This window comes from Labeo rohita, chromosome 3, assembly GCF_022985175.1.
Source record: "Labeo rohita strain BAU-BD-2019 chromosome 3, IGBB_LRoh.1.0, whole genome shotgun sequence".
NCBI classification, from domain to species: domain Eukaryota; kingdom Metazoa; phylum Chordata; class Actinopteri; order Cypriniformes; family Cyprinidae; genus Labeo; species Labeo rohita.
The window spans coordinates 43,175,519-43,319,697 of record NC_066871.1 but is presented as its reverse complement, the minus strand read 5'-3'; the positions used below and the strand labels follow the sequence as shown (position 1 = coordinate 43,319,697).

Sequence of the window (144,179 nt, the reverse complement as noted above, 5' to 3'; positions counted from 1 at the left end):
ACTTTCTTGGCTTTCTTGATCATGGGTTGTGGTTTGAGCTCGTCCTCTGAGAAGCGATGTTTCCGTGGATTGAAGAGCTCTCCTCCGGGAACGCTGGAAAGGACCAGATCCGTGGGGTCCGGCTGAAAGGGCACGTTCACCTCGATCTCCTCCGGGTCGGTCGGAGTAGGCGTCACGCGGTTGGGAGTGACTTTGGATTCTGGCAGGTAAAAACAGAGTGATGTACAGCCGTTATAATATAATCATCAGATCAAACCAATGACCAGAGAAAATTGACAGCATGACTGACAGCATATGATCATCATGTTTACTCTAAAGCTCCTACAGCACAACATTTCTAGGTCAATGAATCTGATGAACATTTAATCGACAGCAGAAACATCAGTCAGTCAACAGGTCAAACTAACTACCAGCAGCTGGTTAAAGGAGAAGTCCACTTCCAAAACAAAGATTGACATATAATGTACTCTCCCCCTTGTCATCCAAGATGTTCATGTCTTTCTTTCTTCAGTCACAAAGAAATTATGTTTTTTGAGGAAAACATTTCAGCATTTTCATTTGAAAAAAAATACAATTTAAATACTTTTTTAATTTTAAACGCTCATCTTGCCTTTCTCTCCCTGAACTCTGTGTATTCTGGCTCAAGACAGTTAGGGAATGTCGAAAAACGATTTTCTCCCTCAACTTCAAAAATCATTTTAAAATCATCCTACATCGCTGCAGAAGTACCGACCCAGTCTTTGCAAAGTAAACATGCAAAGAAAATCAAACACCCTTAACAAAAAAGGTAAAACAGTGAACAGGGAGAACATGAGATGGGAGTTTTTTAACACCCTAACTGTCATGAACAGGAACAAAAACAGTCCAGGCAGAGCAAGACATGACAAGCGTTCAGCATTAAAAAGTATATAAATTCTATTATTTTTATCAAAATAACCAATCGTTTCGCTACATAAGACCCTTCTTCCTCGGCTGGGATTGTTTACAACCGCATTTGGGATCGTTTGAAGAAGCATTTAAACTGCATTTTGGAAGTTCAAAATTGGGGCACCATATCAGTCCATTATATGGAGAAAAATGGTGAAATATTTTCCTTAAAAAACAATTTCTTTACAACTGAAAAAAGAAAGGCATGAACATCTTGGATGACAAGGGTGTGGGTACATTATATGTGAATCTTTGTTTTGGAAGTGGACTTCTCCTGTAAGTTTCTGTTTCTCTGCTGGTTTAAGTAAGTGTACATGTTTGTTTTGACTGATAAATTGACAGTCTGTAGGTTCAAACTGCATGGATTAATGTAGAGGTGTGTGAACAATAACCAAATGTTTTATGTTAAAGAATCATATGTTAATGCTTATTTTTAGATACACCAGATCATTCATTTATTCTTTTTTTTTTTGGATCTTGAATGAAAACATCAGATAAACACTTGAGTTTAAAACTAAAGACTCAAACCAGTCAAAGTGATATCAGAAAACTATGGAAACTTGTCAACAAGTCAATTTGAAGTTTTTATCTGACAATTCTGATTTCTTTCCTTCACAATTGTCTTTTTTTTTTTTTTTGCTTCCTGCCATGGGGGGAAAATATTGAAATTATGAATATTTATCTCACAATTCTGAGTTTTTTTCCCCCGTTTTCCTGTTTCACGATTTGAAACAATATCACTCATCAGTGTGCAGAAAAGTAAGAAATTAATTTTTCTATTAAGACATTTTTTTTAAGGGAAAATAACTGAGAAAGTGTAAAGAAGTAAAATGTGTGAAGTGCTTGCATAAAGAGTAGTTTGAAACCACAATTAATAGTTCCTAAAACTTTCACTTGAAAGTTAAAATTTGCCTTAAAACTTGAAAGAAATAAAGATTTGAGATTTGTGCTGATAAGTTATATTTAATATTCTAATTTGAATATTCTGCAATTCTGATTTTTTTGGAAATCAATTCTGATTTTCTTTTCTTGCAATTATGAGTTTATATCTTCATATATGAGTTTTTTCCTCTGAATTGCTTTTATATACATCTCACAATATAATTAGAGTTACAATCTTACAATGCAGTTGTCATTGTTTTTGTTTTGTTTTATTTATTTTATTTTTGCACACCACAGAATACAACAAATTATGCCAATTGTAACATTTTATCTTATTTTATAATTTAACTTTTTAAGCTCTTCCTCATCATGATCTGAGATGCATCCCTTTCTGTTCTTTTCCATTACTGCATGTTTTGTTTCACTTGTAAGAAAATATGGTCATGCTGACAAAAAGCTCCACAATTATTTTACTATATGCCAGGATATAGTGCATGTTATTGGCCTCCTAATGCGATCGACCGTGATTTTTATGATATTATGTTTCTGACCTCAAGGTTGCGGCTTTAACAAATGATTTCTACCATGTCTACGGTTACGCAGTTTAGACCATCACACCATCCATACCAAACACCTGCTTACAGAGGAAAAAAAACAATATTTGTGAAGCTACTTTGAAACCCCAGTCAGTCAAGTTACTCTAAAGTCAGTCAGCTACAATCTAGCTACGCTTCTGAAACATTATTTTGCTGAAGCTGTCTAGGAAGTCAGAATGTTTCTGTCATAAGTAACATCATGCAATCAGAGGTAAAGAAAAAAAAAAACAGTGAAACATGCTTGTTTGTCACCTCACCTGTTGTCGTCTCAATGCTCTCAGTGAGCGGGTCATCCTCAGGCTCTTCGTCCTTGTTTTCCTCCTCAGGCATCTCTGGGACGGTCGCCGGCTCATCGGAGCTTGCGGAGGAATCCTGCGTGTCGCCGTCTTGCCTCTCCACCTCAGGACACTTGTTCAGCTCCTCCTCCAGCGTGACGGGAATCTCGTTCTCCAGCAGGAACTCGTCCAGGTCCATGTACTCCAGGTGGAAGGTCTCGCCGTCGTACGGGATGGTTTTGTCCCAGATGGCAGGGGTGAGAGAGGCGGAGACGCCTGAACCGCCGCTGCCACCGGACGTCCCATCGCCGGTCGAACCCTGTTTCTCCTTCTCAATATCTGTCAAACAGCAAAGTAGTAAGTAGTATGTAGTAGAAATTTCAAATGTATTATACATTTTCTACCAAATACAATAAAATAAAAACAAATAAAATAAAACAGAAAGATACAATAGATTAAAATCATAATTTAGTGATACATATTTACATAAATATACATTTATTTACCGTTTTTAAGGTAGCAAGTAAAATTTATTTATAAAGCACATTAAAAATGAACACAGCAAAGCTGTTTAAAGTGCTGAACAAAATGAAATAGAATTTCTTAATTTCTCCTCTTGATTTTGATGTGAACTTTGAGCTGAACATGTTCTCGACAGGGTTTTGTGACATTCAGACCTTTAGACATCCAGCTTCTCTTTAATTTTCTGCAGTTTAAACTGTTCACATGGCACATATGAGTTTGTTATCAGTAACTAGCCATTACCTAGCCAATTTAAATGCCAGAAAGGACTTTCACCCTTTTAAAATGACAAAGTGTGCAATAGATCGACCTAATGTGGGTTATTATCAAGCGAGATATAAGGAATAAATCAAATCTACAGATCCTAAACGAGTTTCACATTACAGAAGAGGAAAAAACACTAACATTAATGCACAGTATTATAACCTGTGGAAACTGTGAAAGTAAAATATATTACATTGATGATATGACTATACCATAATGGTGGTACAATTCTTGTACCGTGTTGTTTTTATGATACACAAAGGTTCTTCAATGAATACCCTGGTGAAAAAAACAGCATATGCTGGTAGGTATGTTTTGATGCTGGAATGCTGGTTAGGTAGGTTTTGATGCTGGTTTAAGCTGGTCCTTTGCTGGTTCATGCTGGTCCTTGACCAGCAACATGACCAACAAAAAACAGCAAAGGACCTGCATAAACCAGCATCAAAACCTACCTAACCAGCATATGCTGTTTTTTTTTCACCAGGGTATCATGGTACCAGCACACAGTACATTCTTAAGTATCCACAATATACCATAGTAGCAACTACCACATGGCATCTTCTGATACATAATTTCACCATTGTTTTTAGCATGTTAGCCATTCAACATGTGTTAACACTAAACAAAATATTTAATTTGACGTTGTTATCTGAAGCGATTTAGAAATAGGGGTTTTCTGGACATGTATTATGATATTTTTGGAGTAACTTGCAAAAACTACCATTTAAAAATGACAATATATTAAAATTAAGCCGTATTTCCGTCTGATATAGTGGATAAACGCAGCACTTTTCTAAGGGAACTTTCTGTTCTTTTGAGCGACCAATGAACGCGCAGCTGTAGAGGTGAAGCCAAGTGCACGACTACAAACAAACACGCGTTAAACTGAACGGGTTGTATGTGTGATTTGTATTTTGGCAGATTTACGGTTCTCACCGTCATCTTGATCCTCCAGTATGTTTGGAGGAGGAATGTTCATAATCTTCTTCAAAACAAAAGCGGACGATTTCTGTGGACCGATGGCCACCGTCACCGACGCCTGTCCGGGCATCATTAGCGCGATATTATTCGAGGAATTATACAAACGTCGCTTGTGTCCGTTAATCCTCCTGTTTCGGTTTGAGAAAATACAGCCAAAACAACCCCGTAGCGATTCACTCCAGTACTGGTCTAAACGCTCACATATTCATGATGAACGCGAAACTCGAAGCGCTGATTGGTTACCGCGCCAACGGCTCATGAATATTTAAACAGACAGGACGAGTAGTGATACAGTTTTTAAAGAGCCCAAGGCGGGTTCTCAATCTCTGATTGGTCAAATGTTAATCCGCTTCATGCAGCGCTACAACAATGAGCGGAGAGAGGCGAACGAGCCTCTTTGTTCCGAAAACAGACGAAGAATGTCCGTATAATGACACGGGAAACATGCAAAATACACTCAGCTTTGGCTTTATTAACTAAATGCATCAGAAAGTGGCAAATCATATTAAATTATTTTCACTATTTACAAACGGTTACAAACGGTCAATATCCATATAGCACTTTCAAGTCAGCTTCTTTGCACTTTAAAACATCTTTTTTAAAGACAAGAAGTGTGTTTATGTGCTAAAACAGTTGTATTTTTCCACCCTAGCGGTGAGCTCATGTCTTCACACGTGCTGCCAGCACAAGGGTACACTGGGTGGGCGGGGCTCTGCACGTGCAGAGTACAGCTGCCCAAGTGCGTGCGCGGGAGGGCGCCCTCGCTTGGCAAGAACTGCGAGTTTTTATCATCACTGCAAAGGTGTTTACTGTCGCATTGGGTCTCAGGGATGTTCCCCATATGAACTAGATGCATAAAATAACAAAGACTGACATTTTATTCTAAGTCCTCTGAATCCTTGGGAGCTGTTCATTCGTCAAATAGTCAACTTTTGTGATACCTTTTGTCATTTTGGAGCTACCCAGTCCCCATTGTCTATATTAAGAAGATGTTTAAGTGAAGTCTGCTATGCAAAGAATGTGTTTTTTTGTTTGTTTGGTTTTTTTTTTGTTTGTTTGTTTCTTTCTTTCTTTGTTTTTTTTGTTTTTTTGACCTGAACATTTCAACCTAATTTGACATAATCTTGTCTTAAATGGCACTGATCTGCATGAATGTGTATTGACTGTGTTTATGTAATGACTGCTCAGATATCAGAACTATTTCACAGAGATTACAGGGCAAATTCATTCATTCATTTTGATTTAAACACTTTCACAGCTACTGATCAGTAACATGAATGTGATTCATGTATTGGAGTCAGAGTGAGAGATATCTGTACTTCATGTGCAAAGAGGTTTGTATTTTGCTTCTACTCTGTGATATATGGCATTCACTCAACGATATTTAGTCTGAAACTTCAGTAACAATCACATTTTAAAAATCTAAAATATCCACCTTATCTGAGAAATAGTTGAGAAAAAGCTGAACCTGCTCTTCCTGATATTTGAGAACTTTACAATCAGTTTACAGGTCCTGAGATATTTAATCTCACAATATTGCTGCTTTTAATCAGTTATTTGTTCTGCTGTTATTTCCCAGACTTTGTGGATCAGGAGGAAGAAGCATTTCTACAAATTTAGATAATAATGTAAACCATTATCTTTATACTGTACTTGGACAAATGGGAATCTCCGGGAAAGGCTTGAAAACCTGCTGGATGTCATTCAGCATAAAAATCACTTGTATTAGATATTTTTAAGTCCAGTACTGAAGTCCAACTGCCAGTCCAGTTTTTGTTTGTTTCTGTCAAAAGTCTATTACTCTGTATTTGAGTCCTCACCCCATCTCTTTACTGACAAGTTATAGTTGTTTAATCATTTACATTACAATACATTAACCTAATTACACTTGAAATTATGTGCTACAACAACAACGACAATCAGATTTATGGTTATTCATATCATACAAACATTTTGAAAGGGTAATTCTTGTTTTAATTCCAAAAGGTCACAGTATTCAGGAAAGTGGAGACTGAATACAGCAAGTGGTACTGGAGTCTTCACAGTGCCATGATGGAAACTGAAAATAAACTACACAACAAAATTGAAAATGAAACAATTCATAAGGTTGAGGAAGCTGATCTTCAAAGTGAACTGAAGGAGGCAAGTGAAGAAGTGGAGAAATCAATCTCTGAATTCTTTGAGAAAGACATAGATAAAGATATACTGATTCACTGGAAAACATCATTTGAAATCAAAATCAGAGCTTCAGGAAAACATTGTGAGAGAAACAAAGAGGAAATTAAATGAGATTCTTCATCAGCAAGATCTGAAGAAAAATACTAATGTTTAGAGGACAAGTCATGAAAACACCCTCTATAAAAAGTGCAAACAACTTGCCTTAAAACTCAAAGACAAAACAAGGAGGAAGAAACACTTAAGAGTTTGATTTGATTTGGGAACAGAGTGTGAAGAAGATCATCAAAGACACTCCTGCAATCAAAGACATTAATATAATGAGAGATGTGAGAAAGATCCTCAGTAACATCTATACAATTGCTCCTGTAGGTCACTGGAGAGTGAGCAAGGATATTTTTACTGTGCCCAGTTATTCAGGTTATGTAAAAGTAAACAGATCCAGTGGATTAATAGGATGGTTATTCTCTCTCTAAAGAAGATGAAACCCAAATAAGATCTTTAGTCACAGATGTTGCTCATCAGACAGACAAATTTATTATTTCTTTTAACATTTCAAAGATGGGTTACAACATCAGCTGCATTCAACAGTTTGCAGGTCACATAAGGCCAAAAGTAACAAAACATGAGGAGGGACCAGTGAAATGTGTTTAAAAAAATTCTTCATGGATTTACTGTATTCCATCTTTAAGAGAGCAAACAAGATGATCACTGACCAACACAGACTGTTCAGAAATGCTGATAATCCTGTTCTCTATTTGGAGAGGAAGAGAGAAGAGTACTATAGTATTTTCCCGAAATACTGTCATGAAGCAACACCAGCTGCTATTTTTGGTGAGATCATCAGTCAAAAACTTAAAGAGCCCATTGAGCAGAGTGTCTACAAGAAGACTGCCAGAGATCTAAAAGATGAAATGAGAAAAAACTGTGAAACACTAAATGGAAACAGATCAAATCTGGAGAAACACATCCTGAAGACACTGGCAGAAGAGGAGGATTTTGGCAAATACATGAACTACATTCATAATCCCAGAGATCACTTCAAGAGTTTCATCAGAGATGAAGTCAGTCGCTACATCACTGATCAGTTCAGTGTCAGTGTTTTACCCAAGATGAAGGAGAACATTAAACTCCTGCAGCAGAAGATCATGAAAGCAGCTCATGAATCTACTGAATATGTTCAAGTGAACAGAGGAGATGTTGGTTTGTGGTTGAAGAGTTTCACACAGCAGATCACAGAGCTGATCTTCTCTGAAAAAGAGCTCAGCGGAGTGAAACATGATGATGTTGATGATTTCAGCTTTCTAGATGTGATAAGACAAGAACTTCATGCTATACTGACTCACATCAGCAGGAGATTTAACAGAAAGACATTTCCATGCAACTGACCCAGCGAAAGTATGCAATGGTGGCGGAAGGTTTCCTGCTTGTTCTGCCTTTTCTGTATGCAAAGTTATTAAATTTTGGTTAAATTCTAATCGGACTCCATTTTATTATGTCCTTGAATTTAGGTTAGAATGCCAGTTATTATTGATCATTGAAAGGATAATTTATCTAAACATCTGATTTTTGTATTTAACTCATCTAACTTCACTTATCTTGTTCCTATACCACTTTGAGTTTCGTACCATACATCTTGCAGACATCTGCCAGATGTTTGTGTACAGCAGATGCTTTCCAGATCAAGTGATCTTTAATAGACATCTTGCAGACGTGCGTGTGCTCTCTGGGACCAAGTAGATAAACTTAACTTCCTCTAATGGTAACTTTATATAATCATGCCATAATTTTTCACATACACTTAGTTATAATAATATTACAATAATCAGAGGTTGAGGCTGACCTGAATTTAGGTTGGTCAACAACACACTGTTGCTCTAAATGTGGAAAAACAAAACAAAACAAAACAAAACAACAACAACAAAAACAATATAGCCTCTATAGTCTAAGTATACATAACTAATGCCAATGTGTTGGTCAGAGCTCTAAAACATCATTTTAGTCCGTTACTAACCCAAGCGTAGATTTGCGGTGTTATAGACTTAATTAACTAGACTTAATAATCTCAGAGTAAGTCTGAATAATTTCAAATGTAACAATTTCTTATCAGTCAAATATATATTATGCCAATTATATAGCCAATTCAGAGATATCAAATCAAATCAATACAAGACATTAAATTTTCAAAGAAGAATCTAAGAGTAAAAGATGCATACCTGACTTTAGGAAAATAAATAGTGTCCACATACTTCATACTACGGGCACATTCTGGCTTACAGAAGCACCTTGATCTTCTCGCAACATTCACTTAAGTACCTCAGACCAAGACAAACATCCTCCAAAATGGAGACAGGAACTAACAATTGCAATTTGCATTAATTAAGTGCCAGATGTGATCATTTACACCTTTTTGGGGACAGGTGATAATTTCCATGAATGACACTGGGAAATGGCATACCCTCTACAGTGAGCAAAATATCTCCTAACTCTTAGGATCTGTTTTACCTTTTAGTCTAAGATTGAGATCATTGTACCAGTTGCCTTGAGACTATTCAAATGGTACCAAACATGACTGTGAATATCACTTGGATTCATGTAGACCATTATATTATACTATTGATCATTCTGAGTGAGCTATGTGGAGGGAGGATGGGTAAGACAAAGGAAAGGGATGAAAAAGGAACTAATGCATAGGTGAGAGAGATGTTTTTCCACATATTCTCTCATTGAGACGAAGTAACAAATGTCTGTATATTATTAAACTGTGTGTGTATTGTCCATATATCAGAAGAGCAAAGTGTCTGAGGTTCTGTAAATTTGACAATATAATCAATGTAATCAATCAACAATGTAACCATTAATGAAAACATTCTGGAGATCCACATTTATCACTGTAATATGTTAATATTGTGATAACAATGGTTAATCTCACAAATAGAAGTTTGAGTGAACTAATTAACAAGCTAGTGAAGCAGTATACTTAGTTAAACTGAAAGTGAGTATTGTGAGTCTCAACACAGATGACTATTATTGATCAGAGGAAAATTTTGTAATAACTGAAGCCATTGCAGTCTGAGTGCTGTCATACTGACACTACTGATGGTGTACCTGGTGTGAAACAGGGTCCAGGGAAGCAATAGAACCAGGCCAGACTCTCGTCCTCTCCCTCTCCGCTAAGTGATGTTTTATCAACAAATTTTTCATCTTCAAATTTAAGCTTTGGTTGTTGTACCTTTCCTTAAGTCTTGGCTTCAATTTGCTGATTTGAGGAAATGTTTCACAGTATATTTGTCAGTTGATCCTTCCTGAGCCCTTATGTACTATTCTGATTTCTGACAAATTTCACAGAGCAATTTTGGACAGTTAACCCTTCACTGATTCAATTACATCACAATTTTGATTTGTGAAAACTTTCACAGTTCAGTATTGGTCAGCTGACCCTTTCCTGGGTCATGTAAATCACTATTCTGATCTGTGAAAACTTTCACAGTTCAGTACTGGTCAGCTGACCCTTTCCTGGGTCACTAACATCACTATTCTAATTTGTGAAAACTTTCACAGTTCAGTATTGGTCAGCTGACGCTTCCCTGAGTCACGTACATCACTATTCTGATTTGTGAAAACTTTCACAGTTCAGTATTGGTCAGCTGGCCCTTCCCTGAGTCACGAACATCACTATTCTGATTTGTGAAAACTTTCACAGTTCAGTATTGGTCAGCTGGCCCTTCCCTGAGTCACGAACATCACTATTCTGATTTGTGAAAACTTTCACAGTTCAGTATTGGTCAGCTGGCCCTTCCCTGAGTCACGAACATCACTATTCTGATTTGTGAAAACTTTCACAGTTCAGTATTGGTCAGCTGACCCTTTCCTGGGTCACTAACATCACTATTCTACTCTCTATTTCTTAGTAAAAGTTTGTCTCAGCAGCTTTGTTAATAGGTTTTAAGAGAAAACTCTTAGCTAAAAACTTTTACTGCTATTTAGGAGAACTCTTAGTGGTAAAATAAAATGTTCTGTGAATACGGGCCCTGATCCAGGGTGATTCACGTATGCTACATAAGGGTTATTCATATGTGTTATATGTGCAGCAGCAGTATTTCTTACATGTTCACAGCATGTTGTGAATGTATTAGCAGTAGCAAGTCTTGGTACTTCAGGCATGTGATCAGCTAGAGACAAAAAAAAGCAGTCAAATCTGACCACGCCCAAAGTCACACCCCTAGCACTCATTATTAAAAATATATATTTCTTTGAAAAATATATATGTTCTTTGAAAACTTTCACAGTTCAGTATTGGTCAGCTGGCCCTTCCTTAAGTCACGTACATTTATTTAAAAAATAAAAAAATAAAATAAAAAATATAACTATCTGTCTGGTGGTTTCATATGCATAAAGCAATATATGCTTTAACATGCTTTATAATATTACCAAAGACAGTTTTAAAAACACAGCTTGAAACTTCTTTTTTTTTCCTATGTCACAAACACGTAACGAATTCCATCAAATTGTGGGGCAGGGCTTTTCATGTCTAGTCAAAGGTTTTGATTTGTAATGTGTTTTTGCAGCGTAGAGAAGCCAGTCACAAACATATCTGTTAATTTATTTAACACAATGGCCAATCAATGGTGTTTGGTCAGTTTTTGTTCGTGAATCCTCTCATTATAACAAAGAGTACACACAGTGTAAATAAAAGATTCACTGTACAGGGTGGAGAGAATATTTAATTATAATGGAACTTCAAGACATTGTGTTTAAGTATGCTGACTGACAGCTTTTTAGTAATAAGGGCCGCTAAGAACTCTCAGTTTCAGTGTCCTTATTAATTAATGGCTTTTTGGCATGTTCCAAGATTGTTTGTTTTGGTTTTTCAATATTTGAATAAAGTATGCAGATGCTGCTGGAAAACCAAAAAAATGTGCAGGAGCTGGAGGATTATTCCAAAGAAGAGCAGGCAGCTGAACTGCTCAGGACAAACAAAGGATTCATAAACAGCTATCACAAAAACATAAAAACAGTCATGGATCCAGGAAACAACACACAGTATTAAGATACAAGTGTATATAAACTTTTGAATGGAATCATTTTTATAAATTCAGTCATTATTTGGTCCTGTGGAGTTTAAATAAACATCTTTTTGTAAAATAGCTTATTCAGGTCAGTAGGGATAGGGATGCACCGATACCATTTTTTCCAGTACTCGCCCGGTACCGATACTTTTATTTTTGGTACTTGCCGATTCCGAGTACCGATACCAATATTTTAAAATTTACCAGTAAATTTGTAAAATATTGGGTACAGAAACTAAAAGAATATGTATTAGTTGGTTAATTTCATTTATCAAATAGATACAGTCAAACCAAAATTTATTCAGATACTTTTTCTCACATTTTTCACATTATCACATTATCATAAACAGTGTACTGCACCCACTAGTAAAAAAAAATATATATATATATATATATATCAGAAATTAGGTGGTGTTTATCTGGTGTCTGAATAATTTTTAGTTTGACTATATATCCCTTAGTTATTCTTTTACACTTAATTATGCCCATTAAAATGTGTTTTGTTACTTTCACTGTTCATTTTTTTGTTTTGCTCTATGGTACATCATCTTTAATTTAATAGCATTAAACTGCTCCATTGCAGCGGCTCAGTACTGTAATGATGCGTTTTGTTGTAATAATGCAGGGAACTACTCGTTATGAATCTCCTAACTCTGATATTTTCAGAAATATAAGTCACGTTTTTTTAATCTGAAACATGCTGCCATTTGGGCTATAAATAATGCAGACTCAAATAATGCAGAAACACTCATGAAGCCAGCAAAGCATGCGCAACGCACTCAAGTACAGTACAGCCTAGCGCATTTCACACAGAATGTTAGTTTCACTTTCGTCGTACAGTCGTGTCTGCTTAAGGCTGAAAATAAATGATGTTTATAGTGAATGCCTTTATAAGTTTTGTTTCATATTTACGAATTTGTTTTAATCCAAAAGATGCGTGTGCTAAATACGCGAACATCAACAAAGATCACACAACAAAAGTGCGTGCTCTCTCTTTCTCTTTCTCTTTGTCGCTCTCCCTCTCTCTCTCTCTCTCTCTCTCTCTCTCTCTCTCTCTACCGTTAAATAACTTGTGCATTGCTTTACTTACTTGTATTTGACATATCCGACCAAACTACAAACTTTCCAGTGATGTCAAGGCAGAATCTTAACTCGACAAGCCGTGCATCTTCGCCGCCGCACGCTCAATCCATTCTGCGTGCTTTGCCTTTAAGCTCGCGCGGATCAGCTATACAAGCGTAAGCGTTGATACTGAATATTTAACATTATATTATTTGCATACATATACTTCGTAGACATCCTTAATCCAAACTCCATTCTGCTGTCTGTTGTTCTGTTGTCGGTGTTTCTTTGCCTGAATACGCACTTGTCACATGCTGTGTGGTATCGGCCTTTGGTATCGGGGCATTTTAACGAGTACGAGTACAGTACAGGAGCTCAGTATCGGGCCCGATACCGATACGCATCCCTACTAAATGGTTAAACTAATACAGTTTTATGAAACTATATATAATTTTTTTTTATAAAACTAACATTTTGCATATTCTGCAAGGGGTATGTAAACTTATGAGCACAACTGTACATGATCATTGTACATTAAACTTAAACACCCAGAAACCAATAAGACAAACTCAACGCCTAAAAAAGCCTAGTTCCTTAAATAAAAGTTAGAAACTTACTTTTTTTTAGTAGGTCACTAAAGACCCATGATCCCTTGGTCACTAATACCCTTCCCACTGAGCAAACGACGTCCAAACGACGTCATTTCAACGTCTTTGTCGGAATATAGACATGATCTGCACGTCGGGTGGACGTCTCATGTTTGTTGGGTTGGTGGTCCACTGGTGCTTGGCGATGTAGTGAGGTCTTCTGAAACAAAACAATTGGTCGGTGTAAGAAATTAAACATTATTTACTACATTACTCACATAATGACATACAGTACTTGTCTAGTTTGTAAACATTACAATTTGTAAATGTTCACAAAGAGCACTCTTCAGCTCACCAAGGCTGCATTTATGTGCTCAGAAATACAGTAAAAACACTAATAGTGTCAAAGAGTTCTAAAAATAACTGTTTAAAATGTTTGTAAAAGACATTTTAAAATGTAATTTACTGCTGTGAAGCAAAGCTGAAACTTCTGCATTATTACTGAAAATAAGTATATTAGAATGATTTCTGAAGGATCATGTGACACTAAAGACTGGAGTAATGATGCAGAAAATTTAGCTTTGATCACAGCAATCAATGACATTTTAACATATATTTAAAGAGAAAATAGTTCATCCAGATTGTAACATTTCACACTATTATTGTTGTACTGTATCTTTGATTAAATAAATGCAGCCTTGGTGAACAGAAGATACTTATTAAACACATTAAAAAATCATAATGTTTCCAAACTTTTGACAAGTACTGTATGAAAATCTGTAGAAAACCATGTGTGAACTGATGCCATTGTTGTTTACAACAGCAAGAGAGGACACATGTGCAGAAGGCAGTATAATCAGGAAGTAAATAAGACTAAACACAACTTACACTGCCAAATCATGCTGGTGCCTAACCTGAAAGAAAAGGAAATGTCAAATTTTAATCCTCCATCACAAACAGTCAATCTGAATTCCTTAACCTTACAGTAGAGTTCATTACTATGTAGACGTGCCACAATATCATACAGAAATATCCATCCTAATTTTACAACATGGCACTTTTTTTTTAATGTGAGAGACTTCAATAGCTACTACAGGCAATCTAAAACTATATCTGCACTGCAAACCAGCATGCAATATATAGAATAATAAATTAATTAAACAAAGAAATACCTATTTGCAGTTTTAAACATCAAAACAGACCATTTTCAATTCAATTTCCAAATGGATGTGCCACTTTTAGGTGTCACTCCCCAGCAAACATGCCCACGCGGGCCCGCTGTGGGTTTACTGTGGGACAGTTCGGGCAGAGCAAGCCCACACTAAACCCGCTGTGGGACCCCTATGGGCTAGCCCATGTGGGCCCATAGTGGGCTTGCCCGTTTGGACCCCCATGATAGTTTTCTGTGGGCAAGCCCGCAGTGGGCTTACCCACACTAAACCCACTGTGGGCCCCATGTGGGCTAGCCCATGTGGGCCCATAGTGAGCTTGTCCGTTTGGGCCCTCATGATGGCTTTCTGTGGGCAAGCCCACAGTGGGCTTGCCCATGCTAAACCCACTGTGGGCCCCCTGTGGGTTAGCCCATGTGGGGCCCATACCAGTTTGCTCAATTGGGGCCCCATGTGGTTTTTCTGTGGGCAGTCTTGTTAACAGCAAAAGACAGCTAACACTAAACTTTTTAAAAATGTTTTATTATTGGATTCTAATCAAAATTGTTGTTTTTTTAAATTATTGTTATATCTACATGCAAATGTTACATTTAAAATTGTATTTCTGTGACAATGGCAGTAAAATGTAAACAATAAGTTTAACAACAAGTCCATAACAAAAACTGAATACAGTTGTACTCATGAATTTACATACCCCTTGCAGAACATACTAAATGTTAATAATTTTAACAAAATAAGAGGGATTATGAAAACTTATTTTTTATTTAGTACTGTCCTGAATAAACTACCCACACGGAAATAACCTATATAAACATATATGTTTTAATATAGGTTTTGATATAGGTTTTTAATATATGTGACATATATAAAATTGGCCGTTTTCCTATATTATGTACATATTCCATAACATGCCAATTACATGTGATACCAATTTCACATGTTCGCACATAAGTTTTTTGCATTTTTTTTTTTTTTTTTTTTTTTAGTTAGTTCTTAGTTATTGCCTTGATAATAGAAAATATGAGCTAGGCATCATGTACAGTGGCGGTTCTACACGGAGGCCTAGGGAGGCCCGTGCCTCTGTAGACATGTCCCTGGCCACCCCTGTGGCCCCCCCGTGCTGACCAAATAAAACAATTATGAATTTATTAAGATTTTACACACGAGCGCCAAAAGCGGAACTAATGCGACGCATCGTTCTACACGGGTAAATTAGAGCGGCGCACCGAAACACTGTGGCGCTGCTCGGTGAATGAGAGCGCAGCAACAACTAACTACTCTTGGATAGAGGAGCTACGATTCATTTCTCCTGTTGCAAGAGTCGAAGGTAAGCGAAACAATTTCATCTCGTGAGTGACTTGTTGTTCTTGCACATAACCGTGTTACTTTTGTTTTTCACACTGATAATGAAATCAAGTTTGTAAATGGCTGGTTTCGAGATGTTTAAAAGCTTGGTAACACTTTTACATTTGTTACTGTATTTGTTAATCTTTGTTAACGTTAGTTAATAAAAAATATACAGCTGTTCATGTTAGTTCACAGTGCATGAACTAATGTTAACAAGAATTTAATAAAGTATTAGTAAATGTTGAAATTAACATTAACAAAGATTAATAAATGCTGTATATGTGCAGTTCATTATTAGTTCATGTTAATGTAGTTAACTAACGAACCTTATTATAAAGTGTTACCAAAACTCTTGTACATAATAAATGTTTGTATGATTTTAAAGTAAAATAAAATTAATAATCTTTAAATATCATTTGTTGTCATTTTTTAATGTGCCTCTCTGGTTAAACACTGGCCCCTTCTTGGCCCCCCTAGTAAAATTTGTCTAGAACCGCCACTGATCATGTATGACAGTTGCCAAAGTGAGATATGAGCTAAAATGACCAAATCCTGCCATGAGCTATATAGGAGACATATCTTGTATGTACATATAGGGCTTTTTTGTGGATATAAAGAAGTAATACAGGAGACCTATATGGCCTGTATATGCACATATATGCACCTCAATTTTGCCTATATGTGGCATATATACGCATATATGCAGCATATATATTATCATATATGTGCATATATACTGCATATAGGTTTCATATATGCGCATATATCCTCATATAGGTTCTTTCCATGTGGGCTAGCATGAGCACTTAGATACAGTTCACAATGCTCAACAAGGTTGTTTCTGACAGGACTCGAGCCCCACGTGACTGCTGACATTGACTTGTAAGGCTTTGGGAAGCAGAGAACACAATTACCGACTTAGAGGGAAGTTCTAAGCTCTCAGGGAGCAAAACATGCTCAAAATGACTCTCCATTATGAGGGAAGCACTGCAGCAAGGACCTACCCGTTCTGCCAAAGGACGGCGTGCTTCTGAAGACCCTGCCTTAGCGAGGGGAGCACTGCCATGTCCTGAGATGAGTACCCAAAAGAGGGCATCAGAACAAGATCCAGATAAAATCGTTCCTACAGAAATTAGTTTAAATAACTCGTGATATAACGTGCACCAGTGCCCTGAGTTGTAAACGAGATATAACTTAATAGGACCTTGTTGTTGAACAAATCAATCCATCATTGAAGTCATGGATTTCCCAGGATCAGCTAATCACAAAATTTCTAAACTTCTCTGGAGCAGTGAAGCTGAAATCAGATTATTTAATTTGGTGTATACAAATCTTTAACATACAATACAGAAACTTTGTGTGTGTGTGTGCGCGTTTAACAGTCACATCTGAAATCGTAGCTTTTTCCTGCTCCATATTAAACACCTTTATCACACTGAAACTTATTTCCTCAGCTTTGGAAAAAGATAACCATGCAATTTAAACATTTGCAAAAGCCCAAACATTGATCAGTGCCTTCTTATTAAGCTTTAAGACTGACACATTTTTTATTTTTAAGGTTTAGCAGAAATGGAAGATGATGTAAGGATTGTGATGCTGAGAAAAAGTGAAGTTGGGAAAAGTGCAAAAGAAGAAAGCAAAATGAAGATCCTGATGGAGAGAGTGGAGCAAATGAACAGAGAAAGAGATGAACTGATAAGGAAACATAAAGAAGAGAAAAAGAGAATGAAGATGATGATAGAAGAAAAAAGACAAAATAACGACAAAGAGAGAAAAAGAAGAGAAGAGGAATTTAATAAGAGAGAAGAACAATATAAAAGAGAAATGAAAGAAAAAGACGATCATATGAGAGAGATGAGAAACAGAGAGGAATGTGAGAGGCAGAAACAAGAAGAAAGACAAAAAGAAGATGAGAAATGGAGAACAAAAGAAAAGCAGATTTCTGATGAACAGATTCAGACACTCAAGAGTGAAACAGAGAATGATCAGAGAAACTGAAAGAATAGAAAGAGAGAAACAAGAACAAGTAGAGAGAATGAGAGAAGATCAACAAAAGACTTTTGAAGAGAAACTGAAGCTCCTTAAAGAACAACATGAAGATGAACTGAAGAGAAGACAAGTGGAGTGGAGAGAGGGATATAAAAGAGAGAAAGAGGAGATGAAGAAGATCTGCTCTGGAACTGATGATTTACTACAGGTTAGTGTCCATTAAGTTGGCTTGAGAAATCCAACTTACTGATATGCTATTTTCTTCGGAGACTTAAACTGTCGACACTAACTCGTCCTAGAGATTTACCTCTACAAACTCCAAACTCAGCCCAGATCTTCAGACTGATCTGAAGTTAGTTGCCATATCTTTTCTAACTGATCGGACTTACTGTTTTCCTAAAAATGATGATTAAAATTGGGAAAAATCCCATAGACTTACATTGACGAAATGTTCAAATGAGCCAACACTTTTCAAAATCCAACTGTCAAAACTCCCAGAATCCTTTGAGACTCAATCAAGCTTCCCTTCTATGTACTGTATTTCTAATCCAGTTAAACTCATTCAAACTCATCTATCTGTCTATCTATCTATCTATGCCTAGCAACCAGAATCATGCTAGTAACTTGTTAATCATGCTAGCAACATGCTAGTAACTTGCTAATCATGCTAGTAACATGCTAACGACATGCTAATCATTCTACAATCATGCTAGCAACATGCTACTAACTAACAGAATCATGCTAGTAACTTGCTAATCTTGCTAGAAACATGCTAGCAACTTGCTTATCATGCTAGAAACATGCTAGTAACTTGCTAATTATGTTAGCACCATGCTAGTAAAATGCTAGTAACTTGCTAATAATCCTATAAGCATGCTAACAACATGCAAGTACCTTTTCTAATCATTATAACATCATTGCTAGTGTCACAAATCTGGTCTGTGTCCCATTGTCCACTAACCACCAGATGTCACTCTCGCATCACTTACACACTCTGACTGTCACTATGCATCTCGGACTGCATCTCCCATCCTCCACCGCTCTGATTGCGTCAGTCCCCGTGACCAATCAGGCGTCCTATAAAAACCCCGCTCCTCCTCAGTGCACTTCACGGTTGGTTGTATTATTGTATTGTTGTTTTGTTAGTATTTCCTAGTGTATTCCTAGTTTCTGGTTTTTGGATCTCCCGCCTGGTTTCCCGTTCTCTTCTGTCTAGCCGCCTGCCTTTTGGACTATAGCTCTAGTTTATTGGACCATTCTCTTCTACTGCCTGTATTATTCCTGTCTGCTCCTGCCTCGACCTTGCCTGTACGACTATGTCTTTGTCCCGCCAATCCAATAAAAGCTTGCGCATGGATCCGCTCGCCTCTCGTCTCGTTCTCCCCGTAACAGAACCAACCGTCACACAAGGATCCAGCAGCTTAACACCCGGACAATCGACAGATATGGACACAGACAGGATTCTTTTCCGGATCAAGCAAGGACCACGCACTCTAGAACAGCATATCCGTGAGTTTCTGGCCATCTCGAATTATTCCACCCTCCCGGACTGTACAATCATGGAAATATTTTGTGATGGCATAAACGATCCTTTAAAAACGAGGCTGAGACGCGAGGGTCCGCGCTCATCTCTGGCTGCTTTTTTTAACTTTGCGTTATTGTGTGGGCTCGCCGTGTACTGTGGGGGTCGCGAAGGGGGAACGCGACAACGCGGACGCGGCAGCCCCGCACCCCGCTCGCAGATTGGTGGTTACGCCGGATCACGACGCCAAAACCACGTTTGCCGCCTGGATCGCTCGTGAAATGGCGGCCGTGCAGGAGCGCGCTCAAGCTATGGCGGCGACAGCGGTGCCTGTTCGCAAAATGGCGGCGACTGCGGTGCCCGTTCACAAGATGGCGGCAGCGCCGTGTGCGCTCACACAATGGCGGCGACGGCGGAGCCCGTTCACAAGATGGCGGCGGAAACAGAGCCCCGTCACGTCACAGCTGCCATACCAGAGCTATATGGAGTTACAGCTGCATTTCCTGAGTCAAGCCAAGTTGCAGCTGTGTTTCCTGAGTCAAGTCGAGTTTCCAAGTCAAGTCAAGTTGCAGCTGTGTTTTCTGAGTCAAGTCACGTTTCCGAGTCCAGTCCAGTTGCAGCGGCATTTCCCGAGTCAAGTCAAGTTTCCTTGCCTAGCCAAGTTGCAGCTGTATTTCCTGAGTCAAGCAAGTTTACTGCTGCTGTTCCTGTGTCAAGTCAAGCTGGGGCTGTGTTTCCTGCATCAAGTCAAGTCAGAGCTGCTCTTCCTAAGGCAAGTCAAGCTAAAACTGTTTTTCCTGTTTCAAATCAAGCCAGAACTGTAGTTCCTGTGTCAAGTCAAATTACAGCCACGCCAGAGCCACTGCACAAGATGGCTGCCACGCCAGAGCCACTGCACAAGATGGCTGCCACGCCAGAGCCACTGCACAAGATGGCTGCCACGCCAGAGCCAATGCACAAGATGGCCGCCGTCTCCAAGCCGCTCCACAATATGGCTGCCATTCCAGAACCTGTGGTCAGCGCCTGGACGCCACCTGTGGTCATGATGGCCCACGTGCTGGACACACCCCTAATGACTGTACGGGCAGCTAAAGTGGCGCTCCATGTCGCGTCGGCTACCCCTGAGTCAAGCCAAGTCACAGCTGTTCCTCACGAGTCAAGCCAAGTCACAGCTGTTCCTCACGAGTCAAGCCAAGTCACAGCTGTTCCTCACGAGTCAAGCCAAGCCACAGCTGTCCCCCACGAGTCAAGCCAAGTCACACCTGTTCTTCAGGAGCCAAGCCAGGTTACAGCAGGTCCTCATGAGCCAAGCCAAGCTGCTGCTGTTTTTCCAGAGCCAAGTCAAGCTTCAGCCGCTGCTCCAGAGTCAAGTCAGGCTATGGCTGTAGCTTCCAAGTCCAGTCAGGCTTCCAAGTCCAGTCAGGCTTCCAAGACCAGTCAGGCTTCCAAGTCCAGCAATGTCAAGGCGGTCATTCCTGAGTCAAGCAAGGTAACAGCCGTGGTTCCTGAGTCAAGTGAAGTCAATGATCTTCTCAAGCCAGTTCAAGTCACTGCTGGTCTTCACGTGTCAGATCAAGTCACTGCTGATCTCCATGAGCCAAGTCAAGTCATCGCTGGTCTCCATGAGTCAAAGCAGTTCACTACTGTTCTTCACGAATCGAGTCAAGTCACAGCCAATCTCCAAGAACCAAGTCAGACCACAGCTGATCTTCCTGAGCCAAACAAAGTTGTTGCTGCTGTCCCAGAGTCAGGCCACGTCTCGTCTGACCGCCCAGAGTCAGGCCACGTCTCGCCTGACCGCCCAGAGTCAGGCCACGTCTCGTCTGACCGCCCAGAGTCAGGCCACGTCTCGTCTGACCGCCCAGAGTCAGGCCACGTCTCGTCTGACCGCCCAGAGTCAGGTCACGTCTCGTCTGACCGCCCAGAGTCAGGTCACGTCTCGTCTGACCGCCCAGAGTCAGGTCACGTCTCGTCCGACGGCCCAGAGTCAGGTCACGCCCCGTCCGATGACCCTAAGTCAAGTCACATCTCGTCAGACATCCCAAGATCACGGCCTATCATGATAGCCAGCGTACTGGATCCACCACAACCTCCCGATGCTGCTCTTCCTTTAATGGCGGTTGCCATTTGGTGTGTGTGGGCTGCACACTGTGCCCCTGAGGCCACGCCTGTTCACAAGTCAGCTCCTGAGGTCACGTCTGTTCCAAAGTCAATCCCTGAGGCCCCGTCTGGTCACAAGTCGGCTCCAGAGCTCCCCTCACTTGGAGAAGCCATGCCAATGCCTCCTGAGGTGTCAGCCTTGGCTGTAGATCCTCCCATGGAGGCGGCATCCCCCAATAACCTCTCTGCTTCTCCCCTTGTTCTGTCAGCCTTCTCTGTCTCTGCTTTTCCCAGGTCCTAGACCATAACGCGGTTTCCTGCTCCGTCCCAGCTCCCGCTTGGTCACAAGCCAGCTCCAGAGCTCCCGTCTGATCTCAAGCCTGCTCCAGAGCTCCCGTCTGATCTCAAGCCTGCTCCAGAGCTCCCGTCTGATCTCAAGCCTGCTCCAGAGCTCCCGTCTGATCTCAAGCCTGCTCCAGAGCTCCCGTCTGGTCTCGAGTCTGCCCCAGAGGCCTTCCCCGTCGGAGAAGCTGCGCCAATGCCTCCAGAGGTGTCAGCGTCAGCTGTAGAACCCCTTATGGAGGGGGCGTTAACCTCTAAACTCTCTGCTTCTCCCTTTCTTCTGTCTGTCTCCTCTGTCCCTGTTCTCCCCAGGTCCCAGACCATGACGCAGGCTCCTGTTCCGCCCCGGAGGGCTGCTCCGCCTCCTGTTCCGCCCTGGAGGGCTGCTGCGCCTTCTCCCCCTATTCTGTCTGCCTCCTCTGTCCCTGCTTTCCCCAGGTCCCAGACCGTGACGCAGATTCCTGTTTCGCCCCAGAGGGCTGCTCCGCCTCCTGCTCCGCCTCCAGTTCCGCCCTGGAGGAGTCCTGCTCCGCCTCCAGTTCCGCCCTGGAGGAGTCTTGCTCCGCCTCCAGTTCCGCCCTGGAGGAGTCCTGCTCCACCTCCGGTTCTGCCGTGGAGGACTGCTCTACCTTCAGCTCCGCCCTGGAGTACGCCTGTGCCTCATGCTCCGCCCCCGGCTCCGTCCTGGAGGGCCTTTGTGCTGCCGGTCCTGCCTCAATCACCGGGTCCTCCGCAGGGACCTGGTCCTCCAGCCCACGCCCTGTCTCGCTCCCGCCCCACCGCTCCCCTGGACTGTTACTCTGTTGGAGCGTCTGGAAGCCGCTCCTTGGGGGGGGGCTATGTCACAAATCTGGTCTGTGTCCCATTGTCCACTAACCACCAGATGTCACTCTCGCATCACTTACACACTCTGACTGTCACTATGCATCTCGGACTGCATCTCCCATCCTCCACCGCTCTGATTGCGTCAGTCCCCGTGACCAATCAGGCGTCCTATAAAAACCCCGCTCCTCCTCAGTGCACTTCACGGTTGGTTGTATTATTGTATTGTTGTATTGTTGTTTTGTTAGTATTTCCTAGTGTATTCCTAGTTTCTGGTTTTTGGATCTCCCGCCTGGTTTCCCGTTCTCTTCTGTCTAGCCGCCTGCCTTTTGGACTATAGCTCTCGTTTATTGGACCATTCTCTTCTACTGCCTGTATTATTCCTGTCTGCTCCTGCCTCGACCTTGCCTGTACGACTATGTCTTTGTCCCGCCAATCCAATAAAAGCTTGCGCATGGATCCGCTCGCCTCTCGTCTCGTTCTCCCCGTAACAGCTAGTCACATGTTAATCATGTTAATAACATGCTAACAACATTCTATCTATCTATCTATCTATCTATCTATCTCTGACAGACTGAATTGCCTTCAAAACATCCAAACGTTAACCTTTTGAAACTACTTTAAAATTCAAACTATTTCAGACTGAAAACCATCAAACTTAAAACTTTTTAAAACTTTCTGTTTCAGCTTTCTCAAGCCAACTTAAAGTTTGTCTTGACAAACTTTTTTTATCTAGTTTCACTTTTTTATCTAGTCTTTCATGTTTGTTGTTAGCAGATTTTACTGGCTCTATTAGTAAAAAATAACCCACCAATAATTGCCAGACAACAAAGGTCTCAAGACTTTGCTGAGTGTTTTCTGAATGATTTATGTTTATTTCAATTCCAAAAGGCCTCAGCCTACAGGAAACTGGAGACCGAATACAGCAAATGGTCCTGGAGTCTTCACAGTGTCATGATGGAAACTGAGAACAAACTACTCAACAAAATAGAAAATGAAGCAATTCATGAGGTTGAGGAAACTGTTCTTCAAAGAGAACTGAAGAAGACAAATGAAGAAGTGAAAAAATCAATGTCAGAATTATTTGAGAAAGACAAAGAAAGATATACTGATTCAGTGGAAAACATCGTTTGAATTTAAAATCAGAGATGTTGAAGAAAGTATTGTGAGAGAAACAAAGAGGAAATTAAATGAGAATCTTCAGCAGCGAGAACTGAAGAAAAAGATTGATGCTCAGAGGACACATCATGAAAACACCCTCTATGAAAAGAGCAAAGAACTTGCCTTAAAACTCAAAGACAAAGCAAATGATAAAGAAACACTGAAGAAAGAGTTTGATTTATTTTGGGAACAGTGGATGAAGAAGATCATCACAGACACTCCTCCAATCAGAGACACTGACATAATGAGAGACGTGAGAACAATCCTCAGTGATGTCTATAAAAGTGCTCTTGTAGACCACAAGAAAGAAAGGAGAGATATTTTTTGTGTCTCAACTTATGCAGAGTATGTATGGTTAAAAAGATCCAGTGGACTTAAAGGAATATTCTCAAATGTCTACAGATCAGCTGTAGAGAGGCTTGGTTACAGTCTATCTAAGGAGGATGAAATTCAAATAACATCATTAGTTACAGATGTTGCTCTGCGGACAGACACAATGATTCAGTCATTTAACATTTCAAAGATGGGCTACAACATCAGCTACATCCAACAACTCACAGGTTACATTAAAAGAAGAGTAACAGAACATCAGGAAGGACCAGTGGAATATGAGTTCAAGAATGAATTCTTCATGGATTTAGTTTATTCCATCTGTACGAGAGCAAACAAGATGATCACTGACCAACACCGACTGTTCAGAGAAGCCAATGATCCTGTAATATATGTTGAGAAGAAGAGAGAAGAGTACTATAGTGTTTTCCAGAAATTTTGTTATGGAGCAACACCAGCTGCCATTTTTGGTGAGATCATCTGTCAGAAACTTAAAGAGCCCATTGAGCAGAGTGTCTACAAGAAGACTGCCAGAGATCTGGCAGGTGAAATGAGAACAAACTGTGAATCACTGAATGGAAACAGATCAAATCTGGAGAAACACATCATGAAGACACTGGCAGAAGAGGAAGATTTTGACAAATACATGGACTACATTCATTATCCCAGAGATCACTTCAAGAGTTTCATCAGAGATGAAGTCAGTCGGTACATCACTCAGAAGTTCAGTGTCAGTATTTGGTACAAGATGAAGAAGAACATTAAATTCCTTCAGCAGAAGATCATGGAAGTAGCTCATGAATCTACTGAACATGTTAAAGAGAGCAGATTAGATGTTGGTTTGTGGTTGAAGAGTTTCACACAACAGCTCTCAGATGAGCTGATCTTCTCTGAAAAAGACCTCAGTGGAGTGAAACATGATGATGTTGATGTGAAACTCCTAGAAGATGTCATGAGGAAAGTGCTTCCTTATGTAATGACTGATATCAGCAAAAAATTCAACATACAGGCATTTGATGATAAACTAAATGTGAAGAACAAGCCAGATAAGCTTCTGATTGATCACTTCTGTCAGTGCTGTTGGTTTCAGTGTCCGTTCTGTAGAGCCATCTGCACCAACACCATAGAAAACCATCATGAAGACCACAGTGTTCCTTTACACAGAGTGAGAGGAATTAATGGCACATGTTATCGCTTTACACAGAATCTCTGTGCTGATATTTGCACAAATTTAGTGGCAAGTGATCAGAATATTTATACACCAAGTGGAAGGATTCCATTGAGAGAAATAAAAATTGAAGTGCCTAAATATGCCATCTGGCATATCAACCCTGGCCACTCAGTGCTGCCCTACTGGAAGTGGTTTGTGTGCAGATTCCAGAAAGATCTGGAAAAATACTACAGTAGAACATTTGAGTGTGAGGGTGAGATTCCATATGAATGGAGAACATACACAAAACAGGATGCTATTTAGAGTTTAGATAAACATATCTAATGGACTAACTAGAGAATGAGACTCTCGCCTCTCATCCCTGATTCTCCCTAGATTGCAAAAGTGGTTCTAATAAACTTAACTGAGACTCTGAATTCATTGACAGCTCATCAGAACAGTGATGCACAGAATACAGTGGTCAGATTTTAAGGGTGTGTTCACACTATCACTTTTTTATTCATTCATTTTTTATGGGCTTTTTTTTTTTTTTTTTTTTTTTAGATAGGACTGTAGAGAGGCAAAAGGAAAGCATTAAGTGGAGAGAGGGGAGTGGGATCGGTTTCCCATCTTGATTCCCTCAAGATGGGAATCAAACTTGTGTCACCGTGAGCACAGTTGCACTGTTTTACAACGGACTGACCACAAGACTATCAGCCAGTGGCATACCGTCCATATAAGCTGCGAATACTCTGCATACCTAGGGCGTCTGAGAGAATGAGTTCATTGGTTAATTAATATAAACATGCTTATAGGTTGATCTCTTGTCATTTGGTAATGTTCTGTAAATCTACGTCAGTTACAAAAGCTCCCAGACTAGCACATTTTCTGCAGCTGTGACACGTCTACTAACTGTTCAGGATTGTTGCACATTCTCAGTGTTTTGCTGGCATGCGGCTGGTTTCATGCAAGAGGTACACTCTTAAAAATAAAGGTGCTTCACGATGCCATAGAAGAACCTTTTTTGTTTAAATGGTTCCATAAAGAACCTTTAACATCTGAATCTTCAGATTCTAAAAAGTTAAAAAGGAGATGGTTCTTAAAAAAGAACCTTTGACTGAATGTTTTTTGTGAAACCAAAAATAGTTATTCTATGGCATCGCTGTAAAAAAAACTTTTAAAGCACCTTTATTTTTAAGAGTGTAAGCTGTCCGCAAAGCATTCACCCAAGTGAAAAAATGTGCTGTTGCTGCCAGATCTCGATTGCTGAAAATGACATTTTGTTTGATGCAAAACTAACCTGAGTAAATCGAAAAAAAACAAAAAAAAAAACAAACAAACAAACAAAAAAAACCTTTGTAACTGTATATTTTTGTGCTTTCTTAAAAGCCAATTTTGAAAGTCCACAGAAAACATACAATGTTGAAGACATACGTTACTGTGGGTTAATAAAAATGTATTTAAAATTTAAACTAATAACATCAGACATGAAACATTTTGAACATTTGGAAATTTTATTTCTATCTATTTTTTCCATATGCTTGTGTTGCTTACAGTTAAAGTCCTTTTTTAATTTTATTACTTGGCAAAATATTATAAGAATATTTTTATTTTTGGTATTTTACGTGATCTGTTATTGGAGAAGTGTCAACTGGGTGGGAGTTTTAACTCCTATTCACTGGGATCAGAGTATGGTTCGTGCAAGGCTGTTCTCCAAAATCTGTTGTGCACCAATAAACCATACCTGAATCTGCCTAAAAATTGTGGTCTGTTGTATAAAAGTGAGACAAGCAACGCTATGCATTGCATTGATTAATCTGGACTGAGTATTTGGTGGAAATGCAGCATGTCATCTATGTTCATCTCATCTGTTCTTTAAAGAGAGTAAATGAGTTGTTTTCACTCACGTTGTATTGTTGAGGAAAGGTTTTGGCAAAGGGGCAAAGGTCGCACTGTGACCCACTTCCTTTGGTGAGACTTGATAAGTAAGATGATAGTAAGATGTATTTGTAATGTGACTGTGACTACACCTGCAGTCTTCTTCCTGCTTTCTTGTTGACAACAAGGAGAGAAACATATAAGCATGATGAGCTCTGGGCAAACAGGTATCTAATTTCCTTATTAATACTTTATTTATGTTTATTATATGTTAAATGTGAGATACCACACTAAATAATGAGTTTACTTGTGTTTCATTATAAATGCAATATGTGCTGCAGTAACATCAGTCAGTTTCACAGAATCATATAAATAAATCTTTCCTGAGCAGTACAGAAATATGCTGACATGGAGTGTTTGGTTTATGAACTCTTAATACAAATGTAACATGTACAGCTTAAGTGTAAGTGTAAACATGATTCATGTTTGTTAAACTGCATGCTTTCAGAATCTTCCGAATCCTTCTGCTCAGTCATTTAAGATTACTTACAGGACTGTGTTTAATGAAAAAAATAAATATCAGTCTTAGAAGAGTTTAGTACTGGGAAAAAAAGGATTTGTCGAGAGCATTCACTCAGTATCATTATCTAATTTTTTGACCAAAGTGGCTTTTAGAGGGTTTTGCATATATATATATATATATATATATATATATATATATATATATATGTGTGTGTGTGTGTGTGTGTGTGTGTGTGTGTGTGTACTTGTTTTTGCTACATTGTGGGGACCAAATGTCCCCACGAGGGTAGTAAAACCTGAAATTTTTTGACATGGTGGGGACCGGCCTGCGGTCCCCACAATGTTAAAAAATGATTAAAAATAGTAAATGATGTTTATCTGAAAGTGTAACGATGCAAACATGTTTTCTGTGAGGGCTAGGTTTAGGGTTAGGGTTGGGTTAGGGGATACACAATATCGTTTGGTCAGTATAAAATCTATAGAAGTCTATGGAAAGTCCCCACAATTCACAAAAACAAACATGTGTGTGTGTGTGTGTGTGTGTGACCCTGGACCACAAAACCAGTCTTAAGTCGCTGGGGTATATTTGTAGCAATAGCCAAAAATACATTGTATGGTCAAAATTATTGATTTTTCTTTTATGCCAAAAATCATTAGGAAATGTAGTAAACATCATGTTTCATGAAGATATTTTGTAAAATTCCTACAGTAAATATATCGAAACTTAATTTTTGATTAGTAATATGCATTAGTAAGAGCTTCATTTGGACAACTTTAAAGGTGATTTTCTCAATATTTTGAGTGTATTTTGTATGTATAAACAATACAGTACAATTAACACAAAAGTGCAAAGTGGAGTAAGTTAAGTTTTACATCAGGTTTTGTGTGCTTGCTTTTCCTTTTCATTTGCAGCACCCACAAAAATGTCCTCCAGCAAGAAGAGTAAGATTTTGAATGTGTGGTTTACTAATTCTCAGAGTTGAGATATGCTTTATTTTTTGCATTACTGAAAATTATAGAGAGAGAAGAAACCCTAATAAATCTAACAAAACAATTAGTCCTGAACACAATTTCATTATTGGTATGACCAAAACTGAACAGTATGACCACATGCAACATATACCTTGAGTAGAAAATAAGTATAACTGGACACCTCAACTCGGCCATGAATGAATTGAAAGAAAAAGTATGGGCCAAAAACAAACAAACAAACAAAAAAACCCCGTACAAATCCACTGCTGAATTAAAAGTGGTCCCAGAGGTTCACATATGATAATATGACACATAATAATCCAGTGCCAGCACCATTATGGAGTGCTAGAATCCACTGGTCAAATGAAATAAAAGTGTGAAGTAATGGGGCTTGTTCCCTTTATTCAAAATAGTCATAAGTTAACATAATGACACTGAAGATTCTCTTAAAGACAGATTTGACTCTGTATGTATTTTTGTTGTTAAAAATATTTATGGTCAGTTTTTTGTTATTCCACATTATGCCTCAACTTGAAGTTTTACAATACCTTGTTCAGATTCAAACAAACAAACAAAAAGAACAATATCCTCTGCTCAGCCTGACAACACTGAAAGAAACTTCTAAGCATAATGGAAGATATTGGTATATATTTGACATACAGTACCTTTATGTTTCCTGTATAAAATGTATATATGAGATACAGCACTAAAACATCCATTTAGATTAGTTTTGAATGTAATGAATGAGTATGAACAGGACTAGTTACACTTCTGCTTTTGTCTCAGAACCATTAACAGAAACAAATCTGTTTCACAGTGTGTTCATTGCATTACTTTATGGAAAGTAAAGTAATGCAATGTAAAGCACCTCTCCACCTCACTCCCAATTTCTTTCAGCACAGGAAAGAAATGGGAAAATAAAGTAACTTGCATTATGTATTTGAAAAAGTAACTCAGATATTTTTTTTGTAATGGGTTACTTTACTAGTTACTTGGGAAAAAACATTACTATTACATAACTAACATTACTTGTAATGTGTTACCACCAACACTGGCTTTATCTGGGACTTAATGGTTTAACATGGCACAATATATTGCAAAAAATAAAATAAATAACTATTCTGTATGATGATATTCTGTATAATGATGGGGAAGTTATCAGAACAAAACAAAATATAAGGGAAAAGAGAGAGATGGCAACAGGAGAAAGCAACATAAACAAGAGCAACTAATACTAAGAAGTTTAAAGTCAAGAACACAGTGCTAATGTTGACAGTGCTGAGTTGTCAGTAACTATTTTTTTAAATGAAAATGAAAAGAATCCTATGTATCCAGTCTTCTAATTGTTGATGGGATGGAGTTCCATTCCCTTGCATCTGCTCTTTAATGGAAAGTTTAATAGAAATACTTCATCAGCTCATTGATGATATCAACATGTGAACTTGTGAAACAATTTATTACATATTCAGTGGAATTAACAAAATTCTGTTTATTTCTTTAAGGCAACAACTCTGTTGTTATTTTTGGTGAGTACATCTGTCAGAAACTTAAAGAGCCCATTGAGCAATGGGTCTACAAGAAGACTGCCAGAGATCTGGCAAATGCAATGAGAACAGAATGTTCATCACTGAATAGAAACAGATCAAATCTGGAGAAACACATCCTGAAGACACTGGCAGAAGAGGAGGATTTTAACAAATACATGAACTACATTCATAATCCCAGAGATCACTTCAAGAGTTTCATCAGAGATGAAGTCAGTTGGTTCATCACTGTTAAGTTCAGTGTTAGTGTTTTACCCAAGATGGAGGAGAACATTAAACTCCTGCAGCAGAAGATCATGAAAGCAGCTCATGAATCTACTGAACATGTTCAAGTCAACAGAGGAGATGTTGGTTTGTGGTTGAAGAGTTTCACACAGCAGCTCTCAGATGTGCTGATCTTCTCTGAAAAAGACCTCAGTGGAGTGAAACATTATGATGTTGATAATTTCAGCCTAAGATAAGAGAAGCAATTACTACTATATTGGTTGAAATCAGCAAGAGATTCAACACAGAGACATTTCCATCAAAACTGAACTCCAAGTTCAGGCCAGAGGAGCTTCTGATTGATCACTTCTGTCAGTGCTGTTGGGTTCAGTGTCCGTTCTGTAAAGCCATCTGCACCAACACCATAGAAAACCATGATGCAGATCACAGTGCTCCTTTCCACCATATTAATGGAATCGATGGGTGTTTTTATAGAGGAACTACAAACTTGTCTATTAGTGTCTGCACTTCAGCAGTAGCAAGTGATCAATCTTTTTATCCCAATTCGTCAGATAAGCCAGTCCTTTGGAAAGAATACAGAAATGCAGGAGGAAGGTTTGCTAGCTGGAGCATCACCCCTGATCTCTCTAAACTGCCCTACTGGAAGTGGTTTGTGTGCAGATTCCAGAAAGATCTAGAAAAATACTACAATAAAACATTTGAGGGGAATGGTAAGATCCCAGACGAATGGAGAAAATACTCAAAACAGGATGCTATTAAGAGTTTGGATCACTACATTTAATGGAAAAGATGAAGAATTAGACTATTATATCTCCTCTTGGATTCTCCTCAAATCACAGTTAGAAAGTTAGCTTCTATTACACATCACTGAGGCTCTGAACTCATCAACATCTTATCAAATACAATGGATACAAGATAATTTAAAAGACTTTAAAAGGATTAATTCCTCATACAAAGCTTAAAATGTTCAGACAAGGAAATTAATGATAAAATGTCCATGGTATTTACTGTATGACTGTGAACATATATGAGTGTGAATATGTAAATATGGGGAGGCATACTAGTTATTAAAGCTCGAGGACACATGATGATTTTTTTCTACCAATAATTTACACTTTCTGTGGTGTCATCTCACAGTGAATTTCTACATATACTCTTATATATGAAACATAGAATGAAGCTCTGAAATTTCCCAGTGTGAAATTTGAATGCATTAACTCTTCTGAAATGTACAAAAAAAAAGAAAACACACATTTAATCTTCTAAAACTCTTAAGTAAAGCATGAACAATGACAATACATATTTTAAAAAAATGACACAATTCTGTAATCATTACCAATATATAAATTGCTTGTACAAACAGTAACTTGTAGTAATAATAAAACAAAATATTTAAAAATAACACATCTGTCCTCTTGCCTTATTGACATCCTGGACAAAAACTGCATGCAGGTCAAAAAATGAACAGAATGAACACTGAAAATAGCTCACATGACCATCATGGATCATTGCAAGCAGCAGTCTGAAAACTCAGTACTTGAGTTAAAGTTTAAAAACTATGAAAGTAATCATTGTGTAGTTTGTCATGTTAAGTGGCCAATGTAAAATATCAAAAATTGAACTATTCAATTCATCTCATATTTTACCTCAGGCCGCCTAACGAGAGACTGTTCATGTGCAAAATCACCATAAGAATGTTAAGATTGAGAATGCAACGATGGTGTCTCCTCTAAAGGTGTTAAATGAATCTGCTCATCAGCAAATAATTAATCTAAGCTTGCTAGAGACAACATTCAGTTGTCAGTAAAAATTCAGTTGCTGGCTCAAACCTAGGCAATGAGGAGGCAGATACAGATACAGATGCAGAAGAAAATTATATTGTCAACAAAGCCTGAATGTCCTGCACAGTATTAGAGTGTTGCATTAGTGTTTTAGAAAGCATCTGTTTCTCCTTCAGAGGGACTTTAGTTTTGCAAGCTGAATGTTTGCCACCAGTTTGAACCTTGGCTCTGGCTGGTGCAGAAGAATGTTGAACTCCAGGTTTAAATTTTTCCAGTCTTTGTTGCCTACAACAAAGGCATCAAACTCTGGATAAGGATTAATTGAAGCCCCCTAAAATGTTTGATGCCTAGACAGGCAGAGAATTGAATATGGGCATTCATAAGATTCATAGGACCTGAACACAGGGAACATGTGGCAGCCATAATTTCTGCAAAGACAGACATCCTGGTTTGCCAGTGAGTGCAACTATGGCACATAGCAAGTTCAAGGCAACAGGTATTTACACATGGTAAAAAACAAGAACCCTAGTTAACCAGTGAGTCCTAATTCAACATTCACATCAATTCCACTGACAGGAACATTGCATTAAGTGAAGACCTTAGATAGCAGTGGGTCTGAGTAAATCCAACAAAGAATCCAAAATACAATATGTTTTGTTTCGAGACACTTGAGTGAGATCTCAATGTGAGAATAAGAAACATCATCGATCAGAGTCACCTGTGACCGAATTTTACTATGAAACTCTCAAAGTGATGCACAAGATGCGACTTCTTCAGTTATGTACTGACTAGCTATGGCAGTCTGGAACAGTGAAATAGAAATGTATCATTTGACTTTGTAGAAGTGCTCTTCTTGAAGGGATTCAGCTCTCAGAGAGGTAAATCTATCATAACACCAGAAGAATGGAAAGACAGTTTCAGTGAAGGTGACTGTGAATGTGTGTAGATGTGTGTTAGTTACAGCATCAGAGAATGACACCGTTCCTCTGTCATAGTCCAGATCAAATCTCACATGCTCAAGAACCTGTTCAACAGGAAAACCAGACCCTAAAGGCAGCTCATACTCCACACTCCAGACATCACTGTCAGAGAAGTCATATCCCTTCCTTTGGTTTGATGCTGAAGTGACTCCAAGACCCCAGGGTGAACTGTCATTAACCTCCACATCCCAGCAGTGTGTTCCTGAGTTAAAACCCTCTGAACCCAGAACACAGTGATACCAGTTAAATCTCTCTGGATTATCAGGAAGCAGTTGATTGTTCCTGCTGCATCTCACACTGGTCAGATCATCAGACACGACGAGATCTGGATGAGCCGTGTTTGGATCCAGAATCACAGGAGCTGATGAGACACAATCAACAGATGATTTTATTCTGATGTTCATATAATGATCACCAACAGTTTGATAAACTAAACAATATTATTCTGAGACTAAATGTTCTAACTGTAACCGCTCCTAAAGCTTTTGAGCTATAACCACCAAACCCTGGTCAGACTTATGTAGGCGTACACAATGCAATTTTTGCAGTTATCTGAAGTTGCAAGCATTTTTTTATCCAATTGAGAGAAATTGTGTAGAAATTCTTGGGGCTTGTCTTATAATTCCTCTCACATGATGTAAACTGTGATTATATTAGTAATCACAGTTTACATCATGTGAGAGGAATTATAAGACAAGCCAAGTACCTTACAAGTCGGCCTGAATTTAAGCAGTGTATAGGCTCTCCCTTATTTCGAAGCCATACATGCTTCACATGGACTAATAGGCATCTCTCATACACTGACACACAAATATGCTCTCTAGCTGTTTTTGTTCGCTGCTCTTCACCAAATCATTTGTGCACCGTTCTTTTTCTATCCAAAGCTATGCAGTAGAAGCAACGTTGAAACCTTCAGTCTCTGTAATTAGTACAAAGGCTCAAACACTCAAATAACCTTGTATGCACTATTGTGTCATGCAAAAAAAAAAAAAAAAAGAAAAAAAAAAAAAAAATCTATTCACCCATCCATCATTTCCAGTTTGTGTGTAAGAGCTCAGATCATCTCCAGACTCACTGTTTTGGACGATGTCCTGCATCTTCTTCCAGACTCTGAACGGCAGGTTGCCCAAGTAACATGGCACATGAATCAAAGCTCCAGAAGGCGTCTGTGGATCTGGCTGTGAGATCTGGACTCTGGAAGAACATTCAGGAGTCAGAACTGCAGTGGATTTGGATCAGAAGCAGAGAGACCAGAGACACCAGCAGATCACTCACCTTTCCATTGAGACTGGAAACTCCTGCAGAACAAACACACCATTGATCATCAACAACTCAATCAATCAATCAATAAATCAATCAATAATCTGAAATCAGACCTTTAGAAAGCAGACATCACTGGCTTTCATTGTCTCCTCTGTGTCTTTGATTGTGTGTGAAAGTGCTGAGATGTGTCTGTTGATCTCCTCCAGCTTCTCCTTCATCATCTGCTTCTTCTGCTCCTCTTCCTCCCTCAGTGCAGTGATTGTAGCTTCTTCTTCATCTCTGAGAAACTGATGAAGCTTCTCAAACTGCTGTTTAATCTGACGCTCTGTGTGCTCAGCTTGAGACTGAAATCAAATCACATTCACTCCAGTCGTCTCAAAGATGCAACTTATGCAGCAAATGTAAATGAGGGTTAGTTAACTACAACTTTACCTGTCTGATGTACTAGTACTGTAGATATACTGTCTTTGTATGAGGCAAATACACACACCTCATAAGCCTCTCTTCACAAAACAACACAGTTTTATGTTGTTTAATCATATGAAACTTTTTAAGAAGATATGTTCATATGTAAAATATATTGTTATATATGTAGGTAGTCACTAGCACCTAAATGGGCCATTGTTTATTGCAAATTTGAAAGTGAAAGGCAAGTGCACATTCTGCAGAACAAACACACAACTGATCATCAACAACTCAATCAATTATTCAGTCAATCAATCAGTCAATCAATCCATGATCTGAAATCAGACCTTTAGAAAGAACAAGGTAGTCACAAGCAACTAAATGGGCTATTGTTTATTGCCTGTAATTTTACAGCCTAAACAGAACAGATGCACTCGGATCAGTTCAGGAAAGAATTGTTTAGTGCGATTGCAAAACAGTTTAACAGGCTCATTGAAAGTTAATCAGCAATCACAAATCAGCTTCTTCATGAATAAGTATTGCATCTCAGAAAGGGTGTCAATTTCTCCAGTTCAAAATAATACAGAACAAGATATTTTTTATGAAATGTAGTGGAGTAAAAAGTACAATATTATGAGTTGCAATGTTTTGCAGTAATCGTTTCCCCAAAATAAAACTATTCCGTTATGGTACAGATACTTAAAAATGTACAAATACTTCCTGTCCACCACTGAGCATCATCACTCAGTCACTGGGGATTATCTTGTAAAATGTGTGATCAGCACCCTCTCCATTTTATTTTCGCATACTGTAAGAATGGCTGCGGTCAATTGTAAATTTAATGTGTCTGGCTTCCGGTGTCGTCATCATCATCATCATCATCATTATTATAATTATTATCATATTATTTTAATGTTATTGTCTTAAACGCACTGGCTTGAAAAGCAAACAGTTTTACCATTTACTGCTCTTTCATATTCTTGTTATATTTAATACTGGCTAATGTATCTAAAGTCTCACACAAAAGCTTACTTATATATGAAATATTGGGTAGATACTCCGTATGTAATCTTGAATTCAAAAGTGAAAGTGAAAAGCAAATGCACATTCGTACATATTAATAGTGGCTCTCTGATGTCGAAAAATTGTATACAATATAATACCCAACTATATAATTGTGAGAAAATGTGAAAGCGTTAAAATTGAAATTTGTAATCATGTCAAAAGAATCAATCCTTACCTTGATGTGCTTAACTGTTTTCTCAAACTCTCCTTTAATGTTTTCTTTATGTTTGAGTTTCTCTTTTAAGGACTTCAGTGCTGCATTGAGCTTATCCTAGAATCTGAAGAAAATGCATTGCGTACATTAATACATGGTATAAAGCAAAATGGTGCTGAGAAATCAAGCTCTTATCCTTGCAAATGAATCAATCTTGCCGTATATGATGGAACAACTTCACTGATGGGTCTTAATGTTTGATTGATGTGTGTCTGTGAAGTAAAGCAGACTAAACACGCAGGCTGTTTGTCCTCCAGACAGAAGAGTTTGAGTTTCTCACTGTGTAAACTGCAGATCTCCTCAGATCCTGATGAACAGCTTTTATTTCTCTCCTTCAGGAACAACTCGCACAAGTTTTTTAATGCACGATTAGGAAGAGGGTCAGGTTTTGAGGATCTTCTCCTGCAGACAGGGCACTCCTGAGTTTCCTTAATTCTCCAGAACTGTTAAAGACACTCCTTACAGAAACTGTGGCTACATGACAAAATAACAGGAGTCTTGAAAACTTCATAACACACAGGACAAGAAAGTTCTTCTTTAGATAGTAAATCCATTTTCAGTATTCGAGTTCTAGTCTACTTTTTTAGCTTTAGGCACTTGACCCTTGGCTTTTTGCACTTTGTTTTCCTTGATGTTGTAGCTATGTTTATAAGGCACAGACATCAAGACATCATTCATGTTGTTGTGCATGATGGGTGCCACCATAGTCTAAAAACCATGTCTCCCAGTATGCATTGCAGCATGAATAATTATCCAGCTGAACTGTCTTAGCATTTTCTTCTATTCTTACAATTTTACCATTACCTCTCCCCTACACACTTTTCACGCCCCCTTAGAGGATTGTGTAGGCAAAACAATCAGTGACAGTTTTCCAGATCTGCGTCACCAGTGTGCTAATATGACAGTTTTAATTGAGGATGCTTTTGCTTTTGCTTGAACCCAGGTGGGAAAAAAAGTGCACTTCCATAATGTACTTAAAGTGCTCCAGAACAATCAGCAGTCAGTTCTCAGCTCCACACACAAAGGAACTCAAACCAACCACATCCACTGCTAAAACTTCCCTCTTCTCCTTCTGTCCCATCACTGAGGCAGAAGTATTGAAACTTCTTCGCTTTTGACACTGTGAATTATCAGATCCTTCTGTCCACCCTCTCATTAATGGGTATCACAGGGATTCTACTTCAGTGATTTGAATCGTTTCTCACAGGTATAGGTCCTTTAAGGTGGCCTGTATCCATAGCACATCAAGTCACTGGGGTTCCTCAGAGATCAGTTCTTGGATCCATCCTCTTCTCCACATACACTACATCACTGGGACCCATCATACAGGCACATGGTTTCTCCTACCATTGCTATGCTGATGACACACACACAGCTCTATATTTCATTTCAACCAGATGATCCAATTGGATGCAAGAACATCAGTTACAGCTCAACCTAGCAAAGACTGAGCTTCTCATCTTCCTTGCCACTCCAACTGTACAGCTTGATTTCCCCATCCAGCTAGGTTAATCAACAATTACCCCATCATGTTCAATCAGAAACCTCGGTGTAATCTTTGATGACCAGATGACTCTCAAAGACCACATTGCAAAAATTTTGCAGGTTTGCATTACACAACGTACACAACTGAAAGACAGGCCCTACCTAACGGAGCATGCTGCACAATTTCTTGTCCAGGCCCTTGTCACTTCTAGGCTGGACTACTGCAGTGCTCTTCAGCTGGACTTCCATTGTGCACAATGAAACCTCTACAAATAATTTAGAATGCAGCAGCACAACTAGACTTCAATGAGCTCAAAAGGGTTCATGTCCCACCTCTCTTTATCTCCCTGCTGTAGCTAGCGGTTGTGGGTCACATCAAGTTCAAGACATTGATGTCTGTGTATGGAACAGCCACAGACTCAGCACCTACCCACTTTCAATCACTCTTACGAATCTACATCTCCTCCGCACCACGAGGCGTCGCTCACTTAAAGATCTCAATCAAAAAAAGGTACAAAATCATCAACTTTGAAGCTGTACAACATGTGCAACACTTTACTGTCCATATAAAGTAGTGAAATTTCCATAATCTGATGTACTGGTACTGTATACTGTAAATGTACTGTATGAGTAACAGATTTTTGTTGGCACTTTTTCCTGAACCATTCATTCAGTTCTCAAAACAAAGACACATTTCTCAAAAAGTTTAACAATGAGTTAAACTATATTAAACATCAGCAAAACTGATGACACACCAATCAGAATCTCTGCATCCTAACAACGGAGAGAGGAGAGAGCTGAAAGAATCAACACAGGAATTTATACTTGTTAACAATCGAGAAAGCTGCAATACGACTAGATTCTTAGCCAAATCTGCTATCAGTTTCTGTGATCTGCATCTTCTTATTGATTTCATGCTATTGTTTTGTCATATTTGGCAAAAGAGAAGCATTCTAAAAAACTAAGAGCATTCTGAAAGACTGCGTATGTGATATTAACATGCCAATTTTAGAAGAGATAAGAAAATATGATCAATGAAAGAATTAAATTGATGATACAAGAATACAACTGGGAAATTAACCACATGTTCATTTCTAAATGTGGTTCAATCCTTCGTATCTGATATATTTCATAAAATAAAGACCCACATGTTACCAGATTAATTTAGATAAACGTGGTAACACTTTAGAAGAGGGAACACTTATACACCATCAACTACGACTTTTCCCTTAATAAATTCCTAATTTGCTGTTTATTAATAGTTAGTAGGGTAGTTGTTAAGTTTAGGTATTGGGTAGGATTAGGAATGTAAAATAAGGTCATATAGAATAAGGCATTAATATGTGCTTAATTAGTTCTAATAAATTGCTTATATTCTAGTAATATGCATGCTAATAAGCAACTAGTAAAAATAAAGTAAAATAAAAGTAAAATAAAGTAAAATAAAGTGTTACCATAAATGTAATGCATAACCCAGGCACAAAGACGTTAAGTTTACCTAAATGTGCCAGTTTAAGATAACTTATCAACCTGAAACAACATCATGAGCTTCTACACTTAAATAACATCAACACACTGACCATTTATCACATATAGCAGTTATCACGTTAATCGCGAAGCACCCATGGTAATCATGCAGGGGCGGATAAAGAAAATAATTTTTAGGGTGGCAAAGGGGTGGCATGGGTGGCAACACCAAAGCAAGCCCCCATGCCTAGTTTTTGGGGGTTTATAGTCTGACATACACAGACTATAAAGTCAATGAACAACATAAAAAAAAAAAATATATATATATATAATAATAATAATAATAATAATAATAATAATAATAATAATAATAATAATAAACCTTCAACAGGTTTAAAATGTTTCTGAGCTTGTATCACCAAAGACGACATGCAGTTCTATTAAATTACTACTTAGATGGTATAAATTACGTTTTAGTGCAAGTTTAAGATGTTAATGTCAATGATTTAATGTTAATTTCCTAACATTAGAAAGAAATATTACAATATCAAAGCACTGAAACTGGATCACTTTTGGAAACAATGTTTGATTTTCTGTTATTAACAGAGGTGGGAATGTCTGTAATCACTCATAACACAGTATTAACCATATAATCTAAACCCAGAATATCCTAGCAACCAACGAGCAACACTTTAGCAAACATCTGGAACATCTAACTGACCAAACTATTTGTGTTTTTAAACAAGACTTTAAGACAAGCCAGCATACAATCGTCTTTCAAACGTTTCAATCTAGTTATTACAGGTATTCTTAAATGCTTACATTAATTTAAAAAAATAATAATTTTTACTCCTGACACAAGACAAGATCTCTAGTCATTTCTCAGTTCTGCAAAAAATGCAGTAGGCATAAAAAATGGTTATAAATAAAATTTGAGAGTCACAATTTTGAAGGTGTGCAACATGTGCTACAATTTACTGTACATATAAAACAGTAAAATGTCCACCATCTAATGTACTGGTATTGTACCATGTAATTATATTGTATGTGTAAGTAATCATGTGAAAGATGTGTAAACCATGTAAAAGATTCGTTAAGTTCTCTCCTCCTTGTTGGATGCATGATTCTGACTGGTGTGCCATCAGTTTTGCTACTTACTGTTAAACTCTTTGAGAAAGGAACTGTATAAATGGTTTGGGAAAGTGAGCCAACTAAAATCAGTTACATTTTGTTAACAATAGAGAAAACTGCAATACGACCAGATGCTTACCTGACTCTGCTAATAGTTTCTGTGATCGGCATCTTCTTATTGATTTCATGCTAATATTGTTTTGTCGGATACGGCAAAAAGGCCTATATCCATGATGAACGTGGTGCGAGCGGTCAGAGAATTGGATCACCAAACAATTTTATCTAATGGTGCGTTCACACCAGACGCGAATGAAGTGTAAGCGCGAGTGATTTACATGTTAAGTCAATGCAAAGACGCGAATAGACGAATTGAGCGTTTCGGGTGTTTGATGCGCGTAACGCGTGATTCGCGCAAGTTGAAAAATCTGAACTTTGGCGAATATTCGCGCCGCGATAACCAATCAGGAGCTTGCTCTAGTAGTGACGTGATTAGGACGTAGCGAGCAGAGGCAGAAATCCCAAACAACAATGGAGGGCAAAATCATTGTCGCTGTATGTGGATATCCGGAGCTGTACGATACATCTTCGTACTTTTATAGAAACAGCCCAGCTAACAATTTTTGGTTCCCAGAACGTTCTGGGAACGTTAGGTTTTGGTTCCCAGAACGTTCCCAGAACGTTACCAAGAACGTTCCCTATTGGTTAGCCAGGAAAGTTTTCTTAACGTAAATAGAACGTTCCCTGCAGGTTAGGGGAACGTTCTGGGAACCTATCGGGAACGTTCCGGGAACGTTCCCGCAACGTTCTGAGAACGTTCCCTGTAGGTTCCCAGAACGTTCCCCTAACCTGCAGGGAACGTTCTATTTACGTTAAGAAAACTTTCCTGGCTAACCAATAGGGAACGTTCTATTTATGTTCCCAGAACGTTCTCCTAACCTCTTCACTCCGATACCGCTGCCGTATGTCAGCACTCCCGCGTCCCGTAGTAAGCAGCATGGAAGACGGACGGATGTGGACCTCAATAATCACTACTACAAACCATGTCTTGTTTTAAACTATTGTTTAATCCTTACAGATATTTAGAGCACATTTAGCCACCATAAAATGACATTAAATTATCCTTTAATATCCTATTTGTTTTATTCGTTAATATATAAGATTAGAAGTACCATAACCCAGATTTTGTTTATTAAAGCACCAAATAACACTGACTTCAACAAAATATTGGATTTTAAAAATGTGAATTTTATTTTTACAGACATTGAAAACGAATAACATTTATTTGACTTTACTTAGAATAATATTACATTCGTTTCTTACCACTGAATTAACGACGATGTGCTTCTCTCTTTTGGTCAGTACACAAAAACTTCTCCGTTAACATCATGTTCTCTTCAGTTGGACGTGTCAAATTTCCCTGAAATCACAATATTTACTCTCGTATATATATATTAATTATAAGTAATTATTCATTAAAGCGATCAATCAACGAATGTTAGTCAGTAAAACGAAATGACCGTTAATTTTTAAATTACGCGGGTGCGCGGTTTTCTGTGGAAGGCAGGATTGAGCGCGTGCTAGAGAAGCGCGTGCAGATCAGAGGCGCGCAGAAAAGAAATATACAAACAAACCCAGTGTTAATGATATGATTTTCTGACTACGCTTAAACTTGGCTTAATTGGAATTATATTATAATTATAATTCGATTTGACCACTTTGATGTCTACACTTTATTAAACGCTTATTTCAGACATGAAATTCTGCAAAAAAAATAGTTTGTTTATGTAACCGAAACCACCAGGATGTAATGCCTAGCTTTTGGCGACGTTAAGATTTAAATAACGACTACGCCACCCCTATATATATACAGGATAGGGGAACCTGCTATATTAAACTCCCGCCCAGGTGGTTCAACTGAAAGAACCTGGAAACCAAAGTGCAATGAAAATCAATTTTATTTCAATAAAACAATATTCGTTAACCAACACTTTAACAGGTATATTATGACTTTTGTCTAGCTTCCAGTCTAAAAATACAGTTGTCCATAAAGGAACCTTCGAAGTAATAAAAATTGGCTAATATGGTACTGGACTACCAAGATTTTTGTATTCAAACAACCACTTGTACTGAAAAAAAGGTTTACACAAAGCCCAAACCAAAAAAACAAATCAAATGTACCCAACAAAAATCATGTACCCAAACACAAAACACCACAAACCAACAAAAGAAAACTTCAGTACATGGAAAGTTCAACAAAACCCTGTCGAGACCATAAGATTACAATAATATAGCCACTCATTAAACCCAAATAACATACAGCCATAAGGTCACATTAATATGGGCACTCATAGGCTTAAATAGACCTCTATACACCACTGCAATGGATTATCAAATAAACAAAAACCAAAACAAAAAAAGTGGGAAAAGGAAACAGTGGCGCACAGCACGACAATCAGCATAAAACCTCAGCCCATATAATGGACTAAACTGTAGCAGGCAACCACCTCATGGAGGAAAATCAGACGCAGTGCTAAACTGTAAAGCCAATCACTTCCTTACAGGAAAAGGGACAGGTGCACAACAACTTGAATTAATATCATTGATATTGCTAGCCGGTAGAAGCCAACCACTTCATAGGAGGAGAGGCACAACAATACACAGCAGCTCACTAACAGTCTCCAAGATGTTATTCCCCACAAATCATACGCACTCCACACGAGGACGATCGTCAATTTGTCAAAACCACCCGCACACACCTATGCAGCTCTTCGACCCACAATAAAATTCATTAATTAGCAGAGAGCACTTGCACAGTTCTTCCAAGCGCCAACAACGGGGAGTACAGCACCAAGAAACGTGAACAAACGATAGTTTAATAATCGCGAGACTTAAAACCCCCCCGCTTGTTGCTTCACCTGCCTGCTTAAAGGCACAGCACACCCATTTCCGGCTACATTTATGATGAAAAAGAATACATTTTAACATTAGAATGATCAGAAAGATCTGCCAAGTTTTTATTAGTTTACACTGATATGACAACTAAAAATAACCTGCAGGGAACGTTCTGGGAAGGTTGTTTTTAGGTTATAAAATTAAACCAAAAAATAACCTGCAGGGAACGTTCCCAGAACGTTGTAAAAATGCAATCTAAAAATAACCTGCAGGGAACGTTCTGGGAACGTTCCCTGTAGGTTGTAAAAATGCAATCTGAAAATTACCTACAGGGAACGTTCCGGGAACGTTCTCTGTAGGTTCTAAAAATAAAACCTAAAAATTACCTGCAGGGAACGTTCTGGGAAGGTTCTTTTTAGGTTATAAATTTAAACCAAAAAATAACCTGCAGGGAACGTTCCCTGTAGGTTAATAAAAAGAGAACCTACAGGGAACGTTCCTAGAACGTTCTCATTTGGTTCCCAAAAAAATAACCAAACGGGAACCATAGGGGAACGTTAGGGGAACGTTCTGTGTTTGCTGGGAGGAATAAAAAGGATCTTGCTTGGAAGAAAGTAAGTGAGGAGGTCGGACAATCTGGTAAGTTGTAAAAAAAAAAAACACTCTTTACTCAATTTGAGCTATATATACATATATGGGTGCACCTCTGAAGGATCTGATTGACCCAGACACGGCGGCGAACGAGTGTACGCTGTTTTTTCAGCCTTCCATAGCACATAAAGCGCAGCTACCCTCTCAACAAAATCCATGTCAGCCATTTAGCAACGAGACTGGAGCCGCCTGGCAGAAGCCCCTCCCATGACGCGAATTCACGTCTGTTGTTAAGCGAATTTCACGCGCGAATGAAGCGCGTAAACTCAAAATGTTCAAACGTCCAACTATGCGCGAATAGCGCGATTTATTCGCACAAGTCGCGTCTGGTGTGAACGCACAGTCAGACATATCCGGACGGGATTAGAATTCTCAGAGGACTTCTGAGTTAGCCGAGAAGCAGTTAGCCGAGAAGCAGTAATTATCTGATTCACGAACAAATGTAAAGCAATTGTTAGTGAACTGGGGTTTTTGACTCAAAAAAGAACCGGTTCATAAGAGTCATTTGTTAATGAAGTCGAATACACTGGGCGCGGTGCGTGCGCGTGCGACCATCGTGCACAGTTTATTGAAAGACGTGTTTTTTGCCATTATTTTGCGTTACGCTGTCATCGCTGCGGCTGAAAAGTAGCACATGAAACACTGCTTACATTTACATTTTATTCTGATAATTCTGGGCCACCCCGGTAGATCCGCCCCGTAACCATGTGCTCAGGCCTAGTAGACCCAAGACACACTATCAGTAAAGTAACTGCTTTTAACAATTTATAAATTATTAATGTAGCCAAGTGGAGAAAATTAACAAAAGTTTATGTTAAGCATAAATGGGTTGTGGCTCCTTTAAGAAATGGTGTTGCGACACTTGCTTTGCGGCGCTCCAGCATGTAACACTTGCATACCAATCTCAGTATGACGGGAGCAGTGAACGCAACTAATGCTCTGAGTTTTGCACCAGTAGTCTGAATTGGGCAAGGTAAATGTACATCTTTTTATAGTAGTTGTGAACGAATCTCATTAAATATGTACGTGAGCATAGTATGCTAAAGAGAAATGTTCCGTAGATTGTCTTTACGGACGTTTATTGATTGCATGTGCGAGGTGGATCAGGCTTGACCACGTTTTGAACACGTGCAAGGACTGGGTATGTACAAATAATAATTGTTAATGCAATTTCATTTAGTCGATTTAAAGCCCAGTGTATTTTAACGTGATTGAAATATGCATGTTAAAAACCGTTATGAGTGTTCCTAAAACATTTGATACCCTTATAAAGTTGTTAGAATGTACTAAAAAAATTGTTTCTTTACACTTAACATGTAATTTCATGAAAACTGTGTAATGGTAGGCTAATTTATTGTTGTCATTTTATTCAAATATTAGCCTCTACCGTATTTCACTTTTATTTTACTACATTTCATTTCGCTGTAATTCAACTCAGAAAGGCTGAGTTTTCCTGTAATTAAACCTTAATTTTTGATGGTGGTGAATATTCCTGGACTGTTTCTGGGATTTTTGAATTCACTGTTTGATCTCTTGGTTTTTGTCAAACAACCACAACAGAGACATAAGTCATTTAATTTTTTTTTATTAAAACTTTTGCATTATCTAATTCTCCCATCGATCGCTGTCCTTCCCAGAGACAGCTGTCAGAATAAAGCCCTCTGAAAGTGATTTTTTTGTATCCTGTGCTGCTTCCTTACAACCCACAGGCCACATTAATATTGCAATACACAGTGTATATATGTATATATAAGTGTGCTTTGTGCACCTTCCTACCTTCTTCACTTCCTGTCTCCAGAGGTACCTTCTTCTGATCGAATTTTGAAGGCAGCATAGATGTATCTGTCACGGCTGTGTATCTGTATCTGTGTATCTGTATCTGTCCTCAGCACCCTCACGCCCAACTGGAACGTCCACCTTCGCGGGCTCTATGGACGGCTCTCGCACCTGGTCGGACTCGCTAGGCTCAGGCTCTGTGGCGATCTCTCGCGCTGTCACTCCCGTTGGCGATGGCACGGTCGCTCTCGGCTCTGGCTCTCTGTCCACGGTGGGCTTGGACTCAGGCTCCGCGAGTTGAGGTGTGGTTTGGCTGGGCTCTGGGTCTGGTTGCAAGACATCTGCTAGGTGTGACTGAACGGGATAGTTTTCCTCCTCTGCTTCGCCTACAGTGTACGTTGAACCACATGCACACAGTACGAGGTTGATGTATTGCTCTAAGGTCCAGCAAGGATCTCCGTCGGGTAAGGCGAAGCGGAGGTCATCGATGAGCCCACACCTAAACCCCTCCATCAGACAGACGTCATCGCAGATGGCACGGTGGCAGGTGCCGACAAACTCCTCCACGTAATCCTCCAGGTCCCTGCCATCCTGGAAGATAAAGATGGTAACTCCTTCCAGAAGGGTGTTACCCCTTCTTGGGGCAGCGTTAATAGAGGCGAGGCCCATGGGGGCAAAAAAAGAAAAACTGGTGAAAAACAGAAAAATAAAATGTAGAGGGAATTTCGGTTTAAACTGTTTGACGGTCAGATGTTCTGTCATGGCTGTGTAGAGTAAGACGAGCAACGACGGAATATAACGAAAAGTCTTTAATAATCCACAAATGGTAACTCCGGGCAGACACAGAAGGGAAACACACATGCCAACATAACTTTAGCATCCAACAACTGAGCACTGAACAGAATCCAACATATAAAGGAGTGCTAACAATACAAGGACAGGTGTGAGTGATTAACCAATAATTACTTAACAAGAAACGGAACAGGAAAGACCATATATGGACACAAGAGGGAGAAACCAACAAACCAGTCCAAATGGGGGTGTGACAAAGGGCAAAAATAAACAGTCCAAGGGGTCTGACAGTATCCTTCGCTGCCACAGTCCTGTGCGTGTGTGCCATATAGTCTATATAAATAAAGATATTCTGGTGAAATTAGACATGCGATCTTCAGCATGATAATCTTTATTAATCATTATAATAAAAATGTTAAAAGGGTTCAAATGAGTAGTAAATAAGAATAATATTTACAATTTGCTACCAATAATAACAAAAACAGCCACTAATAACAATGTCCTGTTCTGCAATAATACTTGCAACAGTGCTTTTATTAAAAAAAAATGTCATTCTCAGCCGTCTTTTCCAATGTACAGACTTTCAATGACAATGACATTGAGGTCTTTATGTATTATTAAAGCATTTATAGATAGAAACATTGTTATCGGTTTAACTGTTGTACATAAACAGACACATACACAGTATCTATGTTATCTGTCCCCTTCTCCCGCATTCACTGATCCACCAAAACTAATGTTACTTAAGTTATTAGCTAGTTATGTTGGCTTGAGAAAGTCAACATACTGTTTTACTATTTAAACTTCTTCTTATACTTCTGAGACTCTGTAACTCCTCCTACGGCTTTAATGCTACAGGCACCAAAGTCAGCAGAGACCTTGGACCTCATTGGTAGTTTATCTTTTCTAATTGATGAGACAGTTTTCATATAAATAATTATCAAAAATCAAAGATTTCCCATAGACTTACATTGGCTATGCAAAAACGCCCTCTCTAGAGGACAACTTCAGTCCAGAGGGAGCCACAGGATAAGAAATCTTTTAACTCCCCTTATTTACTTTCATTTTCTGACAGTTAAATTTACCAATAATTGATTTTCCTTTATGCTTCCAAGCAAAGCTAACATATTTGATTGTGGCCAGGTCAGGTAATGAGGGCAGTGTGACGCTCGGGACCGTTGACTGATCTGTCATTGCTCCGACCGAGACACTGTGTCTTTATAATTTACATGTTTTTAAGCCTTGTCAGTTAAAACATTCAAGCAATTGGTGTCATCTACTGCAGCACAAGTTTTAGTTTTTTTCCCTCTTCTTCTTCTTTGTATATATATAAAATATCATACATTTCTGATTGCATTAATGTTCCAAACATCCTAGAAATGAAGGTAGAGACATCTACCCAAAATAATCTTGAGTATACACATTGAAAGAAAAATATGAATAACAGATTCTTTAACAACACCACAAAAATCACAAAAGTTTTCCATACCCTGTTCGACAATTCAAATAATTCTTTAACAGGGTAAATTCTGTGTAATATTTTAAACTATACGTCCTTAACTTTGTTACTTATGAAAAACTTATTTGTTATTAACCACTCAGTGCTTTCATATTTAGATGACCAAAAGACTGTTGAACATGGCACATAATTCCTCTTTAACACATTTCTAATATATCTTTTACTGCTTTTATCTGTAACAATATTAATGTCAGCAATAAATATCATATCACAAGTCAATAGTTGTTGGTCAGCATTAATGGAATGTGCAGAATGTGTGTTCATGACCTCAAGGTTAATGCTTTATTTGGGTGGATGTTCAGCATGCTTAAACAATCTAATCTGGTCCAAAATGCAGCATCTAGACTTCTTACTAGAATCAGGAAGTATAGTGTGGTTCTGTGAACACTGCACTGGCTCCCTATTAACCATTGTATAGATTTTAAAATCTTGCTAATTACTTATAAAGCCCTGAATGGTTTTGCATCTCAGTACTTTAGCGAGAGCTTATCACATAGTCATTCATGTCTGCTGTGTACTCAAAACTCGGCAGATCTTTTTCTTATTTAGTGCCCAAACTCTAGAACAATCATTGTTCAGGAGGCAGACACACACTGTCAGTTTAAATCTAGATTAAAACCCCATCTCTTTAACCTGGCTTGGATCAGCACCTAGAGACAACCTCTACAGCCCTGAATGTCAGCGGAGACTGCGTCAACTAGAGGAGCCCCAGTTACAGATGAAGACCTGGGGCTAGATGAACCCCAGTGAAGACCTCATCACCTAGAAGGCCATCGCCATTCTATTTCAGCCATAAAGAAGACAATACAATTACAGTAAACTCATAGAATCTGATCTAATAACCTCAAGAACTTCAAAGTAAGGATTTAATGATGATAAGTCAATTTAGAAGGTAGGCATCTGTGAGATACAGGCTACATCACAAGTTCATGCTTACATATAAATAGCCGGAGAATAGTATGGGTTGTGGTCCGAACCCAGAGAAGCCCCCTAGATGTAGTGAGAACTCGGAGTGAGGAGATGGGGTGGTGGAGGGATGCTGATAAACCGTCAAAAAGATAGAGATAAGTCAGCTGTATTTTAATCTATAGTGTTGATTGGCTCCTGTTGTGTTAATTAGGCTAGGTATCTGACGCGCTCCTCCCGAACCTTGTTAATAAAATGTCATAGAAAGTAATTTACTCTAATAGAATTGAATCAACAGATTTTACTCCATCTGTATTTTTAATTTTTTTTTTCATCTGCTGTTGTCTATCAGTATGCCTCGTTTACTCTTGAACTTTTACCTCCACTTCTTGCCAGATAAAACAGACAGAAACAGGTTAGTTTTCTTTGTAAAGTGATAAAATCCACCCACAAACTTAAACTGCTCTCATACTGGCAACAAGGAAAGAAATGTCTACATGATGTATTATCAAAATACAGGTAACATATTCCATTATATGTACTCCCTTTATGTTTGTTATGTGGAGCTTAATTGTGAGGTATAACAAAGTTAAATATGAATGTAAAGAATCATTGTATGTGCTGCAGTAACATTACTAAGTTTCACTTTTGTCGTCTGTCACAGAAATTAAGCAAATATTTGTGTAAAACACTGTCCAGTATAGACACATACTTGTATAATTTCTGTGTTTTAGCTACAAATACATGTACAACTGTATCATGAGATGCTGGAGAAGCAACATCATGTGTTTAGAATGAATTGCTGCATAAGTTCTATATATTCCTAACATTTATGTATGGGTGTGTGTGTGTATGTATGAAGAGTTCAGATGTAAAAGCCTCTAAGTACATCTGATGTTTTTCTTTAAAATTAGCATTTCATTCTGGCTACTATGTATAGGTTTCTATGTAAGTGGTACTTCTGAATGGGTTAAGCCTGGGATTTAGTGCATTTGAAGTGAAAGTAATTGATGAACATACTATTCACTCAGTATTGTTATCTCATTCTTGATAAAAATGGCTTTTAGAGGCTTTTGCATTGGAACTCTTCATATATATATATATATATATATATATAGTAGTCAACATTTGAAGTGGATCAAAAAAAGTTTACCAAAGTTGTCCGAAGACAAGAATGGGTGTTGTTTTGGTTTTAGGACAACTTTGATGAAAGGTTTTGATGAAATCCACTTCAAATGTTGACTACTGTATATATATTATAACTTCATATATATTTATTATAACTTATTTGAAAGAGTAGATCGTTAATCTCATTCAATCATTCAGTAAACTGTCATGTTACAACTGCTAAGCAATGCAAACATTCCAAAAGCAGTTATCAAGCAGTTATCAGGTTTTGCTGCTTTTTTTTACTGCATACACAGAAAAAATGTTCTCCAGCAGGACAAGCAAGATACACAATGTACAGTTTATGATTTCTCAGAGCTGAGGAATGTTCAGTGGATTCAGAATGTGGGGGAGACCAGCAACACAGTAAAAATCCTAATCCTATTTTTTTTTTTTTTTCTTTTTTTTTTTTTTTTTTTTTTAAGAGAAATAGTCAGAGGATTAACTATCTGCAAACTGTTTTATGCAAACTGTATTTATGCATCAAAATATATGTTTTACACTGGTAAGACAACTCTCTCACCACTCTCCCATTTTTCAGTTTACGATTTGACTGGTTTTATCTAAAATGACTTACAGTGGATTCAAGCTGAATGTTTGATTTGACTTGTCCAATGGGAATCAAACTTCATAGATTCATAGAGATTCTTAAGATTGTGATTAATCTCTTACAGGACAATGAACTGACAGACATCAGGAGTCAGAGAAGTTGATCAGCTGAACACTAAAGGAAGAGACAAAGGAGAAAACAAAATCTAAACATGGCAACTGCTGGCACCAGTGGTGAGAATCACAGACAGATCAGAATTTCAAATGACTGTTTAAGAACATTTCATTTAATCTTGTCAAGAGAATTACAGTTTATTATAAGTAATTCATAACAAGTGCAGAAGAAGTGTGAATTTCAAATGATAAGCATGAGAGACATTACCCCAACATCCAAGGAATTTTCATTGTGGATTTTTACACATACTTTGTAAAGATAAATTAGTAAAACTCTTAAATGATTATAATTTTAAAATCTAATTTCTCAGCATCACAGACTTTCACCGTTATTGTTGTTTGAAAGAATCATTCAAAAAAAAAAAAAAAAAAATTTCTGTTGGTACTTTTTAACACTTTTGTTTTATACAGAAACTGTTGCTCACAATCTTCCTTGCACTAGAAGAGGCAGTAAAGACCCACCTCCTGACTGTAAGTCTTTATATAGATGAAAAAAAAAAAAACCTTGAAATGATGAAGAGTGCATGGAAATTATGCTCAGTTTATCATGTTCAAAAAAAAGAAAAAACATCCTTAAAATGTTCCTTTTTTTTGTTTGTTCAAACACCATGATATTACATTAAGACCAAGATCTTGTCATTATAATGTTACATATCACGTGTTACTGTATGATGTGAGGACTGAATGTGTAATTTCTTTCTTTGCAGTGAGGCTTGTCCTGCTGGGGAGCAGTGTGTCAGAAAACAGTGGCGTGGGAAACTTCATATTAGGACGTGCAGCGTTTGACAGTGAAGCTTCTCCAGATATTGTAGAAAGAGTCGGAGGAAGACTGAAGGACAGACATGTGACCATCATCAACAGTCCTCAGCTGCTCCAGACAAATATCTCAGATCATCAGATCACACAGACAGTGTATCTGTCTGATCCAGGACCTCATTTGATTGTTCTGCTCCTCAGACATGATCAGTGTTCAACAGAAGATCAAAGTGTGTGGAGAAGGTGCTGAACTCTTTCTCTGAGCGGGTTTATCAGCACACCATGGTGATCAGCACACAAGAACCAATGAAACCAATGACATCCTACAGAAAATCATTCAGAAATGTGCAAACAGACACTTCAGTCTTCAGAGAAGCAGCTCTCCTGATGATCTTCTGCAGATGTTTGAGGACATTGTGGAAATGAATGATAGACATCACCTGGATTGTGAAGGTCTACAAAACTTTTCAATGATTCTGCAGCCGACAGAAATATGTGAGTGTAACAATATTTGTCATGACATTTTGTTGTGACAAAGAAACTATAATAAAACTATTTTATTGTTCTTTTATCAGTTTCAGAGGGTGTTAAGTTGAATCTGGTTGTGTGTGGGACTGATGGGACATTAAAATCCTTCCATATCAGAGCAGATCCTGCAGCAGACAGACAGAAGATCAGACGTGGAGCTTCATGGACGTCAGATCAGTCTGGTGGAGCTTCCAGCTCTGACTCGGCTCTCAGAGGAGGAAATGATGTGTCAGACTCTGCGTTGTGTGTCTCGCTGTCATCCTGGGGTTCATGTTTTTCTCCTTATTATTCCTGACGCTCCACTGACTGATGAAGACAAAGCCGAAGTGGAGAAGATCCACAGGATATTTAGCTTAAGCATCAACAAACACATTTTGATCCTCATAATGCAGAATTCAGAGCATCAGACAGCAGAACTAAATAAACAAACACAGTCTGTCATTGAGAGTTTTGGAGGCCGACATCTTTTTTTTGGTCCCAAAACACAAGTGTCCACACTGATGGAGAAGATTGAACAGATGCTGGAAGAAAACAGAGGAGGCTTTTTCTCCACAGAAACATTTTGGGAAGCACACATGAAAAAAAAACTTGAGGAGATTTTAAAGAAATTCCACTCACTACAGACAGACATTCAATCTCAAGGTAATGACCAAAAGGTCAATAACTGTTTCCTATTTTAGGGGTTACATCCTTCAAAGGCTGCAACTGAAGGCAGAAAACATTACAGTGCTCTAATGAAGGCTGATTGCCTTGATGGCAAATCAGGTTTCTTGTCACTAAATACAAACATTTTGGAGGCAAAAGACTAAATATAATATAAATATAAATTAAATCTGTACTTACAAACAAAAACGAATGAGAAGCAGAGCTTACTTATTTCCATTGCATATGTTTATCTATGGCTGAGAGGAGAATGATCACATGAGCTCTACCGTCTTCTTTCCTATTGGCTGTCACTCCCGATAGTCACTCTTCATTTGCATAAAGTTGAGGGATTCTGAACTGTATTGCATCACTTGACACCCCCCATCCGGTTGCCAACGGTCGATGTAGCTTGCTGCCGCTCTTTTCACCAGAAATCGCCAGCTCTCCATTTAAATTTCACTTTGTCGCTGCATGTCGCTTGTAGTGTGAACAGGGCTTAATGCATTTTCGAAAAGTATTCTTTGCTAGGGGGTTATTTACACTAAGTGCAAATAGCAATAGATGCTATTTAAACTGAGTGCAAATAGCTTTGGATCATTTTGACACTATGTTAAAATAGCAGGATTTTTAAACTAAGTGCAAATAGCTTTTTTTTTGACACTATGTCACTATTTTTCTGTCTAAATAAAATGCATTTTAATCTATGTATTTTAAGCCTCCTCTGCAAATGCCGTCTTTTAAATAGTGCATGAGCATAAATGCCTAAGGGAACCCCGGAGTATGACATTTGATGACTCAAACATCAAATAAAGCGAAATGACAGGGAACAAAAATAGTAAATTAGTCCTCAGGTACCATGTTCAATATAGCTGCATTTTAGAGATCTCTAATCAGCTAAGTAACATAAGTTATTACTCGGTGACGTCAATAACAATGGCCCTACATTGTTGAACTAATGTGGTTCAAACTACGGAGATGCAACCGTGTTCGGGAAAACAGTCATGACTAGCTATTTTGTTTCCACAACAATACATCATACTGTGGAGGTTAATCAGCGAATTACGTTGTACAGGAAACACGCCCATGGTCACTTCATGCTATAAAACGCTCTCACACATTTATTATTTTAATATTTTGGAAGGAGTAAAATTTGCATATGTGGTTTCAACAACCAGACGCATTTCCAGTTTCATCTGGAATGTGGCCCAGACCACCTCCTGAGGTGGTTTGAGCGATCAGATTTAAATGCGTCTCGAAAGTGTTTTGGATGGCATTTATACCTGGTCTTTTCATGATCGGGTCACTATTTGATCAGAAAAAATGCATGAAGTGACTAGGTGTAACAGGCCCATATAGAGAGCAGAGCAGACGACTCCCTATGCTTTCAAATTGCTCTTAATAAGAAAAGCATACAATGATCGATTACTTTAATGTCATACAACGATCAGTTACAACAGAGTAAAAGAGACTTTTTAAAATAAGCCTGAAAAACCAAAGGGAACAAAGAACAATATGAACCATTGGGCAAACAGACAGCCATTATATTTAACAACTCACAAGGAACTAAAAAAACATTAGGGCTATATATCAGAGGGCTAACAAGCTTAACAGGATAACACACCTGGGCAGACAAATGTAGGGGAACCAATGAACAAATGGGCTACAAACACCATGGGAGACAGGAAGTGACATAAAAGTCCAAGACAGAGAACATGTAACAAAAACAAGGAAGAGTTGATTTGTGAGAGCTATCACAATTATTTTCTAAAACCAACATAAAACTGAACACCTGGAAATTGCAAATAAATAAATTAAAACAATATCCTCCAAAAAGTTCCCTTTAGTATAACGGATAAATAAAATAATGTTAAGTAACATTAAAAAGTCAAAGCCTTCTTGCACTGGATGTGCTGGTTTTGGCCTTATTGCTGGCTGCAGTCATGTCCTTATCTCATATATAAAATACCTGTGATTCATATCTTGTTAAGAAACTCACATTCACGTAAAAGCGTTGTCGATAAGTTTGGGTCAGTAAGGGAAAAGAGCACAAGATGTAATACCTTCGGTGCCCTGTAGTTGGCGATATCACATCTATTGTAGCAGAAATAAACTGCTGCAGAAAAAGCTAGGTGCCTTGCAAGATGTAATGTGTAATTACAACACTCATTTCAAATGTAGTGGAGATACACTTAGATACTCAGTAAAATACAGAGTATTTGAAATGATGCTCAAGTACAGTAATAAATTACATTTACTCAAATACTTTACACCCCTGCCTACAAAGTTTAGTTTCAACACACCTAATCAAATCAGCCTGAATTAGGAACCCATTTTTCCAACTGATTTTGGAAAGGCAGGTCTTAGGAGAAGTTTTTTTATTTTTTATTTTTTATTTTTTCTTCTTGTTTAAACAGGTCTTAAGATTTATGCATGTCCTTTTACAGGTTTAACAGAGAGTCGAGAAGCTCTGAGGATTGTACTTCTGGGAAAAACTGGAGTTGGGAAAAGTGCAACTGGAAACACCATCTTAGGAAGAGAAGCATTTCTAGCAGAAACATCTCACGAGTCAATTACTAAAGAAAGTCAGAGAAGAATCATCAGAAATCAACGGCCGTCATATTACAGTTATCGACACTCCAGGACTGTTTGATACTGAACTTACTAATGAGGAAATTCAGAGAGAAATCAGCAACTGCATCTCCATGATCCTGCCTGGACCACATGTGTTCATCATTGTGCTCAATTTAGGACAACGATTCACTAAAGAAGAGGAAACATCAGTGAACATCATCCAAGAGACATTTGGTGAAAATTCATTAATGTACACTATGGTGCTCTTTACAAGAGGAGATGATCTGAAGAAGAAAACAATTGAACAGTTTTTGGGAAAACCTGGATCTCATTTGATGAAGCTGATTGAAACATGTGGAAACAGATACCATGTGTTCAATAATAATCAGACTGAAGACCGAACACAGGTGTTTGATCTACTGGAGAAGATAGACAACATGGTGAAAGCAAACAGAGGGAGTTTTTACTCATGTAAGATGTTCAGACAGATGGAAAGAGAAAAACAAGAACAGGAGAAGAAGAATCTGATGGAGAAAGTCAGAGAAAGAGAAGAAGTGATCAACAAACTAGAAGAAGAGAAAAAGAGAATGAAGATGATGATGGAGGAAGAAAGACAGGATCATGACAAAGATAGAAAGAATGAAAGGGCCAAACTCAGGAGTAAAGAGATAAAGATCTGCTCTGAAACTTATGATTCAAATCAGGTGAGTGTTTATTTCACTTGTTTGTTCATGTTTCTTCTGTTAGAAATAATATACCACCAAAACTTGTCAAATTCTGACCATTAAAGTTATTTAGTGATTTGTGTTGCTTTAAAATCCAAAAGGTCACAGCATTCAGGAAAGTGGAGACCGAATACGGCAAGTGGTCCTGGAGTCTTCGCAGAGCCATGATGGAAATTGAGAACAAACTACATAACAAAATAGAAAATGAAGTAATTCATGAGGTTGAGGAAACTGATCTTCAAAGTGAACTTAAGAAGACAAGTGAAGAAGTGAAAAGATCAATGTCAGAATTCTTTGAGAAAGACAAAGAGGCAAATATACTGATTCAGTGGAAAACATCATTTGAAATCAAAATCAAAGTGCTTCAGGAAAACATTGTGAGAGAAACAAATAGGAAATTAAATGAAATTCATAATCAGAGAGACCTAAAGAAACAGACTGAAAAAAGGACACATCATGAAAACACTCTCTATAGAAAAAGCAAAGAACTTGCCTTAAAACTCAAAGACAAAGCAAAGGAGGAAGAAACACTGAAGAAAGAGTTTAATTTGTTTTGGGAACAGAATGTGAAAAGGATCATCAGAGACACTCCTGCAATCAAAGACATTGACATAATGAGGGATGTAAAAAAAATCCTCATTGAAATCTCTAAAACTGCTCCTGTAAGTCACTGGAGGGTGAGCAGGGATATTTTCACTGTGCCAGTTATTCAGGTTATGTAAAGATAAATAAATCCCATGGATTAGCAGGTGCTGGTTATTCTCTCTCTAAAGAAGATGAATCCCAAATAAGATCATTAGTTACTGAATTTGCTCATCAGACAGACAGATTTATTGTTTCTTTTAACATTTCAAAAATGGGCTACAACATCAGCTACTTTAATCAACTCATAGGTCACATAAGGGCAAAAGTAACAGAGCATCAGAAAGGATCAGAAAAATATGTGTTCAAAAAAAAATTCTAGTATGGATTTAGTTTATTCCATCTGTATGAGAGCCAAACAAGATGATCACTGACCAACACAGACTGTTCAAGGAAGCCAATGATCCAGTTCACTATTTAGAGAGGAAGACAGAACAGTACTATAGTATTTTCCTGAAATACTGTCATGGAGCATCATCAGAGGCAATTTTTGGTGAGATCATCTGTCAGAAACTTAAAGAGCCCATTGAGCAGAGTGTCTACAAGAAGACTGCCAGAGATCTGACAGATGAAATGAGAAAAAACTGTGAATCACTGAATGGAAACAGATCAAATCTGGAGAAACACATCCTGAAGACACTGGCAGAAGAGGAGGATTTTGACAAATACATGAACTACATTCATAATCCCAGAGATCACTTCAAGAGTTTCATCAGAGATGAAGTCAGCTGGTACATTGCTCACACGTTCAGTGTCAGTGTTTTACCCAAGATGAAGGAAAACATTGAACTCCTGCAGCAGAAGATCATGAAAGCAGCTCATGAATCTACTGAACATGTTCAAGAGAACAGTGGAGATGTTGGTTTGTGGTTGAAGAGTTTCATAAAGCAGCTCTCAGATGAGCTGATCTTCTCTGAAAAAGACCTCAGTGGAGTGAAACATGATTATGTTAATAATTTCAAACACCTAGAAGATGTAATAAGACAAGAACTTAATGCTATAATGTCTGACATCAGCAGCAGTTTCAGCACAAAGACATTTCCGGTAAAGCTGGACTATAAGTTCAGACCAGATGAGCTTCTGACTGATCACTTCTGTCAGTGCTGTTGGGATCAGTGTCCATTTTGTAAAGCCATCTGCACCAACACCATAGAAAATCATGATGGAGATCACAGTGTTTCTTTGCATGGTGTTAGTGGAGTTAATGGGTGGTTTTATAGAGGAACAACAAATTTGTCAATTAACACCTGCAAATCAGCAGTAGCAACTGATCTATCCTTTTATCCCAATGAGTCAGAAAATACAGTCCTGTGGAGAGAGTACAGAAGTGCAGGGGAAAAATATGCTAATTGGAGCATCACACCTGACTTCTCTGAACTGCCCTACTGGAAGTGGTTTGTGTGCAGATTCCAGAAAGATCTAGAAAAATACTACAATAAAACATTTGAGGGGAAGGGTAGAATACCAAATGAATGGAAACAATATGAAATGAAGGATGCTATTGAGTGTTTGGATAAATTCATCTAAATGAAGCCTCCCATGTAATGAGATTCATCTTCCCTTGATTCACAATAGATGACAGAATGAAACAGGTTTCCATTATATATCACATAGACTCTAACTTAGAATGCGTTGGATACAACAGGTTGAAAGGCAGCATTCCATCTTAAAGTGTACTGTTCTTTACAGCATTTTTTTTTTTTTTTTTTTTTTTTTTTTTAAAGGATAATACCTCTTTTTGGAGGGGAAAAAGCATTATTTGGTGCAAAACATTTTAAATCATTATATGCACACCTGGTCATGGATTATCCTACTTATACCGTGGTCACTTGCCAGCACTGATAAGTTTAAGCTGTCATAGTTGTTTGCTGGAACTACTGGACTACATTCAATTTTAATTAAATTCAGTTAATTTTACTGGGACATCTTATCCTGAACCCTGAACAGACAAAAGACAAATGTAATATAACATTCTTACGATTTTAAAAGATGGAAGATGGGACCTGCTGAATGTCCTGGACTGCAACAGAGGCCCTGTCCCAAATGGAACATCTAATGTGCACTTGCGGTCTTACAGACTTACAATGGCCACCATGTGTGCGTGTCCGTTAAGTCCACAACAGGAATGTACTTAGGGTGTCCCATTTGTCATTTTAGCGCTCAGAGGGTGCTCAAGCCCCCTTTGCGGCTGTTATGCGCCCTTGATACGTGCTTCTGCCGAGCCCGCACTGGTGCGAGCTCTGCAGCAGGCTTCTACCCAACAGTCAAAGCGGCATTACATCATGAAAGTGTGGACTTAGAGGAAGACCGTGAGGGTTTAGGGTGCCATTTGGAACAGGGCCAGAGAGGATGTGAACTCAAGTAAATGTTAGTAGAATCTCAAGTGAAAACTTTATCTCAATCCTAATTCACAGACATGCAAAGTATGGGAAGTACATGCTGCAGTAGTAATGATGGTACAATATGTAAATAAATAAATAAATAAATCGTCTCATTGGCTTTTATTGGACTCTTAGTGACAGTGATTTTGTTCTATGAGAGTGAAGACACAATCATAGACACAGTGCAAACAGAGAGTTTAGAAATGTTCACCATATGAATTATAACGTAATGTATTATTTGATGCAGTCAATCATTACTAGTCAATCATTGTGTATCTGTCACGGTTATGGACTTTTGTTTGTTTCTGTTCTCCTGCCTTGGTTAATTTCATTGACCTAGTTTCCTGTGCTGTCCTGGTGCTGTTAATTCTCTTCTCCTGTGTTCTTGCTATAAAGCCATTAGTCCCTCTTTTGTTTGGTGTAAGTACTCCCCATTTCTGTTCAGTCCCTGCTGGTTATTGTTGTTGAATTCTGTCTATGTAGTGTATTAGATTACCCATTCTCCTTTGGATTTATATTAAACGCCTTTTGGATTGTTATTCTTGTTGTGTGCTTTATATCGCACTTTATTTTAAGGACCAATTCTCAATAAACGAAACAACTAAATTACTAAGCATTAATAAGCAGCAAATGAGGAGTTGAGGGAAGATTCTTAATTAATAGTGAATATGTGATGCTTATTCTAAAGTGCTGACACTGCTTTTCCAGCCTCCATTTAAATGACAGAATACAAAATTAATAGTAGTTATTGCGATTGATGTGGTTTAGAATTGGTAAAATGTGCTTGGGAAAAAAATATGATCAGAATATCAACTTGACTAATAATTAACTTAGAATTCAGTCAGAACTGCTGAAAACACTGGAGTTTTGTTCAGTGCTGAGTTCTGCCCGCTCACAAATCCTTTTAACAAAGAAAGTGTAGACAAGATGTAATAATAGATTAAAACCTTACTAGAAGAAACTGAATCTAAACCCCAAGCTCTGGCATCTTGACAAAGATAGAGTACCCTCCACTAATATTGGCACCCTTGGCAAATATGTTTATCCTTTTGATCTTTCATAAAAAAAACAAAAAACAAATTTATTGTCACATTATGAAATAAATGTTTTTCTGTAGTTCACGTTGGCCACAAATATTGGCACCAAACTGTTGCAACATCCTTTTCCCAAGATAACAGCTAGGAGTGTTCTTCTATAATGCCTGATGAGTTTAAAGAACAGTAACAGGAAGTCATGACTGGATAATGTCATGCATCTAGTCACCCTGATGTCCTAAAACATAAGAATTTCTAGGGGTGCCAATAATTGTGACCAACATGCATTGGAGGAAAGCATTTATTTTATTCCCCCCACTTTTAATTGTTTCACTTCAATGGAAGTGTAGAATTTTGTGAATATAATGAATGAAAGATCGAAAAGATAAACAATGCAGATTTATTTTCACAGCCACCTTTGCTCATATTCCAAGGGTTCCAATACTAGTAAAGGGCAGTGTGCATAGACCCATATGACTTGGCATCCAAGACTGGTTTACATACCCCAATAAATTTACACACATTTAAAATGAATACAGGCTGCATTATAGCCAGACCTAGCCAGACCTATATTCATGTGTATTTCAGGTTACATTTTAGGCTTATGACAAAATACAAGCTACTATTATAATTAACCTTTTGTTGTGTACAGTTACCGATGTGATTAGAACGTTGATTAACTGCTAAATTCACAAATGTCTTTTGTGCATTGGCTGACACTAAAACAGAGACACTCAGCATGTATCACAATTTTTCATTGTTTTCAACCACATAATGTTTATTTTAGGTTTCAGACATTAAAAACACATAAGTGCTAGCAAAAATTCCTTTATAGTTTGTAAAATACACACTGATTGTCTATAGAAATGGCAACATTGATACTTTTATCATATTGATATATTCAAATAAAATACACATTGCGTAGGTAACTATGAAGTTTAATCTATTCCTCTCCCAGTTCACCAGCTACTTACTTTCATGTCTTTTGGGAGAAATTCAAATTTACAATGAATTTACAATGTTGTGCAATGCTATATACCTTTTTACAATTGGTACAGATGCATATTGTTGTTTGCATAAATCAGGTTCATTCATAAATCTTGATTGTTTACTGAATAGGTGGAGTTTGAAATATACAGCCAGAACTACTTGTGAATACTTCCAGAAATCTGTGGTGTGTACAAGAGTTTACTAGTCAGGATACACCTCTTTTTTAGGCAGTTGAACGTTACATGCACAAGCATGTAGAAGTACTGTTGAAAACATTAAACTCTGTTGGCGGCAATAGCCTCATGGTTAGTGCGCCGACATATAGCACTGTTGCGCTGCAGGCGTCCTGAGTTCAAATCCTGGCTTGTGGACCTTTCCCGATTCCACCCACTTCGCTTCCTGTCAAACTACACTCTTATCTAAATAAAGACATAAAAATGCCAAAAATCAGTCTTTAAAAAGAAAGAAAGAAAATATTTTAATTTTTATTTTAATACAGTGTATTTACTGTAGTTTGTTTTCATATTTTTCCAATTCCACAGATATATGGCTGTGGATAAGAATTCAACATTATGACTCAGTAACTTAATAAGTGAATAAAAAAAGGATTACACTATGTGTACCTGCAGTATTTTCTGCTGCAATACCTATCTTTAAACTTTCATCACCTGTAACTTAAAATCCCAATTAAAAATGTGGCATTTGGTTTTACTTACATTAAAAGCATATGTGGTGTTTATATAAAATAACCTCTACAAAAATACATGTTTGTAAAATTTATCTGGTGTTTCCCTTTCGAACGTTCTATCAATTTGTGTATGGGTAATGCCCTTTTTTCCCTGTACTGAAGCCTGATTTGTTCACGTTTGTGTAACCGCAGTGTGTAAACCAGTGGCGCTTTAGCCCACCAGAAGGGGTGAAGCCAACCTCAATATAAGCCATTTAATCAGAATCTTCTTCTGCAGTGACGTGGATCATCTATTCGCTAAAGAAGCCGAAGCAAGAAGTTCAGCTGCCTGCCGCCGCTGATGAAAAGACCCGGCAGAGGGCCATCCGGCACTTCTAGAAGAGCATTTCTGACAATTTCCCAAGCAAATGTTTCAGCGGCACCCATGCAGAGGCTGTGTTCACTTGTGTTCATCAAATCAAATGCATCACCTTTACCTCTATAGTGATTTATACCATGCAGTGGCTAGGCTACGGGTGGGCTTTCAGCTGGGGCCCACCCAATGAGAATTTTCCAAATGGATGTCATTTATTTAACGGAAATAATAATAATAAACATATTATGTCACTTTAACATTATATACTTAGTTTAAAAATATATTAAATGCAAGCTTTCAAGGTCAATTGCAGGCAGTTTATTAATGTTCCCTTTTCCTGAATTTGATTGCTGTGTGAACAGAATAAAAAGAAAAACAGTTAATCAGATCCAGATTTACTCCAGACACACTGAAAAGCATTTATCTGGGTATTCATCTGGGTCATTAGAATTATTCATATAATTTATTTGCTAGGCAAAAGCAATCCTACCTCATACCTAAACTTAACAACTACCTTACTTACTATTAATAAACAGTAAATAAGGAGTTTGAAGTAGAAGTCATTGTTAATAGTTACTTATTACTGAGAAATGGTCCCTAAATTGTGACCAAAACCACTTGCTTGCACAATGCTACATACTGTTGTATGCCATATTTGTAAACTCCACAGATGTATGTATTTAAAATGGCTGCACAAGTTGTGCATGTTGAGATAAAAGTTTTATGATTTCTTGAACTGTTTTCTTATTTGTTCAGTTGTTGTATCAAGGAGCAGTTTTATATGGTTCAAGCTTATTTACATATTATATTAGTGTGTATAAATGAGGAACTTTATGTCCAAACTCAAAAGTGTTTACTTAAAATATATTTTTGAATTACAACTTAAGACGATTAACCAACAGACTGACTCTACAATTTGTTCAACTGTTTTAATTAATGAGTTAACATTTTCATTTAGACTTTTAGAAATGTTACTCCATTTTCTGTCATGTTAAAATGATTCATACACTTGTTTAAAAAGTGGTTATTTGGAGTTCCTCACACCAGGTTTTGCTTATGCTTCTCTTTTTTTACTCTTGGGCAAAGTATGGATTGTCATGTAGGTGCTTTCAGTTTTTACCCACAGAACTACATGTTTTGTATGACTCTTCAGTATATGATTTTGTATATTATTTAATGTATATGATTTTGTGATGAGTAACAATGAGTAACACATAATGAGTAACACTGCTTTATGTTTCATTATTTTATTATTCAGTGATAATTTAGGTCAGTTGCTGCTGCAGTTTTTTTTACTTTTACCTGTATTAGTTGTCAGACAAGACAGACAGAAACAGGTTAGTTTTCTTTGTAAAGTGACCGACTCCACCCACAATCTTCAGCTGCTCGCATGTTGGCAACAGGGAAGAAACGTCTAAGCATGATGAAACCTCGAAATGCAGGTATATTACTTAATTATAAATACTCTCTTTATGTTTGTTATGTGAAAAGTAAATGTGAGGTGTAACAATAAAAAAGAGTTTAGATTATAAAAGTGTTTAATAATTGTACAAGCTGGAGTAACATGAGTTTCAGAAGAAGAAAGTGAGTTTCACTTTCATCTTTAGTCACAGAACCAAACCAAATCTGTGTGTTAAACACTGTGTTCAGCAGAAATGTTGGCTGTTGTGGTGTGTTTAGTTTATATTATGTTTTCTGCATGTACAATTACAGTCATCCAAACATTTTTCAGACACCAGAGATAATTTTAGATTTTATTTACTTTTTTTTTTTTTACTAGTGGGTGCAAGACACTATAGTTAATTTACATAAGTAACAGCTAAATAAAGTAAACTGTGACGCATTATACCCAAAAATTCTTCATACAGTGAACTACCAGTAACATTTATAATAATTTGGGACCAAAAATTAGTGAATTAACACTTTGACCTAACCATGTTTTGCTGCTCACCTTTTTATCAAAGTTATCTGACATTATCAAGATTTTTCTGACACAGTTTAACTGAGTTGTTGTTAGATTTCTTAAACTGTTCTTATATTTTACATCTAGAGCAGCTTATTTACCTTATTATCCAATATGATTGTGTGATGGAGAAGTACACATCCAGACCACAAACAATATTTTTGTATCACAACTAAGGATAATTAACTGTTTAAAATGAAGGCTACTGCAGCAAGACAAGCAAAGTATGGTTAATATTTGTACAGTTTATTATTTCTCAGAATTGAGGAACAAATGTGTTGTTTTATTGTGTTTTTACTTTGCATGGAAAGTGCGTTAGTTATTTCTGTATTAAAAAGTGATGTTGCTTCACAGTCACAGTAATGTTTATATATGTTATAAAAACCTTACTTATTCAATGTTAAGTTTTAGTTTCCCCCAAACTATAAATTGATTATAATTGATTGACTGATAAATGATTGATTATTAGTTCTCAGTTTTGCTGAACAGGTTATTTCATCAGCTAGGGGAGAGATTTTTCAGAAAAAAAAATAATTTATAAAGTTGTAGACAGACATATTTTGTTGTGGCCTATAACTCAGAAGTGTGGTCTATTAATACCAGGTGGTATTTTGTACAAACGTAGAAAGTGTAATTTCAGTTTGAACATAAGTAGCACATTGTTACTTTCAACCCCGTTGGTTGTGATGAAAGTAACACACAGGTGGGTCAAAAGAAACACAGCAATACAAGCTAGATTTTTTGTGTTACTCTTGTTTTTATTAAATATACATGACTATGACCTTGTTAATATGTAACTGCAAACATATTTTGTCCTTAATCTTTGCAAAAAAATATTACATTTTCCTTTTAAATGTAAGTTTCATCAAATATTTTAAAACCTGAGTGTACAAACTTGAATTATTTATTTATTTATTTATTTATTATAAAACATTTTTTTAACAGAATGAACAATATGAAAATTTTATTAATTTAGCATAATATAAATTCTCAACATAATGTAACAGTAGGCCTATTCATGTTTCCATCCAGTTGTTTGTATGCATAAATTCAAAATGTGCATAAAAACATCTGGAAACACTGCAGATTCATAGGTAGAGGTGGAAAACCTAAGGTATGGCTAAAACCTAAATATGACTAAGGTAAATGCGATGAAGCAACAGCCCTGAGACTGATGTTCCTGACAGAAATGTTAAAATTGTTACTTTTGTCCCGACAGTAACTCCTGATATTTAAATCCAATATACTTCTATACTAAAAAAACTCTGAAAAGCCAAATTTCAGGATGTATTACAGCACTAAATAACATGTAGATTGATCATTACTGTGACACATGAAACGAGAAACACAACACAACTAATTTGAAAAACATTTACCAGTTTCATTAAATTTACTTATTGTATTCGAAAACTGCTTTCCGGACGTAACCGCGCGAAACAATGACAAAATCATGTGATATTTCTCAGTGCCGTTAAGAGTTGTGTGTTGAATATGCTCTCATAGCTTGGGAAGCAAATATAGTCCAGGCTCTAAGAAAATAGCTTTGTTACTTTCGTCCCACGTTACTTTCGTCCCCGCTAACCCCTATTTGAATTAGTGATGGTTTGGTTGAGATTAACCCCAGACTTTATTATAATAGAACACATTATTATTTATTCATAATAAAATACATGTTTTACACCCCTAAAGTGAGTCACTCACCACCTTCCCACAGTTTACCTCAAGTTTGATCTAAAATGAAAACCTGTGACTCACAGCGGATGCAAAGCTCCATATGAAATGAACAGAGTCTCGGGACTGTGATGAATGTCTTACAGAACAATGAACAGACAGTCGCCAGCAGTCAGAGAAAGATGATCAGCTGAAGACTAAAGATAGAGACGGAGGAGAAAACTCAATATCAACATGTCCAGCAGAGATGAGAGGTGAAATTCATGGAATAATGAGTTTTTAGTTTTGAAATGATTGTTCAAGTACATTTTCATTTAATTAATTAACATTATAGTAGTATCCACTGAAATCTCAACAGAGTTTTAAACACATGCAGTTAAAAATAATTTCTATTTTTTTTTAAGGAAACACTGAGAAGCTCTGAACTGATTATGCCTTTTAAAAAAAAAAAAAAAAAAATCTAATTTCTCAGCATTTCACGCTTTCTCTTTGACTAATATTGCGGCTTGTAATCATTATTTAAACATGTTGAATTCTGTTGGTATGTATTAGTTTGATCAAAGAGTCAAATATAATGCAAGCCCTTTGATTCATGCAGAGACTGCAGCTTACAATCCTCCTCGTAGGAGAAGAAAGAGCAAAAGCCCACCTCCTGACTGTAAGTGTTTATATAGATGAACCGATGAAGAGTGTGTGAAATTATACTCAGTTTATCCTGGATAACCTTGGTAATACTGGATATACAGGTGCTGTTATCAAATTACGATGAATGTCATTACCAGGTGCAAACATGGAAGAGGAAGAGGTGAAGAAAATCGGCTCTAAAACTGATGATTCACTACAGGTGAGTGTTCAAAGAAACACAGAGAAAACTCATTCATGTTCTTCATTGTCTGACACTACACTAAACTAGTAAAACATCACATTTATAATAATAATCTGATGCACTACAACTACTCTAACATTTTAAAAAAGGTCACATTAATTATAGTTATTTAAATCAGTATTGTTTTCAAAGATCAACATAAATGTATTATTGTTTTGGTGATTAAACAGGGAGAAATCAACATTGGAACAGCAGCAAGATTCAGAGCACATCGATATGAACAAGCTGAAGGAAGTTCAATAAATAATTTGTTTTACAGACTTTATCGTGAGGGCAGACACATTAATAAACTGAGCGCTGCAGATGTTCTTCAGATAACCAAATATTCAATACAGTCTCATGAATCCTGTTCTGAAGAAGAGCTGATTCGGACATTCATACAAAAACTATTGATGATGGACTACAGAGCAAGATACATTAAAACTAAAGAGACAGATGAACAGGATCAAATGCAGCAAAGAGTTACTGACTTATCTGAAGACGAGAGTGATATTTTTGATATTTTCAAAAACATCTCTTTATTAGAGAGCAGAACAAGTCGATCTGACCTCATTCACCCGATGGATGTTCAGATGGCTGTGTTTCATTGTGCTGATGGTTTCCTGAAGCAGCTGATGGTGACTAAACTGTCCCAGTGTCAGTACGCTCTGCCTCTGCTTGTTCCTGATCCATTCACACAACAGATTGAGTTTCCTCTCTGGACATTCAGACAAATCAACAAGAGCTGGAAGATGAGAAACACCAACAATGAAATCATCAGTCAAACCCAGCCGATCTACAAGGCAGAAACTCCAATGGTGTTTTTCTTCAGGTTTGGCTCTTCATCTTCATCCAAGTCTCAGCTGATGAACAGTCTGATCAATGAGAGACACAACACATTCTTCCACAGGAACTGTCCAGGCAGCAGCAGAACCAGAGTCCTGATGGATGGAGTGGTGGAGATCGCCTGGTTCTGCCCCTCTGGAACAAATGATGATAAATTCACTGACTGTGTTGCTTTCTGTAATCTACACGGTGATGCAGGAGGCCATGAGAAACAGCTGCAGATCCTCACTGAAATGGCCTCAGTCAATGTTGTACTCTTACCACTACTGGACAGAAATGACAGAAGCATGATAAAACTCAAAGAACTCTATACGGACTCAAAGCCACTCATTTGTCTTTTTACTGTGGATGAATTTGTTGTAACTGAGATAAGGAAACGAAAATATAAAATTGGTCTAAAAGACAGAAATCAGTCAGATGTATCTGAAGAACTCAGAAGAGCTATAAATGATTGTCTCTCAGAATCATCTTCCCTCTCCCGAGTCTTGCAGCAGAGATGATGATCTCTGGATTTCCACTGGAGCTGATGGATGGAGAAGCTGCTCATGTTCCTGTGATCTGGATCTCTGCTGTTCTAGATCAACTCACACAGAAACTGGGAGACCAGAGAGTCTTTGTGCTGTCAGTTTTAGGGCTTCAGAACTCTGGGAAATCCACCATGCTCAATGCCATGTTTGGACTCCAGTTTGCCGTCAGTGCTGGCAGGTGCACCAGAGGAGCTTTCATGCAGCTGGTCAGAGTATCAGATGAGAAGAAAACAGATTTGAACTTTGACTATATTCTGGTTGTTGATACAGAGGGTCTTCGTGCTCTAGAACTGGCTGGAAGATCAACAAGACATCATGACAATGAATTGGCCACATTTGTTGTTGGTCTTGCAAATCTGACACTGATCAACGTCTTTGGAGAAAATCCTGCTGAGATGCAGGACATTCTTCAGATTGTTGTTCAGGCCTTCATGAGGATGAAGAAGGTCAGACTGAATCCCAGCTGTGTGTTTGTGCACCAGAATGTTTCAGACATCACAGCTGGAGAAAAAAACATGGAGGGAAGGAGACGACTGCAGGAAAAACTGGATGAGACAACAAAACTCGCTGCTGAAGAGGAAGTTTATGATGCAGAATTTTTCTGTGATATCATTAGATTTGATGTTAAGAAAGATGTAAAGTATTTTGCTCAGCTCTGGGAGGGCAGCCCACCCATGGCACCACCAAACCCAAACTACTGTGAGAATATTCAAGAACTAAAGGAAACAATTATGGCTTGTGCCTCAAAATCACATGGAATGAAGCTGAAAGACTTAAAAGATAATATTAAAGATCTCTGGGAGGCTTTACTAAATGAACGATTTGTTTTCAGCTTCAGGAATTCACTGGAGATTTCAGCCTACAGGAAACTAGAGACAGAATACAGCAAATGGTCCTGGAGTCTTCGCAGTGCTATGATTGAAATTGAGAACAAACTACACAACCAAATAAAAAATAAAGCAATTTATGAAATTAGCGAGATTGATCTTTGTAGAGAACTGGAGAAGACAAGTGAAGAAGTAAAAAACTCAATGTCAGAATACTTTGGAAAAGATAAAGATATACTGATTCAATTTAAAGCATCATTTTATATAAAAATCAAAGATGTTCAGGAAAACCTTGTGAGAGAAACAAAGAGGAAATTAAATGAGATACTTCTTCAGCAAGACCTGAAAAAAAAGATTGATGCTCAGAGGGCACAACATGAAAATACTCTCTATAAAAAGAGCAAAGAACTTGCTTTAAAACTCAAAGACAAAGCATATGATGAAGAAACACTGAAGGAAGAGTTTGATTTGTTCTGGCAACAGTGGATGAAGAAGATCATCAAGGACACTCCTCCAGTCAGAGACATTGACATAATGGGAGATCTGAGAAAGATTCTCAGTGACATCTATGAAGGTGGTCCTGTAGACCACTGGAAGGAGAGCAGGGATTTGTTCACTGTGTCTAGTTATTCAGATTACATACAGTTAAAGAGAGTGAGTGGATTTATATATTCTGTTAAAAAAACAGATAAAGAGATGTGTGGTCATTTTATTCCCTGTAAAGAAGATGAAGCTCAAATAAGATCAGTAATCACAGATGTTGCTCTGCAGACAGACAGTTTGATTTATTCATTCCGCATTTTAAAGATGGGCTACAACACCAGCTGCATTCAACAAATCATAGATTACATCAAGATGAGAGTAACAAAGCATGAGGAAGGACAAATGAAATATGTTTTCAAGAATGAATTCTTCGTGGATTTGGTTTATTCCAGCTTTAAGAGAGCAAACAAGATGATCACTGACCAACACAGACAGTTTAGAAATGCCAGTGATCCTGTTCTCTATTTGGAGAGAAAGAGAGAAGAGTACTATAGTATTTTCCAGAAATACTGTCATGGAGCTGCATCAGCTGCCATTTTGGTGAGATCATCTGTCAGAAACTCAAAGAGCCCATTGAGCAGAGTGTCTACAAGAAGACTGCCAGAGATCTGACAGATGAAATAAGATCAAACTGTGAATCACTGAATGGAAACAGATCAAATCTGGAGAAACACATCCTGAAGACACTGGCAGAAGAGGAAGATTTTGAAAAATACATGAACTACATTAAAACTCCCAGAGATCACTTCAAGAGTTTTATCAGAGATGAAGTCAGTCAGTACATCACTGATAAGTTCAGTGTCAGTGTTTTACATTAAACTCCTGCAGCAGAAGATCATGAAAGCAGCTCATGAATCTACTAAACATGTTCAAGTGAACAGTGGAGATGTTGGTTTGTGGTTGAAGAGTTTCACACAGCAGCTCTCAGATGAGCTGATCTTCTCTGAAAAAGACCTCAGTGGAGTGAAACATGTTCATGATTTCAAACTCCTAGAAGATGTGATTATTAAAGAACTTCCTGATAAAATGTCTGACATCAGCAGTAGATACAGCACAGAGACAGTGACATCAAAGCTGGACTATAAGTTTGGGACAGGTGAGCTTCTGATTGATCACTTCTGTCAGTGCTCTTGGGTTCAGTGTCCATTCTGTGGAGCCACCTGCACCAACACCATAGAAAACCATCATGGAGATCACAGTGTTCCTCTCCACAGAGTGAGAGGAATTATTGGATGCTATTTCTCTCAAACACAGAATCTCTGTGCTGATATTTGCACAAGTTTAGTGGCAAGTCATCGCCGTTGTTCTACACCATCTGGAAGGTTCCCTTGGAGAGAATACAGAAGAGCAGGAGGAGTTTATGCAGACTGGAGCATCACCCCTGATCTCTCTGAACTGCCCTACTGGAAGTGGTTTGTGTGCAGATTCCAGAAACATCTAGAAAAATTCTACAATAAAACATTTGAGGGAAATGGTAAAATTCCAGATGAATGGAGAAAATACTCAAGAAAAGATGCCACTGAGAGTTTGTTTCAATACCTCTAATGGAGAAGATAGAGAATCATGCTCTTATATCTTAAACTCTCCTCAGATCAGTAAGAACTTAAATATGCCTGACAAATAAAGATAAAATGTTTGATGTATATTACAGTGTATTAGTTATCAAAGCAGCTTAATTTCTGTGTTGAACAACAACAAAATCATTTTCATGACAGATTATGAACAATATATGATACACATGTGAACATAACATAAACATGGGTTGATGTTTTTAAAGCACAGTGCTTGTAATTAGACCAAGTAATAAGTGTTATTAATAAAACCATGCAAAGTGTTTTGAAATCAAATGTCTCAGACTTGTCAATCTGATTTATGTTGCGACATACATCACTCCACAAATGATGGCAACATCTTGCACATGCGTGATCAAACATCAAAGAAATAGATGAATGCAAATGCTGAGCATAATATTACAACAATGTATTTTATTTACAAAACTGACAAGGAAAGACAGATATCTCTATATTATGTATTACTTGCAGCAAGTTACAAGCAATATAGGAAATGGCTCAAACTAAAATGGCCCTCCAATTAAATATGGATGGAAAAACAGTGTAGATAATGTGCACAACAAGGAAGCTCTGACCTTTTAAATCCATATGCAACAGCATAAATAGTACATTATGAGACTCATCTTCCCAGCAAACACAGTGACATTGTACAGATGTAACCAGACCACATATATCACACTGATAAAATCCCTCTGCATGGGTTTCTACTGATAATGAGCACCTAGAATAACACTGAATAACAATCAACAATACATTTACAACATTTACTCAATGTCAATTTCAACACATGTTACACAAATAAATTCACATTACGAAAATCATAAGTATGATTTAAATGGTTTGTTCTTTTTCACTAAAAAAATACTCACCTGCTGCTGTTGAAAAAGAAAAGTGTAATTTAGTTACACCGCAGTGAATTACACATTTCAACCAGTAGGTTGTGACAAATCATTTTTGACCTGCTCAGTGGAACTGAGTGATCCGTTCGCTTTAGTTACATTAACAAAATCTACAGTTTTAGTTTATAAAATCTGAAAATGATAACTGTGTAGTGTGTTATTTATAACATGAATCTCTTTCCACTTCTGTCTGCATGGCATTCACACGACTACAAAATTAAATGGTATTTAAAAAGAGAGAGAGAGAGAGAGAGAGAGAGAGTGGCTCAGTAACTTTATAAGTGAATAAAAAAGTACTCTATGAGTAAGGACAGTCTTTCCTGTAATATTTTACTGTAATATCTCCAGCTGCAGTTCTACAATCTCACCGCCAGAGGACAGCGTGCAGATTTGCATCACTTACATTATTACTTGCACTTTAAAAATGATTGGAATATGACATTTGGTTTTACCTGCATTGAAATCAGTTTTGGGATTTATGTATAATATCATATACCATACAAACACACACACACAAAAAAAGTTAAAAAGATTAATGATTATTAAATTGTTACTGTTGTAACTGAAGTAAACCTGAGAACTGGGATGTAATAAACACTGAGCTGATAATCTGAAGCTTTAATTGTATTCCTGATCTCTTTTTTTCTACTCTGCTATTTTCTTAAGTGATTCTGTTTGTTAACATATTTGTTATTGCTGATATTATCATATATACAGAATACATAGAGATTTTGTGTCCCAAATAAGGTCAAATTATGGTTTATTTGCTTTGCTCTCAAAACATAAAGTATTGCTATGGCCTGCTTGTTGTCCAGATCTTGTCCAGCCCTATTCATGCCAGATCTGGGTCAGTATAACGTTCCTATCTGGCCGACAAGTGTCTAAATGGGACTACAGAGATTGTCAAGGACATTATACAGCATCACAATGAACAGTAAAACTCATTTACTCGCAAGTCGATTTTACAGCCTTGTTGTGTTAATAATCACGCTCTTGCACGCTATTCTAACTCAAACTTTCAGAGAAAACCCTAAAACTCTGAAGTCATTTTAGAGTCATTTCTGTCTGAGTGACACACACAAAGGTAAAGACTCATAACTCAAAAACCATAGCAAGGAGTGTCAAAGGTAGATGTAGCTTAGCAGAAAACTTTCCAAAGTTTTAGAAAAAAAAATCATTACATCTGGAAACTCTCTTTCTGAGAAACAAAAAAAAAAAAAAAAAAAAAAAAAAAATTAAAGTGCCCTCAAGTGAAATTGTAATTGTCTTTCTTTTTTGACACGCAATATATCATGAAGGGAATAAGGTAGGAGGAAAATTATTTTTTGGTGAAGTTACCCTACATGTGAACTACTTGTGGATCAAATTGTGTGGTGATAGACTCAAATATCTATTTGTAACTCTTTTCAACCTTTTTCAAGATCAACTTTACACCAATATATGATTACAATACATTTATTAAACCATGTTATCAATTATTAATTTTACATTTGATAGTGATTAAAGTAAAGTTAAAAAAAAGTCACATGTTTTTATATTTTATAATCAATTTTATATATACAATCCCAAATCAGAAAAAGTTGGGATGTTTTGTAAAATGCAATGAAATCAATAATCTGTTAATTATCTTTAACTTTTATTTAATTGACAAATGTTTTCACTGACCAACTTAAACGTATTTTGTAAAGATATACACATTTTGATATTGATATATAAGTTATAGTGAAGGAAACATTTAAAGTTAATCTTAATACATTTTCCTTGCGGGCATAACATTTGAATGCTTCTGAGCATGAAATGTACCAACACTTTGTGTTGCAATAACGGATACATAAGGACAAGAGAGCTGTCTGAATATAAAAATAAGCACAACAACCAATGACTTGAGTAATAAGCTGAAGTCATCAAAAACTAAATTTGTTTTGCAGTAACAGAGGAGAGGTTTGCTGAATTGCACATATGAAGAACCAGTTATATTAGAGACAAATGATTCATACGAAAGATTCATGCAAAATGAATGACTCGTCACTACAAATAGTGGGAGATGTTTGTCATGAATTTCACTACATTATTTACTAATTTCGATGGCTATTATTGAAATCAGTAAGTGGCTTTACTGTGTGCAGTATGACGATAATACTTTTGTTTCTCTAAATACTGATAAAATGAACCACAAAAAGGTTTCTGATGTCAAGAACCACAAGAGAGCTGGGCTGAATCATGCAAACAAATGTTTGATTTATTACTTAATATTGTAAAGCAACAAAATCATAGTGAATTGTTTTGGATTTGAAATGATCATTTTTAGTAAACAATGTAAAAAAGGTGATTATAATTAGATGGCATGAATAGGTTAACAGCACTACAGTAAGGACATTCTCTTGAAAACTCTGATTTGTCACACTTGTGATATTATGCTGGTTATGTTTTGTGTGGCCATATTTATTTGCATGCAGTAACAAATTAAACACATAGTTTGGACTGTAATTTGGCATTGATGTTTGATCCATGAAGTTCAGTGATACAGATACAGACAGAAAAGTGCCCAAAAACAACAAGGATACATAATTTGACGAGAGCAACAGTACAAAATGACTGGAGAACATAAAAGTGAGCAACAGATTTAGCACAGTACTTGTACATTAATAACAAGAAAAGTCTAGCTGTTTACTATTGGATGTTGAAACTTGTAGTGGAGAACTTCTATTAATCAAGTTGGCATGTTTAACTGCACAGGTGATGATGTTGTACCTTTCATATTCCTCTTTTGACATTGTTAGTATGCTGAGAACAGACATGTAGTCCTTTTTATAGATGGGAGCACTGGTTGAGCCCTTTATGTAAGGCCCATCGCCCACTTTCCACATGATATAAATAGTGCCAAGTTTAGGGCTGGAGACCTCACACACCAGAGAGATGAAGTCTGTGTCAATAATTTCAGGTTTGTAAATGAAAACACTAGGCTTCGATCCATCTAAATTGAAGAAAGTGATAAAGGAGTATGAAACAATCAAACAGAGGAATCGAACAATAGTGAATAACAAAAGTTTAACAAGCCAGCTTTTCACAGTGTATCTAAACATTCAAATATGCTTGTATATTCTGTCAGACAATAAAATTATGTTTAAACTTTCATCATCTATAAATGCACACAGAGCCACAAAGCTGATTATTTGTATTGATTATTTACCTCCTTTATCAAAACGAATCTCTTGCTTGATGTCTTTGTTATTAAGTGTGTCATGCACGGTGCAAGTGACCATTTCACCATCAAACCATTTCTTTGTATCAACAGTGATGTTGTTGATTTTTATAAACTGTGAAATGTCCTGAGAAAAGTATGTAGTTCCTGGTGAACTGAACACAGCTGCATTCTCCACTTTGCATGACACGAAAGCTTTTTCCACTGCCTGTGCATCTCCAGAAACAACAGCTTCCAAGACAACTTTATCATGGACAAATAATTCTCTCTCAATAGGTGGTCTCAGCTCCAGTGTGAGTTTAGCTACTAGGAGTAAGAAAAAAACAAGATTAAATGTGTACATTTAGATTTACAGAAGTGAGAGTGTAAGCAAATCAAAATTAGATGACTTACCACTAAAGTTTACAGTAGTGTTTTTTTGTTGGTGTGTGACCTCACAGGTATAGTAATTTGTGTTCCACGTCTCACTGCTGACTTTATAAAGACTGTACGCTGTGTAAAGACCTTCAGCATTCTGTCCGTACTCCAGTTTTGACAGTATAGAGATGTCGGTATTATTTTCTTTCCATTGTACAGTGATGTGCTTGGGGTAGAAATCCTCAATAACACACATGAGAAATGTACTTTTCTGAGTCGTGACAGGAACCAAACTCAGGGTTGGTTTTTGTGCAAACGGTCTCTGGGTTGGTGTTTGTGGAACCCCTGAAATCAAAACAATGTAGTTTTATAGACAATGAAACTATGGTACCACAAGTTATTTTGCTTACTGACTTTACATTACTATTCTCCAGTTTTTACTGTAGGGTATTGGATAAAATCAGTCAATCATTTCCACTCTGATCGATACATTTGAAATCAACAGAATCTGGTGAAAACCAACACGCCACATATTGATGCTTGGTCAGGACCCCTTTTGCGTCATTTTTGGCGTCAATGTGCTGATGCGAAAGGCACTGGGAATTTCATTGTAATGATTAAATTATATATTGGGTAATAATATTGCTATTATTGCATATATATTAGGGTGTGTTTTTTTTTTTTTTTCAATGCAAATAGTCACAACAGTTGAATAGGGAAGAATAGACACGATCGCCATCTCCGTCCTGTGTGCTGCTGCAGTCTGTCTGTGCTCGAATTCAAAATATGCCGCCAGCCTTTCGACAGCCTTGTTGTGCAATGCTATTGGCTCTTGGGTGTCTCATGTCCGAATGCGTCACACTAATGTTCGGGAGTATCTTTTAGAATGAGATTTGAGCGAGTTAACAGAGCGGGATCATTTCAGTGATTAAAACCTTCAATCTTTGCATAAAGAGAGTGTATGGCTTCAGAAGACTTGCAATAGGACTTGTTTGTAATGCTTTTATACTGCTTGTTTATGGTCAGCTTTAAATAAATATAATAAATACCTATGACTGTACTTTTAATTGTCTGCTACATATATGTTTAGGGTAGGGGTGGGTTTAGGTGCTCCAATGAAAGTCTACATATATATAAAAGTATTTCTGTTTTTTTACAAATGTATGCAAACCATTAAATTAAGACAAACAACTGAAAACAATGGAGGACCCTGCGCGTCGAAAAATGACGCAAAAGGGGTACCTTGAGCATCAAAAAGTGACGCTTAAGGGGTGCTGACCAAGCGTCAATATGTGACGAGTTGGGAGTGAGAACGTGTTGGGTGAAAACCCAGAGGCTGGCCAATAATGTGACATGATCATATAATTTTTTAAAGATCTTAAACTTTTGTGCTGTGCCATACCAGCCTCACAGACGACTCCTGCATTCTGTTCACGTGTGCAGTCAGAAACACCCCAGCCACGGAAGCTGCACTTTGATAGTGAGCTCTCCAAGCCATTACACTTTACGTTATCCATCCAGATTGGACCACAGCCTCAAAATAAAATCAACAGAATTTGGTTTAAAAAAAAAAAACCTAGACCAGTGTGTAACAATCAAACTGCGCTGAGGAGTTCATACCTGCTTGAAATCGTACTCCATACATAGCTGTTCTGGCTCCAGAAAAACCCATCTGACGACACACCACTTGCGCTTCGGCCAGGTTCCATTCGTCATCACAAACTGAACCCCACTGTCCATCATGGTAGACCTCCACACGACCAGAAGAAGCCAGACCTCCCACAAGTCTCACGCTGCCCTCCTGTGTTGGCTGCTTCGGGCTGTCATCTTCAGCCAGTGATAGAAGATTCAAAGATTATAGCAACAGAATAAGGTGAAAACCCAGAGTCCAGCCAACAGTCTGACATTATCATGTAATATTTTAAAGATGTAAATGACAGTATGGTGTTACAAAAGTTACACAATGGGCAGTGAAGTGATTAATCCTGATTTCTTAAAGGAGAAGTCCACTTCCAGAACACAAATTTACAGATAATGTGCTCACCCCATTATCATCCAAGATGTTCATGTCTTTCTTTGTTCAGTCGTAAAGAAATAATGTTTTTTTTGAGGAAAACATTTCAGGATTTTTCTCCAGATACTGGACTTATATGGTGTCCCGAGGTTGAACTTGCAAAATGCAGTTTAAATGCGGTTTCAAATGATCCCAAATGCGGTTGTAAACGATCCCAGCCGATAAAGAAGGGACTTATCTAGCGAAAAGATTGGTTATTTTCATTAAAATAATTTAATTTAAATACTTTTTAATCTCAAATGCTCGTCTTGTCTTGCTCTGCCTGAACTCTGTGTATTCTAGCTCAAGACAGTTAGGGCATGTCAAAAAACGCTGATCGTATTTTCTCCCTCAACTTCAAAAATCATTTCAAAATCATCCTACATCACTGCAGAAGTACCGACCCAGTCTTTGCAAAGTGAACATGCAAAGAAGATCAAACACCCTTAACAAAACAGTAAAACAACGATATAGGGCGATTTCGAAGTTGAGGGAGAACATGAGATAGGAATTTTTCGACATACCCTAACTGTCATGAACTAGAACAAAAACAGTTCAGGCAGAGTAAGATAAGACGAGCGTTTGAAATTAAAAAAGTATATAAATTGTATTATTTTTATAAAAATAACTGATCGTTTCGCTAGATAAGACCCTTCTTCCTCGGCTGGGATCGTTTACAACCGCATTTGGGATCATTTGAAGCCGCATTTAAACTGCATTTTGGAAGTTCAAAATTGGGGCACCATATCAGTCCATTATATGGAGAAAAATGCTGAAATGTTTCTTTTTGACTGAAGAAAGTAAGACATGAACATCTTGGATGACAACTGGGTGAGTACATTATCTGTAAATTTTTGTTCTGGAAGTGGACTTCTTTAAACTTCTGTGCTGTGTCGTACCAGTCTCGCAGACAACTCCTGCATCCTCTTCATGTTTGCAGTCAGAAACACCCCAGCCGCTGAAGCTGCACTTAGACAGTGAGCTCTCGGAGCCGCTACACTTCACGTTATCCATCCAGATTGGACCACAGCCTCAAGAATCAAAAGAATTTGGCAGAGGTGAACAGTAGTGAAGCACTTTTCAAGTGTCTGTACATTATCAGAGTGTTTTTCTTTAGAAAACTTTACTTCACTACATTCCAAAGCATAATGTCATATATTTTACTGCACTACATTTCATAAATAAAAGGTGTTGTTTGTTTTACCTTTAATACTTAAGAACATTTAAAATGTAGTACTTTCTTGTATTCAAGTAAATCTTTGAAATACTTTTACTTGAGGAAAAAAGTAATAAAAGTAATAGATTTCTAATGTAATTAAGTGTTAAATAATGTTTTATATGAAATCTAGTGCAGTAAAAAGTACATTATTATGCTTTGGAATGTTGTGAAGTAAAGTTTTCTAAAGACAAACACTCTGATAATGTACAGACACTTGAAAAGTGCTTTTACAGCAAAGTAAAAATACTGTCCGCCTCTCGTATTTGGGTTTAAAAAAAAAAAAATAGACCAGTGTGTAATAATCAAACTGCACTGAGGAGTTCATACCTGCTTGAAAACTAACTCCAGATGTGGCTGTTATGGCTCCAGAAAAACCCATCTGACGACACACCACTTGTGCTTCAGTCTGGTCCCATTCGTCATCGCAAACTGAACCCCACTGTCCATCATGGTAGATCTCCACACGGCCAGATGAAGCCAGATCTCCCACAAGTCTCACGCTGCCCTCCTGTGTTGGCTGCTTGGCTGACAGAAGAGCAGTCAGTAAAGTGTTTAACCTCAGCTAACTGTGCAATTGTTGCTGCAACAGACATGTTTGATTGTAAAATTCCGATAGACCACTGAATAGATCATATCAACATAAAAATGTTTATAAATATATTTATTGTGACATTTGATTTATTTTATTTTTTTATAAAATCCTTCAAGTACAAAAACTGCAAACAATGTATTTTTAATTTCAAAAACAAAGGTTCACTAACCAAACTGACGTTGTGCTGAGACGTGAAGAAACAGTAAAGACCACAGAAGGTACATGATTCTTCTCTTGCTGGAAATACTGGAAACAGCAGAGACGGGGACATAATTCACAGCTGAATTAGTTGCAAAACATCTCGTCATTAAACTACTTTAAATAATGTTTAAATCAAGTGAACTACTGTGAAGCTCAGATCAAATGCTGTGCAATCAGATTTGAGGACTACCAAAATGATCATTTACAAAAAAGTTTCATTTCTGCAACAGGCACTTAAACAAGAACTGTCTGTCAGCATATCTGGGCTAAGAAAAATCCATTCCTCATCTAAGTTTTGCTACAAACTTTGTTCTGTTTTTCCGTCCGTTCTGCTTCAGATCCTCTTTGTGCAGACACACAGCGGTTTGCTTCAGTCTCCTTCTTCTTTACAGTTTATTGGTCAGATACTCTTCTTGTTATGCATATTCATTCATTCTAGACTCTCAGAACTGATTGGATAAACAAATTAACAGATTATCATAAGGCCTCCTACTTCAGATTACCATTTATGTACATGGTTTTACTTCTTTTCAAGGCCAAATATGCCAACTGTTAAATGAAAATCATAAGGGAGGATGAACACAGCAAATTCCATGTGCTATTGTGCACATACACATACTTCGAAATTGGACATTATGACAATTAAGGCCAACAACTAAGAACCTGATGGGAAGGGGAATTTTATGTCAAGTTATCTGAGGCACTTAATATCTTTACAGTTCTCTGAGTGAGACCAGTCAAACTAAATTCACACAACACAGAAAGTAAGTGAGTTCATTTTATGTGTTAACCTGTTAGCCATCTGTGTGAATTTGCTAACTAAGTACTTTGCTATACAAAAAATAAAAAAAAAAAACTCTACTTCTGTGTTAACAATTATTAGCGAACATTTGCTATTGTATTTGGTAAAATGTGCTTGCCACGTGATTTGTTTTATAAATACAGTGTCTGTATGAATAAAATGACCCTGTTTAAAGTTTCAGGTTAAAACATTTTATTTATATTTGAGTTTATATATAGTAATATACACCACACTTTTGGGGGGAAAAAAGAAACTTTACAATAGAAACCATCACAGAATTTGTAATGGTTTTACTGGTTATATGGGAACTGTGTTGATTTTAATGGAAACTGCAATGGTTCCTGTGGGTCTCCACTGGTAATTGGTCACCTTAAAATCACTAAATCTTGATGGAATATGGCTCAAAACACACTATAGCAAACAATTTTTAAATGATGGCATGTAATGTTTGCAATGGTATTTGTAGCGGGAAACATTCAAATTTCTGTGATGGTTTCTATAGTTTTTTTTTTTTGTTGTTGTTTTTAGCAGGATCATGTGCAACATGTTTGTCATGTTGTTAATACAAAAATATATATACTTACAATAACAGAGTTAATTATAAATAACTTGCATAATACAAATTTAAAGCACCATCTGAATTAATTTGAGGAAGGTATTCAGCTTGAGTGTTTTGCACACGGTGCCCTGTACAAGTGCATCTCAAAAAAAAGAATATCAATAAAAAGTTCATTTTTTATTCTAACTTATTTTAAAAACTGAAACTTTCATATATTCTAGATTCATTACATGTAACGTAAAATATTTCTAAAGTTTTAATTTTGGTGATTAGAGCTTACAGCTCAAGAAAGTCAAAAATCCAGTATCCCAAAAGAAAAGTTTTTTAAAGTATATTGATTTCTGCACTCAATTGGTCGGCAGCACATATTACAGCAAATGACTTGCTCCTGTCACAAATTACAGCATCAGTAAAGTGTGACATGTAAGCGATCAGCCTGTGGCACTGCTGAGGCACAATTAAGCCTTCAGATCATCTGTATATTGTTGGATTGACTGTTTCTCATCTTTCTCTTGAAAATATCCCATAGAATCTCAATGGGGTTCAGGTCAGGTATTTTGGCTGGCCAATAAAGCACAGTAATATCATGGTCAGCAAACCACTTGGAAGTGGTTTTGGCACTGTGGGCAGATGCTAAAGTCCTGCTGGAAAAGGAAATCAGCATCTCCATAAAGCTTGTCAGCAGATGGAAGCATAAAGTGCTCCAAAATCTCCCGCTTTGACTTTGGACTTGATAAATACACAGTGGACCAACACCAGCAGACATCACAGCACCCCAAATCATTAGTGACCTCAGAAACTTCACACTGGACTTCAAGCAGCTTGGATTCTGTGCCTCTAGAATCTTCCTCCAGACTCTGGGATCATGATTTCAACATGAAATGCAAAATTTAATTTTATCTAAAAAGAGGACTTTGGACCACTGAGCAACAGTTATGTCATATTTTATGACAATGGATTCTGAAGGAGATGAATATAAATGAAATGCATACTCCATACTCCTCTCACATTCCTACTGTGTTCTGCTCAACTATTATAGCTACTGATTTAGCACAACTGATCTCTTCTGCAAGCTTCTTCCAACTGCATCTGTTCCAACTGCATAATAGCATAAAAACATACTTACTCATTAGTTCCTAATTCTGTTAATTATCCGCCATTGATAGAAATTTTTCATCATTTATAAGACAAAACTTCCCCGCTATTCACAAAATTTTCCCACTTTCCGTGTTTTCACTGGTGTACGCTAGGGGGTGCTATTACACATCTTTTGAAAAGTCTTAAGTCTGGATCAAAGCATGGCGAAGAAACACAATCATCAAACGTTAATCATTATATAAATGAAAACCTATCATTACCAAATGAAATGGTGGGGAAAGAGTTAAAGACAGAAAGGGAACAAACAGAAGACTTGGCCTGATGCCATACTCTACAGAATGAGGTGATCCTTATGCTTGTCATCAGGATAATAGAGGATTCCCACAGAGAACGATCTACATTTACCTGCATGTCTTAAAGCAATTTACCAATGAGGAACATCACAAGCAATTTGTCACAAGAAAATGTTCAGTACACCACGCCAAGTTATAAGTACACATGTATTAATACACAAACTACAGCAGAAATGAAATGCAGAAATTTATTTTTAGATGCTTTTTAGCATAATGTTTTCACATACAGGTGTTACAATTAGTTGTCTAAAACAACCTGTTTGGTTTAGTAATGTCTAGGGATGAAAATATGGGCCTCTTTTGTGGAGGTTTTTTTTTTTTTAGAAAATTGTGCCTGATGACATTATAGTTATGAAAAGACTGACTGATACACATCGTTTTCTTTCACTGTCCATTTTCATGTTCCTCTACAGTCAACCTGACCAGTTCTTTTCCCTGTGTGGTCAAATCAGTTTCCTTCTTTCCAGCCCGTTGCTTATTGGTGAGAGGAAGGTTTGTGTCTGGATTACACAGTTGAAGCCAACGCTGTTGAGACACACAAACACAGTTGGCACTGAAGTGGCTTATATAGACTAATTTGTTAGTTTTGTAGTTTTGCGTTGGCTAAATAGTTAGTTAAACATTCACATGCCTGTCTAGAAGAGATCTAAGAAGCTCTTTAAAGATACATTTTCATCCTCACCTGTTTCAGGCTTCCTTTCCCAGCTAACAGTCGGCCCATCGCCCATCCAGGCACCAGCAGAATGGAGGACAAGGCCATTAACCAGCCTAGTGCATACGCCCAGTCCGGGTACACGTACCAACGGTTAAAAGTCAGGGGTTGGTACTCCATCACAGAAAAGATAAAAGCCACCTGAGAGTGAACCAAAAAGAAAGAGAAGTGATGAGAAAGAAAAAGGATTGTGGATGTGGTAAAGAAATGCTTTAACTAAATAATATCCGTTAAAATACTGATCGAAGCATCAGTGAAACTCAAACAGATGAAAGAAATGCAGATGACACTCACCAGGAATCCGAGAGGTGTTAGGTATTTCCAGCACAGCATAATTAAGCAGTTCGGTCGTGAGGATGTCATGTCTTCAATGGCGTCAAACATTTTCTTGGCTCCTGTGGTTAGAAAACAACATAAAAATCGTTAGCTGTCCAAAACTGCCATTGTATTCTGTTGGCTTTTTATGTTAAGGTAAATTTGGGAGCCTGTGTGCATGACTCACCGAAGATCCAACCCATGGCCAGAGACTCAAATACACACAGAATCAGAAGACAGGCTCCACTGCAGGCATAGTTGTCAAATAACTGGAATACGTACATCCCGCCCTGAAGGTGCAAGACCCGAGCCCACGATTAGGGTGACCATACGTGTTATTTTGTTCATTGTACTTTCTCACACTCAAATGCATTGTTCTCTAACCTCCGTAACCAAGAAGATTTGCCCCACGAAGCAAGAGAGACAGAAAAACAGGAGGAAAAGTTCTCGTCGTCCCGATCTGCGCAGCACATTGGGGAACATGTCCGTCACTGACGTAATGATAGATTCCATTGCAACAAACTTTAAAGCAAAGCACAACAAGAGCATGTGAGAACTGTGAATGCAATAGAAGATAAAATATCTTGGTTTATGCTTTTTAGAAGAAAGAAAATGCATACAGGTTTAGAAAATTTATGTAAGGGTGAATAAATTAAATGAAATGTGCCTACAGTCAAGTCTAAATTAAAAGGGTTATGACATTTTTTTATGTTCTTTGAGTTTACTTACAATGTTAATCAAGTTTTTATTGCACACACATACACATAAAAAATTATGAATAAAAAATATAAATATGTGGAAAAATAATTTTCAACCCTCATTCTGACCGTCTAAAAATGACCTGTTTTAAGGGGCATGTCCTTTAAGACTTCTCAGTGATCAACCACTGTTATGATTGGCTAACGTCACATATGAAATGCCCCTCACTACTGAATGTGAATGTTTTGACAACATGATAAAAACGGTCATTTCCAGACAATGCATTATGAAATCATTTACTTACAGTTTCATCTTTCAACAAACGTTTCTTTGTGAACTCTTCATGACACTGTGCCTTGACAAACAAAACAAAAACATGTTCCGAAGTCTGAACAATCATCTGATGACATGATTCAACTAAACTATCATCCTGTTCCTTACTCTGCGATCCTTCTGTTAGCTGTACAAAGACGCGAATGTGCTGTTTAACCCAAACATATCAACAAAATGTTTTTTCACTTCATTTGTACTACTGAGAGACTCAAGCACATGGACTGTGTCAGAAAGCGAATGCACATCTGTATACTGTATCCAGTGTAGACAAGATAGCGGCAGTGATTGTAATTTTGATTTGCTATTGATGCGACGCCACACTAACATTCAGCGTATTCAAGTGATCAGCCAATAAGCTACTGAAAGCCAGTGGACAGGGCCTATGGTGAGAAGATATCTATTCGTCGATGTTTTGCTCTGAAGGCAGTGTTTATGCAAATGTTTGTGCCCAGGTGAAGTTACATTGCACCTCAGATCTTTCATGTCATGACCCCTTTAAAGACTTAGACTTAGATATATGTTAAACTGAATACCAAATATAATTTCAGATTTTTCAGTTCAAGGTAATACAGCTTATGTGCAAGTGTGAGTTGAAGCTCACATGTGTGTCTATCCCCAGCAAAATAATCATGATGAAGAAACAAACAGCCCACAGCTGAGGGAAAGGCATCATGGCTACAGCCTGTGGATAAGCTATGAACGCTAGTCCTGGACCTGAAAGAGAGAGCTCTTATGTTGAGCACTGCTTTATGAAATTCTCTGATCATTTTTCACCTGGTTTTTAATGTTGCAGTACCTGATTCTGCCACCTCATCAATGGGGACGCCCTGTTGGTGGGCCATGAAGCCCAACACTGAGAACACGGCAAAACCAGCCACCAGACTGGTGCCACTGTTCAGAAGGCAAAGCCAAAAGCAGTCCCTGATAGACATAGATAATATAAACATATGCACACACAACCAACTCATTTACTGTCTGCCATCTGCTGGCTGAGGGTCACAGGAAGCAGTATACAACTTTTTCCAAGAATATCCTACTGTACACAACACAACATATAGTTAAAGGAGAAGTCCACTTCCAGAACAAAAATGTACATATAATGTACTCACCCCCTTGTCATCTAAGATGTTCATGTCTTTCTTTCTTCAGCCGTAAAGATTGTTCTCCATATAATGGACTGATATAGTGCCCCGAGTTTGAATTTCCAAAATGCAGTTTAAATGCAGCTTCAAACGATCCAAAATGTGGTTCTAAACGATCCCAGCTGAGGAAGAAGGGTCTTATCTAGCAAAACAATCAGTTATTTTCAATTACTGTTTTATTTTTTAAAAAAAATACAATTTAAATACTTTTTAATCTCAAATGCTCGTCTTGTCTTACTCTCCCTGAACTGTATACTGGCAGTATTCTGGCTCAAGACAGTTAGGGTATGTTGAAAAACTCCAATCATATTTTCTCCCTCAACTTCAAAAATCATTTTAAAATCATCCTACATCACTGCAGAAGTACTGACCCAGTCTTTGCAAAGTGAACATGCAAAGAAGATCAAACACCCTCAACAATAAAAGGTAAAACAGCAATATAAGGTGATTTTGAAATTGATGGGAGTTTTTCGACATACCCTAACTGTCATGAACCGGAACAAAAAAACAGTTCAGGCAGACTGAGACAAGATGAGCATTTGTTAAAAAGTATCAACTGTATTATTTTTATGAACATAACCGATCATTTCACTAGATAAGACCCATCTTCCTCAACTGGGATTGTTTACAACTGCATTTGGGATCGTTTGAAGCCGCATTTAAACTGCATTTTGGAAGTTCAAAATGGAAGAAAAATCCTGAAACGTTTTCCTCAAAAAACATAATTTCTTTATGGCTGAAGAAAGAAAGACATGAACATCTTGGATGACAAATGGTGAGTACATTATCTGTAAAGTGTTGTTCTGGAAGTGGACTTCTCCTTTAATGCTTAATTGTTGACTCATTTGTTAGCCTATTCTTAGGTACTCTCATTTCATTAAAGTACCAATACTAACCTGTAGCAGTTGTTGCTGTATCTGTTGTAACTGCTCAATACGGTGACAGTGCCAACAGACAAACTGTAGGAGAATACAATCTGAGATGCGGCCTCCATCCAAACCTACACAAACAGAACACATTAATTTTCAATATAATAATACTGTTTCATTTTTTTGAAAACTTGTTTCTCCTGTGTTTCTCCTCACATAAAAAAAAAAAAAAATAAACTCTTTATTTTTGAAAATTAATAATGTTTGTGTTTACATGAAAAAGTGGCTGCAGAAGCTGTAATTGCAATTTGAAATACGTCAATTTTGCAAAAACTCCCATATATCACAAAAAAAGTTTTACGCTCACATTAGGCGTTTTTTTTCAAGCAATTAAAAAAAAGAAATATTTCACAAAACTGCAATGGAAATGGCTTTTTCACATTTACAGGTCACCTTGTGTACATAAAAGTCACATGATCATTCTTTAATGTACTATAACCTCAAAAAAACACCTGTGGCAGCTTACACAAACATTTACTACACAATGCTTAAATAAGGGGCTTGGATTTAAGCATGGATAACCCCTTATTTACACTGCACATATCTGCGGAGCTGATCACAGCCACTCTAGTCAATGCTTGTGTTTATATCAGGGACGTTTTTCAGTTTCAGAAGCGTCCCAGAAGTGACACTTTCTGTAAAGATTTATGCCTATATCTCCTATGATGAAAAAATGAATGGCTAGTGCAGTGGCTGTAAAACGTTTTCACCAGTTTCAACTTAAAAACGTAAAGGGGTCATTGGATGCTTTTTCCATAAGTTGTTATGATTTTTTATGGTCTTAATGAAAAGTCTATAACATGCTTTGGTTAAAATTTCTCAAGGGTAGTGTAAAAAACACCCTTTTTACCTTGTCAAAATCAGGTCTGCAAAAATCATCCTGTTCTGGTCAATGTTGCCCTAAATGTTAATGAGCTCTGCTCACCCCGCCCCTCCATTCTATCAATGGAGTGATTCATTCATTAATTTTACCCGCATTTAGGCATGTTTAGCCGCATTTAATTGTGTTTAGCCATGGAACTTGCTAACTAGCACGTTATTAGGAAAGGCAATTGTAAAGATTCATAAAAAACCTTATACTCACGTCTACTGTAAGTGAATGATTCGTGCAAACAAAGACGCATGTATGTAGATCAGGAGGCGCATTACCTTCACAAACAAAAATCATCCAATGCGTCTTCAGCAGCTCAGATGTCAGGAGTAAATGATGACTACTTTGTTTATTATTACATCCAAAAACAAAACACCTCAATCGCTTAGGTGCCATTCTTGTCTACGTCCCTGTTCCAGCATCGAAACAATGGTGATCAGACTGTTACGCCTCATTCAGGGCGGGACTAAGGTAAGACAGCCAGTCAATCAACTATCGTGGGAGCGGCCTCTGTCGGTGTGACGTCACACAGACAAGATGCTGAGAATGGCTTGATTTGAAAAAGGGGATATTATTTTTACAGATTAAATAAAAACCACTAGGTGGATTTTTATCATTATAAGGTGTATGTGTACACACACTGCCAACACACATTTATGTTTAAACAACATGTAAAAGTGAACTTTGCATCCAATGGCCCCTTTAACTTCAGCAGCTGACTTAAATTTTAAAGTAAACTTAAAACTACAAGTCAAGTCAACTCGCTACAATAAAATTAGTTCAGATTAATTGTACTTTTTAAGTTAATTTAACTTACAATTTTAAGGCAGCTGCTGAACTTAAGTTGATAAAAAAAAAAAAAACTTTATACACTGTACCACCATATATTGTCATGACTTTTCGTGAGAGGGAAAAAAACGCTTCAGTCGCCATTCATAAATTATCGCAAAAGTTTTGTGCAACTCTGTAATGGAAACACACCTGGTGTTACCTACAGTTTTGGGGAAAGTTTCTTTTAAAAGTGATGGATTACAATGTTGCATTACACCATAAAAATAACAAATTGTGTTACTTAGTTATGTTTAATGAAAAGTAATGCATTATGTCACTTTTGCGTTACTTTTTGTCACCTAGGCTGAGCTTGCTTATTTGTTTTTAATAACAAATATATATATTACTTATCTGAAAAAGTAAATTGGATATTTGTTGTAAAAATTAAAAGTATGCGTTATTTTACTAGTTACTTGAAAAATTAATCTGATTACATAACTTGCATTACTTGTAATGTTTAACCCCTAACACTGGTTACCTGTAAGTCAGCAAGATGAGCTGGTTGAGGGTACAGGTAAAACACAACCCCCTCCAGAGCTCCAGGAAGAGTCAAACCACGAACCAGCAAGACCAGCAACATCACATAAGGAAATGTAGCTGTGAAATACACCACCTACAGGTAGAACACAAGAAAGGTTCATACTAATTTGATGTCAACAAATGAAACCATTTTTTGTTTTCCTTCTAGCACACTGTTAAAAGATAACAGTGGAAAATGATTCATTGGCATTATTTGGAAAATAACAGACACAAAAAAGTCTCACTCTTACACACCTTGCCTGTAGATCTGACTCCTTTCCAGATGCAGAAATAACATACGATCCACATCACAATGAGACACAGAAGAATCTCCCAGTTTATGTTACCGACCTCCTCAATACCCCCAGAGAGAGCCAGCACTCTGCGTCTATATAATTTGACATGAGACATACAGACAAAAAAGTTAGACTCATTAGGTTGCATGTGTACACATTTAAGGCCAAATTTACAAAATGGGTCAAATTACAGCGCAATTCCATAAAAGCGCAATTGGGTGGGGCAAATTTTGCTTGTGATTTACTGATAATGCAAAAATTAAAGAACACAGACACAGCCAGATGATTTCCATAATGACCAGCACAATCTTCCAAGAGCAATGCAAATTAACGCCTGCTTTAGGACATGCTTTTTTTGGGTGTTAAATAATGGTGCAAATACCAGTATTTTACTACCACAAATATTGGTAAATCACGTTGCGTGATTCACTTTAATACTCCTCCCATAAATTTGGCGTCTGAAAGGGAAACTCCTACAAATGCATATTCAGTAAGGTCAGGCGCAAAAATAACTGTGTCCACATCTTTTCAGCACTAATTCTTCACTGCGCATATTTAGTAAATACTGACAGTACTATTTTAACACAAAAAGACGGCTTGTGCTGGCACAGGCTGTTAGTAAATCTGGTCCTTATTTTCTATTTTCATAAGAACACTTGTATATGGTTATTAGTAGAAATGATCATATAATTTGTGTTTACTCCCAGAACTCGGTAGCTGCAGGCGTTGAGTTAATCCGTGTTGTCCAGTTGAGAGTCAGATTCTTTGCAGCAAGATTTACACAGTTGTCTACGACAAAGGAAAAAAAAGAAACCTTTTTACTACAGAGTGTTTTTTTTTTTTTTTTTTTTTTTTTTTTTTTAGATGTAATGTGAGATTTGTTTAATTTATATGAGGGTCACATTATCACCTGTGTTCCATGGGTTATCACAGCTGGCCCATGGAAGTTGGGAACTGAAAGAGAAGATGAGGTAGAAAAGCGCCCAGGCCAGAATGACGATGTAATACATGCAGCCGTAAACCTGAATGACCTGCCCTGCATAGCCGATACCTGACATGCAGTAAAAGCACATGTTGTTAGATGTTAAAGTTCCTTTTAGGAAGCAGTTTTGCTGATTTATGACTCACCTTCAGCCAGTGGACAAAAACGACGCCAGCATGTAATGCCTCCTTCCTGTGTGTACTGTCCCATTGCTGACTCTAGCAGGAACAGAGGCACCCCACAAGTAGCCCCAAACAGCAGGTAGGGTATCAGGAATGCACCTGAGAGCACACCAGTGCAATAATATATTATTAAAGTACCACTGATAGACTGTGCTGTTAAATACATACAACACAATACAATGACAGTTTTGGTTTTTGTTATACATATAATGAAATCTGGAAAACAAAAGCCCAACACTTTGTGTATTTAGGCTGCCTCATACCTCCTCCATACTTGTAGCAGAGGTAAGGAAACCTCCACACGTTACCCAGTCCAACCACATATCCCGCCACAGCTAAAATAAACTCTACTTTACTCTCCCAGTAGCCTCTCTCTTCTATCTGTCCTTTCATTGTCTTCATACCGTCACACTGTTTTCACCAGTTCTGTCTGTTCCTGCTCTCTGGACGGCTGTAATTCTACAGCAGACGAACTGAATTCTGACAAAGGCATAATTTGAGAAACAAATAAGTCACTGGGAGAGTCTAAAACTGACAAAATTCATTGTTAATATGATGTTTTTTGCACGCTTCAGGTAAAATATGTAATTCGAAGAAATTCATTTAATTAAAACCTACAGCCTCTAGCATGCATTCATTTATTAAGCTGCTGCTGCTGATTAATATTTATTAGGAGGAGCTTGAGCAACAAACTTTGGTACTCACATCTGTTCCAGTTCAGGTCCTCTATAGGTGCTACGTTGATTTGTCACTGTTTTACTCAAGATACCTTCAAGAACTAACAAATATGAGCATAAATTGTGCATATGCATGCCATATGGTTAGCATACACACATCTGTAGAATTTTCATTGGCAAAATGAAGCAAAAAACAAACAATGCTGACAACACATTGTTACTAAAATGTAACTCACAATGTTAACTTGTTTATTGAATTGTTGTATAAAATAAATCACGGTAACACTTTATTTTAAGGTGTCCATAATACAGAGTAATTACCTAATTGAGTACTTAGTAGTAGCCGTTGTACTTACATGAAACAAATGTACTTACCATGTAACTAAGTTATGGAACAGCCTGTAGTTACAGTTTGTAATTATGTAGATGTAATAGGCAGTTAATGTTACACATATGTAACAGGCCGAGTCTGTTACACAGCTACTTGAACACTTAAGTACAATCTTGATACACATTATTTTAAGTAGCTTATCCCTGTGTAATACTCTATAATTTTAATGTAATTAGAAAGGCATTACATGTATTTAAGCTGTGTACTGGTGGGTTAAATCAAACTAAGGTGCCGCTGGATAAGGTTTACATTGTAGATGCACATGAAGTACACTTAAGTACAATCTTGACACACTTTATTTTAAGTAGCTTATGTCTGTGTACTTACATTTTAATTACATTGTATAAAGTGTGCAACACTTTATACAGACTCGGTCTGTTACATATGTGTAACAGTGGCTGCCACTGCTTACAAACTGTATTTACAGGCTGTTCCATAACTTAGTTACATGGAAAGTACATTTTGTTTCATGTAAGTACAACAGCTACTACTAAGTACTTAATTAGGTAACTACTCTGTATTATGACACCTTAAAATAAAGTGTTACCTAAATCACATTGCACGATGCAATCGTGCTGATATTTGGGAAAAAAAACAGCATTACATGATATAAATACAAGGCAAAAGCTCACTGGGGCAAAAACACCTGTGTATCTTTAATTTTGGGGGCATATATCATGCGGTAAAAGCAAAGTGAGAGACTCACTACTGTCAGCTCAAACATAGTTAAAACATTAATTCCGATAACATCATAGACCATACATATTGCACAACCAATGCAAATAAAGAACAAGCTTACACAACCCCAACACATAATTTTTCCAAAGATTATTTAAATTATATAAATCAAATACACGCCCCACACCTCTGGTGTTTCGTGCAAATGTCACGTAAACAACTTCATAACATTTACATTTACGTTTATCCATTTAGTATTTGTTTTTATCCAAAGCAACTTACATATGAGGAATACAGCAAGCGATTCATCACATTTGGAGTGGCAGGGAAGATGAGAAGCTCAGTCTTTGCAAGGTTGAGCAGCAGGTGATATTCATCCATTCCGAGATGTCCACCAGGCCGTCTGAGATCCGTGCAGCTACCGTTGGGTCATCTGGTAAAAGTGTAAAAGTGTAGGATAGATTGCTTGGAAAAGGTGTGAGAGGATTGGGTTTAGATCAGAGATCTGATATCTGATTCAAGTTACTAGTAGATGGCAGTCATGCACTGACTAGTGCGATTTGCCAATAAAAAGAAAGAAGTGGGTCACAATGTAGGCACAGTACTGTCACTGATTAATTGATGAAATCAGATTTCTTCAAATGTCAATCAAAATGCTTCTAATAAAGAAATATAATAGCAACTGAAAAACAAATATGTTACTATTAAGTTGTTTTAGTAACATCACATATAATGCACAGAAACAAATATCTTTATCTATATCTATAAAATAACATGAAAATATTGTCTATAATTAAATGAAATAAATGTTTTAAAAGCAAAATGACATTAGTTTCGAATGCTGCTGTCTCGCTCCTTACGATCGCTGAACTGTCGGTTGAGCAGCAAGATCACAGCACATCTCAATTCTCACAAGAATGCGTTCTGTGTTCTTGTGTCCTTCTGAGTTCATTCTTTCAAGGTAGCCTGGCAAGACTGGTCGAGCTCTTGGAATTGAGAAACCTGGAATTGTGTTTCCCTTCTGCTTTGTCAGTTGTTGAATGTCATGGGGTCGTTCTGCTAGTGTTTTGTTTCCCCTTGTTTTGGTTCATTGTTCGTTCTTGTTTTGACATTAAACTGCCTGCATTTAGACATTCCCTGCCAGCTTGTTTCATCCACCAGCACACAACAGATCAACTGACCGTCACCATGTATCTAACATGTGAAACTTATTCTCCTGCGCCAGGGTGAGCGTTCCTTCGAGGACCACACCTGTGAATTTTTGGACTTGGCTTATCGAACCCATTTTCCAGATCTCTTTTTATTATTATGGACTCAATGAACATCTTAAATCACAACTCTCCATATATGGTCCTTGAGGGAGTTTTTGTGATTGACCGCTCAGCCATCTTCTGAACATTTTTTTGGGTGGGGGGAGCTATGCTCCTCAGGCTCTGGCAGATTGTGTTATCTGCCAGCACAATCTCGGATGAATCGCTTGGACCCATCTCGGGGTGGATGAGACTAGCATCCAGTGTTGTAGACCCTCTATTGGTGTCGGTCCGGGCAGACGCCACTCCAGAGTTTCTCAATGACATGGTTGCCACTCCAGAATCTCGTCACGACATGGCAGCAACCTCAGAGACTTGTCAAGACACTGCCACCATAATGGAGACTTCAGCCTTGACGGACACCACACTACACATCTGAGGCTACAAGGGTGATCCCTAGGCGTTTGAGGCCGGTTTCCAGATTGGCGGACCCACCAATGATGTCAGTGCGGGTGGCTGGCAGCCCGGCGTCCTCAGTGCTCTCAAGCCCAGCGTCTGGCATCCTTACCTCTCTCAAGTCCGGCGCCCTCAGCGGTACCTGACTTAGAGGTTGTTCCTTTGTTCACAGTGCTTCCTTGATGGTGTTTATGTGTTTGGGCCATAAAACCTCCCGAGAGGGCGGCAACCACTGCAGAACCTCCTGTGGAGGTGGCGACAATCCCTGAGCTCTCTGCCTTTCCTGTCACAGAGATGAAGGCCATTTCTGAGCTCTACGCCCGTCCTGTCACAGCCAAGGAGGCCGTCTCTGAGCTGTCTGCCTGTCCTGTTATGGCTGCAGAGGCCGTTGTTAACCTCTCTGTACTCTCTATTGCAGTCCCACCTGATCTAGTGTGGTGGTCACCTGCCTCGCCAGCTCCACATTGGTGGACATCAGCCCAGCCTGAGCCATCTTGGTGATCTCTTGCACCATCAGCTCCACTGAAGTGATTCTTAGCTCCATCAGCTCCACCGTGGGGATTTTTGGCCCCGTCTGCTCTGCTGTGGTGGTCAGCTGCTCCACCGTGAGGATCTTCGGTCTCATCTGCTCTGCTGTGGTGATCTTCATTTCTGTCCTGGCCTCCCACTCAGACAGTTAAGGCTAGAAGGGAGAAAGCTGTGGCCACTGGGCATGCTCTCCTCAATGTAGCATTATTTTTATATTATTGTAAGGTCTAGGTTTAGGGTTGGGGTAGGTGTATAAGTTGATAAAACACAGTCTAATAGGTAGAAAGTTAAATTTCACTGTTAGTTTCTGGTCGAAGCTGTTTCCCTTTTAGCCACATTTCCCTTTTAGCCTTTTAGCCACCCATGTCATTTGCTCCATTGGATCAAACCCACTCCTTGTTAGTTCCCATAGCCACTCATTGGTTCCTTTTGTTCTCCTCTGTATAAATAGCTTTTGTGTTTCCCTTGTGATATATCAGTTGTTGAATGTTATGGTGGTGCTCTGCTCGTGGTTTTGTTCCTTGTTTCCTCGTGTTTTGGTTCATTGCTTTTTTTTTGTTTTGATGTTAAACTGCCTGCATTCCCTGCCTGCTTGATTCCAAAACACCTTTGTGGTAATCAGATAAAGCTAACAGATCTGTGGTAAACAGATCTATTTTGATTAAAAAAAAAAAAAACTCTACATTTAACTTTCTTCTGAAGATTGATTATGTGAAATGTTAAAGAGCTATAAACCCTGCTGAAAAAAATGGAAACTGTAATGGATCCTGTGAGTTTCCACTGCACTGGTAATTACATTTTCATCCCATCCAAAGATAAAACGTCTTTATTACCTTGTTCTTTTCCAAACCACATTACTTTAGTTTTTGTGCTATTTAGAACTAAATTCATTATAAAGTCATATAAAGTCAATATACGTTCTGTCTGTATTTCCCACAAAAATAATAAAACAATAATAAATCATTCAATGTTAGATAAATGCAATAAATTAATCAGAGGTAACTTATAGCCTTGAGTGAGGAATTGTGGTACATCAGCTTTTCTGTATCAAGACGAAGAAGTATACACAGTTATAAAGATAAATATTATGTAAAGTTATTAGGTATTTTCTTAAATGTATGTATATATAATATATATGTATGTATGTATATATAATCTTCCCTGAGTCTCGAACTTTGTTTCATATATAGGCTATAAACATTTTCCTTAAACCATCCTGCCATCCATGATCAAGTGTTTGAACAAAGTAAGAGAATCATAAATTGCATAAATTACATCTAAAATTACGCCAAATATTATTTTATATCATAATTGGCAAAGAGTTGACAGCTATAAGAACGTTTTGAAAACTTGCTGTATGTCATTTAGTGTAAAATCACTCACATTAGACATGCTGAAGTCCATCACTGATTTACTTCAGGGGCGCAGAATCTCAGCTGAAAACTCAAAAGTTTGCGTCGCATCTGTAAAAGAAAACGAAACTTCTGACCTACACGTGTGTAAGTCCTTGTGCCTATACATATGCAAATCACTCACGTGACGTTAGTGTATTTCGCGCTGCATTAATGTAAGCATTAGGAGTAATCCATCTTCTTGTGACGTATATTTAGACTCCAAACATTGTATAATATAATACATACGTAATCTCATAATCTAGTTTCTAAATTAAAAAAAAATAATAATAATAATTAGGCTATTTCAAAATAGTTTTGATGAGGATTCCTAAATATGATGATGATTAGTAAAGTTTACAGAAATTAAAAGACAATCGTCACGGTAATTCATACCATTTATTTTTACAGACAGAAACAAACCAAATAAAAACAGTATTAAAGTTACTGTTTGGAATATTATTTTATATTTATATTAATTATATTATTCTATATTTTTGTTGTTGATCATCTTTATGGTCAGCAGCTGCTGCTTTTTGTGTATTCACAATTATGATTTGTTCTTACAGGAACTGCTTGAACTTTTTCCTGCGCTTCTGGTCAGACAATAAAGACAGAAACAGGTTTTAGCTTCAGACCGTAACACTAACTGCACCTGTGGATACAGGTTTCTTCCAGTGTTTATGCTTGTGAAAATAAATAAATAAACAAACAATCATAATGAAACCTCCACGTCCAGGTATGAAATTTAATTCTAAATATAAATATGAGTGTGAGATACAACATTTAATGATAAGTGCAGTAGTTTAATTAAGAATTTAAGAAGTGTATGAGCTCTAGTAACATCAGAGTGTTACACTTTAATTTTTGCCGCAGAACCGTATCAAATCGGTTGATTCGGAAAAAAATCGGAAAAACATCTGAAATCAACAGCCTTATTAACAATAATTAATAATTCTTAATAATTAGTAATCGATATTACTGTTATCAACACTCCAGGACTGTTTGATACTGAACTTACTAATGAGGAGATCCAGAGAGAAATCACCAGCTGCATCTCCATGATCCTGCCTGGACCACATGTGTTTCTCTTACTGATTCCACTGGGATGATTCACTAAAGAGGGGGAAACATCAGTGAAGATCATCCAAGAGATGTTTTGGTGAAAACTCTTTAATGTACACCATGGTGCTCTTCATCTGATTTTCTGAATATTGAAATGTTTCTTGGAAAACCTGGATCTGTGATCAGAAACCTGACTGAAGCAAGTGGAGACAGATTCCATGTGTTGAATAATAATCAGACTGGAGACCGAACACAGGTGTCTGATCTACTGGAGAAGATTGACAACATGGTGAAAGCAAACGGAGGGAGTTTCTAATGTAAGATTTTCAGACAGATGGAAAGAGAAAAACTAAGAACAACAGATGAAGATCCTGATGGAGAGAATCAGAGAAAGAAAAGAAGAAAAAGAGGAAGAAGAGAAAGAGAAAATGAAAATAATGATGGAGGAAGAAAGACAGAATCAGGAAAAAGACAGAAAGAGAAGAGGAGACGAACAATATAAAAAAAGAGAGGAAGAAAGAGAGAGACAAGGACAACTTGAAGATTTAGAAAAGAAACTGAAAGAAGAAAGAAACAAAAGACGTTCGAAGAGAAACTAAAACTAAAAAGAGCAACATGAAAATGAACTAAAAAGCAGACGAGCAGAGTGGAGAGAGAAATATAAAAGAGAGAAAGAGGAGTTAAAAAAATAATTGATCTGAAACTGGTGCTTCATCACGGGTGAGTACATGTTTATCTGTTAGGATTAGGACCTTCACACATGAAAATTTTCTGAAGCAAATTAATAATAAAATCAATCATATTTCTATAATACAATAATATAATCAACATCACTGTTCAATTATAAATTCTTTGTTCTGTTTGAATAGTTGAGAATTCTGTTGGTCTAGTAATTAAATGCATAATCCACGGTATTTGTAACTCAAAAGGTCCTGAAAACTGAAAAATATGTATATGAATTGAGAGCATTTACTCATACCTGGCAACATGTGGGATCCAAAATACGGGAAAACGGAAGGGGGCGGAGCCAAAAGGATCAACTATATTATTATTATTAGTGTAGGCTAATGTGTGTGTTTAGAGTTTTATAATTCATTATCTTCTTGTCTTTATATTTAAAAAGCAAATTATTGAAAAATGCAAATTAATTCTCTGCCAGGAATATAGCCGTTTCCACCTTACTTTGAAACTTGCAGCGCTGATATTTCAAAACCATAGCCTTTTGAGATGTACGCTTTATCTCAGTTTACATGCGTTTCATACAAGATCTGGCAACTGGACAACCTTGGAATATGTTGCGAATGTAGGAAACATAATATATGCCCAGTGGGATTTTTATAGAAGGATTAAAAATACGTGAGAAATACGGGAAAAAAAAAAAAAAAAAAAAAAAAAAAATATATATATATATATATATATATATATATATTTAAAACGGGATGATAGCGACATTTACTTGAGATTCTTGAGACATGGTGCTTACTAAACACAGTTATAAAACATATTAGTCAGTTGCAACATGTATATAATTAAGAGCATAAAACCACTTCTTGTTTTTTTCTCATTTTCTCTTAGATGAGCAGTGGTTCCGCATCCAAGGGAACCTACCAAAAGATGGTGTAGTGACTCATTTCTACAACATTCAGCCAGGTATTAAAAGAAATCTAAAAATAACCATGAAAAATGGCAGTGTTGTTTCCACCGAAGAATGTACATATGGACTTGAGTCCATATGAGAGTATAATGAATTTTTGTTTAGTAATATAATAGTATGTATTGTTATTATATAATATCTGTTTTGTTACCAGATCGATTGTTTTTGTAGTGAAATGGATTATATGATAATCAGACAAGATTTTAAAACAATTTCATGTCCACATAATTAAAATCTGTGTAATAAGTGGTATGAATGTACATTATCTATAAATGTCTATCTCCACACAAAGCTGCTTAATAGGAACTTTTTTTTTTCTTGGAAGCTTTGCATTTATTGAGTTAATGAAATATTTAAACTCCCAATATTTAAAACATTTGGTGTCTAATTATTTTCTTCTGTGGAAAAAGGCTGTGTAATTGGTACAATAATGTACATTTGTTATCCCAAAATAAACCTCCACTTTTTGTCAGAGTCAAGTCAAGTCATCTTTATTTACATACCACCAATACAGAATTGTGACAAAGTGGCTTTACAGTATTGAATAGGAAATAGTACATCAGCAATGCAAAAGGGCAACAATAAACACTCAATTTTCAGGTAAAGGCAGTTAATCAAATACAATAAAATAAAATACAATATCGTGTGAAGAAAAAGTGTCCCCAACTAAGCAAGCCAGAGGCGACAGCGGCAAGGAACCAAAACTCCATCGGTGACAAATGGAGAAAAAACCCTTGGGAGAAACCAGGCTCAGTCGGGGGGCAGTTCTCCTCTGGCCAGACACAGAGGACTCATCTGGTTCCCGTGGTCTTGTGCCGACGGCCGTCTAGGTGACGAGGTCTTTACTGGGGATCCGTCTCTGGGGCTCATCTAGTTGATGTGGACTCCGCTGACATTCAGGGCCGTAGAGGTCGTCTCTAGGTGCTCATCCACCGTCTGGGCTGGGCACAGACTGGATCCGGGGGACTGCAGTGACCATCTGATCTGGATACGGACTGGATCTGGTGGTTAAGGTGACCTCGGAATAAGAAAGAAACAGACTAATATTAGCGTAGATGCCATTCTTCTGACGATGCACTGAGTACATCGGGTGTTATGGGAAGTGTTCCCGGTTCCGGTTGACCTAATTAATGCAGCCTAACAATCCTTTAACGGATTTGAATTATATATGTTGATGTGTTATGTGTCAGCAAGGTTAAAGAGATGGGTCTTTAATCTAGATTTAAACTAAAATCAAGAGTAAAATCAAATTGTACAATTCAAAAAAGGTATTTTTTGCAGCAAAGAAAAGTACTTTTATTTTTAAACGAATAAATATATTCTTTCATTTTGTAACATCACTTCTGATTCTGTATAGTGTGTGTCTGTAAGTTCCTTCCTTATTATGAGAAATCTATCTGAACTTACATAAGGCTTCTGTTCCATTAAGCTGGTTTGCTGGCTAGTTTACATAGAGTTTGTACCAACTCTGGGTTTTTGGTATCATGAAAGTGGTTTGGTTTAGCAGTGTATCACCATAGTAACTTCACGCTTCACAGCTAACCTACTCCAGGGCACTGGTGCAGTACATGGCCTCTTCATTTCTTTCTTCTTACAATACACAACATACAAACAAAAGTACAAGCTAAATAAATAAATACAGACCACTTAATTCAAACAAGGCAGGAGGTGGATGGATCAGCCAAGAGAAACTTCTAGTGCAAGCGTACAACACTCATGTCACACATTACATTACGTTTGTGTAATACAGCCATCAAACAGATCAACCAATAGTGCTATAACTGTGACACACCACACCCTATAGCTGAGATATGGTCTGAATTGTTACAAGGCCCATCCTAGCAGCCAAAACACACAAACTAAAGTAAAACACAAATCTCTTTGTTTCAGTAACCAGTAAGAGCTACTATGTCAGTAATGCACTGACAATTTGCCAATAAAAAGAAAGAAGTGGGTCTCACCTTGTTGCAAGCACAATGTTGTCATTGATAAACTGATGAAATCACATTTCTTCAAATGTCAATCAAAACACTTCTAATGAAAACATATGATTGCAACTGAAAAACAAATGTGTTACTAATAAGTAAAATAAAATGCACAGAAACAAATATCAGTGGGTTTATGCATATTTTATTCAGTATCAGAATTTCAGTAGTTGACCTGAACATCAGTAACATTTCCAGATTGTTGGTACCAATTTTGGTACAATAACAAAAACTATCAACTGGTGCATGGATGACATAAAAACCTGTACGACTAATTCACTATGGGATTCCTCAAGACTTTCCAATGAAGTTTTTCAATTTATGACCATTGTATTTATTGTAATAAGTCACTACATAGGAAAATTTGGAGTATGAGCGTGTACAGTTTGTGCTGTACATTGTATTACGTTTACTCATAAAGTAAATAAACCCATAGGAAAACCTTGACAAATTATAGTAAAATTAGCCGTTCCTGCACCACTTCATTAAAACTAATAATTAAATGACTTAATTATTAATGACAATAGTAATTATTACTAAACTATATATTAAAACAGCAGTATTCAAATATTTTTAAATTAAGTAAACATTCCTTTAAAAGGACCAGTGAAAAAAAATATGAAGAACAAAGAAACACATTATGTAAAACAAGTATTGAGTCTATTAGGGTGCTTGGTTTGACCCTTTGACCCTTGGTCCAAATTCGGTTGACCCACATGCATCTATTTATCATGACTTCAATGCAAAGGGTTCAAGAGAACACTTGAGTCAATTTCTTCAACAAAAAATGAGGAAAGCAAGCAAGTAAACACACAGATACACAGTTTGACCACTTCATCATTAATGGCTCACCTCAATGACATATTACGATCACATTCACATCACATGCAAACCGTAATGTTCGCATGAGCCGTACCCCAGACCATCCTTTTTAGGCAGACACAGGTACAGTTTGCAGGTGCACACCTGAGTTCAGAAAACAACGTTCATATTATTAAACCAAACCCAGATGCACAAAAAAAAAGTGCTAGTGTGAAATCCCTCTTAGTCTGCATTTACACTCCAAGATATGATGCATAGACCTATTTTGACTTACAGTATCAGATTTTTTTTGTCCTGTTCATTGCTATGGTTATCATTATTTCAGGATTCACAAGTGTGTAAAAGAATACCTCAGGCATTTTGAGCAATGTTACGCGGATTCTGACTTGACTGATTGGCACGTGTGATGGCCCATTTCGTTCACACACTCATTAGACCATGTCCATGACTGGCTGCAATGCTCAGTGCTTCAAAACCTTGTAAATAGGAACACTGGATTCTTCTCAGTGCTCACACAATTACTGAATGCACCGGTTCATTTGACAGTAGTCGAAGTGGGTCAGTGGGTACTGAACTGACCTGGTACATTTTACAATGTCAGTACCGACTTGGTACTGAATCACCAATACTTTTAACAATACTAGTCACAACAGACAGCAAGTCCACTGTAAACCTCAGAAAACGTCAACAGATTCGAACCAGTTCTTTGTATCAGCAACTGGTCTCCTGGCTCCTAGTGACAGTTACTTGAACCAGCTCATTTGGCACCTTGCACCCTAAAACTAAGTTTGCTTTTGTAAACCAGCTTGACCAGTTACTCACTGCAGATTGGCTCAAAAGAATAATTTTTTTAAGAATCAGAAATCACTAGCATGTGGTGTCAGCTCTGCCCCATAGGAGTCTCTTTGAGACAATATCAGAAGAATGAAAGTGGATAAAGGTCTGTGGGAGACCAGATTTCATGGAGTCCACTTTGGCCTTTAATGCTACAGTTTGGTCCATTTGTTAGGGGGTCACAACTCTTCTATCAGATGCAATTAACTGGTACAATTTTCAAATCATTACACCAGAAGAACGGAAAGACAGTGTCAGTGAAGGTGGTTGTGAATGTGTGTAGATGTGTGTTAGTTACAAGATCAGAGAATGACAATGTTCCTCTGTCATAGTCCAGATACACTCTCACCCTGTCTAGCCTCTGTTTAACAGGAAAACCAAACCGCTCATCCAATCCGTACTGCACCCACCAGACCTTATTGTTAAAGAAATCAGGTCCCTTCCTTTGGTTTGATGCTGTAGTTACTCCAAGACTCCAGTACAAACTCTCTTTAACCTCCACATCCCAGCAATGTGTTCCTGAGTTAAAACCCTCTGAACCCAAAACACAAGAATACTCATCAAATCTCTCTGGATTATCAGGAAATGGTTGACTGATCAAGTTCCATCTCAGACTGGTCAGATCATCAGACAGGACGAGATGTGGCTGAGCCGTGTTTGGGTCCAGAATCACAGGAGCTGATGACACACAATCAACAGGTTCTTTTATTCACACATAACTCTATGCATCATTTCCAGTGTCTGTGTAAGAGCACATATGTTCTCCAGACTCACTGTTTTGGACGATGTCCTGCATCTTCTTCCAGACTCTGAACGGCAGGTTGCCCAAGTAACGTGGCACATGAATCAAAGCTCCAGAAGGCGTCTGTGGATCCGGCTGTGAGATCTGGACTCTGGAAGAACATTCAGGAGTCAGAACTGCAGTGGATTTGGATCAGAAGCAGAGAGACCAGAGACACCAGCAGATCACTCACCTTTCCATTGAGACTGGAAACTTCTGCAGAAAGAAACACACCATTGATCATCAACAACTCAATCAATCATCAGTCAATCCATGATCTGAATCAGACCTTTATAAAGCAGACATCACTGGCTTTCATCATCTCCTCCATGTTTTTTATTGTGAGTGAAAGAGTTGACATGTGTCTGTTGATCTGCTCCAGCTTCTCCTTCATCATCTGCTTCTTCTGCTCCTCTTCCTCCCTCAGTGCAGTGATTGTAGCTTCTTCTTCATCTCTGAGAAACTGATGAAGCTTCTCAAACTGCTGTTTAATCTGATGCTCTGTGTGCTCAGCTTGAGACTGAAATCAAATCACATTCAATGAAATCATCTCTAAAAGTGTCTAAATGTCGATTCGTTAACTACGTTCTGAACTACTAGTACTGTAGTAGATGTTCTGTCTCTGTAGGTGAAAATACATATAAACCCCATCAGCCTCTTTTCCCAAAACAACATTATATATAACATGTCTTATAGGCTGTAATACACTACACAACTTTTGCCCAATAGTTGCTGAAAGTCAAACCCAGCCTGCATATTAGAGTTGACTGATTCCACATTAAATCGTTTCAGTTTATGAATCCATGTAGTTGGAGAATATCAATCACGTTTGATATTTTGAGCCGATTTTTAATGCATATTATTTTCATTTGTCTCAGACAGGTTTTCTCTGTGTAGTATCAGCAATAAGTGTATGATGCCTAGCGTTTTAAAATCTGTTCAGATTTTAAGATGTTTAAGTCATGTAGTATATCCAGCGTTACGTTCAGCTGTTATGTTTTCACATATCATGTGAATTTTATGTCAGTCAATAAAGCATTTTAATTTTCGGACAATTTGGGAACCATGTATAAGTGAAAATGCAGAATTTCAAATTAAACTGAATTATTGGCTGGTGGTGCTTAATATGTTATTGGTCATAAAAAACAAACAAACAAACAAACAAACAAAAAAATACATGAAAATAAAAATCTTAATAAGGTTTAAGATTAAAAATTCATAGATAGTGAAATGTATTTTTAAATCCGTTTAACAGCACTAGATTACATCAAATGGCTGCCTGCATTTGCCTAAAATGATTGGCTGAAAGCGCAGTGTGAAAGGTGAGAACTAGCCAATGGAATCACTACTTGCACTTTGAGTTTTCTAGTCAATACAGGAAAATATGATCAGACAACAAATTCGGCTTTTCTCATCAAATTAAATGTCAAAAGAATCAGTCCTCACCTTGATGTGTTTAACTGTTCTCTCAAATTCTCCTTTAATGTTTTCTTTGTGTTGAAGTTTCTCCCGTAAGGACTTTAGTGCTGTATTGAGCTCCTCCTAGAATTGAAAGTGAAAATCTAAAACGGAATCTATGTTCATGGAATACTTACTGTATTAAGAGCAAATGATACAGGAACATTCATACATTATGTTTATTTAACGTTATATTTCCTACCTTATATGGAGAAACCGCCTCACCGATGGGTCTGAATGTGTGATTGTCGTGTTTCTCCGAGTCTCTACACACTAAACACACAGGCTGTTTGTCCTCCAGACAGAAGAGTTTGAGTTTCTCACTGTGTAAACTGCAGAGCTCCTCAGATGCTGAGGCAAGGTTCTCATTTCTCCCCTTTAGGAACGACTCGCACAAGTTTTGTAACGCAAGATTACGCGTAGGTTCTTGTCCTGACCGTTCCCTACAGACGGGACACTCCCGAGTTTTCTTGATTTTCCAGAAATGTTGAAGACAGTCTTTACAGAAACTGTGACTACATGTTAAAATAACAGGAACACTAAAAATATCACGACACACGGGACAGCTATAATCATATTCAGCTGGTGAATCCATTTTTACCGTTTGAGATCCGGCTAACCTTTACTTTCACTTTCTGATTGATGGCTTCAGACATAATAACGAGAATGAGCACAAACAATCTAAGCTTCGCTTTCATTTTTTAAACAATGGTTTTATAGGTGAATAATCACGTGAATCACAAAGATCTGCCGTCTACTGAACAAACTTCTCAAAAATCCTTCTTAAAGCATTTTTCTTCTTTTACCACTGATCGAAGATGTGTATTTTTGCCTTTGCCCAACATGACAGTCAGTTTGATAGGAAAACAGAAATAATGGGAGTAAGTGTTGTAAGAGGGTGGAGTTTTTGATTAATTTTGATTTTGTTGTGCAGTGAATAGGTGTTTGTGGATGCGAGCAGCACTTACAGAGACGTCAAACCAATTTCACCATGATTTTAATATAACTCCGATTGGATTTGTCTAAAAGTAGAAAGTCATATACACCTAGGATGCCATGAGGTTAAGTAAATCATGGGCTAATATTCATTTTTGGATGAACCAACCCTTTAAATATACTTTGGAGGTTTTCCGAAACCTTTTTCTGGAGTTGGGTCTGCTGAAACTTTCAATAAAGGTTCAATAATGAAAAAAATACCTTATATATATATATATATATATATATATATATATATATATATATATATATATATATATATATATTATTTTCCATCGTCCATGTGTTGTATAATTGTAAAAATGCATTTTGGTTGGGTGTTGTTGTTTTTAATGTCAGGTTTTAATTGTACTCAGCCTCAGGCCATTTAATTTTTGTAAGGTCAAGTAATTTTTGATGATTTTTTTTTTTCTTTCCAAGTCTGTATATCCACAGTTCAGTGGCTAAAATTTAAATTTATTTAACATGTTGTCATTTGCAAAGTATACCAGGTTAAACTATAGTTAAAGAGATCACTTAAAAATGAAAATTATATCATTAATTACTCACCCTCATGTTGTTCCAAACCACTAAGACCTTTATTCATATTCAGAACACAAATAAAGAGATTTTTGATTGAATTTGAGATCTCTCTGGCCCTCGATAGGACCCTTGCTGTCTATGGAGGATCAGAAAGCTCTTGGATTTCATCAGAAATATATTTGTGTTCTGATGATGAATCTGAGGTCTTATGGTTTTGGAACAACATGAGGGTGAGTAATTAATGACAGAATTTTTTTTTTTTTTTTTTGTGAACTAACCCTTTAATGACATGTTTTTATCTTTGGTCTAATGTGGCAAGTAACGGTTATCGCCCAAAAATGTTATTTTTAATGAATTTTGTATGTTTGTAAGTGTCCACAGTTCAGTGGCTAAAATTTATGTAACAAGTTGTCGTTTGCAAAGTATGGTTGAATTGCAGTTATGGTCAAATATGGCAAATAAAAGTTTAATTAAAATACTGTGTTTTGTTTGTCATTTAATTTTGTTACATTTATTGTAAAATACAATAGTAAATACAATTAAAAATATATAAGTAAAAAAAAAGTAAATATAGGATATTTGTATATACAAAATACAAATCAAATCAATTTTTTGTTTCGGATTTACTATTGAATTACTATTGCATTGCATAAAGATTTTAATTATATTTACTCAATTTTATTTAAAAGCTTAATTAATCGAATTAGTTGAATCTACTTAATTTTTTTAGTTACATTTACTTGATTCTTAAAGTTTTAAGTATTTTTTCAATGATTTCACAACTTTTAAATTTACTTAATATTTTTCAGTGTAAAAATGTTTCAGCAAAAAAACTGAGTAGATCATAGTAAAAGTTTTTTACAGTGATAACTCTAGTAACGATGTTTTTGTTTTTTTGTAGTAAAACTGTGGTTCATTTTCATAAGCCAAAATAGATTAAGTGGGGGAAAACAGTTTAGAAAATATTAATCATTAGTCATGGTCAGTGACCAACTTAAAAGGGATAAAGTTTATCTCAGCATTTACTTAAAGCCACCTCACGGTAGATTGTTCATAACCAAATCAACCAAACATTCACAACATTTAATTGTCCCTTTGCAAAGCCTCAGCTTTCAAATTTTGTAATTTAAGAAATTCAAAAATAAATTAAATACCATTTTGTGGCTCTTTTCTGTGACATGCCAGACTGCTGTAGTTTCTCAGTTCAGAAGTTCATCTCTTCAACTTTACTGCTAATTATAGCACAAAATAAATATGAATGAACATCAGAAGATATGTTGTGTCATGTCACTGCACACCATTTTCAAGTCTGACTCTACTATGCATTTTTGTTTGTTGAAGAAAATGCCGGATTTAGCGTTATGATAATCCTTACATTTGTAACCTCACAAATGGAAATCCATCTTATAAATATGAGATCCATCAGGAAAATCCACTGGCCTCATTATGTTGATATATTCATGCAGGGCCTTTCTTTTTTGTGTGTGTAGAATCCTTTTGCCAGAGATGAGGTTGCAGACAACAGTAGTAGTAGTAATCCATGTATTAGGCTAATGATTCAATTATCAAACCATCACCTTTATTTTTTAAATCAACTGGTCACAATTAAAAGCTGAACTAAGAAATAAATTATATCCATCAGGCAGGCAATAATATAAAGCAATAGTAAATAGGCTGAGCAGGCTCATCAATGCCGTTTACGTTCGGGTTTTTGAAAATAAATGCCATCAGGTCAATTTCACTGGGTTTGTTTCAGGTCAAGTTTTTCTTAAAAAAAAATTAAATAAAAATAAAATAATAATAATAATAATAGTAGTAGTAATAGTAATAATTCATGCACATATAATTTGTTCATTTATATACACAACTTATAACAAGACTTATAACTTAAAGAAAACAAGACTAATGTGCATGTGACCATGCCCCCTCTGCATCATATGCAAATCAACCAGGTGACACTGGTTAGTGTATTTCCACTGCACAAACAATGCATGCAACTTGGGGAATTACAATATATTAAAACGTAATATATACAAATTATTATAAACCATAACTTCAAAAATTATAACAAGAAAATAAATAATACATTAATCGACTAACAATCTATAACATTGACTTTTTGTGCACAAGAAAAATAAATCTGAAACTAAGAGAGACATTTGACGTGATTTTTCAGTAAATGTACATTTCCTGTGATTCACGTCAATTACAAATGTGAAATGTGAACAAGGGTTGAGAACAGAATTCAAGAACTTTTACAAATAAAAGTGTCATTTATTCAAAAAACAGATATTAAAACATGTTTAACAAAATAACATTTACTGCATTTCACTGTGATCAAAATGCATAATGTTTCATTTTCATATATAAACAAAATTAGAGTAAAAGTAAAATAAACTTACAAAAATAACACATCTGTCCTCTTGTCTTACTGAAGTCTTGGACGAATCTAGGATGCAGGTAAAATCCAAGAACTTAAAAGCAGTTTAACTGCTAAAAGACGAAATGTCCTGATTGCAGTATAACAGATGAAACATTTATTCAGTGTATGAACAGCATTTATTCTTTATTTAAGCAACATGAAGTTAAAGATCCACTCATCAAACAGATGTCAAAGTCATGTTCTGGGTCACATCTGGATGAGTTCAGTCAGTCAGGAGGTTTTAATGTCTTTCAGCTTCATTAAAACGTGAGCGCTCATCAGGACCTGCGGTAACTCTCACCTGATTAAACTTTCATGGACAAAGTCCACATGTGAGCTTGTTTGTTTAGTCTTGAAGCACAAAATTGTAGATCCCAAAGTCGTTGTCAGTTAGAGAGATCAGCATGTCGGCTCTGGCTTTGTTCAACGTCCTGCGCAGGAAATCCCTCCGTTTGTGCCACTCCTGAAGCTCCTCCTCACTGTGAGCGAAGTCACAACTCACACCTTCAGCACAGCCTTCCTCTAACCTGTCAATCAAACAACACAGCCAATCAGGATAAAGACCACTGTTAATAACAAAACATTCATCCCCTGATGATTTTGATTGACTTGATGAAGGCTGATGATGGTGAACCTGGGACAGAGGGAGAAACAGCGTCCAGGGAAGCGATGGGACCAGGCCAGACTCTCTTCCTCTCCTTCTCCGCTAAACACTCTCTGCTTGTGTTTCTCTGTAGTGATGTGCTGCTGCCACTGCCGTTCACTGTTACTGTGTTTTCCACACAGAGGACAGTACTCACCTTGCTGTACCAACAAACACACGAACAGCTCCATTAGCACACGTGAGGACAGCAAACATGAGAACGGTGAGAATGAACCTGCAGGAACGTACCGTCGTTTCAGCAAAGTCTGTCGGCATGGTGATCTGCTTTTCTTCCATTGGCTGTGACGGTGAGGTGCTGTCAGACGCTCTGTTCTGATTGGAGGTCGAGAGCCAGACGTCATACATCTGCTGGAGGTCCCGGACTGCAGTGGAGAACATGTGACCTCAATCATTAATTTAGACCTTCTCTAGGCTATGATGTAACAACTGAATCCCAAGTCAAACATGTATACAAAGTATGAGAAAGTACACTTTGTCATCAACTCATAGACAATAGACACCATTGGAATTTTCATTTCCATCATGAAAAAAAAATCTCCTACCATATTGAACTTTTTGGCAAAACCAATTCTAGGTTTTTTGCCCCACTGCAAACAAATCAGTGCAAAAAGATTCTCTGGAGACAAATATCAACTAATTATCAATATCTTGGACACACTAGAAAAAAGGCAGGCCAAAATGTTTAAATTAGGCTTGGTCACTTAATTAAATGGCTGTAACTCTTGAACAGAATCATATATCTTCACTAAATTTGGTGCATTTATGTATGGGCTTAATCTGAGGATGCATGCAAAAGCTTGAAGAACTTGGCCACTCTGTGGTGCTAAAACAGGAAAAACATGACTCAAAGTGTGGACCCATTGGTACGACTGACTTGGGGTTGAGCAATGTTTTTGTCAAAGGCGCCATCATTGCCTATTGCTCACATATTTTGAAAATGATGGCTATCCAACACATTCTTACTCACAGCTTGTCACATATTGACACTTGGTCAGGACCCCTTGGAGTCACTTTTTACCGCAATATAATTTTTCAATGTGCAGGGTCCTCCACTGCTTTGCATAAGAAACCGTTGCTGTCAATATGCTGACACAAAAGGCATTGGGAATTTTATCGTCATGATTAAATTACATATTGGGTAATACATTTTGCCATTATTGCATATATGTTGGGGTGTGTGTGTTTTTGTTTTTTCCCAATGTAAAAAGTCAAAACAATTTTTTTTTACATTTCACTAATCACACATTTACAGTGCCCTCCACTAATATTTGCACCCTTGGTAAATATGAACAAAGGTGGCTGTGAGAATAAATCTGCATTGTTTATCTTTTTAATATTTAATTAAAAAAATTCACAATATTCTAACCTATCATTTAAGTAAAACCATGGAAAGCAGGGGGAAAATCTCATTATGAAATAAATGTTTTTCTGTAGTTCATGTTGACCACAATAATTGGCACCCAATTATTGCAACATCCTTTATTCAGGATGACAGCTCTGAGTTTTCTCCTTTAATGCCTGAAGAGATTGGAGAACACCTGACAAGAGATCAGAGACCATTCCTTCATACAGAAACTCTTCAGATCCTTCAGTTTCCCAGCTCCATGCTGGTGCTTCTCTTCAGTTGACCTCACGCATTTTCTATAGGGTTGAGGTTTAGGTAACTGGGACGGCCATGGCAGAAGCTTCATTTTATGCTCAGTGACACATTTTTGTGTTGATTTTGATGTTTGATTTGGATCACTGTCCTGATGGAAGATCCAACCACAGCTCATTATAGAACTTCTAACAGATGCAGTCAGGTTTACATTTATCTGTTGGTGTTTGCTAGAATCCATGATGCCATGTATCTGAACAAGATGTCCAGGACCTCTGGCAGGAAAATAAGCCCACAACATTAAAGATCCAGCAGTATATTTGACCGTGGGCATGGGGTACTTTTTGTACCAAACCTATCTTGAGTGTTTGCTGCCAGAAAGCTCTTTTTTTTAGTTTCATCTGACCACAGAAGCCATTCCCGTTTGAAATTCAAGTTGTGTCTGACAACTAAATATGCTGGAGTTTGTTTTTGGATGAGCAAGAAGGATTTTTCTTAAAACTCTCCTGAACAACATGTGGTGATGAAGGGGCTGTTTGAATTTTTTTTTTAGTCTTTTGACCCCAAGACTCAACTTATCTCTGCAATTCTCCTACTGTGATCCTTGGAGAGTCTTTGGACACTTAAACTCTCCTCCTCACCATGCATTAGGACGATATAGACACACATCCTTTTCCAGGCAGATTTGTAACATCTTTAGTTGATTGGAATTCTTAATTATTGTCCTAACGATGGAAATTGGGATTTTCAATGCTTTAGCTCTTTTCTTACAGCCACTTTCTATTCTGTGAAGCTCAACAATCTTGTTCTGCACATATTTATAATCCTGTGAAACAGGAAGTTATTGCTGGACAATATCATACTAGTGTGCTAAATAAATGCAAATATGAATGGGAATATACTTCACAGATATTTTACTCATTATAATTTCTAAGGGTGCCAATAACTGTGCCCAACATGCATATGAGAAAAACATTTATTTCATAATGTAAGTTTCCCCCCACTTTTAATTGTTTTACTTCAATGAAAGGTTAGCATTTTGTGAATTTTTTGAATGTAAGATCATAAAGATAAACAAAGCAGAATTATTTGCATAGCCGTCTTTGCTTATATTTACCTAGGGTGCCAATATTAGTGGAGGGCACTGTATGAGCAGTGCACTAAACCCAACCACTGCCCCTAAACCTAACCATTTGTCAGTATAAACACAGGATATATATAACAGGCAGACACAACTACAGTCACAGTTTATTTAAAAAGAATTAATATCTCAAGTCTTCAGAGGCAAAACGATTGATTTTTGAGAGGAACAGATGCGATCACTGTCTCTATTCACCGTAAAACTCATCGTGCAGACTGTGAACAGAAGCAGCGTTATGTCAGCTTTGGTTGTGAAATGTCATTGGCTCTTATGTAAAAGTTTAAAACCTGATTTACTCTGTTCTTCGCATAATAAATATCAGAGGACTTGGAATGCAACGTGACTTGTTTGTATTACTTTTATACTGCTTTTTATGGTCAGTTTTTGCAATAAATACTCATCACTGCACTTTTATTTGCCTGTTGTGTGTTTATATTGTTCAGAAGTGGATAGGTTTAAGGTATGGGTAGGGACAGGTGCTCCAAAATATCTATAAAAGTATAAGTTTATACAAAATGATTTCTATTTTTGCAAACGCATGTAAACCATTAATGTAAACAACTAAAAGCAATGGAGGGCCCTGTACATCCAAAAGTGATGCTAAGGGGTCCTGACCAAGCATCAGTATGTGATGAGTTGGGAGTGAGAACGTGTTGGGCTATCATTGGCCAAAAAAATTTCAACAGCTATTAGACTGGGTTAACAGAAACTGGTCAGAAGGAAAATTGGTGGCCTGTTTGACTCCTGGTCCCAGGGGTGTGTACAAATCTTGGGAAAATAAATGGCCTCTGGGTGGCGCTACATTTATATTTTACATGAGTGTAAATGATTGTATATAATGCAATGTTTTACACACATATAATACACATACATGCATATCATACCTTAGATTTCCTCTACCTATGCCTCAATAAATGCTGCCAATTAAACGTAAATATTTTGATTTTAAAAGACTAAACTTTCTTTCTAACTAAATTATACTTTTCCAGTCTTTTCTAAGTGTTGCCATAAACAACAGTACTCAAAACTATAATTCCTAAATCAAACCTCAGAAAACGTGGTTAATACATGTAACATATGACTGTGGCTGAACATCAGTGTTGATTGTGTGTTTGATTTGACACTCACAGCCATTGTTCTTCATATACGTCCACAGATCCTTCTCCTCCTGACTGTGAGCGAAACTACAGTTCCCGATGTAATGACATTTACGCTGCTTCAAGACGTGGACGCAGATCTGTGAGGAAACATTCAGCGTTATTTATGCTGTTTTCACATCTGGATTGACTATTTTTATTTACTCCGTCCTTTCCTTCCCTACTTCATTTAAAATGGCCCTGCAGTGCAACAAATGAGTTTTTAACAGTAAAAATATATTGTATATTATATATCTCTACTCTAAAAAGAGACATTGTTTTCACTCACGTCATATTGTTGAGGAAAGGTCTTGGCAAAGGGCAAAGGTCGCACTGCGACCCACTTCTTCCTCTCTTGGGATTTAACCAGTAAAACCCTCCTGTCATTGGTCCAGCTGAACAGAGACAGACCGAGGAAGAGAGTGAGACAGGTGTGTGTTCAGTTGTGTTTGTGTGTGTGAACATTTATCACCTGTGTCTGGCTTTAGCGGTGCAGTATTTCAGCGCTCGGTCTGGTTCACTGACCAGCCCGTCTCTCCAACACAGGCTGCACACAAACTTCATAATAAGATCCAGCCCGTGACCTTTGCCCTCAACTGCCTCAGCACTTCCTGTACCCTGCACAGGACCCGCCTTCCCATTCGTCTCCTCCGCTCTGACTGGACTTATTATTTTGGTGGGAGTGATTTTGTTCGGTGAGCGTGAAGCTACGACCGCAGGCTGATGGAGACAGGAAAAAATAAATAAATAAAAAAATAAATCACCACATGCTTTATAAAAGTCTGCGTGCTTATTACTGCTGTTTACTAAGTCAACCTTCAGCTACCTAGTGCTCATAGTGATCAAACCTCTAACACTACGCATTAAAAGGATAATTCACCCAAAATGAGACTATGATGGCAGTGAAAGATCACCATCCACCGCCATTACAGTTATGAGAAGAACAGCTACTAAAATTTCTCAATTTGTGAAAGAAGGTCAGTAAACATGTGAGTAACAATTGAGTAAATAAATTATTATTTAGGAATTACTAACATTTCTATTAACTCTTGTGCAACCTTATGGACATTTTGGTAAATAAAAAATATAAAATATAATTTTGTCTGTTGATGCTTACTGCATATTTTTTGGCTCAAGTGTGTATTTTTATTGCATTTTTAATATTTCACCCTGATTTCCTTTAATAAATCTATTTTACACTAGGTCCAAAAAATGTTCCTCTCAGCACCCTTTGGACAAAAATGTCCTCATTGAAACCCATCAAAACTATTTTAATCCCAGGGCCATTTCACTATAAAATGATGCAATATTCATTAACAGGCGTTCATTCTCTTGGCAAGGCTTTTACTTTTTTTTTTTTTTTTTTTTTTAACTAGATGGTGCCATTTTTTCAAGTTTGGCACATAAAGCAAATTTTTGCTTTATTCCTGTTTTCTGCTTATGCATATTATAGTCAGTTGGATAAATTATGCAGCTTGGTATGGATATCAGAGTGTGGTTTGTATGTGTGTCCTAAATAAACTTTTTGTGTGTTTGTGTGTGCACACTTGTAATGTTTGAGAGAGAGAAATTATACTGTACTGCGAATCACAAATCCCACCACTGTGTATGCCAACGGAGCTTTGCTGGAATCTAATGGAAAAAGTTTGGTAGCGCACCCAAACAAAATCTTACTAAAAGCTAATTTTTTGAGATATCAACCTCAGATTTGGAACAGAACTTGTTTAGATTTATGGCTTTGATTTTCTATAAATTTTTTAGTTCAAATTGTTATATAAAATATGTTTTATATTGTGTTGAGGGGGATTCGAACTCGGGACATGTCGGCAGACTGCCCACAAGGCTATTGGAGCCAACTATGTGTAGCTTTTTTTAAACTGAAGCACAAGGGTTAACTAATGATTGAGAAGAAACTCACACGCTGTTTGTTCCAGTGTTTTTTAGACTCCTGCACGATCTCCTCATGGGTGATTCCTAAACACACATATAGATAAAGTCTGGTCACATGACAACAGCAGGTTATAAACAGGAGTTCAGTGTGTGTTGTTTGTGTACCAGTGTCTCTCTGCAAGATCCAGATCTGCAGTTCGATAAGCGAGTGAGCGAAGCAGCAGCCGTCCTTCCTTTTACAGCCCAAAGCGAGCTCGTGACGACACATGTCAAACTGACGGCGATAGTTCAACGCTCGAATCTTACTGTAACTCACAGTGCTGCTCTTCACCACGTGAACCAAACACCTGACAGAAAGACAGAAACATACTGTATACTTGCTTATATCAAACAGTGCAGGATTGTTCAAATTAGACGTCTTTATTGACATGTGACGATGTGTTTGCTGTGGTGTGTTTCTCACGAACTTCTTCTTGTCAAACTGATGTTGTGTCGGTATGTTTGCACACAGAGCGGGATTCTCCTTCCAGCGTTTGCTAATCATTCTGGGTTTGCAGTCAAAACAGACCTGTGGAAGGACAGTCGACACGTGTTTTAGTATCAGAACAGACAGAGAGTTTAAACCAAAGGTCGCATTAACCGAAAATTGACAGATTTTTTTTTTTAATCAGTGATGGAAAAATCTAAAGCCTGTCCGTCACTTTGACAGATTACACTGAGGGTGATCTATTGTAAATTGTAGCAGTAATTCCCACCTCTGTCCATTTGGTGGCGAGTGCGCTCCAGTGTGGCACGGGATCCAGAAAAAAAACGAAACTGTCACAAATATTTTGCTATGCGTTTGATTACACACAGGCGAGTAGCCTACCCACTTTAGCTACAGCGCCACATTAAAGAGTGCCAAAATAGTATTTACTGCTTGAATTTCCTAATGAAATGGGCAGAATTTGAAATCTGAGACTTTGTATCATATAAAAAAGTTACAAAGCACTATAGGTGCACTATATAGCCTACTGTTCATTCATCAACTAAAAACAGCACAGACCAAAAGATGGATTGGGATTTAAAAAACGATATTGTTTAATTAAAATGAGGATATATTAAAATTGAGAAATCATTTTTTTTGTTGTTCTGTAGTGATTTTGTTGTTCTTAAACACTGCGCTGTCGTCCTAGGTACATGATTAAAAAATAAAAATGTGAACAAAAATAAAAGCAATTAAATGTGTTGTTATAAATTAAAATGACGGGTAATAATAGATTATAATAGAATTTTTACGTACGCAAGTCTAATGCAACCTCTGGTTTAAACAGATGTGTTTCCACCGAGCACCCCGTTAGAAACATACAATTCAACATTCACAGCACTGATCCAGGTGAATCAGCTTATTATTTCTTTTTTTAACTATACAACTGAATAAATAGTTATCTTTAGATCTGTATAAACGTTGGTGTGGATAAATACTTAGAGCTGCTGCCAGCTACTTTGAGATCACATAACCAGCAGTAACATCTGATTATAAGACTGACTCTTTCAAATGTAGAATAAATCCATCAGATTAAAGCTCAAACTTGTGAAATTATATATGTGCTGTTACCTCACAGAGGAACATAAACATGCCCGTGTGTATGTTTAGTAGTTCAGTGACGCTGAGTGCTTGTCTCTCATTGGTCGAAAGCGGATTGAAGAGCAGCTCTCTGACCAGTAAGCCCCGCCTCTCTTGCGTCCACACGTCAATCTCTTCTTGACAATATGCAAACGTGCAGCCCTCACCGTACTTACACACCTGATTCTCTAAAACCTCTACAAACACATACACACACACAGAGGAAGGATTAAAACACATTAATTAAATGTGGTACTAGTTCAGTCACTGACTAGTGAACGTACCTCTACAGAGCACAAAGGCGGCCTGGAAGTTGTTGCGAGTTGGGCGTTGCCGGATCCGCCTCCAAGGTGAGTTAGCCCCGCCCCTTTTCCTGCACAGCAGAAGATCCTTCTTACAGCTATGAGTCACATCAGACCTGAACTCAAAATCCAGCACACCTGGACCTGAAAGAGACACACGGACAGACGAGTTACAGACAAAGAGATGATAGACAGAACCAATGATAAAATGATAAAACAATAGACAGAACAAATAGAATTCTAAAATGACAAACAGAATGGCAAACAGAGTGACAGATAAAATGATAGACAATACAATGGATAAAACGATGAATAGAAATATAGATAAAATAAGTAAAACACAAGATAAAATGATAAAAAGAACGATAGATAAAACAAAGATAAATAGAATGATGCCTAGAACAACAGAATGATAGATACATAAAATAATATAAAAAAAAAAACACAATACATAAAATGTATAATGATAAATATAACAAAAGATAAAATGATAAACAGAATAAAAGAATGCTAAAACAATAAACAGAACGACAGACAGAACAAAAGAACGAACAATAGTAAATGTTTTGAACAGTAAGATTTTTAATGTTTTCTAAAGAAGCCTCTTCTGCTCACCAAGCCTGCATTTACTTAATCCAAAATACAGCAAAAGCAGTAATATTGCGAAATATTTTTACTATATATTTTAAAATGTAATTTATTTCTGTGATCAAATCTGAATTTTCAGCATCATTACTCCAGTCTTCAGTGTCACATGATGCTCAAGAAACATTTTTTTAATATTTATTATTGTCAACATTTAAAACAGCTGAGTAAATTATTTTCAGGAATCTTTGATGAATAGAAAGATCCAAAAGATCAGCATTTATCTGAAATTAAAAGCTTCTGTAACATTATACACTATAGCATTCAAAAACTTGGAGTCAGTATAATTTTTTGGGGGGAAAAATGATAGAAATCAATACTTTTACTTAGCAAGGATGCTTTAAATTGTGTTCTTCTGAACTTTCTATTCATCAAAGAAACATGAAATATTTTTATTCAGCTGTTTTCAATGTAATAATAATAATAATAATAATAATAATAATATATTCTGTTAATAATAACAGAAAATCAGAATATATTAGAATGATTTTCTGAAGGATCATGTGACACTGAAGACTGAAGTAATGATGCTAAAATTTCAGCTTTGAAATCACATTAATACATTTCATTTTAAAATATATTCAAATAGAAAGCATAGATTTTAAATAGTAAAAATATTTCAAACTTTTGCTGTATTTTGGATCAAATAAATGCAGGCTTGGTGAAGAAGAGACTTCTTTAAAAAAATCATTAAACATCTTATTGTTCAAAAGCTTTTGACTGGTAGTGTAGAACAATAAAATGATAAATAGAACACCAGATAAAACAATAAACAGAATGACAGATAAAATGATAAATGCAACAATTATTAAACGATAAACAGAGCAATAGAAAAAACAAGTAGAGTGATAGGTAGAAAGATAATTATAATGATAGCTAAAACAAAAAAAATGTTAAATACAACAATAAATATGAAGCGATAAATAGATTAAACGACATGTAAATCGATATGTAGAACAATAGATACAATAATAAATTGATAAATAAAATGATAGAATGATAAAAAGGAAAGGACAAAACAATAAATAAAATGACAAACCCATAAAACAATAAACAGAACAATAGATAAAATTACATAGAACTGTTGAACAATTAAATGAATAGAACTATAAAAATAACCGTTGATAAAATGCTAAATAGATCAATAAAACAATACAAAGAACAATAGAATGATAGAATGATAAACAAAACAAAACAAAAACTAATAAAAAGAATGGCAGATTGATAGACAGAATGACAGAAAAACAAACAGACAGACAGTGAGTGTCTGAATCACCTGTACTGGTGAAGCAGCTGCTGCAGGCTTGAGTGAAATCATGCGTTTGTTCCAGGGGGTTTTTGGACAGACTGGAAAGAGTGGAGGTCATGTGACCATTCCTCTGTAACACACACGCACTAAGTAAACAAAGACGCATTAATGCTTTCACATCTTCAGACAGCCTAAATCAAACGTACCGTATGAGGAGAATTCGTCAGCTTGACTGGCGGCAGAAAACTTTGACAGACTTTGCCACCTGACAGACAAACACACGGCAGAATCAAAATTAAACATCACCACATGTTCAAGTAACACAGGACAGTCTGTGTAGGTTTAACAGTCGAGCTGAACACAGACCTGGCAGACTGAATTCAGACAGCGAATCGAGCGCGTCTCCTCCCACCACTAGAGGGCGCTGCAGGGAAACAGAGTCGCCGGATGGACAGATGGAGTCCAACATATCCAGATCGCCGCTGCAAGACTCTGAGCTCAGCTCAAGTTTAGTGAAGGAGTCCAGAGAGTTCAACTGACTCCCGACGGACGAGAAGAAGGCAGGAGGAAGACAAGGAGACGAGAAACACACCAGAGCGCTAGGAACGACTCCACTCTGAGTGCCAAACAAGGAGAGAATTAACTTGTAACCATAAACTCTACAGAAGATAAACCATAAAGATATCTACAGTTGAGGTCAAAAGTTTACATACACCTTGCAGAATTTGCAAAATGTTAATTATTTTAGCAAAATAAGAGGGATCATGCAAAATGATGTATGATGTTATTTTTTATTAGTACTGACCTGAATAAGATATTTCACATACAAGACATTTACATATAGTCCACAAGAGAAAATAAGTTGAATTTATAAAAATGACCCTGTTCTTAAGTTTGATTCTTAATACTGTGTTGTTACCTGAATGATCCACAGCTGTGTTTCTTTGTTTAGTTGTTCATGAGTCCCTTGTTTGTCCCGAACTGCCTCTGAAAAATCCTTCAGGCCTCACAGATTCTTTGGTTTTTCAGCATTTTTGTGTATTTGAATCCTTTCCAACAATGACTGTATGATTTTGAGATCCATCTTTTCACACTGAGGACAATTGAGGGACTCAAATGCAACTATTACAGAAGGTTCAAACACTCACTGATGCTCCAGAAGGAAACAAAATGAATTTAGAGCTGGGGGTGAAAACTTCTGAACAGAATGAAAATGTGTACATTTTTCTTATTTTGCCTAAATATCATATTTTTTTCCATTCGTTCTGCCCTTCAAAAGCTACAGACGATTTTTACATGTTCCCCAGAAGACAAAATAAGTTAAATTTACCCTGATATTCAAATTCAAAAAGTTTTCACTTAATGCATTGTGTTTCCTGCTGAAGCATCCGTGCAACGGAGTCCCTTCAGTGTGAAAAGATGGATCTTAAAATCATACAGTCATTGTTGGAAAGGGTTAAAATACACAAAAATGCTGAAAAACCAAAGAATTTGTGGGACCTGAAGGATTTTTCTGAAGAACAGCGGGCAGTTTAACTGTTCAGAACAAACAAGGGACTCATGAACAACTATCACTAAACAAAAAAAAAACACAGCTGTGGATCATTCAGGTAACAACACAGTATTAAGAATCAAGTATGTAAACTTTTGAACAGGGTTATTTTCATAGATTCAACTATTATTTTCTCTTGTGAACTAGATGTAAACGTTTTATATGTGAAATATCTTATTCAGGTCAGTACTAAATAAAAAACAACATGAATCTTAAATGATTCTTCTTATTTTGATAAAATAATTAACATTTTGCAGATTCTGCAAGGTGGATGTAAACTTTAAACCTCAACTGTATGTCTGAATAGTTCACCTTTTGCTCACCTGTGATGCATCTTCCTCTTTGGCCATGCAGTCCAGCAGACTGTCCAGCTCGTCTCCCACCAGCTCATCATCATCCAGCGGCTGAGACACGGGCACAGAGAGCGGCACGGCCCCGAAAAGACCCGGGGCCTCATGGGAGTCACTCACAGGGACTGGCGCGGGCAACACAGGAGACGGCCATTCAGAATCAGCTGTCAGACAGAGAAAACACTAAACATGAGCACAATCAGCAGCAGAATTAGACTAGAGAGTAGAGCTAGTGTTATTTTGTAATTAAACACTAGCACACTGTGCAGTATATACTGGCTTCTTTTGATAAAAATAACATGTAAAACAGTATTCAATATGCATCTTCATTATCATTTTAAAAATAAATGTGTAATTTTTAAATCATTCTAATATGCTGATTTGATGCTCAAAAAACATTTCTAATTATTATCAGTGGTAAAAACAGTTGTGATGTTGAATTTTTCTATGGAAATCAAAACTTTTTTTTTTGATAAATATAAAGTTAAAAAAAAAAAAAAAAACATTTATTTGAAAAATAAATCTTTTTATAACATTAATGTACTGTCACTTATGCTCAATTTAATGCATCTTTATTTTCTTTAAAAATTACACTTACCCAAAGCTTTTGTACATGAATTTTATGCATTTGGCAGGCAGTTTTATCCAAAGGGATATTGCAATGGAAAAATGTTATCAGTTCATGTGTTCTCTGGGAGTGAAGCCCATGACCTTTGTGTTGCTAACGTCACGCTCTACTGTCTGAGTTACAGAAAAACATGCTGCATTCCTACTATTAGTATGATTATTCAGTCTCTGTGCGATACCTGCAGAGTCAGTCACTTCCTCCAGCCCAACAGAAGAAATCTGGAAACACAAAATATGTCTAAATTTACTCGTCATCAACCAGCTGAGCTATAATGCATGGATAAAATTCATTAGAGTTTAAAAATATAGTTTTTGTTTTTTAAATGAACCCCTGCCTCATCTAAAGGTGATGGCACAACACAGTCGTCCTCAGATCCTGCTGCCTTCCCCCTCTGAAACAAAAGAACAGATTTTAGGAAAATAAAACAGTACCACAATATGATTATCTTTCTGATAATCATTAACTTTTCCTTATTGCACTCAAACATAGTGTTAAAAACATGCATGCACAGGATTTGGGGTACTTACATGAGAACTGATGTATGCCTTTCTGTTTTTCAGGCCCAGACTGGCTGCAATTTCCTTGGACAAATTACTGACCGTCTGATCCTGAAAAACATTAAAACAAAGATACAACAGATGGGAGTCACAGGCCCCACATGATCAGATGACCCTGATACAACTAATCAAGAACACTTGGTTTAATGAAACTTATATTTCAGATAGCAATAAATCATGCAAGTTACAGTTGAATAGTAAATGAGTAAAACACCCTTCCTGACTTTACCAAACAGAGAGTTTAAAATGTAATTAAGAGATAAATTAAGCTACAGTTTTATGCCTAGTTATGCCAATTAATTGCCTAAGTATTTGTGATTGTAACTAGGGCTGTGACGGTCGCAATGACAACCGCACCACAGCGCAAGTTTTTATTTTTGATTTGAATTTTTTTGTTTTAAAGTAGTGAAGTAACAATTTAAAGCTTTCTATAGATATATTTATCCTGACTGTAAGCCAAGTATTCGCTGTTTCATTTCATTTTTGTGCAGCGCTCCTGTTCATCTTGTTTGTTTTCTTTATTTTTACAAAAGCACATTTTGTTGATATTGTGAGTGCACGCAAATAAAATTAGGCCCTTTACAGTTCCGGATGATATATTACACTTACCTTTATGAGCAAAGATTGCGGCATATTTTAATTTTCGCAAGTGATTGTGCTGGCGCCTCCATGTCCTCAACACCTCGCCACCGCTGGTAGTTGGTCTATTACCACCGCGGTGGAAAAAAAATCTGCCACCGTCACAGCCCCAATTGTAACTAAATGTTTTTGGGCATTTGTTTTTTTTTACTGTGCATTAATTGTCAATTTACTTATTATTTATTATTTCTAGAGGGCTTTTACTTGTTACTTATGATATACTTATTATTTACTTATATATTTAAATAAGTGGGTTTTATATTGACACACTGCTTTAAAATAATTTATATATTTAGTTGAACTGTAATACGGGGCATGATATAGATTGAAGCACAAAGAAATATAATTTAAAAAATTAATATTATATTTAATGTTTTCAATATTTTCAAAATACATTACAGTTTTTTGCTAAATAAACACCTTTTCACAGAGTGTTTATATATATGGGCCATTCCACAGAACTGGTCCAAAAGTCAGAGTTGAAAATGTTGGGGGAAAAAATCTCCAAATTGTATAACATCCAAGGTAAACATTTCTAGTAATTGTGCAGTTAATTATCATACAGTATTGGAATATTTTTCCTTTGCACAAATCTGTCACTACGAAAATACAGTGATTTTTGAACACATTTACCTCAAAATAATGGGACCTATTTACTATTTACCTTGTAGCTATGAGAGAGGGGGATACAGGAATATTTCCTGATCATAAATTTGGACTAAAATGATCAGCAACATTTACTTCCATAAAGACAATAACAGATGCGTGTTGTTTACCTGCGGTGAGGCCAGCAAACATGCAGTGCTGCAGTCATACGCCTCTCTCAGTTTCCCAGACTCCTTCAGACACACGGCTTTACGATACAACGCTTTAGCGCTGTCCTTACACACCGCCAGAGCAAGATCACAATCCTTCACACCGCTGTCAAACTCACCCTGATAACATACAGAGAGAAAATACACGACTTCATCAGTAACACAAAATATAAAGCATCCAGCAAGAACTTTAAAGGCCAAAATCCAGAAACCTGAAGTCAATGGGTTTTTTGAATGTTTTGTTAAATGTATGAAATAAGCTCAAAAAAAAAAAAAAAAAAAAAAATATATATATATATATATATATATATATATATATATATATAAATAAATGTTACCATGGTGCAGTTTGTTTATAGTCTATGTTTATCTTTTATCTTCTGGACATTTTATTTAGGCCTCAAAATTCATAAAAGTGAAGTTAATCCAAAAGCCAATAAAAAAAAAAAAAAATCTCATTGTTTATTTTTTTTTGTCAAAAGAATCGGAGTAATGCTAACTTCCAGTTTGGCCTTCAAAAATATGTAGATCTTGGTGTGAAATTCACCATGTTCTGATGGACGGCCGCACGGTTGATGTACAGGCTCTCCAGCAGGGCGTTGGGAACGTTCAGCCCCTCAGCTTGAGCATAAAGTGCCACGTTGACGCCCTCGCTGAAATGTCCACGCGCCTGCATCCAGTCGTCCTCTCGAAATGCGGCATTGCCCTCGTCTAAAAGATCACACACTAGCTGGACCACAAACCCCTGATGAACAAGAATACAGAAAAAACGAACAGATGATGAACAACGAGAAACATTTTTAATATTTCTTTGAGTTTTAAACTGGTCCAATCATGCTGAATGTATGAACGACTTTACTCAGCTATTCTTAAAAGACAGAAAATGTGAATATGTCTTCATTTAGATAAGCATTTGTGTGCAAAATATTCCCCCTTAAGCCCAACCTCATAGCCTTCAGGGTCCGGATAAGGCAGAGAACATCTGTAGGCACAAATAAGACCATGATTGAGATATGACAGTCAGCAAGGCTGAATAATACTTAAAGTAAAAGAAAAACCCATTTTTTGTACCTGATGAAGCTCAGCGCTCTCTGAATCTCTTCTCTGCGCTTCCAACGCTCACCGCTCATGTTTGACCATCACAAACCTGAAAAACAAACAAACCCGTGTGCAAAAGTTCACATTTACCAACTGTTCACCATTGCAGCCTCAAAAGTCTCCAATGCATTCTGTGTAAAACTATGTATTATAAACCAAATATTTGGTTTGTCCACACCAGCATAAATTCGAAATATTAAAGCACCAAAGTTTTACATTTTAACACTATAAAAACATCACAGTGTACAGTATATTTATTAATTTTCAACAATGTATTTATAGGTTTTCATTTGTGTTTGATGATTGTTGATTGAGTCAAAATCTAGTCATTATTATATCATTCTACATGTTGCTATGGCAGCTATCGTAACTATGTTCTAAGAAAGTTTTGCTAACATTCCTAACGGTTATACGAACATTAGAGAAAACATTACAGAAACGTTCCATATTATCATTTTGCAAATATTATTGAAAGGTTACTTTCTCTGAACCATCTAAAACTTGTATTAACGCTCAAAAAAGTTCAATTTGATTTCAGTTCAATATAATCCTTAAATCATTTATAAATGCTAAAGTTTTGAGAACGTTAACGTTACCAAAAACCAGATCGTTCTGAATGAACGTTACTCCATTAACGTTACCGTTTAAGTTCTGAGAGCAATCCCTTAGCTGGGATGACACTCAAAACCGCTACTGTAATAGAAGAGAGATTTGAAACACGCCCAAAGTCCATTTCACTTCCTCCCATAGACCGTTTCTACAAAAACGAAACTGAAGCTGCTGGAAATAAACATCCAGAATGACAATCCATTAATCCATAAAGTCGGTCGCAAATAAACGCATAGACCCTCAGATGTTTTACAGTCACAGCTGTGAACTCCAAAACTTTCCAGATGACTCCAGCTAGACTCTAAACTCACCTGTGTCTGCAGAAAATCACGACAAAATGCGCTTCTTCTGAGTTTTCGCGCGTGTTTAGTTGGCGGTTTGTGAGTAAAACATTAGACTGACAGATTATTAGCTAAACAAACTCAAGACATTTGCCAAATGTATGTATGTGAACGTTGCACCGCTCCCTCAATGAGAACCCGACAAATGTTTCTAACTAATAACCGTTCGTCATGAGACGAGCGCGGCTATTCCACCAGGAGGCGCTCGTTGGCTGGAAGAGCCGAATCTTTCATTCAAATGCGTTCGAATCTCTGGACGTTCTTTCGCATTATTTAGACCGTATATAGTGTAGAAAGCATATTATTTTCAACGTGTTCGTTTATAGAATTAGTAACTGGGATACAAAGTAAACGCACCATATTAAACACTATAAAATTGTGTCCAAGTAATATATGTTCGGGAATCAACAAACATCCGTGATTGTTCCATCCTGAAAAGCGCTGAGTAAAGTAACACTTATCACGTGACAGTGACTATTCACTAAAACAACGGTCTTTGAGAGAATAAATTAATGTTAAACTTTAACAGACTACGCCTTTAAGGTTTTAAAGAAAAAAATAACACTGAGAATACTCTTTTAAAAACATAAATTGGCATGTTATTTACTAAAATGTGCTTAAAACTTAGTTAGTTTGTTGGCATAAATGTGTCCTTGTGTTTTGGGGAAAATATTTCAGTCAGATTACAGCGACCTTGAATTCCCTCCCAGTATTGCAGTATCTCTACAAGAATTTAGTAAGTGTGAGAAACATGTTCATGCGAGAATTTTCTCTCTTTAAAATGATTAATAATCAAATTTGCCAACAAAATCAATATATACGGCGATTTTGTTCAATATGATCCTAAGCAATTAAAAAGTGCCTGTATGGTTTGCATGTGGTAATTTAATTAAGACTAACAGTATAAATCAAACAAATGAAAAATAACTAAATAAATAGAGTCCACGCTCAATAAAATAATGTGCGAACTACATATCCCACAAACCCTTGCGCGTCTACATAACTGCGTCATCAGAACGAGCGGGAGGAAGAAACTGGGTGCATTACATCTGCACCCAGACAATCATATTAACCGCCACCTGTAAGTACAAACTGAATATTTATACGCGAAGTGTGTTCCGATGAACGTCTAGTGGCTGTAAATAGGCTGCGTCACTTAAAACGTGTTTTGCGTGCTAGTCATGTGTTAGTGCGTATGAATCTGAAAACACATGTTCATAGAGACACGTACATTTATGTAAACATACACACATCACTTTAGGGGTGAACAACAGGGGTTACACTATTAAGAATATTTAACGTTTTAACATATAAAGTAAGTTTACATAGGATGAATTTATCAGTGCAGTTTAATAAATATAAATTAAGATATATTTAATTACTTATTCACATTGTTAATAATAGTAAATGTAACTTGTAAAGTAATAATATTAGTAAAACATGCATTAATAGTAAAAACGAAGTGGGTTCATTTTAATGTGTGTCAGATGTTATCTTTGTAATTCATATAACTCTTGTGTATTTATGTATTTTCTTCAGTTGGTGTCAAGATGGCATCTGATGCTGTGGCAAATCTCGCCGACTCATTGGCGAAAACTCAAGTCGATGAGGGCGAGCTCAGTTATAAAGGACAAGGCCTGAAACTGGACAATGCTCAGTCTGGTGAGCTGCTGATCATTTCCTAATGTCACATGCCTGTGCATCTGTATGAAAGAGTATGAACAGATGTAATGTTGTGTTGTGTTGTGTGCAGTGGAGAAGATGGTAAAGGAGATTGAGGAGTTTGACGGTCTGCGTGCGCTCAGACTAGAGGGAAACACCATCGGTGTGGAGGCAGCGCAGACCATCGCTAAAGCTCTGGAGACGAAGAGCGACCTGCAGGTGCATGTCCCAGATCATCCTGACTTATTGCATTTGTACCCAAACCCTAAACATATCCAAAAACAGGAGTTCTCCACTGGAGGATCATGACCTGAAAAGCTTAAAGGCAGCAGAAAAACGATGCTAAATCAAGTAATTTGAATGTACCCAAAAATAAACCAGCTTATTAACTTTTAAAAGGCACGATAAGACAAATTACATGTGTTTTTGTTGACTTCAAAGACTCTGTCAACTCAAAAGCTACAGTATTTTTTTTCCCACAAATGTATCTCTCCCTTGATGGAATTTTATCAATGATGGATAATATATGAGGTGGGAAGTGAAATGAGAAATTTCAATGCATTATCTTCCCCCTAGAATCTTTGGATTGTTGAAGTAATTTGAATATAGAATATTCAAATATATATATTTTTTAAAGTTTGAATGTAATTGGTTATACTTTACAGTAAGGTCTGTTTTGTTAATTGAACTGATAATGACCAATATAGGTTTAATATAGCAATATATTATATATAACACTATATAAATTAGCATTTATGGACTAAAATGTAACTCTCTTTTATCTGAATTTTTTTCTCCCATGTTAGTGCTGCCACTGGAGTGACATGTTTACCGGCCGCCTGCGAGCTGAGATTCCTCCAGCGCTGGTAAGATGGATTTTAGAGCAAAGACTTTTACAAAGTCTTTATCAAACCCAGTGCATTCACAGTTAGTAGTCGTAACTATAACAGATTGTTTAATGCTGGTAAACGTCGCCTCTCTAGGTTTCTCTGGGCGATGCGTTAATCACGGCTGGAGCTCGGCTGAAGGTTCTGGATCTGAGCGATAACGCTTTTGGACCCGACGGCGTGAAAGGCATCGAGAAGCTGCTCAAGAGTGCAGCCTGCCACACGCTGCAGGAACTGCGCCTGAACAACTGTGGAATGGGCATCGGAGGAGGAAAGGTGGGCGGGTTTATGATAATGATGTCATCATGCCTTGAAAAAGAGGGCATATGGTTGTGTTCTGTTATGTTGCCAATTTATTTTTCTGGAAATTTGGTGTCACCTGCTTCTTTAGATACTGGCAGCAGCTCTGACTGTGTGTCATAAGGAATCGAGTGCGCTTGGAGCCCCCTTGCAGCTGAAGGTGTTCATCGCAGGCAGGAACAGACTGGAGAATGATGGAGCAACAGCGCTGGCACATGCCTTTCAGGTGCTGAACCATATGAGAAATTACCCTGAAACACAATCCTCCATAAATATTTTTCATTTCATCTGGTGTTGTAAAATATCTGTATCAGTATCTATCTGATTGCTGCTCTTTGTCATTTGGTCCATTATGGATGTTGTTCATTTTTCTCAGCTGATTGATCCTTTGGTGTTGGTGCTTTGCTTTATCTTCTCCATTAGTCCATTTTTGTTGTTTTATCTTTCCTATTGATACAATGATGTTGGTACATTGCTTAATCTTCTCCATTGGTCCATTTCTTTGTCCTCTACATTGGTCCACTGGCATTGGTCTATTGCTTTGTCTTCTCCATTGATGCACTGGTGTTGGTTCATTGGTCCATTGATTGGTCTTCTCCACTGGTCCACTGGTGTTGATCCATTGCTTTATCTTCTACATTGGTACACTGGCATTGGTCTATTGCTTTATCATCTCCACTGATGCACTGAGTTGGTCCATTGGTCTGTTGCTTTATCTTCTCAATTGGTCCATTTCTTTGTCCTCTACATTGGTCCACTGGCATTGGTCTATTGCTTTGTCTTCTCCATTGATGCACTGGTGTTTGTTCATTGCTTTATCTTTTCCACTGGTCCACTGGTGTTGGTCTATTGCTTTGTCTTCTCCATTGGTCCACTAGTGTTGGTCCATTGCTTTTTTTTTATTGGTTTGCTGGTGTTGATCCATTGGTCTATTGCTTTATCTTCTATATTAATCAGTTGGTGTTGCTTTATCTTCTCAGTTGATTGGCAGTTTGGAGGAAGTGCACATGCCCCAGAATGGCATTAATCACCAAGGAGTCACAGCTTTAGCCACAGCAATGGAGCACAACCCACAACTGCGAGTCCTGAACCTCAACGACAACACCTTCACCAAGAGAGGAGCGATCGCCATGGCACAGGTACACTGGAAAACAGATTCAGCTGGAAAATCAGCAGAATTATTGAAGAGCTGTATGACATCAACAGATAAATACAAAAACTTGTTGTTGTTATTATTGTGTAGTTGTTGTTTTTTTCTCCCTATAGTTCTTGCCTTGATTTCAAAGGTATTTCTCTGTTTGTTAGGCACTGAAACACCTGCGCAATGTGCAAGTGATCAATTTTGGTGACTGTCTTGTTCGGTCTGAAGGAGCCAGTGCCATAGCAGAGACCCTAAAAGAAGGACTGCCGATTCTTAAGGTACTGACAGATAATCAGTTTCTATGCTATCCTTTTAGCTTTGGCTAAAGGACTTTAAATGATGACATGATCAAACCTAAATCAGTAAAAGTGCCTGTCTCTCTCTCTCACCAGGAGCTGAATTTGTCTTTTGGGGAAATCACAGAGGAAGCTGCACTGGAAGTGGCTCGATCTGTCCAGCACAAAGATCAGTTAAAGAGACTTGACCTGAACGGTACAAACACACATACACTGACACTGAAACATAAGAAATGTCATGGCAGCGATGGTTAAAGATGGGCTGGTTTAGCCAAGTTTGGCTCTTAAACCAATGAAGGTTTGAGAGACATTTAAGATTTAAGGAAGATTAAATGTTATGTAAAGAGCATGTATTTGTGTCTTTGCTTGGAAAGTTGATGCATTGCCTTTAAACACTTAATACGTAACACGTTGTTTAATATGTTAAAACACACTAACAGTGAAAAAGCAATCTTTTGGGATATTACAGTTAATTAAAATAAAATAAACATTAACTGAAGTGAAGAAAAAAAAAAAATATATAAATTTTTATTGAGATGTACTAAAATATGCTGAAACTGAAATAAAAATTACTTCAGACTACTTAGATGTATTGAACTACAAAAAAAATAATTTATTAAAACTTTATTTAAACTAAATTATTGAAACTTTAACTAATATTAAATTGAATACGGAAACATAAAATGAATTCAAAGTAATAAAAACTGTAATATAGTATCATATGAATAACACTGGTTATAGAGTTATTATTAACTAAAACTATGAAAAACAAGCTTGTTAATTAAATCAAAATATAAATATTAGATAAACATTTTAAACGAAATGAAAATTGGAAATGTTGCCTTGGCACTAAAATTACTAATTGGAAATAAAATAAATACTAAAGTTAAAACCAAAATAAAATAAATGAAATCTAAATAGTAGTATAAAAACAAAAGCCAATAAAAACTCAAAGAGCATAAAATTACTAAAAAATTAACTAAAATTAAAACGAACACTGAAAAGGTAAAAATAAAAGCTCATTCAAAATATTAATAAAAAACTATAAATAGCATATACATAATACTAAAATAACACTGGTGACTGGTTAGATGACTATATGATCCACAAAGACATTTATTTAATTGAAAATTACACACTGCAGTAATACTTGCAAATCCACAACATACATTTGTGCTTGTCTTTAGGTAACAGTCTTGGTGAAGAAGGCTGTGAAAATCTGAAAGAAGTGATGGAGAGCATGAACATGGGAGACAAGCTGGGCTCTCTGAGGTATCAGACACACTCTAAACAAAAAAACTGCATTGTAACATTACCCCCCCCAACCCCCAAATTCTCTTCTTAATGTGAAAAATAAATGTTTTTAATCCTTTACCTGATTTTCGTGAGGTTTGGTTTCTCACGTTCACGTGTATGAATGAGCACAATTCCTTCTCATGTCACAGTGATGACGAGGGAGAACCTGAGGAAGATGAAGATGAGGAGGAGGACGAGGATGATGATGATGAGGATGTGGAGGAGGAAGAGGAGGAGGAAGTAGAAGAAGAAGAAGAAGAGGAGGGAGAAGGAGAGGAAGAAAAGAGTGAATTAAATCAGGTTTGATCAAATCTTCCAGTACAATTCATAACAGAAAACTTAAGTGAGAACAAAATAAACATGTATCTGTTTATGCAGTTTTCAACGCCGCCTTCAGCACCTCGTACTCCGGACGTCTCGTCTTTCCTGAGCTTTCCTTCTCCAGACAAACTCCTGCGACTCGGCGCAAAGAGAAGCTCCCTCATTCAGCAACAGGTCAGTACTTTCAGCTTATAGCTTTTGCAATCTTTTGAATTAATATCAGGGTTTCTGTTCCTCTTAAAACATACTAAACTCTTCTGCAATTTAAGGCCTGAAAAAGGTCTTAAATCAAGGCAGAGAGTCTTAAATTCATAAATTGATGGCATTAAATGTTGCACATACTGCAAAAAAAAAAATATATATATATATATCTTCCTCAGTATGTCTTGTTTTCCAATACAAACATCTAAAGATTCTTAAATCAAGATAAATTTACTTGAGATGCAAAATGAACACATGAAGTCTTGTTTTCTGAGAAATGTATCAAAATGAAGTAAGTTTATGATTGAAACAAGAACAAATATCTGCCAATAGGCTCAAAAAAATCAACTTCAAAGAAAAAACAAGTTTTCATACCTCATTGACAGATGTTATTTAGCCTTAAAAAGCTCTTTAAATTTACCTTCATAAAACCTGCAGAAACCATGACTATGTCTAAACCTTGTGTAATAATTGTGACTGGCCCAGTGCTAAGCGTCTGCTTTTCTTTCCACAGGTGGACGTGTTGGATGTGAGTAAGACAGCAGAAGCATTTCTGAAGATCTCGTCTGTGTACAAGGAAGACGACGCAGAGTTGAAATCGGCCGTCCTGGAGAGCATCGGTAAGAGAAACATCCGTCGGACGGCTGCTGAACGATCTGAGACGTCTGACTGATTCTCATGTATCTGTGTTTCAGATGCAGTGCTGAGTAAAGCCTTCCTTACACCTTCCTTCCAGGGCTTGAGTTTTGTGTCATCGTTACTGGTGATGCTCGGACTCTTGAAGGTACAAACATGTAGCGCATTCAGACAGCGAAAACAGGGCTAGTTTGTTTCTGAATAAATGTAACATATGTATTTTTCTTGGAAATATCATGTAAAATAGGTTAAAATGAATGCCATTTCATGTTGACGTTGTCATTTGAACATGGTTGGTGTTTCTGATTCATGCCATTCTATACCAACAGTTCTGCAAAAGCCTCATTAAAGTTTGTAATCATACTGAATACTGGGATTTTCAAACTTAAATACTGCAAACAACCCTCTTTCTCAAATATAAAGGCCTAAATTTTAATGTAAACCCATGCAGATCATTTAAACTATGAAAAATAGAAAAACAGTAAGCATTAGTAAGCACAACTAATATTATAGCATATACAACAATCTTCATATTCATTTTTTAAGTATAAGAATGTGTAATTAATTTTAAATAATTATTATCAGTGTTTATGGAAGTAAATTTAAGACTTTATTAGGAGCAATCAAAGAACATTTAAGGAATTAGTTAAAGGGAGCACAATATATTAATATGATCTCTAAATATAAATGTCAAAGGATGCTAAAAGTATAAAAATACAACTCCCAACTGATCTCCATTAGTTTTTAATTAATTTGACAAAAAATAGCTTAACGATAACTTAGAAATAACTTTTACCTTACTTTCTGGTCACACTGCACAAAATGGTGTTCCTCAGTATTTTTGTCTCGTTTTTTGGTACAAATGCAAAAAAAAAACCAAAACAAAGTAAAATAAAATAAAATAAAAAATCAAAGTGCAAAAGTGACATGATACAAAGGCTTATTTTCTAACAAATATATAAAAATTATTTATTTATTATTTATTTTTGATGGACTTTAAAGCGAAACAGCCTTTCAGTACCCATTGACAGGTTGCTTCATTTTCTTAAAATAAATGAATAAATTCAATCAATAAATTTATTCTTTAAAGGAGAAGTCCACTTCCAGAACAAAAATTGACAGATAATGTACTCACCGCCTTGTCATCCAAGATGTTTATGTCTTTCTTTCTTCAGTCATAAATTTGTTTTTTTTTCATTTCAGGATTTTTCTTCATATAATAGACTGATATGGTGCCCCGATTTTGAACTTCCAAAATGCAGTTTAAATGAGGCTTCGAATGATCCCAAATGCGGTTGTAAATGATCCCAGCTGAGGAAGAAGGTCTTATCTAGCGAAACAATCAGTTATTTACAACTGCATTTGGGATCATTTGAAGCTGCATTTAAACTGTATTTTGGAAGTTCAAACTCGGGGCACCATAGAAGTCCACTATATGGAGGAAAATCCTGAAATGTTTTCCTCAAAAAAAACATAATTTCTTTGAGTGAAGAAAGAAAGACATGAACATCTTGGATGACAAGGAGGTGAGTACATTATCTGTAAACCTTTGTTCTGGAGGTGGACTTCTCCTTTAACCAATTTCTTGTTTTAAGAATGTTTAGAAATACTAACAAATGGTGTTAATTGTTTGGCAAATACCTTTTAAGGCCTTCATTTGTGAAAGGGCAAAATAATACTTAAATGCCTGGTTTTACAGACAGGGCTTAGACTAAGCTGGGATTAGGCCATAGTTCAATTAGGACATTTAAGTAATGTTTATAAACATGCTTAGAAATAAAAACATTACTGGTGTGCATCTTGGGACAAAACAAAGGCACTGATATATTTTATTCCCAGCTTTTACAGTTTGAAAACCCCTGTCCTAATGCAATTGGAAATGCAGTTAGTTTCATCACTTTCCATGACTTGAACCGTTGAGCCTAATGGTGGAAAGTGTTTTTGAAGTTCATTTCTCTCTCTGTAGAGTGAGGACAAGCTGAAGCCTGTGAAGGTCGTCCCAGGACATCTACAGTGTTTGGAGCATGCAGTGAAACAGAGTTATTTCCCTAGAGAACACATTACTGTCCTGAATGCCTTCATGGCCAGGTAACTCAACAAACAAAAGTGTTTACATTCATAAACTTTTTTTTTGTTATTAACAGTATGTGATGTGTTTTATATGCAGGCCGAATAAATCGCTGGAGGTGTGCAGCAGTGCTCGAGACCGTCTGAAATCCACCCTGCAGAAACTCACACCTGAGAGCTGAACAAATTCTGAAACACGTGTGCTTTAATGACTTCCATCTGATTGTTAATATTAAACTGTCATATCATGTCTTGAAACCTCACCTGTCTTCCTACCTAGTTGTTCTTCCATCTAAGAAAAAGTATTTTTAAAGAGTTTAAAGAGTTTATTTATTCAGAATGGGAATCTTTTGTAACAATACATTACCGTTCAAAAGTTTAGGTCCAGTAAATTATTTGTATTCAGCATGGATGTGTTAAATCAATAAAACGTGATTGTAAAGACTTTTTATTTTTAGTAACGATTTCCATTTTGAATAAATGCTGTTCTTTTTAACGTTTTATTCAGCAAAGAATCCTAAAAACAAGTATCAGTTCCAAAAAAATTTTAAGTAGCACAGCTCCTTCCAACATTGATAAGTCAGCATATTAAAATGATTTCTGAAGGATTGTCCATGCAAGTGCGCACACAGTAGTGAACACACACACCATAAACACCATAAACATTTTTATTTTTAAACCTTTATTTAAAAATGGTAACATAATATTATGCTCTGCAATATTTCTATGAATAAATCTCTGGCAGAGAGATTCCCCTCTCAATCCCCTCCCCTATCAGCCAATCACTGTGTGAATAGTTAGTGAGGATGCTGACATCATCCATAGCAACAAGGTCAACCCCGCCCTTACTCTTAGCTTAGAGGAGAAGTCCACTTCCAAAACAAAGATTCACATATAATGTACTCACCCCCTTGTCATCCAAGATGTTCATGTCTTTCTTTCTTCACAAGAAATTATGTTTTTTGAGGAAAACATTTCAGGATTCTTCTCCATATAATGGACTGATATGGTGCCCTGATTTTGAACTTCCAAAATGCAGTTTAAATGCGGCTTCAAATGATCCCAAATTTGGTTGTAAACGATCCCAGCCCGAGGAAGAAGGGCCTTATCTAGCGAGATGATCGGTTATTTTCATTAAAAATATATAATTGAAATACTTTTTCATTTCAAACACTCGTCTTGCCTTTCTCTCCCTGAACTCGGTGTATTCTAAGACAGTTAGGGTATGCCGAAAAACTCCAATTGCATTTTCTCCCTCAACTTCAAAAATCATTTCAAAATCATCCTACATCGCTGCAGAAGTACCGACCCAATCTTTGCAAAGTGAACATGCAAAGAAGATCAAACACCCTTAACAAAAAAGGTAAAACAGGACGATTTCGAAGTTGAGGAAGAACATGAGATGGGAGTTTTTCGACATACCCTAACTGTCATGAACCGGACAAAAACAGTCCAGGCAGAGTAAGACAAGATGAGCTTTTGACATTAAAAGTATATAAATTGTATTATTTTTATGAAAATTACAAATCATTTCACTAGAAAGTCCCTTCTTCCTCAGCTTGGATCGTTTACAACCGCATTTGGGATCATTTGAAGCCGCAATTAAACTGCATTTTGGAGGTCCAAACTCGGGGCACCATATCAGTCCATTATATGGACAAAATTGATGAAATGTTTTCCTCTAAAAACATAATTTTTTTACGACTGAAGAAAGAAAGACATGAACATCTTGGATGACAAGGGGGTGAGTACTTTATACGTGAATCTTTGTTTTGGAGTGGACTTCTCCTTTAAGACTTCTCTCTATTTCTATGTAAAAGTTTGTCTCAGCAACATTGTAAATTGGTTTTAAGAGAAAACTCTTAGCTAAAATCTTTTACTGCTATTTAGGAGAACTCTTAGTGGTAGATGTAGGGTATCAAAGCGAATCAGACAAACTGAAGATCTGATCAGAACATTGCTGAAACCAAATTCCACAAAGAGGCCCATGCTATCAGGACCACGTCATAAATCTGTCCATGGTACCCTGGCGCCAACCAGGCTTAAGAAAGCCTAACCAACTGCTTTACAGATTTGAACAACTTGCGACATTAACACAAAAGAACACAATTATTGATAATCCCAACTCAGGAAGGAGATTGCCAATTTTGGGGCAAGAAACCCAAGATTAATGGTCAAAGATACAGCACATCATGACCATCACATGAGGAAAATCTTTATTAGGTGGTGCTCCCCCACCTAGGACAAGGACCAAACTAAGATTCCTTCTCTACCCTTTTGACCTTTGCAGCTCAGGCAGAACATACTCTAAGTTCACAGAATGGCACAAATATATACACACCTAAATGATGCTAAATGATGCTTCATTCCCCTCGTTTTCTTCAATCACTCTAAAAAAAAATATATATATATATATATATATATATGGTTCATTTTTCACTCATAAAAAGAAGAGAAATGTGGACATAAAAATTAACCCTGGTATAACAGTGTAAAAGCAGATGTTGGTCAAGTGTTGGTCATTTTGATGGATTTTTATAAAGTATTTGTGTCTGAAAATTTTCTATATATGAGGTACATTGATCTTCAAATTATTATTTTTAAAACGTTAAAGATGGAGGGAGGAATTAAGGTGGGTTACTGTGAAAATAAAGATAATGTAATCATAAAATTATTATTTTTGTGCATTAAAAAGTGCAGTTACTAATAATATTACACATTTATTTCTTGGTGGTAGTACACATTTGACTATAAAGCACTGGAATAACACTGGGACAGCTGGAAAGCATACAAAACGTACTTTTATGAACAACATTAACATGCAAAATATAATTTTTGCATAGAAAGTTGATATATTCTACTCTTAATAAATGAACCATCAGTGGCAGATTTAGACATGTACTAAACATCAGCACTATTAAAGGCGTAATCAGACTTATATTTTGGATTGAATTTACACTAATCCAAGTTTTTAAGTGTAGTGGGTTTGTTTGTTTATTTTTGGATGACGTCACAGGTACGTAAATTCCGCTCAAATCAGTTAAAAGGCGAATGGCGCGATCCTGTGCGTCTCGCACATGTTGATTTGGTGTTGATCAGGTGTGAGTGTGGAGAGCAGCTGCACACAGAGTACATCATTTTTCTGTGGTGTTGCTGATAATACCCGGGTAGGTCGCTGACTTATTATGTTTAATAAATAGAATACGGTTTGTTTTTGAGTGAGTATGTTTTGTGTTTGTTCTAGTAACAAACCCAGCATCTCGGTCACTGAGATAGTTACTCCCAGCCTGAGACCTGTAGTCTAAGTGAACCAATCTGATCCCCTTATTGCTGCTATCCCTTTTGTATTGTGTTTTTGTACTCAGCTGATATTTTGTCAGATATTGTATTATTGTTTTCTCTTTTCTCAAAAAAAAAAAAAAAAAAAAAAAAAAAGGAATAAAGACACCATGTACTGCACCAGTGCCTACACATTAATTTAATTGAATATCTTGAGCGGGTCTGTTGCCCCTATTGAGTACTCATGGGTTGGTCTACAGTAGTCAACATTTGAAGTGGATCAAAAAAAGTTCATCAAAGTTGTCCTAAGACAAGAACGGGTATTCTTTTTGGTTTTAGGACAAATTTAATGAAAGGTTTTGTATATTTTATATATAACAAATAGCCTACCCTCAGTGTGTTGACACCAGATCTCTTGTAAACTGCCACTTACACAATTTCATTGAAGACATCAGAGTAATAAATGAGGTGAAAACAGGGACTGTTGACATGCAATAAACAGTCTTTTCAGCATCTGTGTTAATAGGCTATTAATGAGCCTCGGACTATCAACGCTCATTCAACAAGACACTCGGGATCATCAGCAGATCACCTCACATTATTCTGAGTGTTTGCTGTTGGAAACACATTATTTAAATCAATAGTTTGTATTCACCCCATTTATGATGCTGATGTGTTCTGATCTCATGTAAATTGACACTTAAAGCTTATTTCAGTGGTGTCAACAGACCAATGGTCATTTTTTTCTGACTTTATACTTTCAAATGACTTCATATTTTAATGTCATTGTTATTTTAATGAAGAAACAGAAGAATGTTAGAATTAAAAATAAATTTGTGTGAATTAGTTATTTTACAATAGACAGATACTGATGCTTTCATGTGTCAGTTGGTATACGAGTCAAAAACTAAAGTGTTTCATATGGTAAATTAAAAAAAAATAATAATAATAAATGCATATCAGGCAAAGTTCCAACAGAAATCATTAATTGTCATTTTAAATCTTTATACTTTGCCAATATCCACAAACCACTTACCCAATCGTTAGCAATAACTTTTTAATCATTTAAAATGTAGTCTCTTTTCTTTTACATGTTTTATTAAGTACAGACCAGAATTTATTTTATTTTTACAGAAATGTGACCCTGGACCACAAAACCAGTCTTAAGTCGCTGGGGTACATTTGTAGCAATAGCCTAAAATACATTGTATGGGTCAAAATTATTGATTTTTCTTTTATGCCAAAAATCATTAGGATATTAAGTAAAGCTCATGTTCCATGAAGATATTTTGTAAAATTCCTACTGTACATATGTCAAAACTTAATTTACCTTGATTAGTAAAATACAATGTTAAGAAATTTATTTGGACAACTTTAAAGGTGATTTTCTCAATATTTTATTTTTTTGCACCCTCAGATTCCAGATGTTCAAATAGTTGTATCTCGGCCAAATATTGTTCTATAATGGCAAACCATACATCAATGGAAAGTATATTTATCCAGCTTTCAGATGATGTATATATCTCAATTTGGAAAAATGTACCCTTATGACTGGTTCTGTGGTCCATGGTCACAAATGTATCTGTTATGCTGAATGACGAAGGAACAGTATTTTACCTATATTTTGCTTTCAGAAAAGTAATTTGAAACTCTTAGATTTAATAGGTTTTCTGTGTAAAATCACTTTTGTACATTTAATTTGATGCAGACACTAAAATGTAACATCTGGAATTTGACCCAGTAACTGATATATTAAAATCTGATATATTTTTCATTTTGGCAGATCGGCTCCTCCCACAGCAATTACATCATCACCAGTGAAGCTCCTCCCACTGCAGCTCAGCAATAAATGCTGGAATATCCCCATCAGTTTACAAGTGAAGATCAGCATCAAAGTATCAGGAAGAGCTAAAATCTGCAAAGACTGAGTTTATTAGAGGACAGAGAGAAGATGAGAGAGAGAGAAACCTGCAGAATGAAACACACTGAAGATACTGAAGAACAGACAGGTTGGTATTTATTGTTGAATTCTCATTCATTTATTCTTTCATTCATGATGCTGAAGAACATTCTTGTTATAAAGATTCAAGCAGTTCATCAGATTTAGCTGTGAGATTAAATAATTAATCTGTAGTAAATAGTACAACTTTTAGGTTTTCAGCAAATGGTCAGTAAAGGGAGGTTTGATGGTTGTAATATTTTGTCTTTTTACTTTGAATTATTCTGGTGTACTAGAAATGAAATTAAACTCTTTCATTTCAGAGCTGATGGAAGAGAACGAGAAAAATCATGACCAACCTGGAGAAAAACATCGGAGTTGCTCAAAGGCTGAAAAGACACTTTTAAAGAAAAAAAGTGCCAAGAAATCTTACACCTGCACTCAGTGCAGAAAGAGTCTGATAAACAAACAACATTTTGAGCTTCACATGAGAATCCACACTGGAGAGAAACCATTCACGTGTGATCAGTGTGGAAAGAGTTTCCCACGCAAACAAAATCTTGAGCTTCACATGAGGATCCACACTGGAGAGAAGCCGTTCAAGTGTGATCAGTGCGGGACGGGATTCGCATTGAAACACTGTCTTAAGCGTCACTTGACAATTCATACTGGAGAGAAGCCATTCACCTGTAATCAGTGCGGGATTGGCTTCACACGAAAAGCGTATCTTCAGGTTCACATGAGACTTCATACTGGAGAGAAGCCGTACTGGTGTGATCAGTGTGGGAGGAGTTTCACACAATCAGCACACCTTAAAAGACACATGTTGAGCCACACGGGAAAGAAACCGTACGCATGTGATCAGTGTGACAAAACGTTTTTTGAGGCAGCAAACCTGAAAAATCACCTGACGATTCATACGAAAGAGAAGCCGCATTCATGTTCTGTATGTGGAAAGAGTTTTTCGCGGCCGCAGTATTTGCAGAAACATGAGAAAACGCACACTAGTGTGAGGGATCACATGTGCTTTGAGTGTGGAAAGACTTTTACTGCAGCAAACTTTTTAAAATTGCACCAGAGGATTCACACAGGAGAGAAACCTTACAAGTGTTCACACTGTGACAAGAGATTCAACCAGTCATCAAGTCGGAAAATGCACGAAAGGATCCACAGCAGCGTGATGCCGTACACGTGTGAGCAGTGCGGGGCGAGTTTCAGACACAAATCATCTCTTAAGGGTCACATGAGAGTTCACGTCGAAAAGAAACCACACACATGTGATTAGTGCAGAAAGAGTTTCGCTATTAACCCTTTCACGCGTACGATCACACCAGTGTGATCATTCTTGGCTGGTCCCTGGAGCGTACGATCACACCGGTGTGATTCGAACGTTCAGCGCGTCACGTGATCAGCTGCTGAATTCAAATCTGCTTTGGCGCTTTGGCTGGCTCTGAGCCAGATCGGACGCGCTGAGTGCTTGTCATATTATCGCAACTATTCAGTGTTTTCAACCATATAATGCTTATTTTAGGTTCCAGACATTTACATACACATACGTCCTAGTAAAACGATGCATTTATAGTTAGCAAAATACAGGCTGATGTCTATGGAAGCGGCAATAATGATCCTTACAAATGTAATCTGACGACATGTTTTATTGATATCATATATACATTGTGTAGGTAACTATAAAGTTTACTCTGCTCTTCTCCAAGCTCACCAGAGACTTACTTTAATGTTTTTCGGGAGGAGAGGATGATTTGCGTTTTGTAAATCACACAGCTCGGATTCAGCGCGAACTAACATGGCGGCGCCCATCACTCGGCATAGATCAACTAACACGCTCATTATAAAAGTGTTTAAACCTCCAAATACATTTACTTGCACATATTTCAGAATCAGAATATCAGATATTTCATAATACAGTCGGCACGTTTGTGAATATTAATAATAAAAAGGGGAAAACTATATAAAAGTGATACATGTGTCATACAGCGCTATTGTGGCTGCGGTGTGTCAGGTGACAAACACGACGCGTCGCCATGGAAACAATAAGGCTATACGTTCTAAATAACGGTCGCCTAAAAAAAAACTCACTCTGGGGGCTCAGCTAGAATATTTTAAACTCACGTGTGAAAGGGTTAAAAGTCATTTGAAGCTGCGCATAAAGATCCATTCAGTGGAGAAACCACGGCTGAGCAACAAAGTTAGCTTTGACAGAAGAAGATAAGCGACAGAACATTTTCTGACTTTGGTATCTGCTTGGAAAGTCTCTCATTATTACGAGACATCAAGTTTTTATTATGGGAGAGTCCCTAATTATGAGATGTTAAGTTATTAAGTCACTTGACCTGATGACTTTTCCATATTTTTATTGAAGGAATAATGGAGGAAAACACATGAAAACTGACCATTAAACAAATTTGAAGGTTTGACATTACGATCAGCTGTAAGTCGTTCTGTTGTCAGTCACTTCAATAATAGATGATGGGTTACACTGTAAAAAAATCCGTAAAAATACAGTACGATATACCCTAATAATTACAGGAAATTTTCCGTTTTTGGTTTTTACAGGTGTTTTTCCGTATTTTTGAATTACGATTTGCATTGTGGGAACAAGAACGTTCGTGGCTTACATGGGCGCGAAAACAGTGAAGAGAAGACGCGGAGAGTTTCTCGGTCAAAGTTTCAGTTTAATGTCGGCTTTTGAATTTGGAAAACATGTTTTTCATATACTCTTCGTGGTAAACGAGTTAAATGTCACATAAATTGTTTACGTAAGGTAAACTTAGTTGCTGTCTGGCTTGTTTGGCAAATGAACGTCGGAGCCGTCGCACTCAACATTTCTCTGCATATCGTCACACATCTTCCTCGTGGAGTTTTCTGCCAAATGAGGTTTTGACTTTTTATTGTCTGTTTTACACACACACGGAAGATAAAATGCAAAACACAAACTAATTCGGTAACGTTACTAGCAAGCTGTCTATATTGCATTTTATTTTATTGTTTTTGATTAACTACCTTTACCTATAATGTGAGTGTTTAATGTTGCCTTTGGCATTGTTGATGTACTGTTTCCTATTTAATACTGTACAGCCGCCTTGTCACAATTCTGTATTGTTAAAGGCGGTATATAAATAAAGGTGACTTGACTTGACTTGACTTGTGAAGCGACTGTAAACAGGCTGCTGCTGTACTGTGAATCTAAAGCACACCGGAATTATTATCATGGGTTTGTATTCTGTTTTATTAACAGTTTTATTTAACATTAGTGTTAAGTACCAGAAAGAAAATAGTTAGAGTAATTTATTTTGTTGACTTTCACAACAATGTGAAGTTGTTTGCTGTCTGATGCGTCGGAAGCCACGTCACAACGTGCTAACCTTAACAAAATGATTGGATTGATTAATTTTGCATGTTATTATCCTGGTGTGCATAAGGTGTGTTCAAACTGCTTGTCATTATGTATATGGTAATTTTGTAATGTCTTTTGTGTTTAAGGTGATGGGCAGTTCAAGACTGCTGTCGTTCAAGAAGTTAATGACCACTGTTGAGGTTGTGAGCTACAAATACCCAGAAGAGGCGGCACTTACATTGGAGTTCATACAGAAGTAAGCAACACGTATGTTATGAAATGTGTATCTGTTTATTTAATTGAAAATAATGAAGTATATTGTAAGACACAGATGATCTGACAAGCTCATAAGACAGATGTAAATGGAGACTATTGGAAATGTAAGTTAAGCAATTTATAAATAAATATTTGAATTGACAAGTATTAGGGTTAGCAGTTAATTTAATGAGCTTAAAATACTGTATGATTGATTTTCCATCTCCAACCTGCATGTTACTCTGTAGTTCAGTTTCATTCATTTCATTTTTATCATTATCCATTTCTTTTAGAGTTTTCCTGTGAAGAAATCCTAAATGAGGGTTGAGATGAAGGAAACCAAGTGGGTTTGTATTCTGTTTCATTTAACATTAGTGTTCAATATTGAAAAGAAATTGAGTCTTTGAGTCATTTATTCTGTTGACTTTTACAACAATGTGAAGTTGTTTGCTGAACACGCCTTCAAAGGTGTTCAAAGATGCTTGTCGTTATGTATATGGTCATTTTGTAATGTCTTTTTTGTTTAAGGTGATGGGCAGTTCAAGATTGCTGTCGTTTGAGAAGTTAATGAACAAATCATCTTTCCTGTTGCGGTTGTGAGCTACAAAATACCCAGAGGAGGCGGCACTTACTCTGGAGTTCATACAGACGTAAGCAACACGTATGTTATAAAAAGTGTATGAAGCATTTGGTCGTGTTGCTGTTTATTTAGTTGAAAATAATGAAGTATATTTTAGGACATAGTTGATTTGACAAGCTCATATGACCGATGCAAATGGAGACTATTGAAAATGTAAGTTAAGCAATGTGTAAACAATTAGAAAGTATTATGGATTGCAGTTGATTTAATGAACTTAAAATACTGTATGACTACTTTTCCACTCCAACCTGCATATTACTCTGTAGTTCAGTTTAATTCATTTCTTTTTTTTGTCATATCCATTTCTTTCAGAATTTTCCTGTGAAGAAATCCTGAACGTGGTTTAAGATGAAGGCAACCAAGTGGCTGTGCATTCCTCCAAGACTCTTGCATGAACAATTTCAAAAATCCATGTAATATTTGAGTTTTTAAATTGAAAAAAAGTGGCACTTGCATTAAATATGCAGTTAAATGGTAAATAATACATCCCCTATAATGAATTGCATCACTTCGATGATATTTCTGTTATAATGAACTTCAAAATTCTGTTGTCAAGCCACTGGAGTCACATACTTTATACCTTTCTGGACCTTGAAAATGGTAGTTGCATAGACAATCAATAGAGGGACAGAAAGTACCCAGATTTAACTAAAAATACTCTTAATTTGTGTTCTAAAAATGAATGAAAGTCTTATGGGTTTGGAATGGTATGAGTAATTGACTGAATTAACATTTTTCTGTGTGAACTATCCCTCTAAACAATATTCTTTTCTCTTATAAGAAAAAAAAAGTTTTGAATCTTGACTGTTTCTCATTGTGATGTTTAAATTTTGTGACCACTTTTTAGTACAACACCTGTATTGTACAGATGCTCATGTTTTTTTTTTTTTTTTTTTTTTTTTTTAAATTCTGTCTGTTACTGTTTAAAGCTAAACTGTCTTTTACAATACAGCCATTTTGCCTGAGTTGACACATTGTTAAATGAATTGAGTATTTGATGTTGTTTAGTCCTAACCCACTTAAGGCAAACAAAAGCCATTGAATGCACTTTTAAGAATGTTTACATGAAGTAAAAATAAACCATGTTCAAATTTGTATATTGTGCTGGATTTATTTGCTTTATGTATATATAAATATATAAATATACCATTAAAACAGAAAAAGTCCTGTTTTTTTTTTACCGGTGGCAGACTGTAAATTAACAGACTGTAAATTTATGGTACAAAGTCCAGGTAATAAGCTGCCAGTACTTTTTCCGTTTTTTTACGGAA

General features: G+C 37.0%; 8 protein-coding genes, 1 long non-coding RNA gene and 2 pseudogenes across 19 annotated transcripts in view; 5 read left to right on the top strand and 6 right to left on the bottom strand.

Moving 5' to 3' along the window:
• Positions 1–4,647, bottom strand: part of tefb (TEF transcription factor, PAR bZIP family member b) — a 7,394-nt gene extending 2,747 nt beyond the window's left edge. The window contains exons 1-3 of the mRNA XM_051105804.1: positions 4,403–4,647; positions 2,663–3,019; positions 1–199 (exon numbers count right to left, since the gene is read on the bottom strand). The exon at positions 1–199 is cut by the window's left edge and continues 22 nt beyond it. Of these exons, the coding sequence (XP_050961761.1) occupies positions 1–199; positions 2,663–3,019; positions 4,403–4,520 (674 nt within the window). The 5' untranslated portion in view covers positions 4,521–4,647. The remainder of the gene's footprint in view (positions 200–2,662; positions 3,020–4,402) is intronic.
• Positions 4,648–15,549: 10,902 nt separating this feature from the next.
• Positions 15,550–26,950, top strand: LOC127162870 (interferon-induced very large GTPase 1-like). 6 transcript variants are annotated; one of them, XM_051105783.1, is made up of 4 exons: positions 15,550–15,836; positions 17,415–18,053; positions 22,122–22,838; positions 23,523–25,538. In XM_051105783.1, the coding sequence occupies exons 2-3, from the start codon at positions 17,766–17,768 to the stop codon at positions 22,683–22,685; spliced, it is 852 nt and encodes a 283-aa protein (XP_050961740.1). In that variant the 5' UTR covers positions 15,550–15,836; positions 17,415–17,765; the 3' UTR covers positions 22,686–22,838; positions 23,523–25,538. The 6 variants fall into 6 exon arrangements, with proteins under 6 accessions (XP_050961740.1, XP_050961739.1, XP_050961738.1 ...); XM_051105782.1 differs by lacking the exon at positions 23,523–25,538 and having other exon boundaries at positions 22,122–23,090; XM_051105781.1 differs by lacking the exons at positions 15,550–15,836; positions 17,415–18,053 and adding an exon at positions 19,810–21,298 and having other exon boundaries at positions 21,359–22,838.
• A 6,070-nt stretch (positions 26,951–33,020) lies between these two features.
• LOC127162754 (E3 ubiquitin-protein ligase TRIM35-like) lies at positions 33,021–36,675 on the bottom strand (annotated as a pseudogene).
• Positions 36,676–50,668: 13,993 nt separating this feature from the next.
• LOC127162753 (interferon-induced very large GTPase 1-like) lies at positions 50,669–70,338 on the top strand (annotated as a pseudogene).
• Positions 70,339–73,940: 3,602 nt separating this feature from the next.
• Positions 73,941–79,635, bottom strand: LOC127162867 (deleted in malignant brain tumors 1 protein-like). Its single transcript, XM_051105773.1, has 9 exons — positions 79,588–79,635; positions 79,250–79,326; positions 78,816–79,013; positions 78,169–78,300; positions 76,837–77,043; positions 76,619–76,750; positions 75,253–75,561; positions 74,848–75,165; positions 73,941–74,631 (listed from the first exon to the last, which is right to left on the bottom strand). Exons 2-9 carry the CDS (start codon positions 79,302–79,304, stop codon positions 74,300–74,302), a joined length of 1,683 nt encoding a protein of 560 aa, XP_050961730.1. The 5' UTR covers positions 79,305–79,326; positions 79,588–79,635; the 3' UTR covers positions 73,941–74,299.
• Positions 79,636–82,267: 2,632 nt separating this feature from the next.
• Positions 82,268–96,681, bottom strand: LOC127162863 (sodium- and chloride-dependent GABA transporter 2). 5 transcript variants are annotated; one of them, XM_051105757.1, is made up of 19 exons: positions 96,511–96,679; positions 96,297–96,391; positions 95,268–95,347; positions 91,933–92,083; positions 90,610–90,682; positions 90,168–90,384; positions 89,869–90,003; positions 89,651–89,791; positions 89,442–89,529; positions 88,700–88,832; positions 88,404–88,538; positions 86,191–86,294; positions 84,949–85,073; positions 84,754–84,866; positions 83,505–83,642; positions 83,308–83,410; positions 83,100–83,200; positions 82,776–82,946; positions 82,268–82,618 (listed from the first exon to the last, which is right to left on the bottom strand). In XM_051105757.1, exons 6-19 carry the CDS (start codon positions 90,304–90,306, stop codon positions 82,478–82,480), a joined length of 1,767 nt encoding a protein of 588 aa, XP_050961714.1. In that variant the 5' UTR covers positions 90,307–90,384; positions 90,610–90,682; positions 91,933–92,083; positions 95,268–95,347; positions 96,297–96,391; positions 96,511–96,679; the 3' UTR covers positions 82,268–82,477. The 5 variants fall into 5 exon arrangements, with proteins under 5 accessions (XP_050961714.1, XP_050961717.1, XP_050961718.1 ...); XM_051105760.1 differs by having other exon boundaries at positions 90,610–90,673; XM_051105761.1 differs by lacking the exons at positions 90,168–90,384; positions 90,610–90,682 and having other exon boundaries at positions 96,511–96,681.
• Positions 96,682–98,479: 1,798 nt separating this feature from the next.
• On the bottom strand, positions 98,480–104,673 carry LOC127162878 (zinc-binding protein A33). Its single transcript, XM_051105795.1, has 6 exons — positions 104,077–104,673; positions 103,863–103,958; positions 102,706–102,936; positions 102,610–102,632; positions 102,410–102,528; positions 98,480–102,313 (listed from the first exon to the last, which is right to left on the bottom strand). Exons 1-6 carry the CDS (start codon positions 104,467–104,469, stop codon positions 101,829–101,831), a joined length of 1,347 nt encoding a protein of 448 aa, XP_050961752.1. The 5' UTR covers positions 104,470–104,673; the 3' UTR covers positions 98,480–101,828.
• A 2,301-nt stretch (positions 104,674–106,974) lies between these two features.
• Positions 106,975–124,803, bottom strand: zc3h7ba (zinc finger CCCH-type containing 7Ba). 2 transcript variants are annotated; one of them, XM_051105752.1, is made up of 23 exons: positions 124,604–124,803; positions 123,657–123,732; positions 123,531–123,567; positions 123,133–123,330; positions 122,547–122,705; positions 121,102–121,182; positions 120,909–120,965; positions 120,753–120,792; positions 119,920–120,110; positions 118,411–118,660; positions 118,251–118,309; positions 118,072–118,174; positions 116,133–116,294; positions 115,840–116,045; positions 114,710–114,810; positions 114,408–114,589; positions 114,271–114,326; positions 112,825–113,072; positions 112,642–112,747; positions 112,345–112,453; positions 108,707–108,840; positions 108,449–108,618; positions 106,975–108,341 (listed from the first exon to the last, which is right to left on the bottom strand). In XM_051105752.1, the coding sequence occupies exons 2-23, from the start codon at positions 123,713–123,715 to the stop codon at positions 108,161–108,163; spliced, it is 2,889 nt and encodes a 962-aa protein (XP_050961709.1). In that variant the 5' UTR covers positions 123,716–123,732; positions 124,604–124,803; the 3' UTR covers positions 106,975–108,160. The 2 variants fall into 2 exon arrangements, with proteins under 2 accessions (XP_050961709.1, XP_050961710.1); XM_051105753.1 differs by lacking the exon at positions 124,604–124,803 and adding an exon at positions 124,325–124,363.
• An 828-nt stretch (positions 124,804–125,631) lies between these two features.
• On the top strand, positions 125,632–133,703 carry rangap1a (RAN GTPase activating protein 1a). Its single transcript, XM_051105762.1, has 16 exons — positions 125,632–125,714; positions 126,173–126,295; positions 126,387–126,514; positions 127,102–127,161; positions 127,279–127,458; positions 127,574–127,708; positions 128,463–128,621; positions 128,788–128,901; positions 129,016–129,115; positions 130,107–130,191; positions 130,365–130,515; positions 130,594–130,710; positions 131,252–131,357; positions 131,433–131,521; positions 133,340–133,461; positions 133,541–133,703. Exons 2-16 carry the CDS (start codon positions 126,184–126,186, stop codon positions 133,620–133,622), a joined length of 1,740 nt encoding a protein of 579 aa, XP_050961719.1. The 5' UTR covers positions 125,632–125,714; positions 126,173–126,183; the 3' UTR covers positions 133,623–133,703.
• Positions 133,704–136,518: 2,815 nt separating this feature from the next.
• Positions 136,519–139,960, top strand: LOC127162883 (gastrula zinc finger protein XlCGF8.2DB). Its single transcript, XM_051105800.1, has 3 exons — positions 136,519–136,607; positions 138,503–138,728; positions 138,982–139,960. Exons 2-3 carry the CDS (start codon positions 138,671–138,673, stop codon positions 139,941–139,943), a joined length of 1,020 nt encoding a protein of 339 aa, XP_050961757.1. The 5' UTR covers positions 136,519–136,607; positions 138,503–138,670; the 3' UTR covers positions 139,944–139,960.
• Positions 139,961–142,434: 2,474 nt separating this feature from the next.
• LOC127162903 (uncharacterized) lies at positions 142,435–144,003 on the top strand. The gene is made up of 2 exons (XR_007827432.1): positions 142,435–142,611; positions 142,797–144,003. It is a non-coding gene; the product is annotated as an uncharacterized LOC127162903 (long non-coding RNA).
• Positions 144,004–144,179: the final 176 nt, after the last annotated feature.

Bases quoted from the DNA above. Each gene is read 5' to 3' on its own strand.
- LOC127162870 (XM_051105778.1), top strand. From the start codon at position 23,989: ATGAAGAAGATCATCACAGACACTCCTCCAATCAGAGACACTGACATA.
- LOC127162867 (XM_051105773.1), bottom strand. From the start codon at position 79,304: ATGTACCTTCTGTGGTCTTTACTGTTTCTTCACGTCTCAGCACAACGT. The intron at 78,301-78,815 runs GTATGAACTCCT...TTGATTCTTGAG, and splicing joins TGGAGTTAGTTTTCAAGCAG to GCTGTGGTCCAATCTGGATG. The intron at 75,166-75,252 runs GTAAGTCATCTA...TCTTACTCCTAG, and splicing joins CACTACTGTAAACTTTAGTG to TAGCTAAACTCACACTGGAG.
- LOC127162863 (XM_051105757.1), bottom strand. From the start codon at position 90,306: ATGAAGACAATGAAAGGACAGATAGAAGAGAGAGGCTACTGGGAGAGT. The intron at 89,792-89,868 runs GTGAGTCATAAA...ACTGCATGTCAG, and splicing joins TTTTTGTCCACTGGCTGAAG to GTATCGGCTATGCAGGGCAG. The intron at 86,295-88,403 runs GTAACCAGTGTT...CTGTTTGTGTAG, and splicing joins CTCATCTTGCTGACTTACAG to GTTTGGATGGAGGCCGCATC.
- LOC127162878 (XM_051105795.1), bottom strand. From the start codon at position 104,469: ATGGATTCACCAGCTGAATATGATTATAGCTGTCCCGTGTGTCGTGAT. The intron at 102,937-103,862 runs GTGAGGACTGAT...ATTTGATTTCAG, and splicing joins GAACAGTTAAACACATCAAG to TCTCAAGCTGAGCACACAGA. The intron at 102,529-102,609 runs GTGAGTGATCTG...ATGTTCTTCCAG, and splicing joins TTTCCAGTCTCAATGGAAAG to AGTCCAGATCTCACAGCCGG.
- zc3h7ba (XM_051105752.1), bottom strand. From the start codon at position 123,715: ATGAGCGGTGAGCGTTGGAAGCGCAGAGAAGAGATTCAGAGAGCGCTG. The intron at 114,811-115,839 runs GTAACAGCACAT...GTCCTTCCACAG, and splicing joins TGTTTATGTTCCTCTGTGAG to GTCTGTTTTGACTGCAAACC. The intron at 108,342-108,448 runs GTTCACCATCAT...TTTGATTGACAG, and splicing joins TGTTTCTCCCTCTGTCCCAG to GTTAGAGGAAGGCTGTGCTG.
- rangap1a (XM_051105762.1), top strand. From the start codon at position 126,184: ATGGCATCTGATGCTGTGGCAAATCTCGCCGACTCATTGGCGAAAACT. The intron at 130,516-130,593 runs GTTTGATCAAAT...CTGTTTATGCAG, and splicing joins AAAAGAGTGAATTAAATCAG to TTTTCAACGCCGCCTTCAGC. The intron at 131,522-133,339 runs GTACAAACATGT...CTCTCTCTGTAG, and splicing joins TGATGCTCGGACTCTTGAAG to AGTGAGGACAAGCTGAAGCC.
- LOC127162883 (XM_051105800.1), top strand. From the start codon at position 138,671: ATGAGAGAGAGAGAAACCTGCAGAATGAAACACACTGAAGATACTGAA. The intron at 138,729-138,981 runs GTTGGTATTTAT...CTTTCATTTCAG, and splicing joins AGATACTGAAGAACAGACAG to AGCTGATGGAAGAGAACGAG.